The 142,056-nt window shown below is 46.9% G+C and overlaps 2 protein-coding genes and 1 long non-coding RNA gene across 3 annotated transcripts; 2 read left to right on the plus strand and 1 right to left on the minus strand.

The window, feature by feature from the left end:
• Positions 1-4,836: 4,836 nt before the first annotated feature.
• LOC132317999 (uncharacterized) lies at positions 4,837-18,552 on the plus strand. The gene is made up of 5 exons (XR_009484267.1): positions 4,837-4,875; positions 7,529-7,600; positions 8,318-8,407; positions 12,541-12,601; positions 18,144-18,552. It is a non-coding gene; the product is annotated as an uncharacterized LOC132317999 (long non-coding RNA).
• Positions 18,553-19,757: 1,205 nt separating this feature from the next.
• CHD2 (chromodomain helicase DNA binding protein 2) lies at positions 19,758-78,509 on the plus strand. Its single transcript, XM_059824022.1, has 38 exons — positions 19,758-21,806; positions 35,810-36,017; positions 38,786-38,872; positions 45,210-45,271; positions 46,656-46,778; positions 47,112-47,261; positions 48,195-48,328; positions 48,985-49,210; positions 49,947-50,047; positions 50,701-50,745; positions 50,903-51,078; positions 51,756-51,880; positions 52,513-52,729; positions 53,374-53,463; positions 54,939-55,129; positions 56,156-56,344; positions 56,805-56,967; positions 57,353-57,505; positions 58,020-58,091; positions 59,267-59,416; positions 60,028-60,176; positions 60,698-60,794; positions 61,557-61,649; positions 62,113-62,286; positions 63,204-63,379; positions 64,855-64,896; positions 65,945-66,084; positions 66,843-66,981; positions 67,120-67,270; positions 68,594-68,716; positions 69,039-69,167; positions 69,922-70,062; positions 71,270-71,404; positions 72,775-72,953; positions 73,365-73,464; positions 74,008-74,224; positions 74,598-74,847; positions 74,962-78,509. Exons 1-38 carry the CDS (start codon positions 21,745-21,747, stop codon positions 75,293-75,295), a joined length of 5,493 nt encoding a protein of 1,830 aa, XP_059680005.1. The 5' UTR covers positions 19,758-21,744; the 3' UTR covers positions 75,296-78,509.
• A 2,915-nt stretch (positions 78,510-81,424) lies between these two features.
• Positions 81,425-100,597, minus strand: RGMA (repulsive guidance molecule BMP co-receptor a). Its single transcript, XM_059823844.1, has 3 exons — positions 100,478-100,597; positions 87,235-87,746; positions 81,425-84,609 (listed from the first exon to the last, which is right to left on the minus strand). Exons 1-3 carry the CDS (start codon positions 100,557-100,559, stop codon positions 83,908-83,910), a joined length of 1,296 nt encoding a protein of 431 aa, XP_059679827.1. The 5' UTR covers positions 100,560-100,597; the 3' UTR covers positions 81,425-83,907.
• Between the last annotated feature and the right edge of the window lie 41,459 nt (positions 100,598-142,056).

Genomic DNA, 142,056 nt, shown 5'->3' on the forward strand with positions numbered 1-142,056 from the left:
TTTTCACTTCCATTGTGTCTTTATGCTTGTTATTGATAACTTATTTGCCTTTGAAAACAGGAATACAAAGAGCTGAATTTTGGTTAAAATTGCTTCATTTTGAATAAACCGAAAAAGCACTGGAGTTTGGTGTAGCAGACTGAAAGATTTTTTTTCTTTACCATATGTTTATGACACTGATAAGAATTTGTTTCTAATTATTCATGGTAATAAATCTTTTTCTTGCTGCTCACAAGGTTCATCGTTCTAAACACGAGCACCATAAAAGTGCTAGCAAAACCACCATATTAACATAATCTTACTTTTCAGTGTTAAATCCTAGAAACAAAAAGGGCGTATGTAAAAGTTCTCTCTGTGTGTGTAGATGTGTTTGCAATTATTCATTACAGGCTGGAACAAAAGTCTGGATTTGAATTCCAGTTCCAGGCCCAGAGCAGAATGAATAGCATGAGCTGATGGCTAGAATGGTTTTTTATCCTTGCTGCTGCTGTTGTTACTGCTTGTCTTGTGACAGCAGCAAAAAACTTTAGCTAGGATCAATATACCATAATCATCTTCACCGGTCACAGAAGGAAGTTAGTTCCATGCTTAGAAGAACTTTGTCTTTATTTACGTTTCTGTCTGTTGATGTCATTCTGTGTCACTGCTATGAAAACCCCACAGATGACAGCAGCACAGGCACAGCCGTACTCTTGGAGCGTCTGTGCATGCTGCTCCAAAATCCCAGGTTTTCACAAGTGTGTTAGAAGGTAATTTGTATCTGCCTGTACAATTACTGTGATTTTAATAGTGAATTACTGAGGGAGGAAACAGAAGGGGGGAAAAAAAAGCAGATTGTTTTAGCAACATATTACAGGTTACATACAAAAATAGAAAATAGAGCTATACTTTATCCAGGACGAAGTGACAATTTCTGTGAACACCCAGTTTGGAGGAAGTTAAATGCCTACCACAAAACAGCTCACTGTGTTCAAAGGGCATTTGATATCCTGTTTGCATATTCTCTATTGAAATAATCCGAACTATTATGTTTGGCTTAGGGCCTAGAAAATTATTACTGATTTCTCCTGAAAAGTGACAGAGTTTTGGTTGAAGAAAAGTTTGGTGACATTGCACATCTCTCAATCTTGTTTAGACTCCTGTTTTCCACTTCAAAAGGCAGACACAATACTTAACCATTTTGTCAAATACTGATGTCGGATCTCTGGCCTTTCCATTATCTTTGTGTCTCCAAAGAGCTGTACACTACATTTGCACCTCATATATTGCAAAGAACAAGCTTCTTCAGCAATCTTTTGGTATCCTCTGGTACAGAGGGCATGTTGGGGCAGGCAGGGAAGGGACACTGTGAAATTACAGTGTGCTTTTGCATGTTGTCCCTAAGGGATAATAACAATCTTCATGGGAGCTGGGGGGAAGGAAAAAAAGGCTGTAGAAGAAAATAGCTTGGGTGAGTAGCAGAAAGTGAGGTTGTGTGCCTCTATCTGGAATTCTAGCCACATATGCCGTCTCAGAAAATAGTTCGCAAATTAGTAATGGAAACATTAAGTTGCCTCATTATTATCAGACATGTGATTCATAAAACATGGCTGAAGTATTTGGTCTAATGATACACAAAGCAAGAAAACATGTCATCTAAAAGAGAAGAAATAAACTGTATGGAGGAATTTGCAGTTGTGTAGAAATGCTGAATTTAGAAGGGAAAGAACCTGGGGTGACCACAAAGGCAGTAGGAATGAGAATTTTCTGTTTATACAGACCTGACCATGGGAGATAAAAATGTGAAAAAGGAGGCTAGCGCCGTTCTACTGTTTCATTAGGAAAGAAGAATGCAAACAGATAGACTGTTACTGGTAGATGAACAGCAAAGTTGTCTGAGTCCTGTGGCTCTGGAGAAAGAGTGACTGTACTTAGGTTCACATACATATAACTCACTTGAAGCCAAGAAACAGAAGAGAATACTTGTGTAAGCTTTTTTGGAGCTGCTTTAGGCCTTGGTGGCCAGGAAGCAAAAAAGCAGCATTGAATGTATTTAATGAGGATATCAGACTTCCAGTAATTTTTTGGTCACATATAGCAGGAATACAGTAACTGATTTTCAAAAACATTTTTGTCTGTAAATGTACGTTAATAACTTTTTAAAAGAGGAATAGTCTATTATACTAGACAGTCTCGTATAGTTAGAGAAAGTCAGGTAGCAGTTTGAGCATACAGGTTAGGTCTTGTTCAGTTACAATCTTGAACTCTTCTGGCTGGAATCACACTACTCTTACAAAGTGCAGTTATGCCTTGAATGCCTGATCTCTCTTTCATGTTGTTATTGCAAGCGATCACACTTCATGTATTTTTTTAGAAATGTACTTGTATTCTGAGAAGAGACAATAGAAAGGCTGGAAATTGTACGCTGAACTTCTCATCTTGGTCCTCGCTGTGAAGTCATACCATACAGTGTTGGCTGAAAATGCCAACATAAGTAGAAGTGCTTTTTCTGCGCCCTACTTTTATCTAGTTCCTGCCTTATCCTTGGTTGCCTTTCCCCTTTCTTCACTGTTGGTAGTTTTCTGAGGAGGACAGCATCTGGGTTCTGTCCGTGCAAGCACCTTTACATACAGTTACACTTGAGTAGTTTCACTGAGAGCAAGAGGATTAGCCCTTGCAAGAATCTGAATGGGAACGAAGTTGCAGAACAGGCTTCCTGCTCTCCATAGTCTCTATAGACCAGAACTTCATTTCTTCTTGTGGGGAAAAAAAAGCCCTTTTGCCCTTTTCCAGTGAGAAGCAGTATCTGCTGTTTTGCTCCACCATTGATTCCTTGGCTGGAGGCTGTAGTACCTTTATGCAGGCCACCACCCTCTTTGAAGATGGTAACCACCTTATCACCACTGTCTACAAGCCAGTAGACTTGTGCATTCCTCCCCTGCTATCCTATACAGGGAGGTCAGCTTTTTTCTGTATTTTGAAAGGAAATGTGTCTCTCAGGTCAAAGTCATTTCTCCTCAGGGACATTAGTGAGCGATTCTTTTCAGCTGGCCAGCTACTTATGACTTTTCCAGGACCCAGTTCAGGAGATCGCTTCTGAAGTCCAACTGCATGATTTCAAGTGCCAGACTAGCTCCTGAGACCTTCCATAATCGTTTTAAGTGTTGTTGGTTTAATTTCTGCCATAACTACCCACATTATTAGCATAAAAAAGGAAGAATGGGACACCCTTTTCCCAGCTTTTAATAGAGTAAGCTGTGCAAATAAAAGGAGGAGAAAGGCATGTATATAATTCAAAGTGACTGCTGAAGTATGTAGATACTAATTATGCTGTTCTGTCGTGTTTGCTGGGTGTGCCTCTTGCAGAGGTACTTCATAAGGACTGGCTGGGGACAGGCGTTTATGACAGTTGACCAAGAACGTGGGGGATGCCCCTTTATCATGCTGATAGCTGAAGTGGTTTCCATGGCAGTAGTCAAAATAGGAGACAGTGTCCTGGTGAGGTTGGCATACGAGACAGTTTCTATGGTGTTGGCTAAAAAAAGCAGGATACAGTTTTATTTGGGTGTCTGTGGTGTTTTTGAGAGGTACTTGTGAGGACTAGGACTGATGCTGCAGACAGGCAGATGATAGAGTCGCTCTGGCTCTTTCCACCGGTGGGGCTTAGGAGCAGGTTGAGGGTGTACAATGCAGAGGAGGCCCAGGGCAGCTGGCTGTACTTGGGTCAGGAGAGCACCGCTTTCTGTGGTGAGGGCCCCGGTCGGGGGGGCCTATCGAGGGCTAATGAGAACAGAGGCACTTTCTGGAGGAACGGCAGCGTGGAGTGTGATAGCGAACTCGGCCCTTCGGTGAGGGGGTCGAGCCTCCCTGTAGATTGGTCCAAGCTGGTGAGGGGCGCCTTGGGCAGGGTGAGGTACGAAGAGATGACGGAGGCCAGGGCTAGAAGAGAGGGCGGTGCTCAGATCAAGCGGGGTCACGGCTGAGATGAGGCGGGGTGAGGCTGGGGAGGGGGCGGCAGCAAGGCCCAGGGCCGCCGGCGGGGCGGGTGCTCCGAGCGAGCTCCCCGCCACCCTCCTCCCCCTGAGGGGAGGCTTGTGCGGACGGGGCGCGAGCCCGCGGCGGGCGGGGCGGGGGCGCGAGGAGGCGGGCAGGAGCCAATGGGGAGCGGCCGGCGCCGCTCGCCAATACTCGGTGGCGGGCGCTGAGGCGGGGGAGCGGCGGGGAGCGCGGCCAATGGGAGGCTGCGGCCGCGGTGCGCGCGGGCCCGGGGTGGGGAGGTCGAAGGAGGGCGCGGCGCGGCCAATGGAAGCGGTGCGCGCGCTCGGGCCTGGCGGGGAGGGCGCGGCGCGGCCAATGGGGAGCGGCGCGCGGCGCGCGCGCAGCCGAGGGCGGTGCTGTGCGGGGCGGGGGGGCTGCGCGCCGTAGGTAGGGGGCAGGGGCGCGGGCCCGCCCCTTCCTCGCCGCAGTGAGTAGTGAGCGGGCGGCCATGTTGTGCGGGGGGGAGGGGAGGAAGGAGTTGAGAGGAGACGGGAGAGACTCTCTCACACACACGGCACAAGATGGCCGGGGAAGCAGCCGCAGCTGCAGCCGGGCTCCCGGGCGCTTTCCCCGCCGCTGGGAGCGGGGAGGCCCGGCGAGCGCCCTGGGTGCCGGTCTCGGGGGCCAAGTCGGGCCCGTCACCCGGGGGGTTCCGGGGCGACGGAGGGCGGCGAGCCGGGCTGCCGCGCGGGGCTGCCGACGGGCGGAGGGCAATGGCGCCGGGCTCCGGAGCTCTGCCCGCGCCTCTCCCTCGCCGGGAGGGCGCGGGGCCGTCCTCCGCCGCGGGCAGGGCGAGGAGGGGAGCAGCGCCCCGTTCTCAGGGCCCCCGTTACCTGCCAACGGGCTGCTCTTCGCCGGGTAAGTGCTTGAGTCTCCTCGCTTCTCATTGTCCTTTGTCCTTGGGAGGAAAAACAAAATGTCCTTGGAGCCGGGAGGGGGAGGGGGCGCCTGCCTCTCCCTGCCCCCCCCCGCTGCTCCCTGAGGGGAGCCTTGGGGACCCCCGTTCGTCTCCGTGACCCCTTTTGGGTGAGTGGGGAGCCGTGCAGCTTGGGGGGGAGCGGCGGGAGAAGGGGTGCCGCAGAGGGAGCCCAGCTCGGCGACCGCCCCGGTGACACTCGTCGGCTCCTGGGCTGCAGAGCGCTCCCCCTCCCCCCTGCTCATGCAGCACCGAGGGGGCTCCGCACACCCCGTCCCCCAATGCAGCACGGAGGATGGGGGCAGCTGCAGGCTGGTTCCCCAATGCAGCAGTGAGGAGAGGGGGGGCTGCAGACCTGTTCCCCTCCAGCGCAGCATGGAAGGGGGGCATCTGCAAACCAGCTTATAACTCCAATGCAGCACTAAAGGGGGGGGGGAGAGGTGAAGACTGTACTACATCATCAGTTAAATGTTTAGACCCAAGCCCGTATCTGTTTAAAGAGCATTTGTTGCCCGTTGCTGCTCAGATGGGGATATGTTTTCGTAGTTTGTAAGAACAAAGACGCCATGTCCTTTTCTCTTAAAAATAAAACTTGGTGGTTTTTTCGTGGGGTGTTGGCTTTTAACTCTTTCTAAACCAGTAAGAAAAAACAGGCTGCGGATGAGACAGCTTAGTACTTTACTGAAACAATAGATAGACATTTACTACACTTGAAAAACAGCAGTTCAGGTGCAGAACTTTAAAGAAAACTTTTAAGAATTACGTACAATATGATTTTGCAATTAAAATGGCAATACAAAAACTTACAAGCTTAAAAAAACAAAACTCGGTCATGCCAAGTTTACAGTTTAAAGTTGGCAAAATACTACAGTTGTGATTTAGACGACACTACGAGAAGAAAAGGTAGTTACTTAAATATGAATTACGCGATAAGGAAACTGATGGGTTTGTGTGTGACATTAAAAGCTTTTAAAAAGCATTTATTGGGTGTCAGTTTTTAGTATTAAGTTTATGCATTTTTCTGGGAGCTTGCAGTCATTTCTGTTTACGTAGCATTTTTATCGTTGTTTCGATGGTTAATAATTTAGAAGTTGTACAACACCTATTGCAAGACTTTCTCAAAATGCAAGTTTAAATGGAATGCCTGATGTTTGTTTTGCGTTGGCTCACGTTCACCGATTACCAATTTAAGGGTAAAATTGTAATTCCAAACGTGTAAAAAGTCACTGTAGTAGAGCGAGAGGTAAATATTAAGAACTTTAGATTTAATTGGAGGTTATGTACAGCTACATCTGTTGGATTTATCTGGTGTACACTTGTACAGGATTATAAAACTCCGTGCAGGTTTTAAATATTGCGTTTGGAGGTAAATCTACATTTTCTGGTACTTCCTTTGCAAATACAAATCTGTCGTTACAACAATGAAAATTGGCTTTTTTTGGGAAATAGAAATACAAGTTTCAGCAACCATTGGAGTTCTATCAGCTTTATGCAAAGTGTTCGGTATCTTTATTTTAGCTTTGGATTATGGTGTTTTATAACCCCAGCAACAGTTCTGCAGTGTAGAACAGGTTCTGACATACACACTTGGCTGAAAAGAAAGTTCTAGCTTTAGGTGGGTGTCTGCTCTATTTTTCTTTTTTTAATATATTAGGGTATAATTTTTTAAATAGCTTTCACCTGTTCTTTCAACTACTGAAAATAAAATACCAGCTAAGTGTCTCTGAAAAGAAATTGCTCTTAATTAACGCATTTTTTTTAATGGTTCTCCATTTTTAAATATATAAGGTGTGGGAATTTTAATTTCTGTTTAGATATCGTTTAATGTAACATTAAAATGTTTTTTTAAATTACACACGTATTTACAGACTGATTCCAGAGTTCTTCTAGAGTATGAAATAGTAGTGATAAATATAACTGCTGCAAAATAAAATGTTAAGCCTTTTCACAAAAGGCGAGAAAAGTTGACTCGAGGTGGTGCAAATATGGTGTTCCTTGTGTTAAAGAGCATAGTTTGGGATCTGATTGAAGGTTGAAGAAGCTGAAGGTTTTAAAACTGTATTCTGAAGGGCAAAGAAGATACCTTTTTTGGGGATTTCAAGTAAATTATGACTTAATTCAGAGAAGCTGATGACAGAAGCCATTTTAAAATTACTTTGCTATCACTAGAGGTTTTATTTTATTTTGCATAGCCTTCTTCTAAAGACTTTAATGTGAAAAAAAGTACAGGGACTGAGAGGTTTTGTGTGATAAATTACTCTCTTAAGAAAAAGATCTTAAATTGGCTGGACTTTTGATCTTTAAGTCGTTCAAAATTAAAGTAATGGGAGACAGAAGAGGAGATTGCAGTTATTCATGCAAAAATATAGATCATGCATGTTTTATGTGAGTCACTCTTAATCTCCAGTGGTTTTTTTCAGCCAAGTATATACAGCCACCCGTACTTTTATTTTTAGAGTTCTAAAGATACAGTTACTGTTATAATAAGTTTTTCCTAACTTAATAATTACCTAAAGATAAATAAATTTCAAGCATCTGACTTGTTCTGCTCTTCTAAAGCAAAATGCTGAAAATTCCCATATTTTTTTTTTTTAGGTAGAATTCCATGAACAATACCTTATTTCCTGACTGGCTTCCAGAAGAATCGTTCATACCTTATTTTCTTAGGTAAGAGTGGTTATAACTTGTGGTAGTATGTTCATTTCCTAGTTATTTTTTGATCTTGGAATTTGCTTTTTTGCTACTGTGCACGGGGCGGGGGGGGAATTTTCATTTTTAAATTGGAGGGGACACATTTTATAAATTACCGACTTTTTAAAAGCCTTTTTTTGCAGATATCGGTAGACTGTCTTAAAATAATGTGATGTTTATGTCACTACTTCTGCATAAATTTTAGTTTACTAAGGCTATTTAACAAATGGGTTGTTATTTTTTTTATATACGTATACACATACATATGCATTGTATTTGGTGGGAAATGACAGTATTTTCATATGAACCCAGAAACTCCATATGTTCCATTTCACCAGGGAAACCGTGCATTGACCTTTAAAAATTGTAGTTTTTTTGTACTTAATGAGTTTGTAGCATTAATGCTTGGGGATATTGTAGAATTTGTATATGACAGTAATAACCATAGACTTCAGGTATTCATATAGAAGGAGATTTTTGGGGCCTGTTTCTCACTTTTGGAAAACTGAGTGCTAATGCTTGGCAAGGATAGAATGTTACGTTTTTGTACTGTAGGTCAAATTTTTATTAATCGTAAGACACCTTATGTGTTTTGAAAAAGTTTATATCAGTTGAGAACGTTAGAACTGTAGGTAAAATCTGTATGTACCTTTGTTTTCAGACAAACCTGGTTCTGTTTTTTTTTCTTTCAAGGCTATTACTGGATATTGTTCTTACTTCCAAAGATTCAGATGGCTGGTTGGGTAAAAGACCTTGAGCAAAGTTCTGTACTGTGCATACCAGGTATGTTATACTGTGTTGTGGGGTTTGTTTTTTTTAATTATCCTGGAAGTATTTTTTTTTAAGCAAAATAAACATTGAACATTTAATCTGCAATGTTTTACCTTGTTAAATTTTCTTTCAAGTTTTAGTGCATTTGAGAACTGTTAGTATGTACTAATTACAGTAATGTTAATGTCTCCTTACACATCGTCTAAGATTTTTATGGTCACTCATAAATAATACTTTTTTCAAGAATCTGAAATGACCATGTCAACACACTGTAAAATAAAGCTGTGCTTACGAGGATTGCCATCTCTACTCGGAACATTCAGTCTAATCAAACTTTAGAAATGCTTTTCCTTCAGTTCAAGGTATTGGTTCGTTAGCAAGTGACACTGATAAGCTTTTCCTTTCCAATAAATTGTTTTTATACAATAAACTTAGAAATGCTCTTTTCGGTGTAAATTTTACTCTAAAACCTAAACCTGCACTCAGTCGTTATGAAGTATCTTGCTGTCCTTCTTGCAGTATAAACAAATCAGTTTTCTAATGTTTATTATTTTTGTTTTACACTTTAAGGTTCTGCATTTAGAGACAGAGTAACGTGTTACATTTGAGTCATGCTTTCACCACTGTGTAATTAAAAGTTGGGGATCTTGTTTGCCTGTCTTAACTGGTTCCTTTTCACAGCTTACCATGCTAATGTACTTCAGTACATATTCAGGACCTCAAAGCGTAAGGCGTTGTCATGAAGATGTGTGTATCAGGATTCTCAAAAATACTCTTGATAATTTGTTTTTAAAAATTACCTAATTTATCACGATAGTGCGAGAATACAGATCTTATGAACCTCTACCTGAGTGCAGCTGTTCTCTTTGGCGTGGATGAAGGCTTCAGCCTGTTCATATAAGAGAAGTCACACACCAATTTTGCATAAGCTTTTTAAAAATGTCTCTTTAGGTTGTAATAAACCTTTATCTGCAATAAGTTACTGCTAATATGCAAGACAGAATTCAAATAATATTTGTAGATAATAGACATATACCATACACCACGGATGTCCTGCAACAAAATACAGCAAGGCTGTTAGGTATGTTCTAGAGCTTCATTGTGTAACTGTCTGATGTGAAGTTTGAGAATTAGAAGTTTGTGTTAGAAGTGATCTGGTACCTTGAGAAGAACAGCAGAACATATTTGAAATCCCATGTGAATTTTCAATCACTGGATATTGCACAGTATTACGATAAGGCAAGACTAGCCTAATTCACATAAAAGTCTGGTAGTAATGATGGGACTGAACTTGTCAAACTCAAGACTTGTATTCCTAATGTTAAATCCTTAAATGTCTAAAGCTGCAACTTTTAATTGACATGCTCTTAAAAAAAGAAAAATACAGTGCTCTAGAGCAGAGTCATCTTGACTGACCTGAGTGTTTTATGATGAATATGAAATTGAGCACTTTGATCTTAATGGTCTTACATATTTCCTATATCGTCACGATGCTCTTTGTGCTGAATAGATGTTATAATAAAAACAGTTTTAAATGTCCCTTGTAACTTTTGTGAGCTTGTTGGAGCTGCCTTTTCTTGTAAGAACAACATGTTTTCATCTAGCAAATGGCAGCTTGATCTTTAGGTTAGGTAGACCTCAGTAGGCTGGATGCACACTACTGGGGACTTGATGAAAGTTTTAAGTTCATGACCACCCTACAGCATACTAATGAGGATTGATGAGGTCAGAAGAATGTTCTCTGTTCAAGTCTTAATAACTCTTTCGATAGAGGAAGCTGTTCCTCTGTGGTGGTACAAAGCCATATTAAGTATTCTTATATATGGAAAAACATCGGTGTGGTGATGTATATCATCTTTGCCGAAACACTTTCTTAATTTATTCTGAGGAAGAATCTGATGTCAGTTAAATAGCTTTAGAGCGTCTGACCTCACCTCATACTGTAAAAAGAGATAGGCTTTCTTGATTCTTAGAGCTAGCAGTGCCACTCTTTTGGTGAAAGAGTCATGGACCTATGATGCAGGGCATGTTTTATGTGGCATAGGCCATACTGTACTTGTGACATTTCATTCTAAAATGTAAAAATAAATATAAGCCTTAACTATAAGACTACAAAAAAAAAGTAAATCCATCTTTATTTTTAAATAGGAGATGGATTTTTTTAATCACATTGGGGCTACAGCAATTACTGCGAGTAGTCTGATTAGAATATTTTTAGTTTGACATTTATTAAAGAAATTGAATGTTAAGTAGGAAATACAGGTGTTAATCTGAAAGGCTAATTTTTTTCAGCTGAAACTTGTATTTACTAGCTCTGTAGTTTGTGGCTCTTGGCATAAACCTTCAGCTTTTGTGACACATTCTATAGTTCAGGAGTGAATGTGTTGTGGATATTAAAATTCGAAAACTCAAACTGCAGTGGTTTATTTTATAATGGTGGAACAATGATCACTTGTGTGATCATATGAATGAAATGGAATACATTATTAATATCTTGGTGCTGTTTTTACAAAACTCATTGTTTGGTTCATTTGTTCACTTCAGAGTAGAGAAGTCTTGCTACTACTGAGTGATACCACCCTGACAAATTGTTAGATTCCTTTTGCAAAGTTTTGTGGAGGTCAGAAGGACATGCTCTGGTCGAGTCTCAGTAACTTTTTCAGTAGAGGAAGCTGTTCCTCTGTGGTGATATAAAGCCATGTTAAGTATCCTCATTAAAGTTTCTGTGAAATTACCATAACTGAGTGCTAACTCTAGAATTAAAGAAAACAGGAACTAACTTGAATGCAGATGATGTATGTTTAGCTGTGCTGTAAATTACTAAAAATGGCTGAGAGCTGCGAGTTGAAAATCTTTCATTCATTAACTTTACCTATTCTTTATATAATAAACCATAGTTTCTAAGTGGCTGTTTTTTGGGTGAAATGGTACATATAGGACAGAAGGAGGTTTAAAGGGCATAAGTAAACCTCTTTACCTAGTTCATGTCTTCACTTTGCATGACTGATAGATGCTTCGTGGATGATCAAAGTTTGGCAACCATGTTGTATTTCTTCTACGAAGTCCCCATCCACCATTTTAGAAGTACTTCGGTTTTGTGCTTCCATTTAATAGCAGCTCTTCAATGACATTTTAAATGCATGTTTTAAACCTGTATATTTCATGTTACTTTGGATATTCTGCATGTTTGTGCCAGTTCACTACTATAATTGTTTATCATTTCCCCTTTCTAAAGGGATTTTTTTTCCATATTAATTATTTCAAGTAAATTACATCAACAAAGAAGTTACAATTCTGTTCATCACAGCTTTCTTTCTACACATCTGAGTAGCTGTCAGTTTGAAGAGAATTTAGAAGACTGTAGAAAATTGTGTAGTATATCACTGAATAGGTTCATTAGTTTTTGCATATTTGAGGCTATATTCTAATACAAGTAGATTCCGTGACATCACGAGAGAAGCAGTTTGCTTGTACATGTTAGGTGGATAACTTGTATGTCTCATGATAGTGGATGACATCATGCAGTTGAAATTTACAGTAAAGAGCGGTTCATGCGTTGTTCTAGAGTTTTAGGACTTTAATCTTACTACTTCTGCCTAAGGTGATTTTGAGTCAACGTTTGTTCATGTGGATTGCCAATAAGCATTTTCAAAGTTGAGTTTTCAAATTTGGGCCTTGCCTATATACAGATAACTTATTCCATATTAGTGTGTTAAATAATTCTGCTGCATCTAGCTGATACCACCTCTTAGTAAAATTAGTATTTTAATTATTTTTATGTGAAGGGCAGATTGGTTAGTTTCAGCATACTTCCACTTGATGCCTGATTGATCTTTTTCAAAAATTTCAAAAAATTTTTTTTGTTGCTTTGTTTCTCAAGGTATTTGTGTACAGGACTGGGTCTGAGCTCCTTGGGTGGTTTGATAACAGGTTGCCTAGTGATACTTCGGGTTTTTTTTATAAAAATGTCGTTTTGTACCATATGCTGTGATCTGCTGGGAACGTTGGTGGGTGTTTTATTCATTTGAGGATAGGGCTTTTGCAATAGTCTTAGGCTAGTGCTCTGGTCTTCTAGACCCTTAAGGGGTATTTTTTATTTTTTAATTTTATTTTAATTCAAATGTTTAATATCATTTTCCCTACAGATATGTTGAGGAATTGATTTACTCACTGTAAGCAAAGTAACTGCTCTTGGTTGAAGCACTGGTAAGTTGTTACTCCTAGTAACATTTACTTTTTAGCTTTAAAAATACCCAACAAACACACGTGGCTATAATGTTTAACTTGCTGAAGTTTTTGGCTGAGTACATACTGAAGTTCCTTAAAGTGTGTCTGCGTGTGCATGTGTGTTTCTAGAAGTCTCAGTTAAAAGAACCACGGGAGCATCCTTGCTGGGCTCTTAGGAAATGAAGCTGTGCTTGGATAGTACTCTCAACCTGTCTTGCTAGAGAACAGCTTTCATATCTAATTGTAGTTCTTTGGTCTTCTGCTTATGTGATTTGACTCCATATTTCATTGAGAACTATTAAATCATAGACTGCTTGTTCAGAAGAGTTTGGTACACAAATGTCTTGTCTCTACAGGGAAGTACTACACACAATTTGGATAACAAATGGTGTGGAAATTATCATAGCAGGAAGAACTTGTCTTACAGGCATCTTGTGTTGTCCTTTTATGCTTCTGTCAGGATCAGTGAGGGTCTTTGAGCAGATAGTAACTGTCTTCTGTTCTATGATTGTTCTGTTTCTGTTCTTCATTCATAAAGCTTCAGCTTTGCAGAAAATGGTGTGCAGTGCTGATACAGGTTCCTGTATTAAACTGCTAGCTGATAGACTTCATTTAGGAATCATTCCCCATACAGACAAAATGCAAAATTGGCACGCTTGAGTAGAAAAATTGTTTCAGTTCTGTACTGGATGACTAGGGGGATAGGATTTTCTCCAGATTCCTTTACTAAAAGCAATATGGTCTTGATGACCTTTTGCTGTCTCTGGCACATTCTGTGACTCTCTTGGGAGTTGTTTCTGGAAAGACCCAAGTCCTTTTGTCTTTCTGTCTGTTTAAAATTCAGACTCCTTGATTCTACATTTTTAATTAGGACATCCATTGCATTTTGTGTACATAAATTAACTTTCTTTTCTAGTGGGAAGCTCTATTCCTGTAGAACCATGCTTCAGAATATATGCTTTTCTTTAAAAGAGACAGTTTCTTGGAGACAGTTCTTTCAGCATGACATGCTACCTGATGGAGTAATGCCTTCCCTAGACTGTAGACAGCTTGAGAAAACGTTGTTCCAAGATGCAAATACTCTCTCATTTCAGTGGATAGATGATAGTGATTTTTAACTGTCCGGTGGCTATGTATGTTAGCAGAGAGCTTCAGCAACCATGCTTACCTTGTCCAAACTGCCATCTGTGCTGCCTCAGGTGCTAGAACAGCAGCTACTCCCTGCTTGTACTCCAAAGTCCTGTGCTTTCTTCTCATCTACTCACATGATGGAGAGACTAATGTAGAGCTTTTGAAAGGAAAAAGGAGTATGTCGGGGTAAGGTGCAAACCTTGCTAGGCCACGTTATTGTGGCCTTGTGCTGCTTTTAGGTACGTTTCATTTTGAACAGATTTTATCACTGAGTTTTCAGTCCTGAAGCAAAACAGTAGAATTCACAAACTTTGAGGCATTTGGTTCTTACTGTGCATACATGTGCTCAGTTTTGATGATCTGTGAGCGTTTCATCTCTTCTGCTACTGTGTTCTGTAAGTTTTATGACTTCTGAAAGAACAAAGTATTAAGCTATTTTTCACACTGCAGGTATGTGTAGAACAGCATATTTCTTGCTATGTTAGAAGTAAACGTTACTCCTTCCAACTATTCCTCAAAACTCTTCCTGTGCTGTCCACTGTTGCCTTTTTTCTCCAATCACCTGCTATAATCTCTATAAACATGTGACTCATGTTCCATTTTTATATTAATCTTTGTTTCCTACATCTTTCTATGTGCATTTTTTCTGTTTTCTCTCATTGGATTGTAAATTAGCTGTTGTCAGACCTGGTTTCCTGAGCAGGAATTTGGCTTTTCAGTTGCACACTGAGTATTTCTTCCATCCATTCCTGTTTTATAAGCCTTACCTACAAGAAGGGGTGAATGTGAAAGTCTTAATTGGCTTAAAGAAACAGTTGTCTTCAAAAGAAGTTGCTTCAAAGTGCGTTTCTAAAAACATCCAAACGTATGAATCTTGAAAGATCTAGTATTACCCTCTCTGGTTAACACAGATAATATTTAGCTGAAGCACTGATTTTTAATTTTTTTTTTTAACAGAAGGGGAAAAATACTTGAAAACACCAGGAGCTTTATTGAAATTGGCACACTTTGCTTAATGCAATAAAAATTATTATTTAAAAATAATACCCACAAGAGTGCCTCTGTGAATAAAGTCACATCTTACCTGAAATTAATCTCTAAATTGAGAAACCGGGCAAACAGCCTTTCTTAACTAAAAATGTGATCTTACATGAGTAGTGCTTTTACTGCTGTGCTTACTGAACATCTAACAGTGGTAGAAGCAGACTTAGGACTGTCCAGAGTACTTAGTTACTTTTAAAGATTGGACAGAACATCATTATGGACTTTAGATGTCAATAAAGGGCACATCTGCTTTTTCCTCTAGAGTAAAAATTACCAGACATGTGTCTTTGAGAATAAAATCTTGTTTTAATGAACTTTGAAGTGTAGAACTTCAGGTTTGGTTTGCTCAGAACCTCATTCTGTCCATTCACCTCCCTCTGTTGGACTGAATTCCCTTTACTAGCAGTATGTCACCTTGATTTTAAGTTTAAGCCTCAGTGTGAGAGATTCCGCTGTGGAAAACTTTGTAAATGTATTGGTGTCTTATGCACTTGTGGTGCTGCATGGGTTTTTTACATGTTATTGGCCTTCAATCTCAGACTTAAGAAACCCAAGGTTTCAGTAGACATGAAATTGCTGAGGCTGTGGTTTTGGTCATAACAGATGTCTTTTATTGCTGTGGTCTCTTAATAGGTAGAACAACAAATAATTAATTACCAAAAACTGAGGAGAAAAACTTTGTAAACTCAGATGTTTCAAAACTGTTGCCTTAAACCTTTAGGCGTCCTTGTGAATGGTTTCCATCTGTTTGTACAGAGTGTCAATATGTTACCAGTGATTTGAAGGAAACTTTGAAGCTATTACCTGATTATCCAGGTGCCTTACTTATCATGACCAAAACATTGGGTTTGGAAACAAATACAGTAAATAGTAGATAATAAAGCTTGAAAAATGCGATGATGCCTAACTGATGTTACAGAGGGAATTAAATATTCATGTCATTTAGCAAAAAAAAGGGCTATTCAGTGGCTACCTTAAGTGTAGGATTGTTGCATATGTCTTAGTGGAGGAGTATATTTTTGCAACATTATTGAAACTTCTTAGTAAAATGTGCTTTAATTCACAAGTAAACAAATGCTGTAAAATCTTTTAAAGCAAATGTAGATTTCACTTGAAAAAGTGTACAGATTGCTATTAATATTTTGGCCATTACTGTGGTGTCTTTTTGATGTATGAATAACTTTTAGAACAAGGGCTGTTGTAGCATGTTCTTAATTATAATATATCATCAGTTCCGTTTACTGCTAATTATTCTACAAGGTCAAGAGAAGAGTTTGAAATGAATGTGGTGGGGTTACTTGCAAAGTTTTCGGTCAGCCAGACGTAGGTGAACCTAGTAGGAAAACTTGCCCTTAAATTGCTTTTGGCAGATCTCATTACTGTCTAAGGCAGAAGGCTAAGCCAACTGAAAAGGGCCTTTCAAGGTTGACTAATATGTAACTAAATTACATTTTTGAGAAGTGGGGAAAGCTGATGCCATAATTAATTTTCTTTAAGCTTCTTACAATTACTATAAAAATTATTTTAATGGTCTTATTTATGGGGTTTCCACTGTGCTCATGTTAGTACTTGCTAATATTTGATTGTGACAATAATGGACAACTTAGTGGTGGTTTATTTTTCATGTTTTGGTACCTCAGTCAAGGCATTAGCATTAAAAATTATTCAAAGTTTTAATTTATCTTCAATGCCTAGATGGCTTTTAAATTAGGCTAGTATACCAATAAGAACTAAAAAAAAAAACCTCAAACCAAAACAACCCCCAGAAAGTTTATTCGGTTTAGTGTGTGTAAAAATCTTTCAAAATATTTAATTCCTGTCTTAACTGAGGATGAGTTAAATGCTTGAAACAAGGAATTTCTGCAAATTTGAATGTTCAATTTCTGGTTCTGAAAAAGTGAAGATCCTGTGGTTGAATACTATTACAACTACACATGTTGCACAATGCAAAGTGAATTACCAGATCTGGCATTCCACTTCTATGTGCTGTACTTCTTTTCCATTGTATTTAAAACAGGGACGTCTATAGAGGGATATAAAATAGGACATATGGGCAGTTGTGAAAGTCAGACTGAGGCTTGTTGCACTGGTTCCATCGCTGTTTGTTTTGCTGTAACTGGTTATTTTGAAATGAGAGTGGGGAAACTGGAGTGATGAGACAGAGACCACTAGATGGCTCCACTGATTTTTGCTGTACTGTGGGTAGTTTCTGCATCACTTGTAAGAATCTGCCCAGGATTATCAGGGGAACAACATACTGGTGGAGTTGGCTTTCAGACTAAAATGAGGTTAAAGCTATATGCATTCAAAAGAATAAACTGACGTTGGAGTGTAGATACTCAAGATCATGAAGACATTTTAAAACAAAAAGTATGTCAGTCTGTTCTGCAGTTAGCATTGGTTTTAAAATGATGTTTTTAACACTTAGTAACTTCCTGTACTTGATTTTTGCATGTTAGGAGGAGGACTATTTTTTTTTAAGTACATGAGCTTATTTTTCTTGGAAGAAAATGTAAAGATGGGGACATTTGGTTTGTATTTATCCATGTGGAAGTCATTTGATCAGTTTGGTTTGTCACTGACCTGTGGGCTTGGTTGCTGTTATATGAAGAGTAAAGTTGGAATATGGATCAGGAGTAGTATGGTGGCTTTGCTAAAGGCAACTAGTGTAACTTGTTACCATTTTCATCTGACTTCTGACAACGTCCTTTCCCACCAGTAACTAAGCCAGTCATTTTGTTTGTTTATAAGTGTGTGTTTGCTGTTGCACTGTGTGTCTTTCATGAGCTGGAAAACTGGGTTAAGATGGTGGAATGTCTTGTCTCCAGTCACCATCTGTATATAGGAAACCAGTTTTCATGCCTATTACACTGGTTTTGATGGATCTATGCTTTGAAGAAAGGAGCATGGACAGTAGTTCAAAAATTTGTTTTATTATAATAAACTTGGTTTTCCACTGAGCAGTGTCAGCTTTAGTAGATGGGTCAGTCCAATAAATGATGGTTGCCAGAGCAAGTATCTCAGATTTCCCACTACTGACTTCTCTAGTGTTTTAACACTATGGAGAAATTTCAGATTGAATTTATAGAGCCTGAAAGGGTCCTTGAACTTCTAATCGTTCCTCCCGTACTTCTTTATAGTTTTCGTTGAAATTTATAATCTTGACTCCTGAACAGATGATTTGACATTGTTTGTTCATGATAAAAGTAGATGTTCTGGAATGTGTACTACGGAATGAAGCATTGGTTATATGTTTAAACTATCTTCAAGGTACAGTAGTTGAATGTCTTAGTTTAAAGATATGATCTGTATTCCAACAGCATCTTTCTTTTAATTTTCCATAAAGAATCCAATCAGATGAAGAGTGTCAAAAGGAGTCTACGAATGAGACACCAAGATGGCAGTTCCGCTGTTGATTGAGAGGTTGAGGAAATGGACTAATGCATGAGTGCTGTGATATGTCTGTCCAAGAAAAGGATGTTAAAACATGGACTCTCGTGTTATTAAACCAGAGAAGATCTGGGTTGTGATCATCCTGTCAAAATGGACTTTGCACTTGAATTAATCAGGGTACTGTATCAGTGACTATCCAATGATGGATCGGTTTGAGGACTGGGTGGCAAAATTTTACTCTCTGATTGTGTATGCATAACAGGCAAATTAATTTCGTAAGAGATCTGTTGCTACCCCTTTGGAGAAAATGTAATGTTTTTTTAAGTGACTTAATAAAAGGTTTTGGTTTCTTTCACACTTTGTGTTTGTCCTTTCTGGCTGAATTTTTTTTTAATTGTGTTGTTACTGAAGTGGGTTACGTTTTTGGTTGCTATTAAAGCAAGAAATACTTTAGCTGCTAAGCACTAAAGGCAAGGTAAAATTTTGTGCTATACTTGATTTAAAATGTGGTTTTCATTTGCAAATTATGGCATGACTTCCAATGAATTTTTATTCGCTGGTTTGTTCATTCAGGTGCTTAATGTTAGGGGTTTTTCAGTACTTGGCCTATTGTCAGGGTACTTCTGCTGAACTTTCTGAAGTTATTTTAAGATGGAATTGATACCAATTGAAGGCTGGGCAAATATGACAATAAAGGAGTGCTTGAATGTTTTGTGTAATGTTTTTAGGTATGCTTCTTTGGTTGTGTATGGGTACAGAAATTTTTCAACAGATTTCCTGGACAACATACTTCCTAAACAGTCTATTTTGTCTTAAAATTGTTCTGTACAAGTGTCCAATCTGCTTCACCGCTCTTTAATGTAGGCTTAGCTGCGTGATATGCTGCCATGTATTTGATGAGAAAAAATTTTGTTATTTTTGATATTGCTACAGATGACATGTTAAACTTTACAAATGAATTTTAAAATGGTTCTAATGTTCAAAAACCAATTTCCTTTCAAGTTTCTTGTGGATCAACTAGTTAAACTGTAGCCACCTTCTTATGTATGTTTCACTTGAAATTCATGGTTGTCTTTCTTTTGTGCTGGAGGGCCAAGATGACAAACCTGGTCCTGAGATAACCTAGGTGTTTTCTTTTAAAAACAAACAAAATACAAAACCAAACAAAACCCCACTGTGTGTGTTTAGCTATTTGACTTGCTCAGACTTCTTTGTAAACATCCATTTTTACCATGATGAATTGTTCATACCTGTTTAATCCAGCTATTTTGATGGTACATGCTCGCTTGCTCAAGTTTGGTTTTGCCACGTGTTACATAGTGGAGTTGGATACTGGGGCCAATCTAAAGGGATCCCCTTTCAGAGGAGTGGATTTCCTCTGGGTTGCCCAAAATTGATTGGAATGGTCTTGCATTGTGTTTTTTAGTTCTTGTAGTTTAGGTGCAAGGGGTCTTCTGTAAATAATCGGTAAACTGAGATTCTTTAAAATGGACTGTGGCAAGAGAGTGTACTTACTGAAACCTCTTGATGTGGAATGATGATAGGTTGTTGGAGGATGTGGATGGCAAGCATGTGGAGGAGTTGGTGGGCTCTCTTGGTTCTACTGGTAGAAGCCAGTGTTTTCAGGCTGTTGGGTTGCTGTGCCATGGATGTCCCCACAGAAGCCTAAACTAGCCCATTACCCCCTTCCCTCCCAGCATTCCCCCAATGTCTGATTTCACTGTCTTGTTGTGAAGCTTACAAATCTGCAAGATGTCCTTGCACTTTAAGGAGTCTGTTGCTTGTGGGAAGACAACTGTAGTCAAAATATAAGTATTTAGGGGATGCTAGGATCTCCTCCATTTCCTCTGTGATGCATCCTCTCAATACTAGGATGTTGTATTTGAGATGTTGCTTGATTTCCAGTTCTACAGCTCGGCTATTATACGCCTTTAAAATTCATCTGTTGTGTTAAAATCTGTTAACAAACTTTAATGGGTTAAGAATGTGGATTTGAAATAACCCTTTTAGTGGTGTCAGACTTATTGTATAGTAGTGCCTTCGCCTAACTGATGAAAATGGTGTAGCTGTTGGATTTTTGTTGTTGGGGAAAACCACTAGGGAGGCGCTGTCGAGCTGGAGGGGGTTATCAGCAATGCGGGGCTCTCTTAGGAGCGTGTGACGCTCTGGTCCCAAGCTTTGAGTGCAAGTGTTGGGTGACGAATGGTGGAGCTATTGTCTGGGGGTACTGCCACTGAATTGAAAAAAAGCTCCCCCTTGGGTGGGGTGAGCCCCAAGGTGGGCTGTTGCTGGCTGCATGGCTGTTAGCTCCACTTCCATTCTTTCAAAATGGCTTGTAACAGCAGCACTTCCTGTCCAGGGAGGAAGTAATTTTAGCCCAGGCACTGAAATATTTAGCAAATCTTTAAAACAAAAGGCACAAATTCCATTTCTTTCTGGTTTCAAAAGGGTGCCTGAGCCTTATGGGGTTAAGGTGCCCCTTCAGCTGGGGTAGTTGGAAGAAGCCAGGGCTGTGGGGGTAGCAGGCACCCTTTAGGTGGAGGCTATCTCTTTTTTTGGTAGAAATGAAGGGGTGGGTCTATGGTACATCACCTGAGTTGTGGGGTAAATGTAGAGAGTGTCAATCAAAGGCAGAGCTCAGAGCTGGGAAGGAGCTCTAGATGGCGGCTGTGCCTTAGAGAGAGCGCGCTCAGCTCCGTGCCTTCCCCAACACTTTACGCAACTTTCCCTAACTTTCGGGCAGCCTCAGGGGGCCCCCACAGCCCCTTGCCTCTCCTAGGCACTAATCGGGGGCTGAGCGGACCTTTTTCGGGCAGAAAAGCAGCTTTTGAGGGCTCCCTTTTCGTGCCTTGCTGGAAAGAAGAAGCCGTGGAGAGAGCCCAGGTCGTTGTTTTTCCAGCTTAGAAGCCATGGCGTACCTCCATTTTTGTGCGCTCTCCTAATGAGCTTTTTCCCCCGGACATTTTTGTACTAATTATTGCTTCTTTTGCTTTATCGGCAGCATATTTTTGGGATTAGAATATATATTTTTTTTTCGTTCTCTGGAATTTGTATTTTATCATTATAACTCTAAATATTTTGGATCTAATGTTTTTCCACTACCCGAAACTAATATCGACTTGGTCCTGGCGGCGGTGCATGGATCAGGTAGGTGAGCAATTAATAATAATAATTTTTAGATTTCTGCCGTTTTGAGTACTTTGATTTTTGACTGATTTGAGCTGTATTGGGATGACGCAATAAGATACAGAGATTATTTGCATCCAGTGTTACTTTGGGAAAGTTTGCAGGATGCTCCTCTACTGTGTTTATTCTCGGATTTTTCTTCTAAAAACGGTTATTCGTTTTAAATCTCCGTTTTGCCGTGTTGATCAGTGTTGTGTATTGTTATAACAATATCATTGCAGCGTCAGGACTTTGTTCCTGATAATGAAAGCCAGTGAAACGGACTGGGACCTTACCTTTCTTTCAACTTTTGACAGTAAATACCTGGGCACAGGACTTCAAAGCAAACAGACACCCCTGACCCCCTCTTAATATTTAAGAATAAAAAGATGATGAGAAATAAGGACAAAAGCCAAGGAGAGGAGGGTTCAGTCCACAGCAATGCATCGAGGTATGATCTATCAACTTTCTTTTTTTTTTTTTTGTAAAACCTGTGAATACCCTGTTTACTTTGACAGCCTTGGGTTACTGTCAGTACTTAATACAAAACATTTTACTGATTTTGTTTCCTTTTTAAGGAATGACCTTGAGATTGTTAGCATGCCACACCCTAATTTTTTTTGGTAGCAATTTCTGAAAGTTGTGTTGTGACTTAAGGGCCCATGTCATAGTCAAAAGGTACTGTACCTTTATTCAGGGGAGCCCTTTCCTCTGTATTAGGTTTTTTCAGCTTTTGAATTTCAGTTTTTAGGTTTTTTGTGCTGTGAAAAATGACCTTGTCGGTTTAGCCATTGCTGCATTGCACCATTTTACATACAAGGCAAATTTTTCTTTGAAGAATCTCAGAAGTCTAAACTTTAACTGAGGGCCATACAGAAGCCTGGTGTAGTAGTAAATTATAGTAAATAGACACAAGAAAAAGTTACATGAATGAAAAAAAGCTCATTTTAAAATATAAACTGGAAAGTGCCTGTTTGTCTGATACTCCTTACTTCAAATTTTATTTGAGCTTGTAGAACTTTGATACTGTTTAGGTATTTTAGAATATTTTTATACAATTTAACCAGACTTTCTCCTGCTGGTGATAGCATTTTGTATCATAAAATATGCACTGGGACTGTTAACAAGAGACTCCAAATGCTTTGCTTGTTTATTTAATGTATTTTTGCTCAGAGTGTTTTTATTTACTTTTCTTGAGTAATGAGATTCTTTACAGATTTTTATAAACTTAACCTTGATGTGGGAAAAATATGAAATACTGGAAATGTTTGTTTGCTAGAAATGCAGAAGTATAATTACTTAATTGCTAATTTTGTATTTAAAGGGTCGTCTTTTTCGAAAATTGGAAATGAAACTATATGCATTTTTGTTTTTTAATTTGTAAATACACTTGAGTTTTGCATTTTGTTAATTTTAATTGAACTGTGGCCTGTTTATTTTTTCTCTGGTGTTGTTTTCAGTAATTTTTAACCAACATGAATAAAAAAATTCTGAACTGTCTGTTGTATCACATGTGCTCTATGAGATGTTTGCAGGTGTTTGAATAGTATTCTTGATGTCCAGTATTTAACCTTCCTTTAAACACACAAACTTGAAATACTGTGGGAATATATATATATTATCAAATTACTGTAACCTTCTACCATAAACTTGGATGGTATTCTGGGTGTATTAAAATTGCAGTCAAATTTTAAATCCTAAAATGGATATGGGTAAGTTTGTTTAATTTGAAATTTTTATTAACTAAATTAGCCGCAGGGTCTGTTGAAGCATTACATACAGCACCTATACAGAGCTTTTATAATAATGCAGTCTAAAACCACATCAGACTTTCAAACTGTGCTGTCTTTATATTACTGTAAATACGGCACATAAAATATTGCTTAAAAAGATGATTTTTAAAAAAATTACTTATGATTCAGCTTATTTAAGTCTTTATGCTTTTTTAAAGTGCAGATTATCAGCAAGAGCAGTAATAGGTATAATTTGTTAAGGAAATATAAATTAAGGTATTTTATCAGTGTTAGCAAGATTATGCTAACTAGGAGATGAAATTGGAGACATCTAGCAGTAGTTCCACAGAAAGAGGACCTTTGGGTTTTTTGGCCTTAGGGGTATTATATTTGCATAGTGTCTCATGTGCTTTGGTGTTTTCATTGAAAGGTTATTTACCATAATTGATCAATTTACATATAACACCTGTTGTGTGAGGTTACCCTTCTCCCCTTTCACAATTTTTTTTCTCAAAATAAACTTGCTGTGGGTAACATCCACTCACCTGAAGTGTGGGAACAGTTGAGCACAGGATATTTGTAAGTGAGCCCTGTCGAGCTTTTTTCTGAGCTGTGAGTCAGCTGAATGTCGTAAAATGGGCTTTACTTCCTGAGGTTGAAGTTGTAGGGGAAATGATTTCTAGGAAGTAAAGCCACCACTTTGCTTTACTGTAGCCCAGAAATGCACCAATGTCTGCACTTCACTTGCTGCTGGCCAACTTTCTCCCCACTTGTGAGACCAGCTCCGCATCCATGGAAATAGGTGAAGTCCTGTTACATAAACCCTGGTGGGAGGCCTGGGTGATAGAGATGGGTGGAAAAGGTAGATATGGCTGGTGCCATTCACCTGGGCTGGAGGAGCAAAAATACAGGACTAGAGAATGGTGGTAAAGCAGAAGAAAATAAAATTCCTATACACCACTTTAGTGTCCTGACTGGGGAATATGTTTGGAATTGACTCCTACCTTTCCAGTCTTAAGAAAGCACAAAGGTATATGCAGAATAAACAAAAATACCTGACAGTTGTCCCAAAATAGGTGTTTATTTTTGGGAAGGGAAATGGTGTTAACTCTTTCAGTTTGTAAGCTGAGGGGTGTACCCTGTGCCTTTCTAGGTGAACAGCAATACCTGTCCTTTGTGTATTGACAGTAAATCTTCCCAAACTCGAAGCTGATTGATTTCATGCAACTTTTTCCACCCAGGATAAAAGTCGGGATGCTGCAGTTGCTAATAACCACCACCTGTGTATGTGGGACTTGCACTAAATAATTGAACAAAATCCTGGTGTGTTTTCTAGCATCTTCTATGCTGCATTTCTGAAAGGCAGTTGGTGTGAGAGGGTACATCCGTGGTGCAACCGTAATGTGAACTTCAGAGGTGAGAGGCAGGCTGAGGTCTACCTGAAGTGCAGGAGTGAGTTTTGTAGGGGATAGCAAGTAACAAGCGGTGGATACGTTGTTCCTCTCATTTCCCCCAGCCTGCATCTGTTGCAGTTGCTCTTGCACCTTCCAAATACCCCGATGTGAGAATGGTTTCTGCTACAGAAGCTGCAGGGCTGAACAAACCCTTGTATCTGTATCCAGCTCTTGGCTTCTCTAGCACTAAACCATCTTTTTTTTGGGGGGAAAAAAAAGGTTGTGGTGGGTTAGATTTCAGCCTGTTTTCCATTCAGGGAGCTGGAAGTCTGAAATGGCGGGTTTTTTGCTCAGCAGCCACCTTACAGAGGCAGAGTGCTCTGCAGTGTGTGCTGCAGCCTTCACAGAGCAGAACACCCTTGTTTTACGTGGCAGCCATTTTATGAACATGTAGTTACATACGAAAGAGGATTTAGGGGGGGGAGGAGGGAAATAAAGACGTTAAACAAAAATTGCCCTCCCTGGCTGCCGATGAGAGCAGAGGGCATCCCTTTCTCGTTTCGGTAGTGCTCGGGAAGCCCCGATTCCTCGTGAAAGGAGAGGGGAAGGCTGCACCGCCTGGCATTTTGGTGCGGGTCCAGTTCAGTCACAAAATGGCTGTTCCTTTGTGCCGCATAGCTGACAGACATACTGCATTGCACTGTGTGTACTCTAAAAACAGCAGGAAGTTGCTGGTGGGGAGTTCAAAGGCCATCTTGTGCTCGCTGGGGACGGCGATTGGCTGCGCTCGCTTGGTAACAGGCGGACGGCGGCTCGTGCGGAGGCAGAGCTGTGCCTGCGCGTGATGGCTGCGCATGCCGCACGGCCTCTCCCACGCCTGCCCCAGCATGCCAGCCCCGGGCTCGGCTGGGCTGTACTGGGCTGTACTGGGAGTGTGGCCGTGGAGTGCGTGGCCGCTGCTGCCTTCCCTCGCTTCCTCTCATCTGGCGGGCACAGGCTTTTTTTTTTTTTTTTTTTCCAATAGTGCAGGCTATTTTGAGAAGCAAGTGACTTGAAAAGGAACAGGGTTATTTTTGGTGCAGCTTTTTTTCCTTTTTCTTTTAGCTTCAAAAGGAATTGCAGAATATCGTAGTATTCCTGGAACATCTGGTCTTTTTTTATAGCGTTATGGCTTTCAGCATCCTTAAATCACTAAAACTCACTTGTGCTTTCAATGTGCATTTTTCAACTGATTTTCTTCAAGCTGAGTGGAAACATTAAACACATTTATTAAAATGCCTCTAACTATGGGTTTCAGCTTTTCATCCAGGCTGACGGGTTATTTTTTAGCTGTTGTGGCCATCGTGTATGTATGGAGTCTTTCAGATTCATTTACACTGCTGGATTCTTTAACAAGGACTTTTTTTTCCTGCTTTTTAAGCTTTAACCCTTTAGGAAACTGTCCGGAGGCTTTTTTGAAAAGGGAAAATGCTTGATCAGTGCAGGACACAAAAGGAATAATGTGCAAGGAATTCATATAAATAATGGTGTAATCTATGTGCAGCACAAAGGAGACTGTTCTTGTTTTGCTTTGTTACTTCTGTTTCACATTACCCTCTCGAAGGAAATGTCTCATCTAATTACGAATGCACAATTCTGAGACTTTCAGCTTCTCTTTGTTTCCTGTTTTGTGATTGCCAGGAATGGATACAATATATACAGTGCTATAAAAAAGGCTCATCAAGTGCAAGAAGCTACATTTAGCTGAAATATAATCTCTTCTGGATTGTTCTTTTTAGTTAAACATCTTAAGCTCATTAATCGAATTTTATGTATTCTCTAAATGCATGACTGTTTTGCTGAATAAAAATGGAAAAACAGGAATAAAGAGCTCACCTGGGTAATTCTGTAACCCTGCAAAAATGCTTCTGTGGCACACAGCATGTGCTGCTGCTGGGCCATTGCTATACTTATGTGCATGCACGCATGCTCCCACACCACTCCTGCCTAAATTTATTAGTGCCCTCAGCCAAGAGAAGTTGACGTGGCTGAGATTGTAGATTAGAGTCTGTTCCGTTTTCGGTTGGGTTGATGTTTCACCTGCTGTACTCTGAGGGCAACAGTTGCCCTTATCTGCACCTTCCCCCATTTCCTATATGAGCTGAAGCCAAACTCTCCCACGGCTCAGGGAGAAATAATGCTGTGTTGCAGTGCCACAGGGTCATACCCTGACTACTCGTAGGGGATGGCACTTTTGACAACACGGGATCTCACGTATGTGCCTTGGGAGCAGTGCGGCTGTCCGCATTTGGGCTACAATAATAACCACACTTGCATTTGGATTAAAACAAACATTTCCACTTAACTGTGTTAGTGCTTTGAGAGGGTTCAGAGGGAGGGCCAGGAAGGCAGTGATGTTTAATTTTTATCTCTCCAACTCAGTATAGAGAGAAACCAGTTCCTATCTTTGTTTTCATGTTTCACCCTTTGTCTCAGAAAGCTGTTCATACAATTAGCAGGTTACTCAGTTGCTAAGCCTGTCTCCGAGGAATTTTTATACTGGCATGTCTCTTTATTCACACTTACCACTGCTAGTTGTAAGGAGCAGATGAGGGTACCGGTGGCAGATGCAGTGAGACTGCCCACGTGGTTAAGTACGTGGGACTGAACTGAAGTTCCTGATGCCATGGCCTCGCTTCTTTTGAACTGAGATGGCTAAAGTAAACGTACTTTGGGAGGGTTTGGCAACTTATGCTGAAATTGCATCTTCTGATACATGACCTGGAGGTGTGTATATCCACTGTATCTTGTTTCGTGTTGCAGACAACAGTTCCAGCAGGAATTGCAATGTTAAGTTAGGCTGTTAAATTCTGAAGATGGAGAAGAGCTTCTAAATCTCCTGTTGCCCCTAGCTGAAATCCAGCTCAGGAAGGTGGTGATAATGGATGGAGAAGGATTCTGTTCTGCATTATCTCTTGTTGCCTTCAAGGAAAATAAATACAAACAGAACAGCACTGGGGGCGGGGAGGGGAGGGGATGGCCTGGATTACCATAAATAGATATATGCAGCCTTCTAGCAAAGGATGGGCTGTTCTACTGACATGGTGTCTTACATAAATTTTTCTGGTGTGTTTTTATTAGAAGACGTGTGCTGAAATGCCATTTGAAGATGGTCTTTCAACAGGTGGTGGTGTGCTTGTAAAGTCTGCCTTTATATCCTGTAAAGGATCCTTGAAATGAAAGCAAAAAAGACGAGATGAAAAATTTGCATCTCGTGACTTGCAATGAAGCTTTTGTAAGTCTGTCACGCTGTTAATGCCTCCTTTTCTTGGAGCAGGGAGTGTCTTTTGGATATAATAAGCAGCAAAATGTTCATGAGTCTTTCCAAATGTGCAGTTACCTCACCGCTTGTGCAGCACTGCTGCTAAATTACCATTTTCAATATACAGCTTGCTTTATATTTACCTGTGGGCTGAGATAATCTATGCTGTACTATATGTGTTTTTCTGGCCTTGACTTCTAAGGTTAAAAAAAGTAAAAACTTTGAAACAGTGATCTCTGATTCCCTTCTGGTATTGTACTGGTAACACTTGCATGACGTTTGGTCTTGGCAGGGTTTCTGTGGAGTATGTTTGCTGAGCACGGGGGGTGCTTCACAGACGGGATGCTGAACACTTCATTGCTCACAGACCTTTAGCGGGGCTGTGAACAAGTGTCGAGCAATGTCAAGAATCTACTGACTCCAGAACACCTGGCTCCTTAGGAAAAAGCTGTGTTGTAACTATTTATGTTTCTTGCAAGCTTTATTGCTAGGTATAGATGACTAGAATTGCTAATGTATTAATTATAGGAGTCCTTTGCATCTCTTTCATGAGGAGGAACCTCTGCTCTTAGCTACAGAGCTGTCACCAGTTGAGAGCTTTGAATGCCCTGTGCTGTCTGTAAAACAGCGGCTTAATGATGAGCCTTAAATCTCCTGGTTAAAAACAGCTTTTAACAGTCACTTGGAATAAAACCCTCAGGCCAGGTCAGGCCCCCCTCTTCTGAACTGCAGGTCATCTGGAACCAGAAAGGAATTTGTGCACCTTCATGTTCTTTTTAATTATTTTGGGTCCTAAATTTCCATTTTAGTGCATTTCTTTAATCTGTTAGGTCTTAAAGGAAGTTTGCAAATATTAAAGGAGAAAAAACAACCACCCTTTCTGTACTAATTTAAACCAAAATTGTGTGTGCACGCATTCTAGTCCCCCCCCCATGCATCTACATGTCCTTGACAAAAGTCGGATGCTGCCTGTGTGCAGCGTTCCCTTTGTGCTGCCTTTGGGCTTTAGCCTGGCTGTCCCCTCTGGGAGCAAGCAGAAGCTGTGGCTGGAATGGCAGGGGGGCACAGCGAGTTAACCCCTGCCCGCTGTCTCGGCCTTACAGGAAGGTGTGTGCCCCTGGGCTCCCTTCATCGCGTGGGTACGAGGAGATTCTCAGCAGTGGGTGCTGCCAGGAGCCAGCCTGGGTCTTCCTGCTGACAGTGGATGTGGAGCGCTGAAACGCTCTGCCGCCTTCCCGGGGAGGGAGAGACAGGCCCCTTTCAAAACGCTGAGAACTGCAATTGTCCTTCCTTTTCTGTGCAGGGAAGAGGAAGGATGCTGCCTTTGGAGATTCTCAATGGCGCTCCTTAATCAAGCAGACAGGTTTTGACTCCTTTTGTCCCTGTGCTGTTTTTTTTTTCTTTTCTTTTTTTCTTTTCCCACTAAACATCCCAGGCATTTTCAGCCTCTGGCTCAAAGATCAGAGAGTGAGAGAGCCAGCTCTCCCAATCATGAATGAACCGCTCATTTTGCTTGCTTATGCAAGCATAATGTGGTGTCTTTGTAGTGGAGGAAAAAAAAAAAAACACTTTTGGAAAATACTTGTCATTCAAGATAGCCCAATGTGCTTTACAGGGATCTGCAGCAGAGCAGCGAGGGATATATTTAGCTCACTGTGTGCTCAGGATTGCTTTGCCTTTGGCATTTGGGAGTCCTGTGCTGGGGCAAGTAGCACTGGCCAGAATGTGTGTGAGGATTTCCCTCTGCCTCCTCCCCTTCCCCTCCTTTGAGCCAGGCTGGAAACTCAGCACAACCCAATTCAGATGGTTATTTAGATAGGATACCTGCTGAGTGCATAATCCCTCAGTTGTTACAGTAGCACCATGGCCCTGTTGTGCCTAGTGCTGTGTAAATGTAATTAACACCCATTTTCTGCAAGCAAGGTTCACAGTGATACGTGGAAAATGTGTATATTCTCCATGGTAACTCTTCTCACTTGCCTATTTCAGAAAAAAATAGTTGCTGGTCACAAAATGAGGTTGGGGAAATATTTTTCTATTTTTTGAAGGACATGTTTGTCACTTGGCAGGGGCAACCCTGTAACCTTGGGAGTGTTTGTTGTGCTCCTTGAAAGCCTGCTGAGAGTTGGCCAAATTATATTGTGAGTATTTGAAGTTGTTTGAGACTCTCTTCTAAACAATATGAAGAGCCTGGCTGCATTTTGTATATTCCAGTTTAAGTTCCTTGAGACGGATCATTGTTAGAAATACCTACTGCGCATAGGTATGGATAGTAGCGTAGCAGGAATATTTTTCTTTCCCCCCTTTGCCTGCAGGAAATAAGTTGGGAAAAGCTCTTGCATTGACTGACCCTTCTCAACTCTTATCACTCAAAATATCTTTACCTTGGGAGACAGGCAAGTGCCAATCGGTCTTTTTAATAGACTTGCAGAATAAAATAAAGGGAACTCAAAAAGCTAGAAATGAATTTCAGTATCACAATCCGAGTGTCATTCACTTAGCTCTCCTGCAAGTTCCCTGTACTGTCTGTGTCACCTTGGCTACACTTACTATAGCATTTGCTCATATTTTTTTCCCAAGGCAAGGGGTAGATCCCATGAAGTTCTTAGTCCTCTGTGGTCCATGTATTATCCCCTCTTTATGAAATGTTATCCTCTCTTCATCAGATCATCTGTGGTCAGAATCAGTCTTGTGTTGTTATCCCTGACTTGTTGAGCCTAGAGGTGAAGTTTAATGTGGTTTGGTGGTTTTTTACAGCTATGGTGTGACTTGGGTGCATGCATCAACATTAACTGATGGTGCACGTTTTTATTTGCAGTGTATGTATGCATTTCATATATGTTTATATTTAATAACAGAGAACATCACATTTATAGATCAAATATTCAAAGGAAATGTTAAACAGCAATACAATATCCATCTGGGGCGGTGTGTTAGCATCTTCTGTGGTTTGTTGCTGTCCCTTTGCACGTACAGCAGTTTGTGTATAGGTCACTTTAGGAAGACACGTCTGTTTTAAATAGTTTTAAACTGGTGGCCTCCACTGGCTTTGCTGCTCTGTGCTTTGGAGTAAATCCAGAGTTGGTGCCACCTTTGCACGGGTGAGGCTGGCAGCCCTTGCTGAAGAGCTTTGGGGGCTGAGAAGCCTCTTTTACTGGTAGAGCTGGATCTGACAGATACACCTGGTCTGGAGAAGACATCCTGCTCACTTCAGAGAGTTGTAGCTCGGCTGCCCACTGCTGTGTTGTGGGTCGGTAGTGCCATATGGCAGCAGGTCCAGTGGGTTGACCTGTGGTTCTGGCACATGGCCCCCCTGTGTGCGTTTGAAGGTTGCCATGGAGTTGGAATGTTTGAGTTGTTCTAGACAGTTGGCTTCGCTCTGCCAGAGAGGGATGTTCTGGACCCAGGGGTGGCCAAACTGAGTGGCTGTCTTGCAGCTGGCTTGCTGCTGCCCCAAAATTGGGGTCTTGCTTGCCTCTTCTCTCCTCTGCAACTTGCCTGTGCTACTGAATGTAGTATACTTCCACTGTTCCCAGTTCCTGTAAAGGCTTGGTCCTGATTTTATGCCCTAAGCCAGCAGAGACTTATTTTGCCGTTTCTCTGGGTTAGTCTTCTGATCTGTTACCAAGTTCAAGCGGCTCTTGGGGGAGTTCAGTGGTCCAGTCATGGCTGGCTTAAGTGCAAGGTGAGTACTGGGAACATGGGCTGTAGAGTGATGATGTGTGGGAGAGGGGAGGGGGTGTCTCCGAGCTATCAGCCTTTGGTCTTTTGGTGGCAGCAGGCTGAGATGTGAATGGACATCTGGATGACAGTTATCCACAGAACACGTGAAGCTGTGTCCAGCAACGTATAAGGTTTAAGTGTATGTTTGCCGGAGGGAAACAATAAACTTGGTTTCTGGTATTATCCAGCCCCTGATATTATCCAGCCTTGGGAGTTTGTGCCAAGCACCTTCTTGAGCCTGCATGGGGTGGTTTCGCTGGTGCCGAGTCCCTGTTGAGCTTGCAAAGCCCGGTGGAACGTTGCTGTTTGGATTCAAACTTGTTTAGATTAAAAACGTGCACAACGTTCACAATCTAGGAGGAGCTTGGCTTGTGGGAGGGTCTTGGGTCGTTAATCCTCCTTTATCCCCCTGGCTGAATTCAAGTTCTGTCCATCAAAAGCTGAATTTTAAAGTCTGAGGCAGAATGGTCCCAGTTAGAGCCATTCCCTTGCCAGCTCTTAGTTCCAGAAACATGCATTGGGTCATTTTTTCAGCTTGTCTTGCACCTTCTGGAAACATCTATTGTTTGTACTTGTTGAGAGCTTATAAAATGTTTTGTTGCTGTTAGCAAAGATGTTCCCCTATAAAATGAAGTCATATGTGAAATATTAAAACACTAAGGCTGGAGGCTTCAGGCACGCTGTAATTGCCTTGTAAACTTAGATGTCTGATTGTAAAGGGTCTTATCGCTGCTGTTCAGCTACTTAATTCTTGGAAGGAACGTGTCCTTCTTGGTAAGGGATGATTTGGTTTTCTTGCCCCTCAAGTCAGGAGCAGGCGCTTAATTAAAAGAGAATTATAGCCTGAAGTATTTCTTAGAAACCAGGGGAACATATTTGGCTGAGTCTTAGCTGATCTCAATTTTTATAGGAGTTTCTTACTTCAAGGGAGTTAGCAACAGTCCAACTGTAGCTTTCTTGATGTTCACAGGTGTTTCTCTGCTGAATTTGGAGGAGGGTGGACTGGTTGAATCTTGATTTTGCAACAACTATTGCTTATCCCCCACTTACAGTTTAATTGAAAGTAGGTCTTGTTTGGATGTTAACTTAGGGGCATTAAAGCAGGGCATATTCCAAAAATAGCTTCTGAAAAGAGGACTTAAATCTCCAGTTATGTTCAGCGTAAGGCCTGATTTGACATACAACGTTGCTAATCCTTTATACTCTGTTGACAGGTAGAAATGCTTCCTGATTGTCTCGGTGATAGTTAGAAAGCATTATTTCATAGAATTAGCCTTTTGAGTTTTCTTCTTTTATTCTATGAATGTAGAAATAAAGGCAAGTACATATCCTTTTGCCTTGATAACAGGTTGTTTATTAAAAAAGAATTATTTGCAACAGCCTTCAAAAAGACATACCACTTTGCATCTACATTTCTGTCCTTAGTAGGGCAAGCGCATGCATACCTGTACATGCAGATGTGTATGTCATCTGTCTCTGTCACTAGAGAAGTTGCCCTCTTTCCACACAGTTTGCATCTTGAAAAAAAGAATTATAGTGTCCAGATAATGTTTTGGATAAACCACATGAATTATGGCTATTGATGTGCAGAAAAGCTGTGTCCCTGTGTCCTTGAAATAAAGCTTAGGGCTTTGAGAAACAAAGAGCTCCAGAGTGGGAGGAGCCCAGTAATTACTGTTCTGCCTTTAAACAAATACTGCCAAAGCTGTCTGGCCTCAGTCTAGCCTGGGTTGTTATAATTTCTTCCAGCCATTGCTAATAAATCTGATATAAGAAAAGTGTCTTCCTCTTCCGTGCGTCCCCGTGGAACATGGGATGCCAGCGTGACTCAACCAGAGCCCGACGTTGCCACTTTGCGTTGTGACAGTAGGGGTTTGGATGCCTCCAGATCCCATTCTTTTGCGGAGGTCAAGTCCCCGTCCCCGCAGGAGGCTCTGTGGGACGGTGTCCTGCCGAGCCCTGCCTGTGGAAATCGACTGTCTCCAGAGCTGCTGGAGCATTGTTTCCTTGAGTGGTGTGGCAGTGCTTCCTAATAAATTCCCTTGGTTTTCTTGAAAAAACCTTGAAACTCTGAAAATTCTCCAACGGAGAAGTTTCATCACTTGCTCTAAGTAGACTCAGTTGCAAAGCAGTGTGGTTGAGCGGGATGTTGGGAGCAGATGTCAGCAGATCCGTGGACATGGTCGACGAGAAACCATGTGGAGAGCTGCAGGGCAACAGGCGAGCGGGGAGAGATGCGGTGGATGGTGCTGGCAATGGGGTATAGCAGGAGAGCACAGTGATGGAGGGCCGTGATGGAGAAGAGGGGACTGGAAGTTGCAGAAAACGTAGAGGAAGGGACAGGCGGCGGCAGGGTGTAGCGAGACGGCTGTGCGCGGGGCTGTGCCTTTGGTTGTTGTGGTTAGGAGTGGGACAGACAGGAGCGACCGGGCAGCCTGGAAGGGTGGTAGCTCAACTCGATTTTCCAGCCTTGCTAGGAGGGAGCAATGCGATACCCCCATCCCCTTCGAAACCAAGATGGGACGATGAAACCAGCAACCATCGGTGACGGCTCACCCTCCGCTCCTTCCTGAAAAGGCTCCACTTCTGTTACTTCAGCCTTAGAAATTCTCGCTCACCGCTGTTTCTTTTTTCCCTGCGCATGCTGCACCCTTCCATTTTAGGACCTGCGAACAGACCCAGAGCAGCAGCCGCCACCGCAATGAAGTCGCAAGATGGTGGAAGAGGGATGGCTGTAAAATGGCGGCTGGGAGCCTGGCTGCGTGCCCTGCGCCGGAGGGATTTCTGGAGCAGGTTCCCGCGGCGCTCGGCTGCTGCCCTCTGCCCGCTCCCTGGGAGACGGCAGCCGGGAGCTGAGCTGCTGCGCGGGGAGGCAGGAGCAGCTCTGCCAATGGACGATGGATGAGCTGCGGGGGACCAGCCCCGTTAGATTTCACTGATCTCTTAAGAATTTTTATCTGAGAGTGGAAAACTTATTTCCATGATGTAAATTAGCCCTATTTGCATATGGAGATACCTATGAATAGTAGCTGACTCTAGTCATCCCGTCTCTATAGCGTGCATTGATTTCTGTAGAATTGTACGCGATTGTACAAGTGCTTTTGCTTTTTTGTCTTTGTATTATTTCTTTCTTGAATTGTGAAATCTGAGCAGAGCCTTTGATGTATCTTGTTACTTTTGTAGTTTTGTACAAAAGGAGAAAAATTAAAAATCTGGTTTCCCTCTGCAAAGTTTTCCTGACTGTTCTTTATCTGCATCACACCCTTAAATATTACAAAAGCATCTAGCTGCAGATCAGGAGCTGACTTGGAAAGAGATGGTCCTTGTTCAAAACGTTTGTAGTATCATTATTGCTGCACTGCATTTTGGTTTGTGACAGAGTGGGATTTGTAATGCCGCCTTACTAGCATGTATGTTATGCGTTGTAATGAGTTTTCTGTTTTCTTTAATTGGATTTTAAACAAAAAATAGATGTTGGAGTGGCTGGGCAAAGGTATTTGAGTATTTTGGCCACCTAAAATAGTTTGACGTCTCTTTGTTTTGTTGAGTCTGCATTTAAGTGAACATTCTGCGCATTAACCCATTGGAATGTAAAGGAAAAAAAAGAGAAATACACCTATTTGATGTTCTGCTCCCCCGTTACTGGATAATTGAGAAATGCAGTCTGTACAGCATTGGTGTAATCCTTTAAACAGGAACTCCCCCAGCCATGTGCCTTTATAAGCTCCTTTCTGCTGCTCTGTTGCTGAGTTTATTCTTTTTGCAAGAAACATGATATTTCCTGTAATACATCATATTATGCATACAGTATTTGGTGCTGGCCCTTTTCAGAAATTGGATGTCTGATTTTTGAACCACCGGCCATACTAGGGTGTAGTGGAGAGCCATAATGGAGCAACTGCTTGTCTTTAATATAGCAGGATGGTCTCTGGACGCTCCAGCTCCCAATATACCTTATTCTTGCTAGCTCTGAGCCAGCCAGATCTTCCCTGGAGGACCTGTGCTGGTGGTATTGTTAATGCATCTCTTCGTGTTACCACCACTCTTTTTGTTTTGGCTGATGAGCAGGAGATAACTGTACATTGATTTGGAGCCCATTGTCTTGCCCATGTGTTCGGTACCTGTCCTGGGAAGGTATTGCATCTGCTTCAATATGTCCGTTTGGGACTTCGCCATTCACACTTGTATTTAGGCTATTCCAAGCCTATCATTGTAGCTTGGACATGGCTCAGGTTTGCTCGCTGCATATTTCAAAGCTGTGACAGTGCAGTTAAAATGTCATCTCTTCTTTCTCTACCATCAGTCACTCGGCATCCGAAGAAGCCTCTGGCTCTGACTCTGCAAGCCAATCTGAAAGTGAGCAGGGCAGCGAGTCAAACAGCAGCTCGGAGTCCTCTGAAAGTCAGTCTGAATCAGAAAGTGAATCAACGGGTTCAAAATCCCAGCAGACCCCTCCTGAAACCAAAGAAAAACCAGCCTCTAAGAAGGAAAGGATAGCAGATGTTAAAAAGGTATTGCCCCCACGGGTCTGCATAGCCATGTTACCCCTGTACCCACCACAAAAGGGCAGACAGCAGGACCTTAACGAAGCTGTTTTCAACTGCCCTGCCACTTTGCACATTGACCAAACAGCCTCCGACCTCTGGTGTCCCCAAGTCACTTGTGGGCTGTTTGGTCTGTGTGCTTGTGCCCTGCTGGTGTCATCCTTGTGAGCAGGAGCTTGTGTGTTTGATGGGACAACCCTTTGGGCACCACGTAGGTTGCGATGGGGCTGACTGGTGCGAATGAGGGGCAGGTACCTGTAATCAATACATGACCCTGTCATTTCATCCTCTCCCTCTGTCTTTCCACTCCTCTCTCCTGTCTCTCCTCTCCCTCAGAAGTAGTAAAGCTTCCCCATGCGATATATGCTCAGGAGAATGCTTGTCTAGGATTTGGACCACTTTGGTTTGTTTCCATCACTGTCTTCCTCTTTGAAAAAAGTAAAGGGAAAAGCTATTTAACTTTTATTATGTCCAGAACAGTGGTTCTTTGTTGTGTTTTTTCTGCAGCTTCCCAGCTATCCCCTAGCAATCCCTCCTCAAATAGCCAGGTTTGCCCTCTGCCTATTGCTGGATGGAAGGAAAAGGGGTTGCAGGTGTCTGATGCACATGGCTGGTGTCGCGCAGCTTGACATTGCACCTGCGCAGTGCAGAAGCTGCGCCTAGGGTACCTGCTTTACCCAAGGGATGGAGGCACCTGAGTGACACAGTATAGCGTGGGGTGAGAAAGAGGAGCCCAAATACCCATTTGGAGAGAGGAACTCAGTGAACTGAGTTTACCTGGAGGGAGGAAAACTGAGTTAGGTCAGTTTGGGGGATTTTTTGTTTGTTTGTGATGTGTAACTACCTTGTTTTTCTTAGCTGTGGATTGCACTTTGCACAGCTTGCTCATGAGAGTGAGTTTTATGGAGAAAGTTGCTATGTATGTAAAGACTGAGAAGGACAGTGCTTTCAGCCTGCAAGGGAGAAGGAGTGAATTATTTTGTTACCAGCTTCTCCATCTCACAAATCTCTAGGCTGTCAGCTCAGGTCATGGCTAAATCGCCCGTGTTCAGACTGGCAAGGAAGGATGCATTTATAAGACAGTCATGGTAACATAATACTGAAATTCCTGTTTTATTGTTGATAAGTGGGGACTGAAGGAAGTTTTCTCTTCCTCTGTGGGCTTCTAAGAGCATGTCCCTAGCAATAGGCATTAAAATTATCTGTATGCATCCATATGCACGGTGATAATTAGCGTGGATGAAACATGAAGAAGTCAGGACACCCTCTAATAAGAAAGCCTCTCCCTTCCTTAATTTCTCTGTTAATGGATGTTTTCCTTAGCTAGGTCTAACCTAGGCATGTTGATACCTGTTCCCCTTGAGTAACCAATGCAATTAATTATTATATAATTGTTTATTTTGTATTTCTGTCTAGATACGCCCATGAAGGTGAGGTTAATTTGTGTTAGGTGCTATTCAGATTTGTCATGGTAGTCGATCCCTCATCCAAAAACTGTGCCATTTAAAAGATGAAAAGACAAGTTCTTCAAATGGTTCAGGGAGTATTTTGAGTTTTTCTTTTATGTGAATTTATCTTTGTACTCATATGCCCAACAGATACACACCTTCACAATCTGTCTGTTGCAGTGTTATCCCATTACTCCTTTAACAGTAGCAGAAAAATTGCTGGGCTGCAGCCTTGTATTCATCACGCTCTCAATCCCAAGTCACTGCTGCACCTGGCACTGTATTTTGATTTCGTTTTCCTGCCAGTGGCTTGCAGAGCCATTTGAGGACTGGAGGGAGAGAGAAGCAGAAGGAGAATGAATAGGTTTAGAAAACTTTAAGAGGATAAGCTCTGCTGAGGAAGAGAGGGATTGTTGGTGTAGGTGTTTGAAAGGCATGTTGGTGGTTTGTATCTGCCCTGTAAATCTTTTGGTGTCCTGTGTCATCAACACAGCTCTGCATTCATGTCCCTCAGGGCATCAGTTCTTCTCACCCCCTTCTCCTCGTGTCCATCCAGCAAGAACAAATGCATGCTGTTATACACAGTGTGTTAAACCATTTAGGGCCTGGTTACAGCAAATAGAGCACAACCATTCCCAGTAGTTGGCTCTGCACATCCACATGTCCTGCGCTGCCAAACTGCATTCGCATCAGTGCATTCAGGAGAAGAACCGGCAGTCCTGCCACCTTGCCTCACCAAAGGAGAGGGTGCACCGGTGCATTTGTCATCCAGGCTGGGCCACAGAATTCACTTTTGAAGCTGCTGCTGGCGATGTTTCTTCACTGGGCTCGTCAGGCAGCTGGTGGGGTTTTCCCTGTGGAAAGGAATTGTGGTGGAAGCTGTTAGCCACAGTGAATTGTCCTTTTGAGTTGGTTGGTCCATTCATTCCACATACAAGGTGTTGTCTCCCTACTTTCAGCACCGTTGCTTGCAGAGGACTGGCTATCTTAATGGTCTGTCCTTCAGCCTGAATGAGCTGGAGAGTAATTTGTACCCTGGTGGAAAGATGGACCACTGTAAAGATAATGCTGAGATAAAACATGCTGCTTTAGAGTGTTACCAAATACCCCAAATTAATCATAATCCTTTTCAGCCAGTTTTTTAAAGTGTCCATCTACTGGTTGCTAATTCCCTAATAGTTTTATGTTGATTTTTTTTTTTAAAAAAACATTCACCATCAAACTTCTCTAAAATGTCAGAAATAATTGGGGTGAAGCAGGCCTTCTGATGGTCTGTTTATTTTGCAGATGTGGGAAGAATATCCTGATGTTTATGGGGTTAGGAGGTCAAACCGAAGCAGACAAGAACCGTCGCGATTTAATATAAAAGATGAGGTAAGAAAAAAAAAAAAAGGATGAGGGATTACTGAACATATAAAACCAACCAAACCCAAAGAGCAAAGGCAGGTCTCATCTGCATTGCCTTGTAAACACCGAGTCCTAGCTTGGTGCGTGGATGTTGGAGCTCACAGTTACGGTCCCAGTCCTGCAGTTGGGTCCGCTTGGCCTGAGACCTCTGGAGTCAGCAGTTCACTGTGTGGGCTGAGATCTGCATGCACTGATCTGATTGCTGGAATGGGGTGTAATGCAAGTCATGCTCTGCTGTAGAAACGTCCTGGAGAGAACGAGAAACAAAACACAACACAAATCCAACCAAGAATAAAGGAAACTTCCCAGAAACACCACAAAAACAAAACAGTCATTGTTGCGCATCCCAGAATGGATCATGCTGATAAATGCGTGTGTGTGTGTGTGTTTTCAGCTTTATGAACCATCACTTTTCTTTGGTTGAATATTGGGGAGTCTTTTATGCTGCGGTTGGAGTTGACAGTGGTCAGAGCCTGGCAGACAGACCTTCCAATTGTTCAGAATGTTGTTTTTTTCTGAAGATGTAGGAATTAGCTGCTGCCTTCATTTACATCTAACGGGCTTTCTGTATAAAGCTTTATCTGCAGGTCTTCAGGAGAGTTGAGTAGTTATAGAGGAGAAGAAAGAAAAGCAGGGAGAGGCTTGGACCAAACGTAAAGCTTGCGGCTTAGAGCTAGGTACAAAAGCACGCATTTGGGAATCTGAAGATAAGTAGCCAGATTTTCAGCAGAGTCGAGCCAGGTGGTGCTCTCTGATGATGAGGCTATTTGCGCTTCGCTGCCGAAATGAGGTCCAAGTCGCATGGCAGATGCAGGTCTCTGGCTCCTTGCTCTGGTGCATTATCGTTGAGGCTTTTGGCACCCCCAGTGCCACCATGTGCACCCCCAGACTCGTGTGCTGGATGTCCCACATAGCAGCAGGTTAGGAAGGGGCTTGGGGCACATCATTGACTTAGCTTTATTTTTCCTTTTCAAGTTCGGCAAAGCCCGGGCTCGCTGGCCACCTCTCTGTGCGATGCCCCGGCATGCACTGTGCTGGCGATGTCACACCCACCACAGACCTCCGCTGCAGACCCAAGTGCCCTGTTAGGGGCTCAGGTAAGTCCCATCTTTTTTTGTTTTACAATATTACGTGGTTTTGCAAATGTTGTTTTCTTTTTCGATATCTTTATTTTCTACTACTTAAGGTACGATAAAGTTTAAAAAAAAAATAAAATCCGAGATGTAAAAACTTTGCTATACCACAAAATATTGTAAAAAACAAAAAAAAAGTCTTCCAAGTGACCCCACTGTCATCTTTGTGAAACAGAAAGCCAAAATTAACATAATTGGACCACCCCTTTCCTCCTGTTCTCCCCAAAGCAACACTGGTCCCCATAGGGCAGCTCCCATCTGCAGCAGAGTTCGATGGAGGGTGTGACGTGTCAGGAACACAGTGCTGGGGCCTCGCAAAGAGCAGGAGGAGATGGAAAGTCTTGCTTTTGGAAGACCTAAATGCCAAGAGGGAGGAAATAGCATAGCTCTAGCCTGCATGGTGCTGAGCACTCCTTGCTGCTGCTGGAGCTGGCAGAAACCCAAGGCGCTTGACACCTCTTAAGATTGCTTTTTACCTTTACAGGGTTAATCCTGTCGCCAGTGACCTGCCTTTGTTGCTTGCTGCTTGGGACTTCCAACACAGTATCTAGGAGCTTTTAATTGCCTTCTTTCCTAATGCTTCTCTGCAGTATTAGCAAACAGCATCACCCAGGCAGCGTGGCAGGCTCAGAGTGCAGAACAAGCATCAGCCATCAGACCTCCCTGTGTGCTGCCCCGTGACTCACCCTGGTCGGGGGTGATTGCATGTAGGTGGAGGTGGTTTAGTTTCTGGGGCACTGTGCAGTCACTGGTCTGTCCTCTGAGACCAACAGTTTGGGCAGGGTTATTTCTATGTTAGAAATTATTGCCTTCTGGGAACTGCTCGGAGGCCACCGGGCACGTTGTGTAGGTCTCGGAACTGCAATCAGAGAGGGTGATAACTTGCGATCAATACTGAGGCGTGGGCTGAAAGATCAGGAAGCGAAAGTGCAGTTTTGCATAGGGGTGCAGAGCTGCTCAGAGGAGTAGAGCGTCTCCAGGAATAAAAGCACATACAAGTTTTTTAGTAAAAACAGTACTTGCCCATGCGTTTTCTTTGCAGTTAATAAATCAGCTTCAGGTTTCAGCCAGGGGAAGTGAGACATGCAGAGCCAGGTGCCTTTCGGAGTATTCTGGGGCAGTCGAGAAATAAATGTGCCCAAACCAGACACAATATTTTTGCTATAAAAAGGATGGTTTGAGATTGGAGTTAGTAATAAATGGTACAGTGCATCTTTTCTGTGAGAGAGAGGCCACAAGTCATGCACCAGAGGTGTTCCCAAAATACAGTTGGTTTTATTATTGAAAAAAAATTCTGCTGATTTGCATTTTGATTAATGCTTTGCCTCGCATCTTTGCTGAAAGTTCAAACACTACTGGTGTCACTGGGAGAGAGAACTTGGGCAGACGTTAGAAAACTAACCTGGCGGGCTGAGATTCTCCAGCTTTTCTGGAGCACTAGAGCTTGGCCTGTGTTAAGCGTGAAATGAGCAAATCCTCGCTTGGACTTTAGTCTGAAATATTTCTTGCCTCTGTTTAAGCAAGCCTTAATCTCTCCTAGTAGGCAGCATGAGCTCAAGAGGCTCACCTGGACCATGCCAATGGCCTTGAGTCTCTGTTTCTCCTGCCCTGGCTTAGCAGTGAGGACATTCCTAGACAATCTGTAGGACCAGAACTTTAAAGTTGCTGCTGCGTTGCTCTGCTTGGTGCTAGCAGCATCATTATGTTTTGTACATCACTGCTCCACGGCAAAATACAGCATAATTAATCTAGTAAAAGTGTGCGCATTTTTAAGTGCTGGAGGAGAGAAAGAATAAATTAGATGGGAGGAGTCAGCGAGGCATGGAGAGGGAAGGCTGATCCCTTCAGCTGGAGGTGGGGAAAGCAAATTGTAAGAGGCCAGTTCCTAGTCCAGTTGGAAGTAGTGGTGCAGGAATAAGTTGGGCATGTTTATAGTGTTTGGTAGAGGAAGGGGGAACTAGGAAAGGCAAGTCATCTTTCCCCTTGGCCACAGCAGCTGCACCTCCGAGGGGCAGCCTGAGCCCAGCAGAGTTTTGCCAGCGCTGGTACTCCGAGAGTGAGGAGTGTGCATCCGGCATCTCTTGCTGGGCTGACAAAAGCCCTGGTGGGGATTGGAGACAGATTTTTCAGCTTAGCTTGTGACATTCAAGGAGGTGACGTTATTAAAATCAAAGTTGCACGTGATTTCCAACCAGTCTGCTTCCTGATGATGGTGGGTGGCAGGCTGGAGTGCAGATGGGACCTCAGGTGCGTGCTCGGGACCTGGCATGCTCCCAGCTCCTTGGTTATCATCTGCACTTCCTTACCCAAGGAATTTACCAGCAGCCCAAGCCTGTGGGTTGATGTTGATAATGGGGTGTTATAAGCACAAGCTCTGTTTGTGCTGCAGAGTCCAGGGCAGAGGTGCAAATCTCACCCTTGGACTGATTTGAGCAATTTCACATACAGTTTTGCAGCTAGGTGCTGAAATGGGGATTTAAGCGGAATTAAGAGGTTGCTAAAACGTGCTTCTGCGTCTTTTTTTTTTTTAGATTTTATTACTATTTATGTATAAAATGGTAGAGAGCAGCTTTCAGCCAGGAGCTGGAGCCTGGCATGCCAGGGTCAGGATGCCAGGAGGACTTGGTGAGAAGGTGACAAGGGTCAGTGGTAGGCAGGGGAGTGGGGAGGAGAGGTTGAGTCACTGGTGGCTGCGCACGGGGCTGCAGGCACGGTGCTTCCCGGCACTGGGGCAGGGAGGATGTGGGAGCACAAGGCAGGCAGATGACTCAGGCTGTGGACTGGCTGTGTCAGAGGAGATAGGGCTGGGCTTGACACGCATCCAAAAAAGACAGTGATGTCTTTGAAAAACATAACTGAAGGCGGCTGAATTGCAGTCACAAGTTAAATTTTTCAAGGCAGAAAGAAGTGAGGTAAAGACAAGTCATTAGGAGATGAGCATCAGCATTGTAGAGACAATGACAGAGCAGGGGTAGAGTAGGGGCATTAGGAAAATAGACAATAGAAACTTGGAAAATTGGGATTTTGGCAAAGAAGTGGAGTTAGTTCCAAAGAGCCAAAGGTTGTATTTGGTTTTCTCCAAGTCTGATCTTTTCTGACGTAGAGCAGAAGAAAAATCCACCTCTCTTTACTTGTGATTTGCCAAAAGACAGCACAAAGTAAACGTGCATTGAGGGACAGCTCTCAAAAAACATGCCAAAATTGGAATGGCAAAGCAGCACACTTCAGAAAACAGATAAAAGGTTAAAAGAGAAAAAGAAAATTGAGGACTTTTAAACTTTGCTATGTCGAAACTGAAATCTGTGGAATGTTTGGCTTATGTTGCAAGGGTAGGTAGGGCTCTCCATGGTGTTCACCAGTCACTTGCTTTTCGGATGCTTGGACTGTGAGACAGGGATTTCATGCAGGGCCATGAAACAGGTGGATGAACATGCATTCATAGTAAGATACTGTGCAAAAGGTGTTACTGCGTCATATGTAAATCTGACACCAAACCACAGTGAAATTCAGCAAAGCTCTTGGTCTAATGTGTCATCCAGTATTTCAGTATATTTTAACGGAAACGCTGACGCAAGCAAGAAGGAAATTTCTGTTGGTGGAAGGGAAGCTGGAAAATGGAAGTAAAGGATGCAGAAAGAAAGCAGAGGGCTAGGCCATGGCTCTCTAGAGCCTTGACTTTTTCGTGTTGCAGCTCACAGCATTTCACAAAATTCCTGGGTGATCAGCTCTGTTGTAAGCTTTGCTAGCTATAGCTAGGAGGGTGGTGGGTGTACCAGGACATGCAAAGCGAGGTACCCATGGTGATGGACAGACATTACTTAGAGCTAAGGCTGAATACTGCAGCAAAAAGCAGTATAAAACGGAGGATTTCCAGTAAGTGTGTAGAGCAAGCAGTCTTGGAGACTACTTCTATCATTTTAATATTCCTTTAGAAATCTCACATTGGTTTCTTCAGTTTTCTCCCTGGTGATTTGTGTTTTCTGGGGCAAGTGTATAAGGCGAAGTAATCTGCTGGTTGAGGGGTGTTATTTGTGTGGCAATCTGTTTTTTATGGTTGACTAGTTTTTACGAAAATGGGCTTGTGTACAACCCGCAGAAAGGGTTTTTTTAGCTCTCTTGGTCTGTAGGAGTGAATGACGCCCACATTTAAAATAGTACAGCAAGTAGTTATATTATCTCTAGATATATTTAGCCAGAGAGACTTCACTGGTGGAGACTGGAGGATTAGGAGGAGGGAAAGCAGCAGGGCACAGCTTTGACCCAGCCAGGTCCTCAGCAACTCAGGAAAGCAAGGACACTCTTGTGATGAAAATACTGTCTTTTGATAAGAATTTCCTTTCTTGTGGGAAGTTTCTCTAATGAAAGCAGAGATCATCATGCATTTGTGTGGCTGCGAAAGTTTCTGCAGTCACAGACACTAAGCCTGAACACCCCCAAATATTGCAGGATTCCTGCTGAAATGGCAAGTATGGGCGCTCGTGAAGTACATTCAGCCACTGCACTTTCAGTTAAAAGCCTTGTAAAACAGCTTAGCCTTAGCACTGCAGCAGGCCCTGAAAGTGCTGTCCAGAAAGCACAAAGTCACGCTGCTGCCTGGTTCTTGAGCATCAGGCAGGAGCGATGCTCATCTTGCACCGTAGGCGGAGGTAGCAGCAGCTGAGTTGCCCTGTCTCTCTCTAGGGCACGTTTTGCCTCCAGCACCAGGCAGTGCAGGGTTTGGTGAGTTAAATTCAGCCTGTGGTTTTGTAAACCATGGGGTATTGCACACACCGCAGGTCTGCCTGGCCACTGCCACTGCTGAGACGGCGTCTGCCAGGTATTGGAGGTTGATGCTGAGGGGTAGGTGGGTCGCAGCCTTGCGCATCTGAAGCTCAGGGACTCCAGAACAGATGTTGTAGTAGAGCTCTCCAGCCTTTCTGCAGAGTTACCTTCTTCATGCTGAGACCACAGCGGTATTAACTCTGCAGCCGAGGCAGCGCAGAGGGAATGGTGCCGTGGAGCTGGCTGCTCTTCTGCAGCCCCATCACACCAAAGCATCCTTCCAGCACTGCAGTGAAAGAGCAGTTGGGCTGTGTCTGAGCTCAGACTGCGTGCATGTGTTTCAGTTGCGTCCTTGAGGAGACAGTCCAGAGTGAAGCCTACAACCTGATTTTCTTTCTTTTCAATTAAAGGCAAGTAGTGAATCTGAAAATGAGAGCCCAAAAAGAAGAGGCCAGAAGCAAATGAAAAAAACGTAAGTTTCTAGGGAAAGTGTTTTGAATGGTGGTATTTTGTCTTTTTTTCTTTTTCAGAACAGCAGTAGTATTGGATTGTTTGATAGGCGTTATCAACATGGAGTGCTTGTAAAACAAATTATTTAATATTTCCAGTAATAATACTTTGGATGACTGAAATTGAAGTATGAATATGGAACTACAGATGGATGCAATTTCCCAACTTTTCTTTTGTTTATGTTTTTCCACTTTGCCTGTGACAGAATCTGAACAAGTCAGGTTCTCTTCCTGTTGTCAGTCTTTCACTTCTCCATCAGGTTACTTATTCTCCTTCAGAGATACTAAAAATAGTTTAATCCCTGCTCCTCACACCTTTTTGATTTATAGCAAATAAAATGACCAATTATTATCCTCTCTTACCTTTTATAACCCCCTGCTAAAACAAAAGGACTTCCATAAAGGGTATTTTGGATGTCTGATCACCATAACCGAGTTCACTTATAGTCATAGTTTACTGCTCTTTTCCATCTAATAAGTACCTTCTAGTTTTTCCAAACACTAAGGTGTACTGAAGGGAACTACAAGCTGCGTGCTGGAGAAAACTTAAACACAGCCACATGATCCAGCTCTCTTTCCCCTGTTCCGTGTCTTTTAATTTTTTGTTCAGTTGTACACACCAGTGCAGAACAGGAGGGAAGGTAATAAAGTGCAGGGAGGACTGTGGTAGTATGGACCTCTCCTGGGCAAGGGAAATTATCTCTGTGGACTCCCCATGTACGCCTTGTAGAGAGGAGAGGCTCCTTCAAAGGGCATTTCGGAGAGGCAGCTTTGCTCTGAATAGCCCACAGAGAACCTGCTTCCTTCCAGTAATGGTATGGTGTGATTTGGCTTCACACTTGGAAACTGGAAACCAATTGCCTGAATTTAGATGGCAGGAGACTTCTTGTTCCATTTTCTGGGCTACAAGGAGATCATGTAACAGTGCATGTTGTGGCTCGTACTCCGTAAGTGAAAGTGAGCACCTCTCTTAAGATTTTTCCCACTCATTTCAGAAATGCAGAAGTGGAAATGAAAAATAAATAAATTGAAGCACTTGCCCACCCAGTTGTAAGACATACAGCTCTGCCGCAAGCCCTGTTGTAGTATGTGTTAGGAGCCACTCTCACTCAAAATGTACTGCCCCGATGTGAGCTAAAACGTAGGTGACTGAGGCCTCTTCTGAAAAGCAGAGAATCATGCCATAAAATCCCCCACGCATTGCACTGAACAACCAAGAGTGCAGTTTTGAACTTTTTCTCGTAATTATGGCCTGCTAGTATTAACCTAGACGACTTGGATGTCTGCTTAGCCAACTATTCATGTGGAAATATGATTGCCCTTCATGACCTACGTTTCTGACCATAGAAATAAATGGAAAAGAGAGGTCTCTGGTGAAGAAGAGGATGAAGATGGAGGGGAGCAAGGCACCAGTGGAGAGAGTGAGCCTGAACCGAAGAAAGTTAAAGCAAGAAGACCTGTCCAAAGGAGGTAAGGAGTGGTTGGTTCAGTCTGTCTCTTTTTCTGCATATGTCTTTTCTGCCTGTGCTGGGGTGGAGAGCTAATTTCTATTTGTTGCTAAAGAGTGTGGTTTTTTTCTGCAATATTATCCTTGTTTATGACCTAGAAAACCTAGGACCTAGTTACTCTCTCGTCTACTCATTTCATGCTCCAGTGAGTGATGCAGTGGTTTCCATGGTAGTTGGAGCAGACTAAATCCCTACGAGTCTAATACTTGAATTTCATGCTTTCTTAAAGACTTATTAAAATGAATGTTTACGTAAAACACACTGTGTTACAGCTTTCTATTAATTCTTATTTTAGAACAGTGGCCAAAACCAGTGTTAAAAAGCGTCACAAACCCCAGCGTGGGAAGAAGAGAAGGAAACCGGACTCATCTGAAGATGATGATGACGACGAAGATGATGAGACCCCCAAGAGACAAACTCGACGAAGAGCAGCCAAAAATGTCAGGTATCAAGAAGTGTGGGGTTGCTTGATGATGAGAGCTGTCCGGCTGGGAAAGAGGGCGCACCCCAAATTCCCTGCCCTAGTCACTGACTCCCTGTGTGATCCTGCAGAGAGACCCTCCTCTGCCCTGCAGGTATCTGTTGGCTGAGTTGTGGTTCTTTTGACAGGTTCATGCTATAAACATCTGACTTCTCTTTACCTTGTTTTGCCATCTGTAAAGGAGGGAATATTTACCAGTCCCTCTTAGAGAAGTGTGAGGAGGTTTGCATAATGTTTCTAAAGCACTCTCAGATGAGATTAAGAATTACAAATGATAGATTAAAATGAGTAAAATGAGCTGTGCTAGATTGGACCAATTGTCTGAGAGTGGCTGATAGGTAATATCTTGGGACGGAGTGTTGAGACATGGTGGAGGTAAAGCATTATCCATTCCCCAATATACCTTCTCAACTTTTGGCAGTCCTAATAAGGGACTTGCAGAGAGCCACCTAAAAAATATTTTTTGGTGGTTAAATATTCATCAAAGATGAGATGTGTAGTTCTAGGGCAGTGCAGGCACCCATGCAGCTTTTCGATGATCTGCAACCTCCGTTGTTAAACATAAAATAATCTTTCACTGGATAGAGGAGACTTTCTCTGTTGATGGTCTTTCTTCTGCTGCAGGAATTGTTCTACCTCCTCATGAAGCATCTGGTGTTGGCCATGGTCAGAAAAAGTATATGGACTCAATAGAGTATTAATCTGATAAATTGTAGCTATCTGAGTGTCTCAGGAAAAAATACTGAATAGCTAACTTAAGAAATGCATGTGCTGAACATGCACTGAACCCCAGGATAAATGCTAGAGAAGGCTTGCTCCAGTCCATGCCATTCTATGTGTTTCTGGACTGGGAAGAGTCAACGGCTTTTTTATCAGTTTGGTTTTGATCTTGTTCAGTTACAAAGAAGATGATGATTTTGAGACGGATTCTGATGACCTGATAGAGATGACTGGGGAAGGAGCTGATGAACAACAAGACAACAGTGAAACTATTGAGAAAGTCTTGGACATCAGGCTTGGAAAAAAAGGAGGTGCGTAGTTCTGGAAAAAGCCTTTATTTCTGATGTCAATCATGTGCACTCACAGTTTCTTTTGAGCTGGTGCAATGCTTTTGCAGCTTCAAAGTGGGGCCAAGGGTTGTTTCAGTGCTCTTCACCCTTTCCTCTATGCCTCTTACTTATGTCTTCTAGCAGCTTTTGTAAAATCCAGTATTGAAAAACCTAAAATGTCAAGTTTATGTGCTTGGCAGCTTTCATTTAGCGTGCTCGCATTTTAAAGATGCAGTCATTGTTCTGCAATTCTTGCTTTTCTCTTCTTTGAAATATAAAATAGATCTTCCAGTAGAGTCAGTTTTCATAGCTCCATTGACAAAGCCATAATGAAAATAAAGCCGATGTTTTGTTCTCATAGCCTTACAAAAGTGTTTTTGTAAAAGTGAATGGTCATGAACATTTTCAAGAGACCTTTGAATTATACTTAAAGAAAAACCATTTATGATAGAGAGATTTAAAAAGATTCTGTTGTATAGAAGACTTTTGTGTGCCTGTCTTACTGGCTTGCAGAATCTGTAAGATATTCTTTGTGCTGTCACAGAAGATGTATTAGAAGAATAACTTTCTGCTCTAACGCAGTTTATGTCTGGTGCTTTATAACAAAGGTACCGACTGCTGCCTGATTTCTTTTGCAGCCACTGGTGCTTCCACCACAGTGTATGCAACTGAAGCCAATGGCAACCCAAGCGCTGACTTTGATCCTGAAAAGGATGAGGGAGAAGTTCAGTACCTGATCAAATGGAAAGGCTGGTCATACATCCATAGCACATGGGAGAGTGAAGAGTCCCTGCAGCAGCAGAAAGTGAAGGGCCTGAAAAAGCTAGAAAACTTCAAGAAAAAGGAGGAGGAGATCAAGCAATGGTATGCTTTACTTTGACCAGTGATTTGGCCTTGGGTGAATCTTTTTTAGCCAGAGATTTACAGAGTCATGACTGAAGAAATTTGATTTCTTCTTGCAAAGCATGTTTCATTCAAAGCAATTGTTTTTGGTGCACAACGCTCATGGCTCTCTTTGCCTACTGATGAACATCCCGCCTCATAGAAATGATGTCTGTGGCCGTAGCATTGAAAGAGAGAGGAAGAGGCATGAAATCCGCAATATTGCCATCTCCCAGGCTTAAGAATTGGGGTAGCTGACAACAAATAAGTAGTGCATAGATTCACCTGGCCCCAGGAGGTGACATGAGGGCTTGCAGCCTTATTAACCCTTGTTAATTATGGGCTTGTCTGTGTGCAAGTTTTTGCATCGGTTTATGTCCAACCTTCCCAGGAACTATAAGGGCAGCTACGGTGTGTTTCCAGTGTGGTAAAGCTGGAGTAGCAGCTGTTTGATTCTGGTTTTGAGACTGATTCTTGCAGCAGAATAAGGTGTCATGTAACAGGGAGACAGTATGAACGTCTATGACATTTGCTTCTCAGTAATGATTTATAATTATAGGAAGCTTTAAGAAACATGTCATATAAGCAATAGTCTGCTTCAGTGACTTGTCCGACTGACAGAACCATATAGGAAAGTAGAAATTCTATATGTGGCCTCCATGAGCATTATGACAGAAGCACTATAGTGTTTTTTTGTTTTGGCTTTTTTTGCATCTAGGCTGGGCAAGGTATCACCTGAAGATGTAGAATATTTCAACTGCCAACAAGAGCTAGCTTCAGAGCTGAACAAACAGTATCAAATAGTGGAGAGAGTAATTGGTAAGTGAACCCAACACTTTTGTAAAGGGGTGAAGTAAGATGTGGAAACTTTAATCTCTAGCGACAGCGGAATGAGTGTATGTCTCTCTCTTCTTCCCTGTCCTGCAGTATCTCTGGAGAAAAAAACTGGTGTTAAGCATATTTCAGTGTGTGAAATTCAGGGATTCGAACAGTAGAAATCCAGGTTTACAGATTTGTATTTACAAGCAGTACGAATCAATACTCTCCTTGCCTGGAGTATGGTATGATACACCAGCTTCCAAGGGGATGTTGAAGTTGCTGCTGCTGAAGTTCTTTGACTTCAGCCCTTTGGATGCAAGGTGTTTGCATCCAAAGCAGCAGTACAGGCTTGGCTTTTGTGACGTGGTTGAGGATATGGTTAGGCTGCAACGCAGCTCAGGGGTTAGATTTTCATGATTACTTATTAAAAAGAAAAACAGGAGTTACTGAGAACTTCAGTAATATCACAGTAACGTCAGTCAGAGGTGCTGGGATCCAGTTGCTTTGGGAATTGGCTTAGAGAGCTGTTTAACCTATTTCTAATACAATTTCTATAAAATCGCATGGGGTGTGTGGCAGTGACAGCCTGCCTGCCCTGCTCCCTCTGCTGGCTGCCAGCACTCCAAACCCTTCCTTCCCTTCTGTCAACACAGCTGTGAAGACCAGCAAGTCTGCAACGGGACATTCGGATTTTCCAGGTAAAGGAGCCTTTTTTGGTCCCTCTAAACTTTTCCTACTAGCCGAGACCTGTCTTGTGGTTGTACGGGTGGTTCAGACTGGCCCTCTGAACCACGCTTGTGGTTCAGCCACAGAACCATGGTTGCTGAGGTTTGGGCTTTTTTGCATATTTTGCAGCAAACAGTCGCAAAACATCCTCGAATGACCCCGAATACCTGTGTAAGTGGATGGGGCTGCCCTATGCCGAGTGCAGCTGGGAAGATGAGGCTCTGATAAGCAAGAAATTTCAGCACTGCATTGACAGCTTCAACAATCGTAACAACTCCAAAACGATTCCTACCCGGGACTGCAAGGTTTGCTTGCTTATCTTCTCTCCTGTTGCTGGATTTCTCCAGGCTGAGTGATGACGCAGGCAGTGGGAATGTGAAGTTTTGTCAGGATAAATGTCAGAGAACGTTTTCCCATCCTCCCACCAGAGTTTGAATGGTTGCTTGCTGTTCTTGTATTGTACTTTAGGCAGAGATGTGAACCCCCTTTTGGGTTTCATTTACTCTGTGCACAGTAAGAACACTGTGTCCCCCTGGGGAGTGGGAGGCTTAATTAATCCTTGCAAAGTGCTTCCTCCTCAGAAGGAGCTGCTGCAGAAATGCAAAGTTTTGATACCAGTTGGATGAAAAAACAGCACACCTGGGAAAAGAGAAAACCTGCAAGATGCTGATATAGTGGAGGAGAGGGACAGAGATAATGGGAGAAAAAACAAGAGGACAAAAGAGAAAGCGGAGCTTGTTCCATCTAGTGTGCATTATGTACAGCTTACTGCACTCCTAGGGGGACTCACAGCCCTGGTCATCAGAACCAGAGGACAGCAGGCAAAACAACACTGTGGAGCGGTTTTCTGAACTACAGACATAAGCACTGGCTAGGAAAATGTGGACGGACTTTAACCAATGAACAGATATACATTCATTGCTGGATTTTCAACCTTACTTTGCCTTTTTCTTCCGTGGGCTTACGGCATCTGCTTTTCCAGGTGTTGAAGCAGAGACCAAGGTTTGTTGCCTTGAAGAAACAGCCTTCTTACATTGGCAGTGAGAACCTGGAGCTGCGAGATTACCAGCTGGAGGGCCTCAACTGGCTCGCTCATTCGTGGTGCAAGTACGTACAGATGCTATGTGACATTCATTTTGTCTCCTGATTTTTCTCCCAGTAGGATCTGGCCCTCTTGTTTTCAGATGAGGTCTTTAACCATCCTGCTTCTGCAGCTTGAAGGATTTCAGATGTTATCACACCCAGCTGCATTGCAGGCATTGCAAGCAGGAACTATCTAGAGCATGAACTTAAGAAATGTTGTGTGAAAATGAAAAGCATTTTCCCTGTCTGGGCCTGTTCACATGCTGGACTTGGCTGTTGTGTGAGCCTAGTGCATATCATCCCTAATTTTCCATTGCCCTAACTGAAAAAAAAGTTTCTGGCTCGGCATGCTTACATACTTTTTGAAGCCTTTGAGAAGTGTCCTTCTAAAATTAGGCCACTGACTCCCCTTTCCCTTTGCCTTTGTCCTTGCTTGCCAGTTTGGAGTGACCATAGTCTGTTCCTTTTTGCAAGTTATTGTGCTACATACAGTCTGCTTGTCCCTGGGATCCACTTGGAAGTGTTCAGATAAAAGTTTTTGCACTGGCCCCTTTCTGTCCCTGTCACGGATTGCTATTCATGCTGGTGCGCAGTAAATTAGTAGTGGCGGAAGCACACACTCAGACAGGATTTGTGTTTGTTCTTTTCCTTTTCAGGAACAACAGCGTGATCCTGGCTGATGAAATGGGCCTGGGCAAGACGATTCAGACAATATCATTCCTGTCGTACCTCTTCCATCAGCACCAGTTGTATGGCCCTTTCCTGGTGGTGGTGCCCCTGTCGACTCTTACCTCATGGCAGAGAGAGTTTGAAGTGTGGGCACCTGAGATAAATGTGGTGGTTTACATCGGAGACCTCATGAGCAGGAACATGGTGTGTAATCAGAAAGCAAAGGGTGTCGGGTTGGGTAGAAACGCTGGGTGCAAAGCAGCAGCCTCTGTATGACATGTGACACACGTTCTGCTGGAGCAGCTGATGGATAGTACTGGCAGTACTGCAGGCAGCTGGAGCTGGTGTAGCTGAGCACTTGGTTATAATTCAATGCTGCAGGGACTTTTCTACCTTATTTCCCCTCTTAGAGTGAGCACAGGAGTACTGGCTTCTCTCAGAGGGTCTGGAAACCACTGCTGCACTGGGCTGAAACATGCTGCACTAAGGAGTATAGCAGTGTAAAAGTGCTTGCCTCCTATATTCTGAATTATTCAGATGACGAAGCACACTAATGTTGAGTCTCGTGGTGTCAGTAGAGAGATGATGCATTCATTTGGCACATGAGGGGTAATGTCACAACAGCAAGTTGTTTGAACCTTATTTTGTTACCTGTGCTAGGGCAGTTGAACCACATGTGCACTAAAACAAGCTGCTCCTTGGGCACCCTCAGCACATCAAATGGCACCTTGAACAACAGGGTTTTGGACTTGATTGGAGTCTCTGGCTGTAGCTACACTAAAATAACAATTGTTAACTCTTTCCTTTCAATAACATTGGTTGAAGTTAACATTTGTCTCCTCTCACAGATCCGTGAATATGAGTGGATCCACTCTCAGTCTAAAAGGTTGAAATTCAATGCACTTATCACAACATACGAGATCCTCCTCAAGGATAAGGTGGGTAATGGTCCAAGGATTTTTTCATTTAGACTTTCTCTCGCTTGCAAAGGGGGAAGCTAGCCCTCAGCTAGTTGGGTTTCACCTCTTTTATTTGTGGTAATCGAGAACGTATAGCTACTATTTGCTTTTGCTTGTCAGTAATGCAGAGGGAAGGTGGGACACCCATGTCGCGGTTTAAGCCCAGCTGGCAACTAAGCACCACACAGCCGCTCACTCACTCCCCCCAGGTGGGGTGGGGGAGAGAACCAGAAGAGTAAAAGTGAGAAAACTCGTGGGCTGAGATAAAAACAGTTTAATAGGTAGAGCAAAAGAACACTGCGCGGAGAAGCAAAGCGAAAGAAGGAATTAATTCACCACTTCCCGTCGGCAGGCAGGTGTTCAGCTATCTGCAGGGAAGCAGGGCTCTATCACGCGTAGCGGTTGCTCGGGAAGACAAACGCCATTACTCCGAATGTCCCCACCTTCCTTCTTCCTCCCCCGGCTTTATATACTGAGCATGATGTCATATGGTATGGAATATCCCTTTGGTCAGTTGGGGTCAGCTGTCCCGGCTGTGTTCCCTCCCAACTTCCCGTCCACCCCCAGCCCACTCGCTGGTGGGGTGGGGTGAGGAGCAGAAAAGGCCTTGGTGCTGTGTGAGCCCTGCTCAGCAGTAACTAAAACATTCCTGCTTTATCAACATTGTTTCCAGCCCAAATCCAAAACACAGCCCCATACAATCCAAAACACAGCCCCATACTAGCTGCTATGAAGAAAGTTAACCCCATCCCAGCCAAAACCAGCACAACCCATTGCATTGTCTTCACTCTTGTACTGTGGCAGTTGTGTTATTCTTTATACTTGTAAGACACCATGCTGGGCAGTAGCTGGATTTTACCTGTTTTAATTTAGGCTAGTTAAGAGGACAAAACATTACACTGAACCGCTGGCCACAGTGTTAACAACACCTGGATTTTTACACTTAAGAGAAATCTGTCTGCTTAGGAAATGCTCATCAGCCCTGTCAGTGCATCACTGAGTCCTAGCAGAAAACAAGAAGCTTAATACTAGTGAAGAAAAAAAAAAAAAAAACACCAAAATTATCAGGTTACCTTAACTTTATAGGCTTGTTTGTCTGCTCTCCTGCTGCTGCTCCAGTGGGGCTAGTACTACAGCAGGGCCCCAGGGGCATGGAGAAAGGGAAGAGTACGGGGCTGGGGGAGGACTGTGCTTTCTGGGTAAAGCAAAGGTGGATTAAAATAGGTATACTTGTTGAAAGAAATGTCAGATATGGCAGGAGTGCTCTACAGCATGGCTAATTTTCACCTTCCTTTCCAGGGAGGCAAAACTAGTTTAGGGCTGGGGCAGGACATCCTGGAAAGCACATGCTGCAGTGCTTTCTGGCCATGGAGAGAGAGGCATGTGAAAGGTGGTGGGGCTTGTCTGACCCAGCGTCTCCTTGGGGCCTGTTTTGTTTTATTCTTTTCCTCCAGGCTGTTTTGGGAAGTATTAACTGGGCCTTTCTAGGCGTGGATGAAGCCCATCGGTTGAAAAATGATGACTCTTTGCTGTACAAAACATTGATTGATTTCAAGTCCAACCACAGGCTGCTGATCACCGGCACCCCACTTCAAAATTCACTCAAAGAGCTCTGGTCCTTGCTGCATTTCATCATGCCAGAGAAGTAAGTCTCCTTTTGGTCCTTCAAAAATACCTCTGTGTCCATTCTTGTCCATTAAATAGGCTCAAGGGAGTGCAGATTGGCAGAAATCCCTGAATTAAATCCCTCAACGAAACTCAGTGGCATTAGAGCAATGAAAGGGGAACAAACATTGGTGGGGAAAAAAAGAGGTTAAATGACTAACACAAGGAGTATTTCTGGCAGCAAATTGAATGGGGAAACCTAATACATGTCTTTCAAATCTGTCTGCTGTCTTAGAGCCGTCTCCAAAAAGCTAAACTTGTTTTAAGCAATCGTCTCAACCGTTTCTGAGGTTTCCAGTACATTGCGGCTCAGCCACCCTCGCCAACCATTTTATGGCCATCTCTAGGAGTATTGCTCAAGGAAGGTGCTGTCTAGCTGATTGTTCACATATCTACATTATAACAAAAGTTTTGTTTTCTTTAAAACAAAATGGGCTAAGATAAGCAATTCCCAAAACCCACCCAAATTATGTTTGACTGCAAAAGAAGCTGTCCCCCAAATTCTTTTTGTAGGACCACAGAAAGAGTGAAGGAAAGATTCAAGGTCTCCCAAGTGGAGGAGAAGAGCAGATCTCCGCATTTCAAAGGAGCTGTTGGAGGAAGCAGCAATCCAAAAAAGCCTTCAGAGCAGTGTAAAACAGGCCAGTTGTCAAAGCCCTGCCTAGGGGAGGGCACTGTGGAAAGTTCAGAAACTGCTGCCAGGTAAATGCCAGCAGGAGTCAGCAGAGCAGAATACTGGAAAACCTGGGATTTGGGGTCCTGGGAGTCAGTGTGAAGCTCAAAGATAAGATGTTAGGGAGGCACCTAAGCCCAGAGAGCTTCTAGCTTTGTCACCAGTCTGTTTAGTTAGCTGGAGCAGGATGAACCTTTTATCCTCCACTGTATCTCCATTAAATTGATGATCTCCTATCTTGCTGTGCAGCAGGAGCATATCTGATAGGGGCTGTTTGGTGTGATAAGACAAGAGGTATTTTGAACCCTCTCTGCCCCTTTTTTCTGTTGTTAGGTTTGAGTTCTGGGAGGATTTTGAAGAGGATCATGGGAAAGGTAGAGAGAATGGCTACCAGAGCCTTCACAAAGTCCTGGAGCCGTTTCTCCTACGCAGAGTGAAGAAGGACGTGGAGAAATCTTTGCCGGCCAAAGTGGAGCAGATCCTCCGGGTGGAAATGTCTGCTTTGCAGAAGCAGTATTACAAGTGAGTCATTTATTAAGTTACTGGGAGTGCCAGGAGAAATGGGCACATCTTTCTGTGTGGGAATATGTTTCAGTATACTGTGTCCTTCAGAATGCAATCTGACAGCCATCACCTGTAGTACCAGGGGCTTCACAGTAGGAATCTGAGGTAGGGTTGTGTGGTATCTTTTCCTCTAAAAAAGCATCTCCAGACTACTAGTTGGTCTTGGGGGGGAAGTAAAGCTCCCTACAGAATTGTGGTGCTATCTAATGTTCAACTGTGATAATATCAAGAAGAAAGTAAGATCAGGGTTTCTAGTGAGGAAACAGCAGTATCCTGTAGAAGAAGTGGAGAGACATGGAGGGTGGAGAGTAGACTGATACCTGAACAAGATATCCCTGAAGGTTTTGTTCCTCCCAGGCTCCTGTGTGCCCAGTCTGCACTGTGAAATGATCTGGACTTTTTATTTTCCTGCCTGCAGGTGGATTTTGACAAGAAATTACAAAGCTCTTTCAAAGGGAACGAGGGGGAGCACATCTGGTTTCCTGAACATTGTGATGGAGTTGAAAAAGTGCTGCAACCACTGCTACCTTATCAAACCTCCCGAGGAAAACGAGAGAGAGAATGGCCTTGAGACCCTGCAGGTGGGAAGCGCCTTTGGTTACCACTGTTTTTCCTTAACTTTCCCATTTCTTCTGTCCTCCCACCAAGATAAGATCTGGTGAAGCTGTAGTTTCTGCTGCTTCTCCAATAGAAATAGTCCTCACAACTGAGCCACTGAATCTCCTGTCCTCTGCTTCCACTGTAGGCAAAGTTTGGTGGCTGTCTAGAGTGGGAGGTGCATGCAATAAAAGATCTAGCTTGGATGATTCATTTTGTGTGTGGCCTCTGCTGTGTAAATCCAGATGATTTGGTTAGAGGTGTACAGGAGAAGCATGGCCCCAAAAGAACTAGATCTCTGCATGTCTGTGTGGTGTACATAAGGGTAAGGTTGGAAAGCATCAGCTGGAATGACGGTTACTTCTTCAGTCTCTGATCAGGAGCAGTGGAAAGCTAATTCTCTTGGACAAGCTTCTGACCAGGCTGCGGGAAAGAGGCAACAGAGTGCTGATCTTCTCCCAGATGGTGAGGATGCTGGACATCTTGGCAGAGTACCTGACTATCAAACACTACCCTTTTCAGGTGAGAAGCATCAGCATGGAAAACAGTGGGGTTCATTGAAAATTCAAGAAAATGCAGAGGGAGCCTGGGCAATGGGAGTCACTCAGTTTCCCAGAGGTTGGTGGCTGGGATTACAGGTTGCACTTACTGAAATACACTGGAGGGAACTGGGAAGTCCCTTCATTTCAGTGTGGCCTCATCTCTGCAAAACGTCTCCTCTGACAGGCCCCTGCTTTGGCCATTGTCCTGTGATAAACCCTGAGGAGAGGATAGCAAACGCAGAGACTCTGGCTGGGAGCCTGTAATGGGAGCTGCAGTGTGATCTGCTGTGTGACTGCTGCCTAAGCATACCCCCACTCCTGCCCTCACAACACAGCGGGCTAAGACAGTGCGGTTATTTTTAATTGGCGGTTATTTTTAATGATTAAATGCTGCAGGCGGGGAAGGGGGCTGTAGGGCTCCCAGAACGTGGATGCAGCAGTTCCTCAGGGCTCCTTTACCTTCTTTCTTTTATCATTATTGTTGATTTTTTCAGCGCTTGGACGGCTCGATCAAAGGGGAGATCCGAAAGCAGGCACTGGACCACTTCAACGCTGACGGCTCTGAGGTACTGCAGCTGGGGCTGTCCTGCCTCAGGAGGGTCCGGGTGGGCTGCCCGAGCAGCGGGCGTTTATGGCTGAGCCACAGGTTGTGACTGCCAAGGGGGAATTAGTTCAGTTAATTTCTTTTTACAGGACCCCAGACAGTTTTAAAAACACAGATATAGCAGGTTTTGCAACTAGCCATATTGCTAATTTTAAATCTCCCACATCCAAAGAACAGGGCTGCAAGTCACATCTCCAGAAAGTTCCAAAGAGGCTGGGAAGGGTCAGAATTTAGCAATTCTCTCCCCATGGTCTGGGGAATGAGACAGTTGCTAAATGATTCCTCCAGTCTGAAAATGGTTTCGGATATAAAACAGCAGAGGCAAAAGGGGGATTTTAAGTGTCAGCAAGCTGTGGAGTCTGGTGTTGGAGGTGAAAGTCTCCACCGTAATAGGAGAGGGCATCTCAAGCCTCCAGTCGGGCTTGCTGACTCACAGTGACTGGTGCAAGGCACTTGTTTTGTGCCACAGTCAGCCCAGCCACGAGAAATACCTTTCCTCACTCCAGAAGCCTGAGCTGGAGGGGGATTCTTGGCTGACAGAGGAGATACAGCTAGGTGCTTCATGGTCATGGAAAAGTTAACAAAGTAAGGAGGAGACAGCAGTGTGGGTGGCAAAGAAGCAGGAATGCCCACAGAAGCTGTCCTTTCCCCTCTCCTGGGGGCATCCATGGAGGCTCAGGCATCCTGGCTCTAACCTGGCATCCTGTGCCCTTTGGCAGTGACTCAAACAGTCTGTGTTAGTTGCTGATCTCACCCCCAGCAGGCTTCAGGCAACAAAAAGCACATGTTTGCCTGCTGCCTTTGTAGGAGTCTGATGGGCAGCACGATCTGACCTTCAAAAGTGACTCCAAGGTGCCCTTGCCCTGAGCTGTTTGCATAACGATGTATGCTGAGCCCTTCATGGAATAGCACACCTTTCACCCCCGCCACCACTGCCTCAACTTGTGCCTTGGTTTAAAGACCAGCAGCACTTAGTTTACGTGAGCAGTGTGTGTGGGATGGAAATCCTTTTTCTGCTTTAAGAAATATGATTGCAACAGAGCCCTCCCTCCATTTCCATGCATAACTTTGAAGTTACTGCTATTTTACGTCCACAGTTACAGGCTGGCTAACTCATGGATGCTTTCCCCCCCCCAGGACTTCTGTTTCTTGTTGTCAACACGAGCTGGAGGGCTGGGAATTAATTTGGCCTCTGCTGATACAGTTGTTATCTTTGACTCGGACTGGAACCCCCAAAATGATCTTCAGGCTCAGGCTCGGGCTCACCGCATTGGACAGAAGAAGCAGGTCGGAAGAGTTACCTGGGTCCTTTTCTCTGTGGCTTCAGTGTGTGCATCTAAACGGGCTCCACCTCACCAGAGCTTCTGAAAACACGGTCTTTTTGCCCCCAGTCCTGACTCCAGAGAGTACTGCCAACCCAAGGGAAGCTCAGTTAAAAGCCAGGAAACAAAAAATCAGCCTAAATTTGCCAGATGCCAAGTCTTTCTGTTGGCTTTGGGTTCTGGGATGGTTCGAAACCAAGAACCCAAACAGTGGCATCGCAGTTCTCAGCCTTGTGAACTCTGTTCTTTCTCGCCCTGAAAAACTTAAAGTAGAACATCCAACTTTACTAGGGTTTTATTAGATATGTGAAAAGTTTGATGCTAGTTTGGATTTAGAGTGATTGTTTCAGACGATTTTTACTCTGTGCTTAGGCACACTACAAGATCTGTGTTAACCAACCTGATTTTAACTGGTTCCCCTGAGATATAAAAAGAATGTGCTTGTTTTTCTTCTAACAAAACACATCTGTATGTGAAGAGACAATGGTAGCAGACCAGTCTCCTGCAAAACAACTGCTGTGTCAGCAGAGCATGTGCAGGTCCAGGAAATAGCTCTGTTCTTTTTTTGCCCTTCAGGTGAATATTTACCGCCTGGTCACAAAGGGTACGGTAGAGGAAGAGATCATTGAGAGGGCCAAGAAGAAAATGGTACTGGATCATTTGGTGATCCAGCGCATGGACACCACTGGCCGAACTGTTCTGGACAACAACTCTGGGCGATCCAAGTAAGTGATTGTGTCAGGAGGCAGAGATGGCTGGTACAGCATGTGGCATAACCAGCTTCACCTGCTAGTACTTCCCAGTATTTATTTGATAGGGTACAGGTCAGAAGGCTAATAAATAATGGCAGCTTCCACTGATTCGGCTTATGCAACTATTAATTTGGACACATAGGATAATGATGATCAGAAATAAAAAACTGGTTTTAATTCATTACCTGTTTTTCCTTCTGTCTTCCTCCCAGAGATCAACCTGATCTGAGCAAACCTGGTGGTGGTGGTGGAAGAGCTGCAGTTTGGCAGTGACCTCAGACTCTCCCCATTTCCCCTGAATAGATAGGAGTTGTTCCCTTTAGAGTAGTTGTCTGTGCTAGAGCAGGAAGGAGATGAACAAAAAAGGTTTTTATAGCGCTGGGCATAAAACTTACTTCTTGCTTTAATTAGGAAAAACTTTCATATGGTTTTGTGCTCTAGCAGTGCTGACTTAACAGCTCAAAACACATTTTCCTTGTTGTTTGTTCTTGTAGCTCAAATCCTTTCAACAAAGAGGAGCTGACAGCTATTCTGAAGTTTGGAGCTGAAGATCTTTTCAAGGAGCTTGAAGGGGAAGAGTCAGAGCCTCAGGTAGTTTGAAATTGAAATCACATAGCTGTTTGTAGTCCTCTGCAGGTCTGCATGGGGGATCATGTGTGTTTGCTCTGTCTTTGTACTTGCCCTGTGAGTGAGAGCAGGTCGGTGAATAGCGCACATGTGAGTCCAGAGAAGCTGAAGGAAGAGAGCTCTAGGGTTGGGGGATCAGGGGTTGAGAAGAGCCTTGTTGTCAGGGGGTTAAATAGCAATGGTCGCCAAGAGAGTCCCTTGGCTCCTGAGGATTCATTAGCTAGCTATAGCACAGCCTGCTGAAAGCTCCTCTCCCTGCCTCCTCTGAGCACCTCTTCAGCATCCTTTTTTGGTTGGCCTCATAGAGAAGCAGGAGTCAGCACAGTGAAGTCGAATAGGTCTCTCTCTCCTGTCTCAGTGCAGCATTGCTTGAGTTTAGTATTGAGTACTTTGACCGGTTCTCTTAATGGCCCAAGTAGCAGAGCTTCCCCCAAGGGAAACAGTCCACAGTTAATGCATCTCCCTGTCTGGAAATTTTCCCTGCTGCTTAGGCTTGATGTTCCTTTTTGTCTGTTCTATCGCCCTTATTTATACTCTTTTGTATCACTTGAGTTAGTTCACCCCTGCCCTCAGTGATGACACCCTGTAGATATTTGCACTTTGTTTAGCTCATATCAGCACAGTGGGTGTTCAGCTATTGCACCCCACGAGTCTGTTCTCAAAGCCTCTTATTTCCTGCTGTGCTTGGCACCCTCCACTTTATCACTCTTTCTTTCTGACTGGTAGGAGATGGACATTGATGAGATTTTGCGTCTGGCTGAAACACGAGAGAATGAAGTGTCCACCAGTGCCACTGACGAGCTCCTCTCCCAGTTCAAGGTATGGATCCCCTGGCTCTGTAGTGGGGTGTGGGAATGTGGCTCCCCATGTCCCGCCATGGTGGTAAGGTCAGTAACAGACAGGACAAATCAGGCCCAGTGAGAGGTGACCTGTACAAAGCAGTTTGCTGAGGGGTTGTCCGGGTTTGGTAGCTGGGGAGATATGTAGGTATTCACTTCAAGTAAGTGGTTTTGAAGGCTGTGAATTTACCAAATTTGGAAACAGAAACAATAACTTACAGAGGCTCATCAGTACTTCTTAAACTGCACGTATTTCCTCAAAAGCTGTTAGCCCAAAGATGTGGCAAGGAACCAGGAATGTAGTGACATAGGGATCAGTTATAAAGTAGTTATGGAAATGTTGGCAAAATTCCTGCGGGGAAGGAGTTGAGGCTTAGCAGACAGCTCTCGGGTATTCCTGCCAGAGGAGGGAATTTCTGAAAGTGTTCTTTTGCTTGTAAAAGGTGGCCAACTTTGCAACCATGGAGGAGGAAGAGACAGAGCTGGACGAGCGGTCCCAGAAGGACTGGGATGATATCATTCCAGAGGAGCAGAGGAAAAAGGTGGAGGAGGAAGAAAGGCAGAAAGAATTGGAGGAAATCTACATGCTGCCTCGAATCCGGAGCTCGACTAAAAAGGTACGGCCCATCTCGAGGAGCTGAGAGGCAGGAGGTGAGAGCTGGCAAAGGCAACGCTCGAGGGAAGCCTTCTTGCCATCTGAGTGCTTCTTTCCCTCCTCCAAAGTTGGTTAGGAGTAAAGCACAGAGGTAGTACATTGACCTCTTGTTGGCATCATGCATTGTCCCCATGGTTTGTAATGCAGTGTGAGGGCCCGTACTGGATTTGGCATGACTCGTCTTAGCAGACAAAATAAAGAGAAGCTGTAGTGAGCACAGGGCAAAATATCCAGCCATATAATGCATGTTTTACTGCCATTTTCTGGCTATTTCTTTCCCTCGGGCTCTCTAGCTCCCTGGGCTGCTCTTGCCAAAATGTGACTCTTTCAGGCAAAAGAGATGGCATCTTCTCAAATCCTTTTTCAGGTCATATGATCTACCCCAGTCAAACAGAAAGCAGGCTGTGCAAGGAAACTCTGCTGAGATATGGGACTTTGAGGGGTTGTAAACTAGTCTCTGGGATAAGCTGGGGATAAACATTAAAGTGAAAACTAGAGAGAAGGATAATTATTATCAGATGATTCCAGGTTAATTTCTGAGGTGTCATGGTTTTCAGAACAGCCTGAGGGACTGTGGCACAAAACCATGGTAATCAATGTGTTTTAATGTATCTTATACCTTAGTAAAACAAAATGCAGTTGTGAAACTGCTGGCTAGAAGGCTCTAAAGGGAGGATGACCACCAGAGCCTTAGCTAGCTGGAAACTGCAAGGGTGTGCAGCCTCTCTGGGTTGATTGAATGGGCTTCTGCATCTTGAGGAAGAAATGCCAAGGTGTTTTACAATCTGGAAGTGAAATAATGCCAGTGCATGGGAGGGACAGAAAAGGTTGGCAGATTAGCAGTTGTTAACTGTACTGCTGTTTTTCTGGTACATACAGGCTCAGACAAATGACAGCGAATCAGATGCAGAAACTAAGAGAAGGCTTCAGAGATCATCTGCATCAGAAAGTGAGACTGACGATACCGATGACGAGAAGAGACCAAAGCGCAGGGGGCGTCCTCGGAGTGTTAGAAAAGATACTGTGGAAGGATTTACTGATGCTGAAATCAGGAGGTCAGTGCTGAGCACAAGAGACAGTGCAAAAAACAAATACAGAAATCCCATGCAGGTGGAGAAAGCCCCAGATTAATGCAGGAGGTGTTCAGCTGTAAGCATGTCAGTGGTTTTGGTGGAGCTGGTTCACTGGGCCAGCTTCTGCACCTTTGTATAATTCAGTTTGCTCCCAGCTGATGACCTTAACGTTCAAGTCTGTGCAAAATGGATTGGATTGTCTTTAGTCAGGCTGCAGTGAAGCTGCTACCTTCCTAAAATTAATCCTTGTTGTAACTGCCCTTCCTGGGACAAGTGGCTTGAGCTAATTCCATATTACACATGAGGTCTTAAGTACCATGAGATACAGAGCTGGAAAAGCCAAGGACTCTGGCCTTCCTGACATTTTTCTGGCAGTAGTCCTGCTGATTTAAGCTTAAGTGAAAGGCAGACTCTAGCAAAATAACCCCATGAGAAGCACTGGTCCAGCTGATCCCAACAGTTGTGTATCCTCTTCTGCACTGTGTCCCTGAAGTCAGCTGGGTGCTGAATTCCAGAGCATTATTTTCTTCTCGTATCTTCCAACTCTTGAGCCTTTCCCAAAGATGTTTGTCTTATGGCTCTGCCCAGATGTTCAGCCAAAGATGGAAAAGAGGGGGTTGTGAGTTTTCCTTGACTCCCTCTCTGTGTCTGAGTTGATATTTTTAAACAGGAGATGGTCAGACTTTTTGGATTGTGGTAGCTGCCCCATATCTAGCCCTGAAACCATGGAGAAGGAAGGATATGTTGCAATGTGAATTGTAGCAGCCATTTAGGTTATTGTGATTCAGCAGACAGAGGCTGAAAGAGCCCAAGATGAAAAGAAGAAGGGAAAAAATTAACTCATTTTAAAAATAATCTGTAGTTGAAGCCATCGGGTCTACTCCCAGCACAAGGCACTGTTCAATTGCAGCAACGGTGTCTGACTCTTGCCCTAAAGTTGTGTGTTAGCCATGGCAGTGATTTTCACAATAAAAATAAGACACGAAAATAAATAGCAATCCTTGTCTGCAAACCTCTGTGATGGATTGCACCACATTTGGCTCTTCTGTGATGGGTTGTTACACTTACAGCCTGAGTGTTAAAATTACTAATGACATTGATTTAATGCCTGTTTTCTCCTTGGAAAAATGAAGTTAGTAATTACCAACATGGTGTGAACCAATGCTTTCTTTCAATTTTTTTCACACTACAGTTATAACTCTTCTCTTTTTTTCCTCATGTGTCAAACATCCAGCATTCATAATAATGTGTTCTTCTCCAGCTGAGGTCACAAAACTCTGTGAGGGTTAATGGATTAGGTTTCCCAGTCCTGAGTGATGCTTAGCTAATCAGTGTGGAATGCGAAGTTGATAATGTGGCAGGCTGTAATTAATATATTCAAGCGTATTTGTGATATTGGACTTGCTTTTTATGGCAGTTGGTTTAGTTTCTGTTTTCTTTCTTTTTTTTTGGCTTAGGTTTATCAAGGCTTACAAGAAGTTTGGACTCCCTCTTGAACGGTAAGTCCCAACCTGGCCCTGCTCCAGAGGGTTGTCATGGGGGGACGTTGTGTTTCTAAGCATGGCCATACACACATTGCTGTGATTGTTTGAGGCAACCTTCACGGACAGCACAAAGCCTTGCTGTCGTATGGTCAGTAACCCAAGCACTGCCATACAGTCCCTCATGTCCCAGTTGATGGGCACTGATGAATGCTGGCCAAAAAGCAGCTAGAGCAGTAATAACACTGGGCTGTGCACAGCAGCATCCTGCTGGCAGAGTCTGGCCCTTGGGGCATTTCCACTCTGCCTAGAAAGGAGAGTGAGTGGAAATGCTAGCCAAAACGCTTGCCAAGCTTCTCTGTGCATACTAGTTTCAAGACTGAATTCAGAGCATCTTTTGCTGCCGTATCCCTCTTGAAAGGAAGCGGGGAGAGGCACGCACCATCCTCAAGCGTGGGTCTGCAGAGCCCTGCATGAGTGCTGTGCCCCAGCGTAAGTGAGGGAGGAAGGAAGATGGGCACGTGTGCTGTGTCTGGAAAGCTGTAGCCCTTGCTGAGGTCTCAGAGCTGAGGCAGACATCCCTGCATATGTTGTCTGAGAAATGACTGTGTTTTTTTAGATGGTTGTACTCTTCTGTTGTGAAACACAAGGCTTGCGTATGGGCCTTGACGTTACTAACTTCAGCCAGGTAAAAGGGACAGCAGATGGCAGCTGTTGACCATCAAAAAGGAGTTAATATGGAACTGGGAAGGCATGAAGGAACACTGGACAGTTGCAGAGGGTGCCTTCTGTGCCCAAGATAGACAGTTCTCACCTTTGCTATAATACTAAAAATCCAAAGGATTGGATCAGTTGTACTACATCTGCACTGTACTGCAGCTGTAAGACCTAAAAAAGGACTAAAACTATATTGTTCCCTGCACGAGCTCAACTCATGCAGGTTTCATACATTCATATATATACAGCATTGACTACCAAAAGCTATGAAACAATTGCTCAGGAAGTGACTGGAGGAGATATGCCGTATCAAATACAAAACTTGCAATTCTTTTTTCCCATTTCCCAGGCTGGAGTGTATTGCCCGGGATGCGGAGCTGGTGGATAAGTCTGTGGCTGATCTGAAACGGTTGGGGGAACTCATCCACAATAGCTGTGTGTCAGCAATGCAAGAATATGAGGAGCAGCTGAAAGAAAATCCAGGTGAAGGTAAGCAAGAGGGTTGTGTGCTGATGTTATGATGGTTTTTGGGAGTGTTCCATGGAGCTGGTGAGAAAACCGTTCCCTTGCTGGGCGGGGAAGCATGCCACATTGCAACTTAAAAGCAAAGAACAAGCACACACATAAACCATCCCATCTGTGTCAGGCAGCTCTCACCAACAGAGAGAAACTCCTGAGTCTTCTGCTCAGACTGGAAAGCGCCATTTGGGTCTGTTGGCTTCTGCTGAACATGAGTTTTCATGGGGAGAGGCTGAAGTCATCAGCTTATTTAATGCTGGGCCACAAGGCAAAGCAGATCATATTTTAACTGCTCCTGGGATTGGGAATCAAACTGGTGCTGTGTCCTCCATGGTATAGCTGGATCCACAATTAGCACTTCCCGGAGCTGTCATCATCAATAACTCTCTGTATGGCTGTTCTGTGCTGTTGGTTTGGAAATACAGGGGTCTGGGCTGGATTTCCCAATGGGTCTCTGCCTGTTGCAGCTGCACAAAACTACTGAAGCAACAGCTCCCACATACTTAGATGTATTCTTAAGAAAATGATAATGGGAGGTGTTCGGATTGCAGATCTAAGTGAGTTGGTGAAAGATAACTTATTTTTGGGGACTGCCTTAGCGGACAGCCTTATATTTAAATAAGAAGTTGCGGGCAAGGTCTTGATCTCTGTGTGTCTAGACCTTTTTTTTGCAGAGGCACTTCTTTCTGTAAGAGTTCTCTTAGTTGCTGTGTTTTATTGTTGAGCAGGGAAAGGACCTGGAAAAAGAAGAGGTCCTACTATCAAGATTTCTGGTGTCCAAGTCAATGTGAAATCCATCATTCAGCATGAAGAGGAGTTTGAAATGCTGCATAAATCCATTCCCACAGACCCAGAGGAAAGGAAAAAGTGAGTTTGGCTAAGTAGGCTATGCAGAAAGAGGCTTAGGGAATTTGGATTTTGCCATGGAAAGAGAATAGCCTAGATATGTGAATTTGCTTTACCTTTCACAGCACTAAAAGTAGCTCATGTTTGAAATGCCTTTAGGTACCGCCTGACATGCCGTGTCAAAGCTGCCCATTTTGATGTAGACTGGGGAGTGGAGGAGGATTCTCGCTTGTTAGTGGGAATTTATGAGCATGGTTATGGAAACTGGGAGCTAATTAAAACAGATCCGGAATTGAAGTTATCTGATAAGGTAGGTCACTTTGCTCGTTCCTTGCATTGGGTCCATTGCAGTGTTCATAGAGAACATGTTTGATTTACTCCAGAAACAGATGTTTATGTTTGTAACCACTCCAAAAATAATAATAAATAATAATGAGGAAAACGGTGACCTCCACGGAATGTTGCATGCTTGATGGAAAGCAGAGTTGTATTATTTAATTGGCAGTAAATTTTCTCTGAACAGTACCACATGAACCACACTGAAATGATGCAGGAAGAAAACGGTAATGCTGACATGTGTGGTTACATGCACAGTATAGAGGGTGCATTGCGTAATCGTGACTTGATATTTCCTTGAGCATCTCACAAGAAGCTGAGTTTGAATTTCTGTGTGGAAATAATTTTTCACAGATTTGACACTGCTTATGTCAAGACTGGTCTGTGTTAGCTTTGAGGGTATAGTTACATGACTGGCTGTGGCAGCAAAGCCAGCTGGAAAGCCTCCATCTAGTTCCTCTGTTCCTCAGTCATTCCCATAAGAACTGTTTATGGGGGCCATGTTGGAATGATCCAGGTTAAAAATAAGCCGCCATCCGTTGTGTCAGCACAATGGAAGGAGAGCAAACTGCAGCACAGGGCTGAGGAACATCGAGAATCTCTACACCAGCTTTACTGCCAATACACTACATTCCCATGACATCCCCACTAGTGTTTTTAGCAAAGATCAGGCTGTGGCTGAGAGCCCTCCTACATGAAGTTCAGAAAGGCATTTTACAATGAAAACAATTGCCTGAGACATACCACACAATTTCCAATGAAGTATGAAGGTAACCTAGTTGGCAAGCTGAGATACTTCCTCCACAAAGTGGCACCTTGCAGCCTTGTTTTCTGCTAAAAATTCTGTGTCTGTATCATTGCTGCAGCAATGTCTCAGGTTACCAGAGGGCACCAGCCTGCTGTGACAAGGCTGTCACAGACAAATCTGACGTGTCAAGGAGAGTGGACTCAGTTTTGCACTTCAAGGTCCCAAATATAGCTTGCAAAGTTTTTTTTCTTCTTCTCGCACACTTACAAGAAAGCTCGTGGAGAATCTAGAGAGCTGCCTTGGGGTCCTTTCACTTCTGCAAAAGGCCAAAGGGAGGGATGCTTGCTAGGATCTTTGCTTTTGGCTAGACAGGGAGAGTCTGTGTGGGAGCTGGAAGAAATGCTTGAACCTTCTTATTCCCCCAGAAGGTGCAGCATCTCCAACCCTTTGCTGGGCCCAGAAGGACTGCTGCTAGTGTATATCTCTTTTGTCAAGGTTTGGTAGGTGCATGTGGGTGTATTTTATTTTTTTTTTTCTTCTTTATCAAAGATCCTACCTGTTGAGACAGATAAGAAGCCTCAGGGAAAACAGCTCCAGACCCGAGTTGATTATCTACTGAAACTGCTGAAGAAAGATCTGGACAAGAAAGAAAACATGAAAGATGGGGAAGAGGTGAGATGTGGTAGCTTGATTCTGAGGGTTTCAGCATGAGTGGTTGGCTGATGACAGGAAACAGCCTATGTTCCCAGGTCACTGAAAATCATTTGCGTGAAAGAATATGGACTTGTTGTTGTCTGATTGCACTGTGATACTGAAATGATAATTAGTAAGGGGCAGCTAATTATTGCACTTACTGAAGGACTCAGGCTCATCAGGCTTCCTGCTACCCTGCAGGACCTGCAGCTGGTTTGCAAGATGTTCAGGAGATGGGGTATATCCCCAGGAAGTAGCTGTAGCTATTTGCTTGCCCTGACTTGTTCTGTGTTTTCACCAGGGCAAGCTAAAGAAGAGGAAACCACGAGTAAAGAAAGAGAACAAGGCTCCCAAAGTCAAAGATGAGCATGGGAATGAACTCTCCTCACCTCGGCACTCAGACAACCAGTCAGAAGAAGGTGAAGTCAAGGTGAGTCAACTTGTTGGACAGCGGCTTTTCCAGGTTTCTTTGAGCTATGTTGTTACTGCAGAAACTCACCTTGAGAAGCACCCCTAGCAAACGCCCTGTGGAGTCAGGGGGGCACTACAGAGTGCATTCCCACAGGAGACTGGCAAACTCACAAAAACATATATACAGCTGTCGGGGTGAAAGAAGGACCTTTCCCACCCACTCTTTTAGGTTAGTGCTTTAAATGTTTTGCGGGATCCTAGAATGGCCACACACATCCACATATTGACTTGGAGGAAAGGTTGTCTCAGGACAAAGTCTGTAGCCCTTATAAAGGAGAGAAAGAAGAATTGTTTTCCTTTCCTTTTCAGTACGTCAACCAGTGGTGAAGCTGGAGTTTACCAAGGTCATACTGTTGCTTAGAAAACCTTCTGTCTTTGAGTGGTTTGGCTTGCAGTCTAAGGCTTTTTGTTCATGTGCTGATCAGTATCTACCTTAGGGGCTGAGCATTCTCGAGCGCAGCTGGCATAGGAAAGCAGTGCTTATCTACAGTTTGCCAGCTAGTTACGGATTTGCGGTCGTCTATTTTTTATACCCTTTTGTCAAGGGTTGGGTGGATTGCAGCACGGGGCTTGCTGTCTGATTAAAGAGGTGTGAGGGTAAATTTGGATGGACCTCAAAAATTGCCTGCGTTTCAAGGATGTAAGTTTTATGGAAGCAAGTGTACGTGAGGTGAGGGACTCCAACTTTGACTGTGCTGTGACTGATTTTCTAGGAGGATGGCTTGGAAAAGAGCCCAGTGAAAAAGAAACAGAAGAAGAAAGAGAACAAAGAGAACAAGGAAAAACAAACAACCACTAAGAAAGAAAAGGAAAGCGATAAAGAGAAAAAGAAGACAAAAGACAAGAAAGAGAAGGTATGTGGTATTCTCAGGAGCAGTTTAAGAGATAGTTTGCCCTTCTGCTCAGAGACTTTGCTATGAGACTTACGATTCATTAAAGGCCCTCTGTGAAGAGACATCAGTGAAGCACTGTGGGGTGAGGTATTATCCCTTTTTCAGCCCTCCTGAATTCTTATTGTGAAGAATTGCAATAGAAAGTAGAAGAGGCAATATATCCTAAATCTTGATGGAATGTGAGCAAAAAGGAAGAGATTTTGTCCGACTGCCTTTAAAGTACAGCTGTCCCTGTGACAGCAATATGGCCAAATAGCTGATGTTAAGGAAGAAAGGGGGAAAGAGCCTGGAGCACTCTGATCAAAGTTCCTTTCAGCTGTGATTTATCACAAGCTTGGCAGCTCCTTGTCTGTATTCCACTCTAATTTAAACTCACCCCAAATAACCCAACTGTCCACACCATCAAGACTATAAGTTGTCCTTGTGGCTGTTCAGAACTCACCAGAATGAGTGTTTCAACACCGATGGTATGTTGTGGACTAAAATGTCCCTTGAATTTTGGGTACAACTGCCCTGAGGCTGGATTAAAATTGGAAGGGGGGTAAAAGCTTCTGTAATAATGGCCTGAAGTACCTGTCCAAGGAACAGGTATGTACTGCATGCCCAGTATGTTCTGACACTGAGGTCATAAGTGCAACCTAAGAAACTTCATTGCGTAGGTAGGGGAAAGTTTGCTTTCCAGTGTTTTTTGGTATGATTTTGACCCTAAAGGGTTTTGACTGCAGGTAAGTCATATAAGTCAAAATTTGCACTAACAGGCCATGATTTGAGGTTGCTTTCCAGAGGGTCTGAGGACTAGTGACATCACATGAAGTTGCAGATCCTCGTAGACATGAGACTACTCTGAGCTCTGTCCTCTGCAAGGGATATATATTCTTTAGCTTAACCTCTCTTTGAAGTCTTCAACGTGGTTTTCTCTCCATGAGTATAAATATCATATTCATGTCCAAAACGTTGGCTTGGACTTCTCTCTACTCCCTCAGGGATGATGTAAAGCTAAATAGAGGCATTGCAGCTAAACAGTTTGAGATCTTGGGAGGAAAGTTGTAGGAACGGTGCCCGGGGTTTAACAACTGCCAGTAACAATAGCGTGGAGGTTGTTAGTTGGATCACTTGGGATCCTGCAGTCTGGCTCATCATGTGATGTGTGTAATTTGTCCTTGTAAAGCCTAAAGGTGGTGAAGCCAAATCTGGAAGTAAAGGGAAGAGGTCACAAGGTCCTGTCCACATTACAGCAGGGAGTGAACCGATCCCCATTGGAGAAGATGAGGACGATGATCTGGACCAAGAAACATTCAGCATAGTGAGTATTTTCCCTGAGAGATGAGAGGGCAGTGGCAGAGAGCCCAGCAAGGCAACCAGGGTTTGCTTGCATGTTATCCAAGGACGTGGTTTAGGTGTCAGGGTGTGAGCCCCCTCATAGTGGCCCCCAGTGATTTCCTCTGGCCTGTCTGAGAGCGTGGAAGAACAGCCCTGTATGAGAGTTGTCCACCAGCTGCCTCTCTGCCTACTAGCTGGCTGCTGTAAATGGCACTTCAACTGGAAAAAACTTCAAAGCTCTTCCAGGTCCTGATTCTCACCAAGCAATTGCACAGTTAAAGGGTTCAGATAACCCTTTTCAAAATTCAGCTTTGCATGAGTGCATACCTTCATCCCCTCCCTCTGCCAGGGATGCCAGCCAGAGCAGAAGAGGGCAGCATGTCAACAGAGCATTCAGAAGGGCTCTCTTCTTCAGCTGATAAGTTCCCACCACTCATTTGACAGCCCTGGGTTACAGAAGACCCTGTAGCCTTATGTGGCAGTCTCTGTCCTAGAGAAGTCAAGGAGCCATTGGGGCTCTTCCAGGCAGGGAAATACACAAGAGTTTTGAGGGTGACCTTGTATGGCTGTAGGATGTATGGAGTTGTCTGAGCTGTAAGCACTTCCCTAGTTGTGTAAATGTTTTGCAGCAAACATGCCTGCAAGGCTCATTGTAAAAATAGCCTTTTAGTAGAAGTTGTCATGGCAGACTCTCCTTGGCCTGACTTGCACAGGTAAATGCTGAAATACCACTTTTTAAAAAACAGTTCTTTAAATTCAAATCTGTGTATTCGCTGCAGGTCCTGTGTTGGTTTTGTCTGTTTTTTTCTTTAACTTTCCCTTTGTGGTGCATGAAAGGTCCAGTCAGACAGTAGAAACCTGTCTGATTTACTGTCTGTGCACAGTGTTGAAGCGCACAGCTGAAAAAGGTGATGCTTTCATCTCATGTCTTCCAGTTTTGGTAAAAGCGATAGATTAAAGTGACCACAAATGGGGATGGACAGGGAGGCTATTGAGTGAGCACTCATTCAGCTGGAGCTGTTGGTTCAGCATGTCGATGCTCAGTTACGCTTCCCTGCCTGCCGTGGGATCAGTGCAAGAGCAGACCATGTGCGGTTACAGTTTGCAAAGCAAGTTGTTCTCCTCTAAAAGGAAGGGCAGTGGAGATGGGGAGACTCTTGTCTTTTCCTTATTATTTTCTGCAGCATGTCTAGCAAATTCCTATTTTCGTAGCTGATTTCTCCTTGCCTAATGGTCAGATAAAGCTAATATCTCATGCTAATGAACTTCTTCCAGCTCTGGCTGATTAACAAGGGAACAGTGTAGAGCCCTGTGCCAAATGAATCGCTTTCTGCTCTCTATTGCTTTTTCAAGTGCAAGGAGAGGATGAGACCAGTGAAAAAAGCACTGAAGCAACTCGATAAGCCTGATAAGGGACTGACGGTTCAAGAACAGCTGGAGCACACACGCAACTGCCTCCTAAAAATTGGGGACCGCATCTCTGAGTGCCTTAAAGCCTACACTGACCAGGATCATATCAAACTGTGGAGAAGGTGAGGTATCATTTTGTTTTCTTTGGCTGGTTTATGATATTTAAAAATGGTAGTCAGACGCTGCTGGGTTTTATGTGGATGAGTGTGCCATTAGCCTCTTACTTAATAAGTTTTTGAAAGAGAAATCTTGGATTCTCTAGCCCACTCAGTCCATGACCAGTCTCAGAGGGTTTTGTCTGCAAATTGTGCTGGTTTCATTTAAATCGATTTCAGAGCTACTTTAGAAAAAACAGTACAAAACCCTTTATTTTATTTTGAAGACCTTCATTCCAACTCTCCTGATCATCCTGTCCTGAGCTGGATTGGGGCTGTTTTCTAGAGACAGAAGAAGTGATTTGATGTTGGTTTGAAAGCAGGTGGCAGTTAAACTGCTGATGTAGCAATTAACAGAAAATATTCATGTCCTTCTAGGAACCTATGGATATTTGTGTCAAAGTTCACAGAATTTGATGCCAGAAAACTGCACAAACTCTACAAGATGGCTCATAAGAAAAGATCGCAGGAAGAGGAGGTGAGATCTGAAGTGCCTTCCCTCCGGTTGCTGTCTTTAAAACTTGTTGCACTTAAGTGTCAATACTTTCTGTCTCTTATCATGGGCTTTCTTTATTGTTATGGGCAGTCTGATTTTTCTTAACATCTAAACAGACTAGTTGCATTTGCCTCCTCTTTCCTGTGGCATTTCTCCCCTCACCTAACAATGCTGGGCACTTTGTCCTGGGTGTTCTGACCAAGAAAAAGCATTGCTTCGTGTGGCACATTGTGTTGAGTTGACCTTCAGAGTGAAAAGCCTGGGAGCGCTGCCCTGTAGAGATAAAATGTAGAAGCAGAGACACGTGGAGCAAAACTGTGTCAGTCCTCCACCACATCTGTACTATTGCCATTCATACCACACTTGGGCACAGTTGGTTCACCAAGTCTGCAAAGAGGTGGGTGGCCCACAGCATGGGGAGTCTGCAAAAAAATCCAGAGCCTGACAGACAAGGGCGTTGCTCACATAGTCTCAATCTTTTGGTGGAAGAGCAGTTGAGCTGTAACCTTCTCTTCCACCTTGCAGGAGCAGAAGAAGAAGGAGGACATGTCCAGCATGAAGAAGCCGTTCCGCCCAGAGCCTTCAGGCTCCAGCCGCGATTCTGTGATGTCTCAGTCTCACGTGCCTCACAATCCTCATTCCCAGAAGATCCACCTGCCCCCTTCCCACACCCAGCAGCAGATGCACGGGCACCCACGTGACAACTATGGCCATCCAAACAAGAGACATTTCAGCAACACAGGTGAGTGCTGGCAAGCCAGGAGAAGCCATCCCTTCTAACCTAATAGCTGTTTGCTCTTGGACACAAATCCTTCTGGAACTTGTGGCTGGTCAGGTTTGAAGGCGATGAGATGGAACATGTATTACCACTGTACTTACTGCTGGACTAGAAAACATGATGATATAGCAATGAAAAGAGTATAAGAACAGGACAGAATAAGATTTGCTAGAATAATAATAAAGAAGTCAAAAGAATAAAATCGGGCCCACATAGTTTAGGGAGGAGAAAGTTAAAAGGGCACAGGAGTAGTTATAATTTCTTTGGGAATTTGGCAAAGTAACGGGCTTAAACTAAAGTTATGAAAAGACACTTACTGGTGCTTTCCTCACTGCAGACCGAGGAGAATGGCAGAGGGATCGAAAGTTCAACTACGGTGGCAACAGCAACCAGATGTGGGGTGGGGAGCGGCATCACCAGTATGAGCAGCACTGGTACAAGGACCACCACTATGGGGATCGGCGATCTCGTGGAGACCCCCACCGGAGCTCTGGGAACTACAGACCAAATAACCTCTCCCGCAAGAGGCCATATGAACAGTACAACAGTGACCGAGACCACAGAGGCCACCGAGATTATTATGACAGGTAATTTCCTTCCATCTCAGAAAGGCTGGGAGGAGTTTGCAATGATGCACCCTGCCACAGTGGCCAGGCTTTCCTTGGGGAACTGATCTCCATCCATTCATTTTCTCTCTGCAGGCACCACCACGATTCCAAGCGTCGACGATCCGATGAGTTCAGGCCTCAGAACTACCACCAGCAGGATTTCCGACGGATGTCTGATCACAGGCCACCCATGGGATACCATGGCCAAGGACCTTCGGACCACTACCGGTCCTTCCACACAGACAAATCGGGAGATTACAAACAGCCTCTCCCTCCACCTCACCCTGCAGTGTCGGACCCTCGCTCACCCCCCTCTCAGAAATCCCCCCATGATTCCAAGTCACCTCTCGATCACAGGTCACCTCTGGATAGGTCATTAGAACAGAAAAACAATCCAGATTATAACTGGAACATTCGGAAAACATAAAGTGACTGAGGGGGGAAAGCGCACGTCTGAAATACTTGGTTTGATGCAACAGTGGCTGGTTTCTCCAAGCCAGCAACCAGAAACTCTGAACATGCTGCTATCATCTTGCTGGGTCAAGGAGGATTTTGGGGGAGCAGGTGGAGGAAGATTTTCCTTAGCTCTCGATTCTGATTTGGATTCCCATTTCCTTTCCCCTCTTCTACTATTGAACATTGGAACCAGTCTTGCTGCCTCATTCTTTGTTTTGTTTTTGTTTTCCCCCGTCCAATGGACCCAAGGGAATTTTCCCCAGCCAGTGTTTCCCCAAACCGAGAAGGCGGATCGATGCTGCTTAGGACTGTGCAGAAGGCTGTGTGCCTGCTCTGACTTGATGTTACATGACAGATGCTGCTTTGGGATTGGGGATAAACTGGTTGGGCCAGGCTTTGTGTGTAACCAGCATAGGGCAATGGGAGGATATTCAAGGAGGGACAGGAGCGTCCCTCAGCAGCCAAGCTTGGTTGAAAGAGGGACTCAACATCCCTGTGGAGTGACTCCAAAGGAGTTGGAGCTATGCTGGTGACAATCCATCGCTTTTCTGGCCACATTATCATTTCTCATGTCTTTATCCATTTCAAGAAACTGGCTCTACTTTGAGTGCCATTGTGTCCCCTGCAACAGAAGAGGTGCGGGGCATCCTCCTCCCACCTCAGGGCTGGAACTAGCAAATCCTGACTCCGGAGGGCTTTGGGATATGTGAAAAAAAAAGACAGACCTCCTCAGCAAAGGCCTAGTTCACTTCTAACCAGTAGGAAGGAAATTAGGGTGAGAACAGTATTTCCCAGTGGACAGGGCTCAGGAATTCATAACAAAACTCCTCTTCTCTTCTGACATGGACAGCTTGGGTGGTCCAGCAGCTAATACAGATGCTGACTGGGAGCTGCAAGGTCAAAAGACAGCTCTGGGCATCTGGGGGTCCTGAAGCTCCTTATTTCCCTGTCATTGAAGTGCTCTAGTCTTTGGGCAAGTAATTTCTCTCTGCACTTCGTGAAACAGCGATCACAAGCTTTTACTGCAACCAAAGGATAAGGGATGGTAGAGCAGAGTAAAATGGGAATCCAGTGGCCTAATCGCTGTTCAGCGAATGGTCACCTTCCTGTCACTGTTCCAGCAGTCAGCAGTAATTCTGAATTGCTAAAAGTACCTGCACTGAACGACCTTCTGTCTGTCTAAATTGGAAATGTGCCTGGGGACTTAGCACCTAAGTGAGCAGGGAGAGAATGAGGAATTCGGGACTGGATCCTTAAAAATCCTTAGAGCAAATGTCTTAAGAGCCCAGCATGGCAGAGGGAAAAGAGGAGTCTGCAGCCCAGCTCAGTGGACTTCAGAGCAAACACTCCTCCAGGTATTCGAGCCACAGCATATGATGCAGAACAGTGTCCAGCCTGGAGACTGTGGTGTGGTGAGAGCGGTTGCACGCAGATTGCTGGCCAGAAATAGCTTGGGTGATTATTTTTCAGGTCCTAGGTCTTCATTCGTAGAGTTGCATCCCTGGAGACCACAAAGCTCTCCCAACAGCTGGGCTGCCCAGAGCGTGGTCTCTGGGGATGCATCATCTCCCGGAGCTCAGTATTAAAGACCAGGCTGTTCCAGACTCCTCTTTTTGCTGGGGGACAGAAGCTGGATCTGCTGTTAGGATGCCAGGATCTGACCCTGATAAGCTGTGATGTCCTTTCCGCGAAAGACTGACGGGAGATGGGTGTTCAGGGCTGGCTTCCTGACTCCAGCCAGTGCCTCGGAAGGCGCACACAAACCAACACTAATACCCCCATGTCCCCCCTCCACGCAGTGCATTCCTTGAAATCCGCTGCTGTCACTCACTCCTTTCTGAGCCCACTGCTTTAACAGGGCACATGGGAAGTGTTTTGCTCCCTTTTTATTTTTATTTCGCAAGATTTCCAGCAAATGCAGGGCAATTTTGCTTCCTTAGGGGAGAACCAGTATGGGCAATGGTGTACTGCCCCGAGAAAGTGTTATGCTTGTGTTTACCTGTGCAGGAGGAGGTGAAGATGAGTCTTCCACGGTCCCCCTTGGAGCTGCCGAGTGATGGGAGGTGTTGAGATGGCGTGTTTCCGCGGCGTTTCTCACTAAGCTGTGATTGCAGGCGCACTTGCTGTGGTATGCAACAAAGAGGTCCTTTCTTTTCAGAGGTATTAGCTTTTAATGTGAAAATGGAAGAAACCTGAGAGGGGCAAAGAGAATTGCTCTTTTTGTTCACCCAGCGGTGCTACCATGATGGAAAGTTTGTGCCATACACTTGTAGCAAAAGGCAATACTGGCCAGACCAGTGTTACGGTTGGTGCAGGAAAATTTTGAACCCCAGCAAGAGGCTTTTTCTGTGCCCAGACGTGGGGGTTTCTGCTCATCCCGGCTTCCAGGTATGAGGTTGGTTGGGGTTTCCTTCTTGTGCAACAGCAAAAGCTTTACCCATATCCACCAAAGAGCTGTCCCTGCTGTCACATTAGCCTGATACTGAAGTCACATAGCTTTGTTCACTTGTGGTGGGTCGGTCTTCACTGGGTTTGGCTTTAATGCAGCTGGAGCACTAGATTTGGGAGAAAGTCCTCCCCAAGCACACACACACACGCGTATTTCATGTCCCCTAAACAGGGACCATAACCAGACACAGTCACTTGGATGTGAGTGGGATCAGAGGGGACAGGTCCACAGCCATAAACTTTACTGCGGTGTTTGTGTCAACATCTGGTACAGCTCTTCCGAACTAGCTGTGGGATTCCCTCTAGCCTCTTTGCAGGAAAAAGTAGCAACTTGCTGGGGTTTTTTTTTAAAAAAAGAGTTTTTCAGGCTGAGCCCTTTGGAAATGGTGTAAAGTTATGAATTCACACAATGGAAGTCCTGCAGACCAAAACCTGCTGTGGACAGGCGATGCGGTGCCCAACCAAAGTGGATACTTAACAGCTCTCTGAAGTCCTTACGTGACCAGTTTAAGTGATCCACACAAAAATACTATTCTGCTTTCACCCGTTTCCTTCCGACCTCCACCTCCCCTCTGGGGAGAGAAGGACTCTTACTGTAAAAATGTGGACTTTTAAACCTGTTGACTAAAAACAGTAATTAATATTAATTTATATTTGTGAAAAAATGCCACTGTCCTAGTGATTTCTGATGTAAATATGTTGTTTATATAGTATGTATTAAATTTTCCTACATTGTAAAACTGCTGTACTTTTGATTCTTGTATATTAAAAAGTGTTACTGAGATTTTCAGAACCGCGCCAGCGTGGTGTGTCTGGGGGGGCCCTGCAGCCCCTCGGTACGGCAGCAGGTCTGGTGGAAGCATGGGGCGAGCGCCTAAAACCAGGGCTGTGACGGGATCACAGCGCCCTTTCCTGCCAGCCACGGGCATGCCGGGATGGGTGTTTTCACCGTGCAGGAATAAGCATGTTCTTCTCAGCTGTTTTACATAGTTTTGCAGTCTGCAGTGATAGAGACTTGGAAACCCCTTCCGATGGGAATTTCCACCCGATCAGTAGAAGCCATGCGTTTCCTCACCCATTTCCACCAGGATTTTACTGGGATGGTACCAATGTTTATGTGTTTATCCAGCCTCCGTCTTTTCTGGATCTCTGGGGGTGTGTAAACTTCTTTTTGACCCTTTCCAGGGAGAATTCCCCTTTCTCTAGGAGAATTGCTGCTCCTGCTTCATCGGTGGAGTTCTCCGCTCTCTCCCCAGCCCCTCCTGGGCAGGATGTGCCTCTCCCAGTGGGATGTGATGGCATCCCGCAGGCTGCTTTGGTTTGGTCTTTACCTTCCACCCATTCACACTGAGGCCCACACGGCAAGACGTGGTGCGGGGATTGAAGCCATTTCTCCCAAGTTATAAGAGCTCATTGTAAAAAGGGCTTTTCACACCTGTAGTCACCGAGTCCAGCCCTTCACAGCCTCTGTGCTGCTGAGCCAAGTTCCAGCCAAGAGTGAAATTTCACAGCTGAGTTATATGCCCCTGAAAAATGGATTTCCTAATGGAAAGAGTGACTGGCTGTTAGCCATGGGGCTGCGGCAGGGAGAGGGGGCTCGGCTGGAGGGAGGCACAGAGACTATGGGGAGCTGGTCCGGGTGTCCCTGCCTGGAGCAGGGGGATGTGGATCTACCTGAGGCAGGTGATCTTTTTAATTCAGCACTGACTCATCTTTTATCCAGGGGTATCCACAGGAAAGCTGGAGAAGCAGAGGCCTGAGGAACTGGAGCAGTGGAGCAGGTAAGGATATGGGCACCCTGATGCCAGGGGACATCGGCATCAGCTCCCCAGCACAGCTCAGCCCGGCATCCCCCTGCCAACCCGTACCCGCAGCACCATGCTGCAAACAGTTAAATCCTGAGACCTCGTCAAAGCTGATGGGGAAATGACCCCTTGGTGTGATGCAACCTCCTGCATCTCCGTCAGGCAAGTCCAGTCGGTCCCAGAGGAGCATCTCCTCCATAAGGACACAGTCCATGCAGCACTGTGGCCAGCCAGGGCAGGACCGGCGCCTGGGCTGGGCTGTGTCCACATTGCGCAGGCTGGAGCCATGGTCACCGCCGCTGGCTTATCTCGGTGAGGGGACCCGTTGCCCAAGGTGGTCAGCAAAGCCGCTGTGCAGCCGCAGGGAGCAGGACCCCCAGCCCTGCCTCACACCCACCCCAGCGAGGGGATGGGGAGGCCAAGAAGCCCCCGCTTTGTTCTTTAGACCGCGCCGGAGCGGACCCTCTAGAGGGCAGCCGGTTCCCAGCAAAAAGGCATTTTTTGGTGAACAATATTCTGCAGTTGTGGTTGTTCCCAGACAGCCGGGTGTGAAGAGCGGTCGGGCGGCTGCGGTGTCCCCGCTCACCCCGAGCGGTTGGATGCAAAGCTCAGAGCAGCCAAGGCTCTGGCCTGAGGCCAGGGGATGGGCAGGCACAGCCCAAACCGGGCTTGAAGCCGTACCTGAGAGACCAGGTTGTGGCAATTAAGCAGACATCTACCACAGGACAATGTGCTTCAGACAGAGGGGTAGGGTGGGACAGGACCTTGGAGCCCCTGGGGCTGCACCCTCACCGCCCGTGGAGCATGACCCGGAGAGCAATTCGAACCTCTCAGAGATGCCATAGGGTCATTGCTGCCACCACTGCTCCCGTGCCCCGGTGTCCCTGCATGGCCTGCGCCTTCCCCGCTCACCTCCTGGGGAAGCTTCAGTGCCAAACCTGATTAACGAGGACGGGTGCATCCCGGTCACTCAGGGGTCACCATCCCCTTACATCCAGCACTTTGTCCTACCCGGAGACGCAGGTGTGCTCTTGCTGCCATCTCGCTGCCCAAGGCTGGTGAGCAGGGGACCATTGGTGACATCTTGGCAGGGCAGCGAGCGAGGGAGACCCCCAGCCCTCCATGCTCTGGGCAGTTTTTTAATGACTTTACAGATTTGGCTAAAGCCGAGTTCTTGTGAGCTGGTGCAAGTGGTGGCAAGAGGGAGTGGGTTTGGCTCTTTCCAAAAGCTGCCGGTTCTTCAGGGGCTCCAAAGGAGGGGGAGGTCGGGTCCCACATCTCTGGTGCTGGGTGTCTTTGCATGGATTTACCCAAATAATGTGTTTTCAGTTGGTGCCACCCGGCCTCAGCATCTCCCTGGCCCCAGCTGCAGGGCCAAGGAGTCCTTCAGCTTTTCAAAAAAGGAAAATGAACAAAAAAAATTGCAGTTTTGGTTTCCCTCATTAGAGGGCAGTACGAGACCCGACTGGGCCCAAGAGCAATGCCCGAGAAAGGGGAGACCATCGGGGCGCACATCCCATCTGCTGGGGTGAGCAGGGGAAGGGCGACCGTACCTGCTTGGACTCCACTGCTGCACGGCTCCTTCCCCAGCCAGGTAAGGCTCCCATTATTATCTATATTTTCTCTCCCCCCCCCCCCCCCCCCCTTTTTATTTTTCTCATTTGGCCATAGATAAATAAAACCCCAGAGCGAAATTCTCAGGGGAATTTAGGACAGCTCTCGAAGGGTCCTGGCATTAGAGATGGAAGAAAGCTGCTTTAGTGACTGCAGAAATGGGGCAGCATTCGCATCCAGAGCAGTGAACACACCGGGAACAAACTGAGACCCACGCGTTCGTTGTCAAAAAACCTCAAACTTTACTTGCGTTTCTCTCAATAAATAATTTACAGTATATACACGCGGCGACACTCCCGTGGGTCTCAACGCAGGGAGGAGGTGGGAGGGGGGCCTCTCATAATGCCCCCCCCTTTGCCTACTTATTTTTTTCCAAGTATCGGGTCTTTCTTGGCCACACTTCACCTTTAACCAGAACTGGGTCAAACACAACCAAAATAAAGTGCTTCACTGTTTGCTTCTAAAACAGGGATACCCCAACCACCATGCGACAGCCGGCCACCACTGGAGTGCTCACCTGGACAGCGGGACTGAGCCACGCCGTAATCAGATAGACTTTCCTTGACTGGAAGTTACCCCGAACCCACAGCGCATCGTGCCGTAGGGCGATCGCTATATAGGAAAGGGAGGTCTGCAGGCAAGTATTGACTTGTTGGCATGCTGTGGCTTGGCCAGCTAAGACTGCTTTCAAGAAGCTCCATGTCTTCACAGGGATGCTTTGCACAGCCACTGTTAATCTATGGGGTAACATAGCAAGAAAAAAAAGTCTTCTCTTAGCCAGCGACAAATTTAGACTTTTAAAACTTGCGTTTTCAAGTTTTAGGGAAGACAAAAACTTGGTTCATTCTTTAACAAAGGAAACAAAAAGTCCAGCTCAGCCTGGCTGAGCAATTAGTGCATTGGGAAACTAAACTGTCCTGTGCCGCAGTCCAGTGGTTGGCTCTCCTCAGCGCCTCCAAACTGTGATATCCTTGTTTCAAAATCTCCCTAAAGAGAACACCTGGGGCACCAGCAAACAAAGCAAGGAGCAAAGTAGTAAACACATCTTTTTTGTTTCTCTTCTTTCCTTAAACATTTAAAAACCAATTACATCTCTTCATCTGTACAGTCACACGAGATCAATGCCAGGGCTCTATATATTAAAGAGACAATATAAATTACATCCATTGACACAATTTTGCATTTCTCTGCTGCTTTACAAATGGAGCTCTAGAGCTGTTAGGACACAATGAATAGTCACGTTGAGTATTTACACCAGGCTGCCTCTTGGCACCAGTTCAGACTGCCAAACATAGCCTGTTCCCACCTCTTTTGGTGCTAGCTTGTCTCATCACGCCCAGAGACCTCCCTTGAGAGCAGAAGGTGCCCCCAAGAATGACACATTTTGGGGCTGGTTTCTGGGAACTTCCCCCTGAGGAAAGGCAGGGAAACCCATCAAGAGGTCTCCAAGACACAGACCAAAGGTGGTCTTGCTGTTTGTTCAGTGAGCGATGAGGTGAACCACAGAGGAACGTGGAGAGGAGGAGATGGGCAGCGCTACGTGATGGGGGAAGGAGATTATCAACGGTTTCACGGCAGGGAACAGACATTTGGGGGCAGTCGGAGGGTCCTCTGCTGCACCCCGTCTCCTAGCTGGATTTCTAACATTGCCCCACTTCCGATTCAAGCCCAGAAGAGCTTAAGGTGCAACTGGTCTGCAATGGGGTTGCAAGTCACAGCCCCAGGACGAGGAGCAGAGCAGAGACCTAGCAGCAAACAAATGGAGCGTGATGCTCCTGCTCCACCCCAGGGCCTGGCCGAGCTGCGGGCAGGCGAGTGGGTGCAGGGCTGGAGGGAGGTGCAGATTGGGTCTCCCACGGAGCAGCCTCCCCGCTGCCAGTTTTAGGGGACCGGGCAGCAAACGGCGTGAGGAACTCATCCAACACCAGGCAGAAGTTACAGAAACCATGTGAATACTGGCCAGGTTTCTCCCATTGCCATCAAGAGTCCTCGGTGGGTCCAGGCAAAGACAGGGGAACCGGGAATAAAACCACTGAGTGAATCAGCCCAATAAACTGGCTAAAATAGGAGATGCCCTTTGAACCACAGCAAACACAAGCCAAGGCTTGAGAAATGTGTTCCCCTTCCACCCAGAAGATGCCTGGCACTGGTGGCCGGGCAAGCGCAGGACCGTTCCCCACTATTTCGGCCCCTTGCACCACGTTCTGCAACGACGGGGCTGCGGGGAGAGCGGGACATGCTCGAAAAGCTGGCAGAAAACCCAGCCCCATTGTGCTGGCCAGGCTTGGCCCCATCTCGCGGCTCTGTGTCCTCCTTGCGGGCTCTGCTCTCCGAAGACAAAGCCGCGTTCATGCACGCCAATGTCACAGTCACCACGTGCATTTTTGGGACCTGGGGGAGCGCTACAAGGAGGTGGGGGCTCCTCGGTACCCACACTACTGGAAGGAGGAGGAGGAGGAGAAGGTGAGGGGGAGGAAAGGAAGGTCCAGACAAGGTACAGTCCAGCAGAACCTCCTGACTGGTCCCACTGGCAGCACGTTCCTCCCAGGCAAAAGCTGGGAAGGTGGAGGACCTGGTGCCAAAGAGAGGGGCTGAGGTTTGAGGACAACCCATGCGGCTCCAATACCCAACCTCCTGCTGTCCAGCACTGCCATCTCATCCCTGGTTCCCTCCTGCTCCCCCTTCCCCGCTCTCCATGATGCGAAGGAGCAAACCTCTATAACAAGCACAACCAACACTGACTCAAACACAGCAGTGCTACCCAGAGGGCGGGGGGGGTCCCCAAGGGAGCCGTGTTGCCCGGGCCCAGGTCCCGTGTCCTTTCATAGAGGTGCAGCTTATCTTTGTTGGAGTGAAGCATCTTCACGTCCTCAAAGGCATAGTAAGCAGCCAGCATGAAGTTGACGTCCCCCGTGGTGAGGAGGTCGAAGACGCAGGACTGGAAGTAGAGGTCCTCCACGGGCAGCTTTTCCCTGCACTTGGCTGTGGCCGTTTCGTACGTGAAGGCCTCGGGGGGGGCCGGCAGGCTGGGCCCCTTCCTACGAGTACGACCCTCTGTGGCCTGAGCCGAGCGGATGGTCTGGAAGTCAATCTGTTGGTTGAGCGGACAACCGCGGAGGCACAGGTAGAGGCCCTGACTGTCCCGGTCCTCCACGGCGTTGACCACCTCCTCCGGCATGCGCACAGCGAAGGTGAGGTACCGGCCCACCTGCCTCACCACGATGGTGGTGCCAATGTACTTTGCCTGGATCTCAATGTGCTGGCCCGACACCTTCTCAGTGATCTTCAGGCTGTTGGCTCCGTGCTTGTCCCCACCATTCTTGGAGCCGTCGGCAAAGGCAGCTGGGAGCTCGTCCATCTCTGCCTGGTACACTTTCTGGTCCACGCACTCCTGGAAGCTCTTGAAGATGATGGTGAGCTGTGGGGGAGGAAAGAAAGGAACAGGGTTACAACCAGCGATGACCACCTGAGAGCATATGGCCACTACCAGGAGTGACACGGGAGGTGGAGAAGCTGTCTGCCCAGCCCGGCCGGCAGCGCAGCCTTCAGCTCATGGGCAGGTGCTTCATCCTAAGAAGTCGCCCCAACTTTTAGGCACCCAGACACAGCCATCCTGCTTCAACACAGGGATGAGGAGACAGTGTATGGAGTCAAGACCCACTGGCTGGACTGAATGTACCACTTGGATCTGCACTGTGATCTCCAGGCCCAACACAGGAGCTCCCTTGTAGCTGGAGCTGGGTGGAGTATCACTACTCACCAGCCTGCGGCAGCATGCCTGTGCATGCAGCTCTGCCTTGCCTCCGGCACCTGGCAGGTGGTAGAGGGGGACAGCCCCTGACTCTCTTAGAGGTGGTGGAGCTTCTCCTCTGGCTCCCAAGGCATTTACATCCCAAGGGCTGGACCTTTTGCTTTCCCTGGCCACTTGCAGACCAAGAGAGTCTTCTCCTCTGGGCCCAGGAACACGTTGTGCTCCATCTCAACCACACAGACACGCACGTGTTCAGCATGTTCAAGCGGGCAGGTCCTTCTAGGGGTGATATGGGTGTAGACTGAGCCCAACATGCCTCCTCACCCTTGGCTGGCTCAAACATGGGTCCCTTGCTGGAGGAAGGATGCCACAGCGCTTGCACTTCCCCTGCTGACCTGGCTTTGGGGGGAAGGCTTGATGATGAGGAGGAAGAGTAGAGTTGGCATGGGAGAAATAGCAACTTGCTCTTCTTCCCATGTAAACTACTCTTCCTCTTTCACCTCTTGCAGACTTGCTTGTCCTCTTACACCTCTCTCCATGAGGGAGATGTGGTAAGGGGAACCTCCTGCCATGTGGCCCCCATGAAGGGGGCTGAAGGGGGGACTGAGACCTGGCCCGAGTGGGGCAGGGCTGGAGGAGAGATGGCTCCAGCAGCCACAGGGCAGGTATGCCCAAGGGTTGAGTATGAAGGGGAAAACTGAGGCTCCCCAAGGACTGGGCTGAGCATGGTGGTGGCCCCCAGCACCTCTGCTCCCAGTGGTGCTGCTGACGAGCCCAGACCTGTCCAGAGCCCTGGCAACGTCCCTCTCTCCCTCCCACCTCTCTGCTGAGTGCCCAGATGCTCCCAGCCCCATAGCAGCCCTGCTATCCCCTCCTGAGACACATCATGAGGCACCACCGTGCCCTGGGTTTCAGGCTGCACTGCCCCTCACATGGACCTCCTGCTGCCTCCTCTGGGTCCAGCCCTGCCTCTGGCTGGAGGAAGAAGGGTAGGCCAGAGAACATCATGCAAAAACACAAAGAGCCCCATGGACCAAGAAGCTCCCATCCTTTCCAACAGCACATGGTCCTCTAGCAATGACCCAGTAATGCTTTCCACAGCTCATGCTGCAGATCTCATGACTAATCCCTCCTCACCACAAGCCTGTGAGGCAGATAACGGGTGAAAAGGCTCAATTAAGATGGTGATCCTGGGATCCAGCCTAGAAATTGCAGATCCCTGGGGTCCTTAAGGACCAGCTTCCTCAAGCCAGACTTCATTGCAAGCTTCAGCAGGTTTTGATGTGTTTTGGTAGGTAAGGAGTTGAGAGCATCATGAAGTATCTTTAAGGAGGTTTATTAGGGACAGGCCAGAACCAAAATGCCAGTTCCAGCTGAGGCTAAAAAGGTCACATCCAGAGCTGAGCAGCAGTCCCTGTCCTACACGTGCTTCTCTCCTCTCCCCACACGCAGGCAGAAACAGAACTCCCAGACGCAGTGGGACAGGACATCTTCCAAAAACAAGAGGATGCCTCCTGCTAAGCCTCCCTTTTTTTGGCACAAAAAATGGCCTTTTAGCTTTAGAGCTTGTGCACCATGGAGCAACAGAACAGTTCATCAGCTCCAGGTATCTCCTGAAGCTGAGGCCATGCCACCCCAGTCCTGCTGCACCACAGCAGCACATTTTCAGTCGGGTATTCTCAATGTTTGCCTTGTACCTTCAGGATGTTTATTTAGGCTGTTAAGGCACCTCCAGAACAGACGGTGCCCCACAAAATGTCCTGACTTGGCTACAAATCACAGAGACAATTATGAGCCTGGGCAGAGGGGAAGGCAGTGTGAGGAGCTCAGCACCCTCCAGGCTTTTACCTACAGGCTGGAGCCTCCCTGGAGGGCGGTCCTGAGTTTGCTTGGACCTTGGGTGCCCCCCAAAAGGCGCGACCATCATTCCTGGTCTGGCTGATCACAGCAACCTGGAGTTCCCCAGGTGGGAGGGAGCCCTCTTAATTTGCAATCCCCCACTTTGGCCATGATGTCCCTCTGAGCTGCAGCATCCTCAGCCTGCTAACCATGATGGGGCTGGGTGTGCTCAGGAAGAAACCACAGGCCATTTAAGTGAAGGTGGGGACAAAGGAAGGATGGGCATCTTGTATTTAGGGCCAAATGCTCAAATTTACAGGAGCTCCCACCCAGTCTTACTCTCCCCAAGGAGATGTGCAAATGGTGGAGGAAAGAGACGGTGGAAGGAAAGGCTGTTCAGAAGCACCTCTGGCCTTGCCCACCTCTGCTCCTGGGGACATGCCCGAGGCTCACCTTGCTGGTGGCAGTGGCTGTGGAGCCAGGCAGCACCGGCGTGTTGGTGACCTGGACGTTCAGGTAGTTATTGTCTATGAGCGGCCAAGCCCCTTGCACCTTGCAGGTTTGGAAAGTGTCTGTGAAAGTCCTGAGGTGGGGGTCCCCGAAGAGCCCGCAGTGGGTATAGTTGGGGGCGGCCGAGTGTTTGTGAAAGCTCTTCTCGTAGTGGCAGATTTCGGGGCTGTCGGAGCGCTCCTGGCTATCCCCGGGGGGCAATGTCCGGAGGCGGGGCTGGGACGTGGGGCCATCCTTGGAGCAGTTGTGTTGCACCATGAGATCGTCTATGCCATGCACGGCGGAGTGGTAGGCCAGGTCGCCCCTGCAGGTGCGGGCGGTGCGGCGGGTGCAGTGCGCGTAGGCGCGCAGCGCCGTGCAAAATTCGGGTGCCTCCTCCGTGCCCAGGTGGTGGGAGCCCGACGTGGCCGCCCAGAACTCAGAGTTGCACTTGAGGATCTTGCATGGAGACGTCACTGCAGGAGAGAAGGAAAACACAAGGTGGTCAACACTTGAGTGCCTCTGTGTGTGGGACATCCAACTCTACCCCCACCAAGAGGCTGCTGTCCTCCTCCTGCAGCCCAAACTCATGACATTGGCTCTGCCGCGTGACGGGGCCTCGCTCACCAGACGTGACCCTCTCACATGACCCAAATCTTACGCATCAAAGCCAAAGAAACCAACAGGATCTGCCCCAATTTAAGCCAAGAAGGGAAAGAACATCCAGCCTTTAGATGAATGCTCCTGGGGGAAAACCAGGGTGTGGAAGAATGGGACATATTCATTAGCAGGGATAAGGGAGGATCATTAATGTGGGGGGAGATGCAATAGGGTTTTAAATGCCTTTTTAGGGTTTGACACTCAAAGCTCTGTGCTGCATGAATTACTGTGCGTTGTGTCCAGACCGAGCTGTACCACGGCAAAAATCTGTCTGCCTTCCTTTTCCTCCTTCATGGGCATGGGGAAATCCAGCCCCCAGCGTGACCGCTGTGCCCCAGACACACATTGACATGCAGAGGTTAGAGCAGGATCTGTGCCGTGACCAACCCTGCAGCAGAGCCAGCGGCCACCCCGCCATCCTCACGGCTGCAGCGGTGTCGAGAGCAGCGCTTGCCAGTGTCCCCGTGCCCCTGAAAAGAAGCAGGAGCCAAAAAACCTCTTTCTTGACTGCTGCGCGGCTCTACCCAGCCCCAGGAGCCCGTTCCCCGCCACAGCCCGCTGAGAGAGAACAAGAGGTGGAGGAGAAAAACCGGCGCGGCAGAGTGCGGGGATGCCAGCCGAGCCCCTGCCTCCCCGCCTCGTACCCGCCTCGCGTTGCCCACGCAGAGGCGAAACCAAAGGCAGCACGGCCTTCGCTGGGCTCGGTGTTTGCTGGCAAGCTGGAGGAAGGCAAAGAAAATTCAGATCCTGGGGTTTTTTTCCCACTCAACATCTGCCCCCCGGGGCAGCGCGGCTTCCCTGGAGCAGACCTGAAAGCAGCTGTGCAAAAAGCACACGGCCATCGCTGAACATCGCACAGTCACTGCTCTGCCCGTGCCAATTCGGAGCTGTGCTGGGTGAACCCAGGCTCACACCACTTAAAATTCATGGTGTTTTCCTTCCTCTCCTCTTAATCGACCCCCTCTCGAAGGGCTTGGGGACAGGATGATGGGCTCAGGCACAAAAGGCAGCAGAAGGACGAGAAGAAAAGCCCCACCATTTCCAGATGCTTTCGTGGTGCCTCTCACAGGCATACACATATATTCCTGTCTCGGGGTTTGTTTAGAAGGAGGCTGGCAAGGCATCTGTGCCAAAACCATTTCAGATTTGTTTAAAAAGAAAGTTACAAAACCCAGTATTGTTTCAGAGAAAACAGTTATGTTTTAGTTTTAAACATCGCAGTGCTGGAAACCTAAACATAGTTGGTGCTGGAAAATCAGAAAGGGAGACCAAGGCTATAAAACACTAAGCAGTCCGGCTTTAAGAAACAAGCCTGTCACCTCTCCCTTTCCAAAAAGAGTGAAGTGCAAATAGGAAATGGTGACAGGTTCCTTGGAGTATTAAAATTCATGTTTAATAAACTCAAATGCTAGCAACAGCACCAAGAACCCAGGAGCTGCTTCCTCTTGGCAGCATCCCATTTCAACCTGCAAGAAGCACTGTGGAAAGCCTTTAACTCATCATTGACCAGAGGTGACTTGGTAACAAGCTTTTGATCTGGGACATGGGCTCACGTTTCTGCTACGCCTTCTGCATTTATGGGTCAAATTTAAAAACATTTATTATTTCACGTCCCTTTCTTTTCCACCCCAAGAGTGTGGTTTTCCACCAAAGACACTTTGCTTATCAGTGGGCTTCCCACCACAGCCACTGGCTTGCAATGGAGTGTATTGCTCGGTGTTTCTCCTACATGAAACATGATGCAAATGATGTCTTGTTACCAGCACGCAGAAAAGCCCAGCTCCCCAACGCTGCCCGCTTTGGCTCTGGAGGCTATATGTTCAAACACGGCTGTTGCAATATGCTATAGCTAGCACAGTGCCTAAACGCAGAGGGAGAAGTAAGGGACGTTTTTTAACGCACACGGTAGCACAGTCGGAGTGACAGGAGCAAGTGAGTTTGCTGGCACGGGGAGTGCAAGCAAGGGCGTTTCGGGGCGAGATGCTCACGGTGCAGGTGTGGGTTTATCAGGGTGGAAAATAAGGAAAATGCATCTCACTCCCTCTGATGAGAGCCTGCGAGCATGGCTTTGCAGATCCCCAAGGCCCTCCCAGTGGAAGGCAGGAGTCAAAAAAGCATGCAGGAGTGTGACCAGTGCCACCACTGCCAGTTATCCCAAACAGCTGCGGCATCAGGCAATTAAAATCATTGCTCTCCTAGTAGTTATGCTAATGTGCAGCTTGAGGATGCCTTGAGGTTGCATGTGGTCAAACAGCGCTGTCACTACAGACAGACTTGCCAGCACAGCCCCGGGAGGAGCTGGAGGACACGTCCCTGGACATGCAGGACCCACACACCCCACTTCACCTGAAAGCTCAGTAAGGCAACGGGATGCACTGCGCAAAGCATCCCATCCAGCGAGCAGCTTGCGGAGCCCATGCTGCTCCAGCCCTTCAGCCGCTGTGTAGGCGGGATTTTTTTAGTAGGAATAAAGCCATAGCCTATTGCTCTTTAAGGACGTGCTTCATTTGCTTGGATCAGGAGATGCAGGCGTGAGCTGTGGCAGCCTATGGACAGGGTGGGCTGCTGCAAAACAGCCCCCCGACACTCAGGGCTAAATGCATCCCCGTGCCGAGCATCCCTCGCCGCGCACCGCCCCAGGGTCACGCATGACTTTATAAGGTACCGAGTTAAAAAAAAAAAAACAACAACAAAACTGAGGGCAGGGAAGCCCATCTCCTTCCTCCCTGGGCCTGAAGGGGGAGTGTTCTTCTTTAAGATGTTATCGCTCCGGTTTTGGCACCCGTCCCCTTTTCGCTGTTTCGCTCAGGGCCCCATATAAGGCCCGATTTCCAAAGCCAGGTGCTGCAGCGGCAGAGGCGGTGTGCGAGTGGGACCGCGCACCCTCCCCGGCCACTCGCGCCTGGGCTTTCCCATAGATGCTTCTCCAACCACACTGGTGGCCACTGGGTTTGGCAAACCCCTCGCGCTGCTGGGGAGGGACCACGGCCCATAAAGGCGGCGGAGGAGAGCAGACGTGACCCTCTCCCCCTCCCGACCAGCACGCCTTGCCTCGTCCCCTCTGGCAGCAGCTTTGGCACAGCGGTGCAGGCTCATTTGTACCCGGGCCAAGAAACGATGTTTATTCAATTTCGCATAATCTATTTTCCATCGACTCACAATGGATCTGTTTTTCAACCACAGATGACTTAGCACGGAAACAAACCCCTCTCAAGCAGGAACCCAGCAAGGATCTCCTGGGATCCGTGAGACACCCCCAGCTCTGGGTGATGCCACCACTGGCTCTGGGTGATGCCACCACCCTTGCCCATCGCAAAGGGCCCCTCATCCCAGGGATGGGTGACTTCAACCCCTGGTAGCCCAGCCACCTCGCAACCTCCCCATCATCTTCTCCTTTCAAGGGATTGACGCCACTCAAACCAGGGACAAAATTTCCTTCAGTATCTCGAAACCAATGGTTTTGGAAAGTTTAAAGCCAGAAAAAATCCAGAAAAAAATTAAATCACCTGGACTAAGACAGTCCCCCCCCGCGCGCAGCCCGGTGCCCCGTGTGTGTTCAGGTATCCCTCCCATGAGGACTTCTGCAGTCTGCGCAGTCTGAAAAGCCACCCCTTTCCTCGGCGGGCTGTTTCAGGAGTTTATCACCTTTACAAAACACGGGTCTTGGTTCTAAGTGGATTTTATCAGACTTCATTGTAAGAACATAAAAAGAACCAGCGATTTTCTCCAAAGCAGTAAAAGGTCCGTTAGTAACCAGTACCTTTCCCACAAAGATATTTACACACTGCAATCAAGTCACTTGTCAATCCTCTAGATAAGCTAAATGGTTTGCACTTTTAAGTTCTCACTGGAAGGTGTTTGCCCAGCCCCACCATCAGACCTCCCCCCCCAAAACCTACCCCCCCCCCCCCCCCCCCCCCCGACGGGCAATACGATGTGGGACACGCACTCGCCGCTCTTCCAAGGTCAACCCTTTCGCCAGGGCACTGCACCACGGCGCAGGATGTGCCGTTTGGCCGTGACCTTCTCCAGAGCTCCTGGTTAGCAAAGCACCAGTCCTCCATCCTGCAAGCATCCCGTGGTCCCCCTGCCCTGGCGAGCTCCCGCACGCTCAGGAGCCTGGGGTGTCGCACGACCCGGGTGCCACTGCTCTGCCCTTGTCACTGGTACGTTGTATTACACACTATTAAATTAAGCGTTCAAACATATTACATGCACACATCTAACTTTAACAGCCTTTTAATTATCAGTGCCCCCCATTTTCCCTTCAGCTGGTATCAGGTTACCTGGATTTCATTTACCCAAATCATGCTTTTTCAGAAAAATAGCACAAAATCGACTATTCATCTGTTCTCCTGTAATTTCTCTAGCAAAGAGAATTACTGGAAATTAATTTCAGTACGCAAAAGCCAATTCTTTTAAGACTCTTGGGTGCATGTTAATCAGACCTGTTAATTTTAAAGCGTTCGCTACTAAGAGATGTTGTTTAATATCCTCTTGGTTACTAACGGGCTGGAAAGTATTTCATCACCCACATGTGATGCAAATACATCATCCCGCGTCTTTCCAAATATATGGATTGACGTGTAGATGTGCAAGCCTCACACATGCAGTAAAAGACTTTTTCGGAGAACACAGTAAAACGTAATTACCTTTGGCCTCAGATCTGAGCACCTAGACTAGGGCTCCTGAACACATATTTATTTAAGTAATCTAAATAAACATATTTATGCTGACACCTCAATAGGAAAGGCACGATTCTCAGAGGTGCTAAATACCAGCAACATCTGCCAGCTTCAAGGAGATGCGGGCTGCTCAGCTCCCGGGCAGACAGCAGTCACCACCAGCACCAAAATGACCCCAAAAGAGTTTAAAAAAAAAAAAATAATCACATTGCTCCTCAAAAACCTGGCTGATGGGATCCCTTCCAGCAAGGTTTTGGGAGTCCAAAACAAAACCAGAGGGATGAAAGACATCAGCCCTTTGTGTCCAGCCCCTTGCGCTGTCCCCGTCCCAGCGGGGAAGTCTACAGGAGCCACCTCACATGCCAGCCATGCTGGTCCCACATCTTGGTGCCCAGGTGGGCTGCGAAATTTTTTACGACGAGGGTGGTGAAACAGTGGCACAGGTTGCCCGGAGAGCAGGTAGATGCCCCATCCTTGGAAACATTCAAGGTCAGGTTGGACGGGGCTCTGAGCAACCTGATCTAGTTGAAGATGTCCCTGCTCGTTGCAGGGGGGTTGGACTAGATGACCTTTAAAGGTCCCTTCCGACCCAAACTATTCTATGATTCTATTTTATGACATGCATCGACCGGCGCCTCGTCACGCCGGGGAGAGAAACGAGCCCATCGGTGCCGTCCGCAGCCCTGATGGATGGGGTGTCCTGGGCAGGGGCAGCTCTCCTGCAGCCCCACAGGGCACTGTGGGGCAAGGAAGACCCCAGGGCCACCTGACCCAAGCTTCGTGAAAGGATTTGTGCGCGATGGCAGCGCCGGGCTCTTCCAGCGACCTCCTTTGAACTGTTAATCAAGCACAATCTTGCAGAATAATAGCCTGGTTATTATTGCCTTGTTTGCATAACAAAGAGGCCCAATAAAACTGATTTGACTGTGCTCAGAGGGGGTGTGAAAGATCAGCCCTGAGAAAAAAGCTGCAGGAATGCAGCAAACTGCTCCAAAGCCTCAACCCAGGAAGAAAGACAATGCAATTTGCCATCAAGAAAAGCCCAATAGACCAATAAATTACCCATGTGCAAAGGGATTAGATCAGGTTTCAGTTGCACTGAAGTGGGGGGAGGAGGACCAGGAGGAGGGAACTGAAGGAGAAAAATAAACCTGACTCTCTTAAAAGAGCTGGAGCTCATATTTTGCAAGGGCGTGCATGGGGATGTGGGCTCGGACGGGCCACCTTCCACGCTGGGGCCTGGGTTTTGTGCTCTCTTCCACTGGCAAAAGCAGCAGATGCATCAAATCCAGGCAAAGGACATGCTGACAGAGTGACTGTATCCGAGCGCACACCTCAAGCCATGCAGCTTCTTTTAACCCACTCCTTTCATGCTCAAGAGGATACTGGGCAAAGGCTTTTCCTTAAGTCAAAAAAGGGACACAGAAGGAGGTTTCTCGTTTCAACCTGTGTCAATCACTAAAGTATCTGGAGGACCTGCCACGGCCAACTCCCTTTTGTCCTCAGCGCCGAGTTCACAGACCCCCATCTCTCCTCTCCTGGCGTCGCGGAGACACGGGGCAAGCACGGGCAGGAAAAAAGCAGAGTCAGTGTCTTCGCCAGCTACGGCACGAACCGTTGGATGCTGCCGAAGGAGCCCTTGATCGTTCCTATCACTTAGTCAGCTCTTTTGGCTCAGAGAGTCAGCTTACCGCTGACCCGGCATGCTTAGCGAGGATGAACGTGTCTCTCGCCAGCCCCCCCAGCCAGTATGGCTCCTCCAGGCTCACCTCGACATCCCCACGCAGGGAGAAGGGCGAGCAGACACCATCAGAGAGGGCATCAACCACGGAGCTCGTAGCCAGAGCCATGAGCGGCTGACTAATGCTGCTCTGAGAATTACCGGCAAATCTTGGGAAGTCCAGCAGGCACGACGGGCTGAAAGGAAGAACCAGCGGTTACAGCCAAAGCAGCAACAGAGTCGCAGACTTTGCTCTTAAAACTTCATCCTGGGATTCAGGCTTCAGCGTTGCCTTTGCTGCAATCGTTGAGCTTTCACCTGCTCGGAGGAAGCAGCGCTGGTGGATGGTTCAGAGGATGCGGATTTTGCTCCATGGACGCACACCGTGACCTGATGGATGGAGTATGAGGAGGGAGGGAAGCGATCTCCTCTGATTCTCCATCTGCAGAAGGGTGCTAAGGAAGCTGGCTCCCCGCCACGGCGTGCCGCGGGCTGGCAAGCGGTGCTGGAGCTGCACACCTGGGCTTTCCCAGCTGGGGAGCACCCGGCCACTTTCACCAACAGTTCTCAAGAGCTGGTAAACCTCCTTGGGGGGAGCGGTCCGTTTTACCGATGAGGATGCTGAGGACGTGAAGGGTTTCACCCAAGACGAGCCCGGTGGGAAGAGAGGTGGATTCACTCTCTTATCCCCTGCATCAAGCATCACCCTCAGCTTCCTCCCCTGGCCAACACCACCCATGTCCCCATCCCTTTGAAGCAGCGGTACTCGGACAAGGCCACCTCCTTCAGCCACCCCCATTGCCAAGTGTTTCAGGTTTCCAGCAGACATCTCTCTCCCCACGCCGGAGCTGTTTTCCCAGGGTGCCTTTGAAGGCATGGCTGCCACCCACCAGTGCCCGGGGGCCCCCCAGGTGTGGCAGTGGGTCCCTCGCCCTCCTCCCCCTCGCCCGGGCCGCGGCAGGGCTGGCAGGGAAACGCTTTCTGCTCACAGGTGTGGATTCCCTCTAGGAATAATCATCCCCACCGTGCTCTTGTGAAATTTCAACCCTTCAAACGCAGAGGTAAATGAGACACGAAACGAGGAGATGGAGAAAAGCCCGGAGCACATAAATCTGGATGAGGCAAATTTATACAATTAAATGCCTGCCAAAAAATTGAGGCATCTCAATCGGAGGCGTTGGTTTGCACGCAGGGCGTGGGGTGCCAGCTGCCCGGTTGGCAGGCAACCGCCCCACGAGCCCACCGAAAACCCACACGGGTACCTGACTGATGCTGGAGCTGCACTCGGGGACACAGGGGATCTAGTGGCTCCCCTCCTGCGGGCTGGGCTCCCACCTGGCACCAGACTCTCTCCCCATCGCTCACTCCCCACGGAAGCCACAATATCTGTTCCTCCTTCACAGCCACAGACCTTCAGAGGTTTATTTATTTTTAAATGCATCTGATTGCTGGACCCCTGGGCTCACGTTTTAATTTTAAGAGGAAAAGTAACTTTCTAACTGGAACCCACCCCCCCTAGTCCCGCTGCTCCGCACCCTCCCATTCCCAGCACAGTGATGCTGTCATATCACTGTGGGCTGGCGAAGCCCAGAGCCAGGATCCATCCCTAAAACGTCCTGCCACATGTCCTCGTCATCTCAGAAAGGGCCAGCTGGAGTGTGTCACACACAGCAAGAAAAAAAAAGGTAGCTTGCCCGAAAACCAAAATGCCATAGATCATTACTAGGGCTTTGGGGACCAAAGTCAACAGCTGTCCAGGAAGGAGAGGAAACCGAGGGAGGAGAAAATACTTTGGGCTCAAGTGAAGCTTGCTCTCTGCCTGACCCATAAAAACCCCGTATATGCGGAGATAGCTCTGCTTGCTGGGAATTAAATGGCCAAACTCCCCTGGATGCTCACGCAGCAGAAAGCGGGACTCGACACCCTTCTGGTGCTCCACCCTGAAGGACTTACTGTTCGCACATCTGCAGGGACGCCAGCCTCCGGCTGCCCCGCACACCACGGCCAGGCCGTTAGACAGAGCGGCTCAGTCTGCGCCTACGAGGGCTGCGTGTGTGTAGGAGCCAGCTTGTTCTCCGCAGTAAGAGCCCGATGACTTCATCAAGGGGATGGCATCTGGTTTTGCAGTTGGCCATAATTCAATTCTCCCCCTTGCTGCAGGAATTTCAGCTGGTGAAGCAGTGATTTACTCAGCCGGGCTGCACTTGAGTGCAAAGCAATCTTGAGGCTACAATCGAACGCCCTGTTATTTTGAGAGCTCATGGACAAGGGAATAAATATCCTCTTCTTTTCATCCCAGTAGTTGCCAAGTGCATGGTACAAAGCTTTTTGAAGGCATTTAGGGGCTCTCCTCTTACAAGTGCGCTTCGGGTGCCACGCACGGCCAGGCAGGGCCCTGCCTGAACAGTTTGATCCTGATCTGCAGCATCAAGACAGGATTTGCCAGGAGAGCCAGGAAAAGGCCAGGACACCCCCTCACCTGCCCCACCACCGCTGCATCTCTGAGCACACCCCATCCTCCCCGAAACGCCTTCCCCGTCACCCCAGCACACGACTCCTGCCTTGCAGCAGCCCCAAGTTCACCCCAGTCCCCCTCAAACCACTCGGGACCCTAATGCTCTTTTGGTCCTGCGTTCCCACACTCCTCATTATTCCAAGTTTGGTGCCTGCTCCAATGGGCAACGCAAATGAAACCCAGTCAAACCCATCCTGATGGACCAAACCCCCTCGTCTTTGACCTTCTCTGCTGTCCTGCTGGCGCTCATCCCTTGGGAGCTGTAGGACTCGGCTGGGGGGTCTCCCAAAGGACTGATGGGCTGAGGAGGGGTTCGCTCAGGCCGTGCACCGCCCTGCCAGAGCGTACGGCTGCTTTATGGGATGTGCCCGTCAGGGAGCCAGAAGAGAGACCGCAAAACTCATTGTCGCTGGGGCCTGATCCAGCGCGGCAGCCCGGCTCTCCGGGGGCAGGAGGCTGGTGCAGAGACCGAGCAGAGCCCCCAGGTTAGGAAGTTTTTGTGGCTGCCCAGGCCTGTGAGCACTTTCATGTGCACATCCGACTCAGCGCAGCTGTTCGGGCCACAAAGAAGGAAACCTCAGCTGCTGCCATGATAAACCCAAAGTCGCTCTTAATATCCCCCCGTTCCCAGTAACCAAAGGCTGGGAATTTCAGGATTTTCTATGGAAAAAAGCAACATATCCACCCCATCTGCATTAAAAACAAGGCGCCTCCTTCCAGCCCCACAACGAGCCTTGCTGGCAATCGCAGAGAACTCCCTGTTCCAAGTACGAGACCGGCTGCGAGCGAGCAACAAAACAGGGAAGCCAAAATATTTCCAGTTTTACGTTTGAATCCCTCCCTTCTTCTCTGCCCTGACAACACCCCGCACAGGCGCGCTCCTCCCCTGCCGCCACCTTCCCCGGCCCCCCGGCCCGGCTCCCCATTCGCAGCATTGGGGAGGTGTTGTTTTAACAGCCTCTAAGCCCCCCTTCTCAGTTTCGGCTTAATGCTTCGATCACGTCCCTCCCTGCTGCTGAGACAAAAGCCATTTATCAACCGATCCAATATACCTCCAGTAGGGACGGATCCTTATCTGGAATCAACCGCATTGCCCAGATGGACCAAGGGCAGAAAATCCCAATTTTTTTTTTTGGAGGCAGGAGTGTATTACAGCTGAAATGGCAAAGCTGAAGCCAAACCAGAGTACGAAGGGGAGAGCGAAGCCTGACGTCTAGGGCAAAACACCCAGGGGCCACATTTTCAAAGTACAAAAGGATTTGCAAGAAAACTCAGCACAGCCCGTACTGGGAGGCACAGGCGGGGGTCAGCTGAGCACCCCAGGAAATCAGGGTCCCAGCCAGGAGGGGAGAGCGCCCGTGAGCATCCAACGCTGGGACTTGGCACAAGCCCCGAGCAGGACTTCTGCCAAGGGGAACTGTCAGCAGTGGCCTGCTCTGCCCAAACCTCCTTCCCCAGCTGCCCCACGCTCCGCGGTCACCCTGACCCGCACGGGTGGGACCCACGCCGGTGCCCCCAGCCCAAGGGTGCTCGATGGCGGGGGCTGCCCAGGCGGCAGCGGGATGAAGCCGTCGGTGTGAGAGCAGCACAAGCGGGAATCCAGCCCGTGGTGTGCGCGTAGGGGGGTGGGTTAAGCAAATAAATAAATAGGGCAGGACTCAGCGCGGCACTGATCTGACACGCCGAGCGCCCACTTGGGCAGCCTCCTTTGGCCCCGCTCACCCCGGGCTCTCAGGAGGGGTGTGAAGCTTCCTCAGGGCTGGCGACCTGCTGGGAACCCACAAATTCCCAGGAAGCACAGGGGAAAAAGGGGCAAAGGATATGCTGGGGAATAAATCCCCCCCTTTTCCTACCTTCCTACCCCAAACAGCTTTCAACGAAAGCCCCCGGCGTGCTCCCAGCCCTGCATACGGGGAGCACCGTCTCCGCCTGCGCCCCGCTCCCGCGGGCTCCGGATCGCCTCGTTCTGCCAGTTCTTTGCACCTTATTTGACTGCTGAAGGGAGAATCAAACAAAGCAGCCAGCCAGATCTCCTATCAAGTTCTTTCTTGCACCGTAAATCTCACAGCCTCAACGCTTTGCAACTCAAACGCTCCGAAAAGGGCGTTAAACAACACATATGGGAGCAGCTCCAGAGTTTCCAGAAAAAAAACCATGGGGTTCAGCTTCCAGCCTGTTGGGAAGTCCCCTGGGAGAAGTGGGGTCCGGAGGGCCACCGCAGTGCTCAGGGCAGCGCGGAAAAGGCTCGCTTTCCTGCGATAGGGCGAAGAGGGCAAAGGGGGGAGGAAGGGCGTAAAGCAGTTATTTATTTATTTACTGCATGTGTGTGCAAGACTGCTTCACCTACGGTTATGCAAAAGAAAGGCAGAGGCGATTTAAAAATTAATAAATTAAAAAAAAAAAGGGAAAGTTTTACTAAACTAAAAAGATAAACGGGGAGATTTAAGCGTTAGGGCTTTTCTTTCTCCCTCCTGCTTTCTTTTTTTTCCCCCCCTTGCAAATAAAAAAAAAAAATAAAAAAAAGGAGGTAAAGAAACTGGAGAGTTTTGGAAGGAACAAATCCGCCTCTGTGGACTGGGTTTCCCCTCCCCCAACAAAAACAAGCACTCGGGGCTTGAAGGAATTTGCAGGCAGAGATCTGCCAAAAACATTGTGAAAAACTATGGGGGATTCATTGGAAACAGATGGCGTTTTCAGCTGTAATTCTGAAATTCTCTCCTTTTCTGACACAATACAAACAAACCGGGGCTGGGGCGGGGGGAGGCAGAGACCAGCAATAGGTGCGAGCGGCCGGGGGGGCGGGCGGGGGCTCGGCCGGGGCAGCCGATGCTTGCGGGGCCCTTCGGTTGCCATCCCGCCCTCGGACAGCGCAGCCGCTCCCGGCCCGGCCGGGGCGGGTGTTCCAGCGAAACCATGGTGCCGAGCCCACACCCCCCAGCCCGAGGCCGGCCACAGGGGCGGCGGGGAGAGGGGGGAGCCCGCTCCGTGCCGCCCGCGCATCCTCCGCCGCCCGCCGCGCTGGCCCAGGTGAGCCCCTGGGCCGTGCCCCCCCCCCCGCTCCGTGGGGCCGTGCAGCCCCCACCCGGACACCCCACCCTCCCCAAATCACAAAGCGACGACCCCCCTTACCCCCTCCGCAACCGCTCTCTGGCTCCTCCCTTCCCGGGGCGCTGGGAGCGGGGACCCCCCACCGCACTCACGGGCAGAGATTTGGCACCTGGGGGTGCTCGTGCGTGGGCCCCCCCCCCCTTCCCTTCAAGGCACGGAGCACACCCGGGAACGGGAGAACAACGTAACCTGCCCGACGCTGTCAGAAACAACCCCCGGCCGCCTTCGCCCGGGATCGCTCCGATTTCGCCCATCTCCTTCCTTGTGGGATGAGGCAGCGGGGAGACAAAGAAGATGAGGGCAAGGAAAAACACCCACCGCAACTGCTTGGGGAAAAGGGAATGGGGACACCACCCCCCCCCAAACTGAGCCCCACTTGCTTATTTTAAACATGTGGCAAACTGCTGCAAAGAGAGGGAGAGGGAAAGAGGCCCAGAGACAGGGGAACGGAGGCGGCTGTCCAAGGGCTGCGAGAAACACAGGGAAAAAATTCTTCAAAATAAAGAGGCTGTTTCTTACCTGAAGGGAAGATGCAGAGAAAGACAGGGAGGATTTGGAAAAGTCCCAGGGCTGTGGATCCTGCCCCTCTCCCCATACCCATCCATCCAGCTCGAGCTTTAACCACTATCCTCTCCCTGGAAGAAGAGTTTAAAAAGAAAAAAAAAAAAAAAAGAGAAGGGAAGAGAGGAAGAGAAGAACAAAAGGGAAAAATAAATCAATCGAAAGAAGGAATTGGAAAAAAAAAAAAATAAAATCAAAAGCCCCACATGGCTCCGCGGAGCGATGCAGGGACGGGCGGCCCCAGCTCCGGGCTCCGGTGGCCTCCGCACTGAAAGATTACACAGACTTTTTCTCCTTCTCCTCCTCCTCCTCTCCTTCCCCTCCCATTACAAAACAGCCCCAACCATCAATCATCCCGGCTGCCTTCCAATGTCTGCATCCTCTCCCCGCGCCTCCTCCTCTCCGGAGCGCGGCCGCCCGCCTCCCCGGCCATGCTCCTCCGGCGGCGTGGAAGGGGCGGGGGAAGGAGCGCCGCGCAGCGCAGCCATGGGCGGCCGAGGGGGAGAAAGAGCCTGGGAGACCCGGGCAGGGGGGTCACTGCTGGGGCTCCGGCCGCCAAACCCTCCCGTGCCCTGTGGGGAAGGGGGCCGAGGGGGGGGGGCGGTGGTCCCACGCAGGAGTGGGCTGCGGGAAGGGCTCTTGGGATTTTGCCCCGGCTCCCCGCCGTCACGCACCGCAGCTCGGTTGCCATTTGGGAGAGGCGCGTGCTCCCACCCCACGGGGGTCTCGACACCCAGCGTGCCCTCCCTGCCTCCTTCTCTTAATGCCCCAAAATTAAGCAATTTGGGGTGCAGGGGCCGTTGTACACAGAGGGCAGAAACTGAGGCCAGGGCAGTTCACGCGGGGCAGGGACTGGGGAGCGATGCTGCGGCCCCCAGCCCGCGGGGGCACGGCCCCCACGCCGGCACGAGGAGCTCCGCCACGCTGCCCCAGCCCTGGCTGCCTGGTAGGTGTGAGCGTTTCACAAGCTTTCCAGGTCGTTCACCCGCACTGGCAGTGGCAGTGGTGAAGTAAGCCCAGATGACTCAGGAGCAGCACGCCTCATAGATCCTTGTCATTAGACCGACACTCCTCAGAGAGAGGGACGGCTGTCCGGGGTCCCCAAATCTAGTTGCCAGCCTGCTGAGGACTGATGGAGAGGACTAACCTGCACCTACGCTCTCTCAGGACCTCCATCACAGCCTAGTCCACAGTACCAGCCCTCGTATAGACCTGGATGTTCAGCTTTCATGGCGGGGGGAAGTCTCACCAGTTGTGTTGATACAGCTGTCCTGGGGGTCCCACTTTGTAAGCACCCCTTGGAGAGCCTTTGGGCAGCCCCTGGGCGGATGGCCATCCTGGGAGCACCCTCCCTGCTCATGGACCGTGCGGATGGAGCAGCAGCTCGAAGCACACAGGCGTTTGCCTGCTGGGCTTCAAGATCCTGCTCTTTTCCACCTCCTGCGATGCCACAGCACGAGGAGGCGAGCAGGTTGGATCTGCAGCCCCACCATCCCAGGGGGCTGCTCCACCCAGGAAAGGGCTAAGCCAGGAAGGAGGCATCCCCTTAACAACCCACTTGGAAATTCCTCTTGAAGGGTGTTTTAGCCACAGTGAACTAAGACAACTTCACTTCTGAATGAGAGTGCCCACGGGTGTAATACGCTTTAATTAATATGCTTTAACTTCCCCGCTTTAGATCCTCCTTTGATTGAGTGCCCCCTTGCCATCCTAATGTTTCATCTCCCTTCTCTTGGGGATCTTACACAAAGAATGAAAGGATGCTGGTTGTTTTACACAACCCTGCTCCCAACTCTGTAAATGCCCTTTAACAACAGGTCTTTCCTCCTGCTTGGTATAGGCCTGGGTTGCTCCTTGACTTTGCTTCTAGTTGTCCTTGGAAACCCCCTTCTCTTCCGCCTCACAAACACCCTTAAGGATGCTTTTTGGAGTGATGGTAGCTTGAAGTCTCCAATAAGAGTTTGTGATCTTCTCCCTGTCGCAGACTGAATCTGTGATTCAGCTACAACAAATATCCCACGGAAGGTGAGGTGAGGAAGAGGAAATGGGAGTAAATATCCAAGCAGCAAAGGTATCTATTAATACCTATCTAGTTCTCCTTGGGCGGTTTGAGCCCCCTTGCCTCCAAATGAAGGAGGAGTTTCACTGGGGCTTTATCCAGGCTGCAACAGGGATTAAAATGCTGAAGCTTTTCCATCTGGGACGCAGATGGGATCCAAAAATCCTGACGCCTTGCCTGCTTGACTGGAGATCTGTCTCGGTCCTGATCCTCCTACAGCTGCGCTCAGATGATGTCCACTAAAGTCAGAAGGAGCTCTGTGTGCAGAAGAGCTGCCAGACCGGGCTGAGCTGGGCAGGAGATGAAAGCTGGCAGGCCGGATCCAGACCTGTAGCAAAGGCAGCGTGGGAGGAACGCCTACTCGAAGCACCTCTTTGTGGGGGATGTCAAACAGGGGCAAGTATGTCCAAACCCTGCCAGCTGCTGCTACCACCCAAGAAGAAATGCCTGCTGATGGGATGTGTAGGCAGCTGGAGCTGGAAGGGGCCTGGGGGGAGGAGGAAGAGGGTCCACGAGCTGAGGAGAGCCCAGGCAGGGGGGAGAGAACCAGGAGATGGGGTTTCAGACCCCAAATCCCTTCCTCTTGCTCTCACCCTGTCCTCTTGCAATGCAACTTTTGCTTTTATTTCAGTCTGAAAAACATCACTTCTGCTATCATCTCGGCTGATGACATACAGCATGATCTATTTATTTTTAACTCAAAAAAACATCTGAATTACGAACTTTTAAAATCCAGCTGCTAAATAGCTGCTGCGAGGCTGGTTTGATTGTTTGAACTAAAGCGCCACTTTGGTATTGCCGTTTTGTGGCAAGCCGACACACTGCAACGATAGACTGGAACCCAGTTTGAAGCATTATTTTTAAAATAAGACCCTTGTTGGAGCTTCTGCCTCTGGTGTAGGGAGAACTGCGCTGCCATAAAGCAACGGTCGGATGCCCCTGGCTCCAGTTTGTAAAAATTTCTCCTTGATTTTGCTCAGTTGCATCATGCATTGCAAATGGGATTGCTGTTTTTGGCACTGATCAAAGCAGCGGATTTCGCTGGAGAAAACAACAGATGTGTCCAAACCGTAACTGCAGGGCAGGAAAAGGCCCCAAATAAGGTGTGTTTCTGAAATCTTGCTCCCCCTTCCATGTTTTTTGACTAACCTTCACCTTTCTGATTAGCTGAATCAAAGATTCTGGACTTTATATCACCTACTGAAATGCAGGTTATGTGAAATTCAGATCTCTGCCTTCTTTAATGGGGATATCTAGGCTTGGAAATGTGGAGTGACTGTGTTTTCCCCTGCTTCTTTATTTCCTAAAGCCCGGCTGGGGCTTAGGCAGTGCCGAGCCCGATGCTCTTTGCAAACAGTATGTGGGAAACCACCCACCGCTAAAATGCAAACACCTCTGAGGCACAGCGGAGTTACACTGTGCAGCGGCTCAGCTCCGGGGGCAAAGGCACCCCCATGGTCACATACATGTTGATTCTCGTGCTTGGTGTCATTACGGAGGGGTGACATGCAAATCACAGCCGGGGTTAGCCGACAGCATTCTCCCAGGTATTTGCAGGATGAGCGGGAAGATTCCCAGTTCCCAGGGGAAACTCAGCCTGGATCACTGATGTGAACTTTACTTTTCTCTGCCCTGCGTCACACCGTGCATGGCTGTGGGCTTCAACGGGGCTGAATGAACGCGTCTAATTTGAACCCTAAGGTTTACAGATGATACCTCCCCTTACAGCCTTCCTAATGGAATTATTCACTACCCGTAATTATATGGCTAAAATAGTAAACATGGGTATTTCTGAGGACTGTAACTAGTAGTTAGAGGAATGGATGTCAGGGCTCCTGATCTGCTCTTGACTCTCCCATGAACTTTCTGCGTGGCCACTCTTCACGCAGCTATCTCCACGCAGCTTCAGCACGTGCCTTCACCTGCTCTGCCTCAGGATAAGGTGTTCAACGAATGCCGCTCGTGGCCTGGCTGGGATAAGCCGTGATCGCCCGTGCAGGAAGCTAATCCTGAAACGTTCTGCAATGGTATGTGTTTGGGGTGAGCAGCAAAAAGCAAATTATTCCCTAAAGGAGGAAGAATGGAAGTTTGGAAGGGAAACCCCCAAATTGTTGTCAGGGGAGGTTTGACAACTGATCCCAAAATGTTCATGGAAATAAAACCAAACACCTGTGCTCTGAACAGTTCCCTTAATAAAGAAAAAACCTCTGAAGAAGAAGAAAACCAAAGAAAAGCCCCTCTGTCTTTCAGCAGCAACAGCCACATCGCTCATGTTTGCAATACTGGAAAACATTGCAGTTCATTTTAAAGACCCTTCTTTTACTCATCATCTGATTTTTTTATCATTTTACAGTTTCCCTGACTGACACAATGAGCAGACGCTCTCCCCGAGCTGTGCACCTCGAAAGCTGCCGAATACGCATCTCAAACCCCTCCCTACTAACCTGTAGGGTTACTAACCTACTAACCCTACTAACAACGCTTGGTAAAGCAGCTGACGGGGAAAGTGTCCCCCCAAGGTCTCACTAGTGCCCTGCACTGAACTTTCGCAGTAGCTGAATGGGGCGGGCAGAGGTGATGGCACGGAGCTGGGCTTTGGAGATCGACCCACTCCTGCATAGCAAAGTGCAGAGAAGAGTTTGCTGGTTTAGCCAATCCACCTCCCCACCGCTGCCCCTGTGAACGTCAGACTCACCAATCTGGCTGTGTAAAAAGAGGCCGGTGGGTTGAAGGTGGAATAAAATACAGCTTTGTAACACCAATAATAGTCAGAACGCTTTGTTGACCTGCGTCTTCGCATCCACAGGTGAACTGATTAACAGCAGCCCCAACTGAAGTTGCTGTGAGTATCCCTGGTGTGGGCTCTCTCTTCGAAATGCCTGCTCCAAGCTCACAGCCATAAAAGTCACCTCTAAATGCTCGCAACCAGCCAGGCTGGACAAGGGGAAGGGAAGATGGGCTGGTGGAAAACTTCCAGCCTCACCCATGACAGAAAGCAAAACAAGCAGGGATATTTTCAGGCAAATAAGAGTTCATCACGTCAACTTTTTTTTGACTGGTGGCATTCATTCGTGTCTCTCCCTTTCCCTTGCTTGCAAAGCCCTGCGGGGTGAGGCCTGACTCCTACACATGGGAGCATGTAACCATCCCTTGTTCGGCAGTGTTTGGAGGGCTGGCTGGAATTCACCATCTGTATATTTAGTTCTCTGCAGGGAGCTGGTCCTCCTGGCCCAGTCTCCTCTTTGGAGTAAATATCAAGCAATATCTCTTTAGTGTATCTTCCTCACATCTGGGCTCGCCTCTAAAAAAAAAAAAAGATGGTGGTCTGGGAGGTTCCCAAGAGCAAGTTCAAATGGCCAAATGTCAGCTCAGCAGAAAAGATGGATAAGTCTGAACTGCCAAAAAATGAACCGCACAGAAGAATTGCGGAGAACTGGCTGTTTATCAGCAGAGACAGAAACCAGCCTGTGTAATGGGACAGTCTTTCTCTGCTGCTTTTAACAGCTACTGGTACCTTGAGAAAGTGCAAACATAGCTCCCTAATTCTGCCCCCCTCTAACTGACAGGTCAGCTAAGGACGTCTCCTGGATCACATTTAGAGGTGGGAGATGGCACCGAGTGTTTCCAAATCTACATCTTCAGCCCTTTGAGAAAGGGGTGTTTGAAGGATCCGTATGGAAAAAGCTCTGTGAAACCCAACCACTTTTCGCAGGTCCCCTTCCGTCAATCCCTGACAGCAGTGGCCAGAAATACAACCCACCGCAGGACGCCTTTCCTGTGCTCTCAGTCATGAAACACTAAGTGACAGTGTCACCAGCTGATTTCAAACTTTTTCCTGAATATCTAAGAAAGACATTCCTTCTTATGGGGAAAAAAAAAAAACCAAACCCAAACGACTTTAATCCAGCACCTCTATAGGTATGTAGGCAAATGAAACGGGGACTTTTTGTGGAGGGGGAGCAGCTCGGCAGTGGCAGCGGGAGTCTTCCTGGGTGTGCCTGGCTCAGGGCTGGGCTGGCGCTGGGACTGGTGCTGGGCTGGGGCTGGGGCTGGGGCTGGGGTTGGGACTGGGACTGGGATTGGGGATGGGACTGGGACTGGGACTGGGACTGGGGCCGGGCCGGGGCCCCACTGGGTGGTGCTGTTATCCCTGCGCCGTCTGCAAAAGTATCCAGTTTATAAAATAAATGCAATCCAACGCCGCCTTAAACCACATGACATAACAGCAGCTTGCGAGCTCCCATTAAAATCTCAATTTGGGGAAATTGATTCTACCTCTGAGCAATTGCGATGCAATTACTCCAACAGGCAGCAATCAAGAATCACATCAAAACACCACCAAACTTTCATCTCCTGCCTTGCAACCACCACCACAACAAAAAGCACCTGTCTTGCAAACACAGCCCGGTTTCCTTAAATGTGTATCCCGTTTAGGAAGGGCAACGTGCAGGTCCCGATGTGGAAGCAAGCCTCGACAGGGGCTGCTCTGGCTGGTGCCTCTGAAATGTCCTGACTGGGGGCTATATTCTGCCCCCCATCTCCGCCTGGCTGAGGTTATGGGCTATATACGGGCCCAGTTCATCTGGAGCAATGCCTCCCCCCGGCCAGACGTGCTCCAGCTGCCCGTCCTCTCCCTGCGCACAGATGTGGCCATCTCTACCCATGTCCCACATCTGTCCAGCTGCGACACCCCACCTCCTTTCCCTCGGAGCTTGCAAACGCCCCAGCGTTTTTGCAACCACGGGGGTTAGGGGGAAGCTTTGTGTCCCCGCAAAAGAAGCGCTCCGGTCTCGATAATCACAGTCAGCCCCGTGATGAGCTATCCGATGGAAAGGGGGAAATACCGGGGAGGATATTTTCAGTTCTCATCAGTGGTCTGCAAGGAATTATTCGACTGACTTAGCCCAGCAGGGTGCATTTTTAGTGGCGACCATCAGAAGGGAGGATAAATGAATAACCGCATGCACGCCAGGCTAGTATCAAGCCGGACAGAGGGAGCGAGCTGGGCGGAGAAAATGGGAAAAATTGAGGTTTCTTACAAAAACGGCTGGGGAGGGAGGAGGCAGCCGGGGACCGGGAGCGACAGCCTCAGCTGGTCCCGCGGAGGAAGGGCCATGCAGGGAGCCGGGGCAGCATGCGGCCGGGGGGGCCCCGCGCAGCCCCCCGCTCCCGCTTACCTTAGCGGCCGCATCAGCCTCTCCAGCCCGCCGGGGGGTCGGTGCAGGGAGCGGCGGCTTTTTTTGGTTTTTTTCCAGGAGGGGGAGAGAAAACAAAAATAAACCCAAATGAAACTAAATAAAATAAAATAAACCTAAATCAAATCAAATCAAATCAAATAGTGAAGAAGCCCAGGGCAGAAGGGGCGGTGGCGGGGGGGGAAGGCCAACCGCAGAGCGCAGGCAGCCCCCCCTGCCCTGCGCAGGGCAGCCCCGGCGGGGTGCAGCGCGGCCTCGCTCAGCGGGACGCGGGGAGCCGCATCGCCCTCCCGGAGCATGTGAGAGGCAGCGGAGGAGATAGAGCCAGATAGGGAGGTCCCCTCCCTCCCTCCTTCCTCCCTCCCTCCTTCCCTCCGCACACGCTGAGCAGCGTCGCTCGCATGCAGCGGCGGAGGGAGGGCAGGCACAGCCCCCGGCCAGGCGGGGGGGGAGCGGGGGGGGGTCCCGCTGCAAACCCCCCCCCCCGGCACCCCCTCTCCTTGTGCAGGCAGCCAGGGCTGGGAGAGGTGGAGGGGGGCTTCAGGGTACACCCCCTCCCGGGGCGCTGGGGATGCTCCACCTGCAGCGGGAGGGGATGGAGGGGCAGGGGGGTTTGGGGGGGCACCCCCTCTCCAGCGGCGGGGGCATGTATAGGCGCCGAGAGCATCTTTGCGTTGACGGGGGATTGTGGCAAAGACTGGGCTTGGGAGCGGGAAGAGGACCCTCTGCAGGACTGCGTTGGTGCAGTGGGGAAGGAAGGGATGGAGACCCCAGCCTGCCCTAACAGCCCCTCGGTGCAGCCCCCCCGCCCCAGCTGCCCCAGCACCCAGCGTTGCCTGCGGTTGGGCAGCATGGCAGCCCCCGATCCAGCCTCCCCCACCATCGGGGTGAGCCTGGGGTGAGCACCCACCTCCTACAGAGGCCTGGGGGGATTGATTTTGGCATACAAGGGTACCAGGGTGCCTGCTTTTCTGCCGCTGTAATGGGAAAGCTCTGGGTGCAAGGCTGTGCCAGCCAGAGCATCAGACACACAATTAATTACTGCAGCCCTAGAGCCACAAACGTGCTAAATACGTTGTCGCCGTAGCGCGTGGATAATAGCAGCCCTTTGCAAAGTGTTTCTTTCTCCCCTTTCTTTTTTTTTTCCAATGCAAGAGACAACAATTGCAGAGAGCACAGCAGCTCTCCGCTGCTTGATTAAGTCAGCAGCGAAGACAAAATGTGCCTGTACAGCTCAGGCTTAAGGAGGGATTTGAGTGTGTGTTAGGTACAAATTAGAAAATGGATGTGATTTAATCACAACAAATCTAAACAGCCCTGCTACAGAAACCCTGCCATCAAAGAGGTCTTTTTCTTAAATGTGGATACTATGGGTGTATAGTCCTGACAAAGGAACAACGTGTTTGGGGATGAATTGTTAAAGCAAGAACAGAGGAAAGACGGGAAAGCCTGATGTATACCAGATAAGTTATCAGCTATAGAAGGAACGGCTTCCTTCCGTAATAATTATTTGCAAATCAGTTCACAGTTCTGGATACTGTGGTGTCTGGACACTGTAGTACAGACAGAGCCGCTTCTGTCAGGCCTGGGACGCTGCACAGATGGGAAACCAGGCACCAACCCTCTCTGAGAGAAGGTAAACTGCTTGTTCAGGGAAGCCCAAGTGAACGCAGCAGACAAAGAGGAGGGGTGGAGAAGTGACTGCAAGCCCAGGCCTTCCTGCAGGTGTGCACAGTGGGTCGGGCTTGAGTCCCAGGCTGTAAAATACTGTATGCTGGAGCGTTACTAATCCGTTTGGGGGGGGATCGCCACCTCTAACACATCGTCTTTGGTTGTACTGTGGAAGTGCTTCCCTGAGAAGACAAAGCACAAGACAGAAGAAATGCTAATGCACAGGGCGCTAGAAGTGCCTTGGTAACAGCGGCAGAGCATCTCGGCGGCAGCAAATTGGTGCTGAGCCTGGTTCCCGTTGGGAACCGGGAGCCCTGGAGCAGGGAGGCTCCCAGTGAAGCACAGCCGCACTCGCGGGAACTCTCAGAAGTCTCCGCTGGCCACTTCCCCCAGCTCTTATCAGCGTGCCGTTAATCTTTGGCATCACAACAGGAGTTGGCACCTTCAGTTCCAAGTGCAAGGTGCATGTCTTTGACCTTGCCATTTCCTCCATAAACACCCAGCAAGGTGTAGAGCGTAGGTGTAGGCATAACGTCACCCCTCTGCGGGCACCCTTCTGCATGAGCTTCGCCCCTGGGGTGAGAGCCACACCCAGCTAACAGGGCATTGCTCTAGATGCAGCAGATAGGTAACTGCAGATGGTGGGAGAAGAGAAGGACCTGATGGAGAATGGACTATGGCCTTTTGGATAGGCTCCAAGAGCAGTGGTGTAAATTTGTTCTGGTCTGTAAAGTACCTCCAGGTGAAAATTAAACCCAGAATATTCAGATTTCCCTTTTCTTTGCTTGTCCTGGGAATCCCCAATTTAGTGCCTGTGAGCAGTTTTACCTACTTGTACCGAAGATGAATTTGCTCCCCTCCCTGCACAGGGACCTGCTTGGCCACAAAACAAACAAAGCAAATAGTGCCAGTACACTTTGTCCTTCCAGAAACAATTAAGCCAACACAACGGAGTAAGCGGTTAGAGGAGGAGCTTGACCATGGGAGAAGAGGGATGGTAGTGCAAGATCCATCGTCAGCAGGCAGGTGGCTATCCTGAGCAAGAGGGTGCAGATGACCTGGGGAACGCTGATGGGTTGAGGCATGGGGCAGAGATCACTTCACAGCTCACTGGAGCTGGTGGAAGTCATCTTCAAGGGTTTGTGGGCATCACCAGGTTGAGATGCAGAGGCAACGGAGAGTGTGGGACACACGAGCTTTTCATTTGCCGTTTTCATCCATGCACAAGAGTCACCTAAACTTATTATTTTGAAGGCATTTTCCATGCTGCAGCTATCTTCCTTGACCTCTAAAAGATCTGGCTGATCCTGATCTCAAGATGAAAGATTGCCACCTCATGGGCCGTGAACACCCGTCCGTGAGATTAGGCTCTGAATTATTAATACAATCAATGACTACCTCTTTTCATCCTAGAAGAGGCACAAAGGAAAGCTACAGGGGCCCTGAAAGGGAGGGAGGATTTTCAAGCAAGGGGGGGAGAAGTCACCAGTGGAAACTGGTTTTCTTTGGGTGGAAACGCCTCCTGTGACTGTTTCATTTTGGAGGCAGGAACAATGGCACCATTCAGGAGGTGATGACCCAGCTGCGTTGGTAGGGCTGATGGTGGCACCGAGAAACCCCCTGTGGGGACTGTGGGTCTGGGGAAGGACATCCTTCCAGCCCCTTTCGTGTATTCGGTGCATCATGGGCTAAACCAAAACAGGGTCCCCAAGAGCCTGAACTGCAGAGCTAAAGCATGTAGAACCATCGAGGAGAGGAAGGGCTGGGGAGCAGAGAGATGTGTTTATCCTTCCAGTGCCACAAAGCTACCGGCATCTACGCTATGTTGCCCATGCAAGGAGGTGAGACCTGACCCCCCAGGCAGGTGACGGAGCCTGTGTTTTGTGGGGTGCATTTAGCTCTGTCTGGGATTTCTTCACCATGGGGAGGCCATGGATGTCTCCAGACTGGAGCCTGGCAGTGAACCAGTGTGGGATGGACTGCAAGGCTGCGCGTTTGCTGCCTGGAGCGAGGCAGCCTTTCCTTTCCACTCTCCCCTGTGAAGGCTTCAGTGTGGAGGTGCTGTCAACATGTGCTGTTGGGTCTCTGTTCTGATCTTTACACTTTTCCTTGGCTTGGGCCTGACCCACCTTTTTGGGACATTTCAGTGAAATCGGTTCCTCTCTGCTCCTTTCCCTGTTGCATTTGGGAGGAAGGTACCATGGCCCCATCCTGATCCAGGACCAGGGAAAAGGCACAACTCCCCAGTTCTGAGCCCCATGTAGAAAATGAAGCCAACTGGAAACCAAAAATAAAATACAATCTTCACTTCATTTTTCAAGAGCTTAAAAAAAAAAAGCTATTGTGTTAATAGAGCTATTCTTTCTGGGTAGATAATTTTTTCCTCATTTTCATTAAAATTCATATCAACATTGCAAACAAGATAAGAAAAGAAGTGTACAGTTACAATTATGTAGTGCTTTGTGATCACAAACAGATTCTGTAATCCCTACTCAGGGGGTTTTAGAGCTGAATTTAGCTTATTTCAGAGCATAAAGTTGAGCTCAGCCAAGACTGCTCTCCTACTCCGTACAATCCTCATCTGCGCTCTGGTCACACAAGAGACCCGCGGCAAGCCAGGCTGCACAGCCAAGCAAAATCTCACAGATGCATCAGCTGCCCTGGCTGGGGACCAAGCCTCCTTTTTTCCTATGCAGCCATTTATTAATATTCTTCTCTCTATTACTTTTAAATTGACGCTTGCTTTAAGCATCAAAACCTGATATCGGTTCAACTGCAGCCTGAGCACTAAATGCACAACATGGCTACTGAGAAACACCAGAAGTCCTTTCTGTTGCCAGGTATTGCTAGAGAAAATATTTAAGCCTTGGTTCAACAGAAAACTTATAATTCTGCCATGCCAGGAGTTCACCGCTGCTGAAAAGCTGCATGTGGGCACATTGCTTGTCTGCCAGAGTGCCTGGTGAGAAACGCGAAGATCTGGCAAAGATACCGTGGAAAAGGCTGTTGAGTTTCACATCGCTGGGAATGAGCCCATCAGCGGCTGCAGCCCAAGGACTCCTCCTCACCACGGCTAAGAGTGAGCATTTATGGGCTCTGACCTGGTCAACAGTGTCCTCTCCTAAGTGGGGCCATGGCCCATGGGAAAGGCAGGATCCTGAGCAGGTGGAAATACTCCTCCTCCCTCGCCTGTGCTTCTAAACCATCAGACCTCAAGGTATTTGCAGCAGGCGTGAGAGTAATCCCTTGGGTTCAGCATGGCCATCCCGTGTTTAAATTTAGGCACGAGTTGAAATACCTGGCTGAATGGGGGTCTTAGCGTAACATTTATAGTAGAGCAACCCCTGTCAGTTATATGGACTCAATGGAGCGATGCAATCCACAGCGAACATTAAATTCAGTGCCAGGCTTTGCACAGATAAAGATATAGAGACAGAGAGATGGACAGGAGTCAAGTGCATCTGGGCTTCTGGGGAGCAACCGCAGCTGCTCATGGCTTCTGCTGTCATTCCTCGACTTTACATCACAAGATGGAAAGAGCAAAGGATATAAGGTCAGCGGCAAAAGGATGCCCCCTCAGCAAAAATAGTCCCTCACTGTGGTACAGAGCTCTACCTCCATTTCCAGGCAGCTGTTAGATTAGAGAAACAGTTTTATATCATTACATCTCCTAGAGCAATCTGCAAAGAGTAGCTTGGGGAGGCATTTGCTTTTTATGTGAATTTAGGTTGCAGTTTGCAAAAGTGCTTCGCTCCTAAAATGCTGATTAGGTTTCCTGCAGAGACTGGTGCATTAGAGGCAAGTCTGGCTAGAAGGTCCGTAAAATGTCACCTGCCAAACAGTTTGGAGAACCTAAGCCTCCCAAGATAATTCAGTCCCATTAGATGCCTCATGCAAGACACCATCCTGTGTAGTCTTCAGTTCAGAGACTACATCTGAAGAGAGAGTGTTGGGGAAAATTAAATTCAACTGGAAAATTCAGTTAAGGATTTTGGTATTGTTCTAGAGAGATGGTGTTAAGTTCAGTCTCAATCTCTTCCAGAGTTGATGACTGAAATCTAGAAGTAAAGACTAATGGAGGATGGAGCTCCAAAAAACAAAGGAGCTGCATGGAGGAGTTCAATGCCAGCAAAATGGCATGAAGACGCTAAAGAAGCATTAAACAACTAATACCGCTGGATGAAGTCATCTAAGACCCTTTTCTTCCAAAGCAGCTTTCTTCAGTCCGCGAGCAGCCTGCCCGGGCAGGGAGGATAGCCCAGCATTCCCATCGCCGCCAGCCCAGCGTGGAGGCCCACCGTGCATGCCTGCGGTGTCCCCCTCCCCGGGACCAGCCACCCTCCCCTCGCTGTTGCCATCGCTCGCTGCTCCGCTCCAGTGCCTCCTTGCCAGGGGAATACAAATTGGGCAGCACTGAAGCATATGGTGGGGAAGAATGCTCAGCTGTGAATTTCGGGGATGGGTATTATACAAACCCAGCCACCAGCACATCACCTTTTCAAAGGCTTCAAATCCGCTACAAATTGTTTCTGAATGACAATGGGAATTTCTCACCCTTCACAAAGCCTCCCATATTAGCATCTTTATTGGAATAAACTAGCTAATTTCTCCAGTTAGAGGGCTGGTCTGGAGAATCCCTGATTCCAATCAGATGGATATTCATCAGCACCCGGACGCTTATGGGGAAGCAGGGAAGGCTGCTGTCTGGTCCCGCGAGTGGCTCGCCACCTGCCCAAGTCCAGATCAGAGACAAAGAGAAGGGGAGAACTCAGTCCCTGCGGCCAGCAGCAAAGCAGGACATTGCAGGGACTGAGGGGACCTTTTAATCCTCAATTTGTTCTTTGTGGCATTTGGTAATTCCGAGGCACAGGGTGGGGAGGCTGAACCTGTGCTTGCAGCAATAACGATAAATCTGTGCCCTTCACTATCCTTCAGGTCCCTGTATGACAAATATACCTAGGGCTAAGCCAGGCTGACTGACTGCAGCTGGACTGAAACACTTATGAAGTAGAACGAGATATCGTCTGTCTGTCTATCCATCCTGAACAACTGTATGGCAGCTTGTCATTAGGTTCAGCATTTATCTTGTAAAATGGTTAATGGGATTTCTCCAAACCAAGGGCTGATGCCTTACAGTTGGCAGTGTTGCGAAGATGAAATTTATGCTTTGTTGCTAACAATAGATTCCATAAAGAAAAAGGAAAAAGAAGGGAAAAGCCAAACTCCATAAATATAAATAACCCAAATCTAAAACTTGATGATCTTGCAGGTAAGCAGAGCTCATTTCTTACTGTGGATTGAAAATGTGAAGACTTGGGAGGGCTTTTCCTATATGCATTCACCCTGGAGCAGGGTTTATTTGGGCATTCACGGTGCAGCACTGGCCTGGCCCATAGCTGGGATGGCTCAGGACTGTCCCAGGACTGTCCCAGGACTGTCCCCACAAATAACCCTGAGCTATAGCCCTGGTACCAGCCACACTGTAGTAACAGGGTTATCAAAGGGAGTGAGGAGAATGGGCGATGTGCTTGTAGCAGGTATCATTCATCTCTGATCTATTTGGCCAGAAGTGGCTCGGATCAGTCGGATTCAGTGTCTCTGACTGTCAGCAGGTCAGTATTTCCCCTTTGTTTTTGTGTTAAACTCTTGGATTTAACCCGTGGGGCGCAGTTGTCCAGGAGCGCTGAAGTCTCCATGGTGTCACTTGAGGGGGACAGGTCCTTTGGATTTTATTCTCTTACAAGGTCAGACTCGGTGGAGGAATTCTGAAAATGTCTCATCTCTGTGCTGAACAAACACAGCCCGAGGGCAGAGCGGGGCTAGTTTTGACACCGTCTGTCTAATCATCAGAACAGCAAAAGGCGCCCCAGATGTGCAACATTGGAGGCAAATCTGGTGACTTCAGAGTCATTATAAATGCTCTGTCTCTCCCTGTGTGCTGTGTACTAGGCAAAGCAGCAAGCCCATGTCAGGTTGCTGTCTCCATGCTTCCCCCATCAATAAATATTGTCTCAGCCTCTCCCCGTGGTGTTGCCTGAGAGCAGCTCCCTGTCCTTGGGGCAGAGCACCAACCGCCCAGTGTGACAAGCCTATTCCTGATCTCCCTCCCACCTCCTCTGAGGCTTAATGGAAACAGGAGATGGGCTGCCGAAATGCCGGTAAACAAGGCTCAGCTGCTGGGGGGGGAGAGGGTCAAAGGACAAATATGAGGACAAGTCTGTACGCAGCCCCGGCGGCTGCTGCTGCCACCTGCCCCAGCCCCAGGATGGAAATTGCTGCTTGACTCTCCCTTCCTCCCATTGAAGGTACCACCCTTTCTCTAGACTGTGCTTATATGGGCTAAAAAATGATTCGTTATATCTTTTAGAGGGTTTCTTCTCTGCTAGACAAGTGGCTCATGAAGGTCCCATGGATGTAAGTTGTCTCCTTCTGCTTTTTTTCTGAGGCGGCGGCACAAGGGCTCCTGCTGAGGAGGGGATTTGATCCATTGTGTGCAGAACAGTGTGCGTTTGCTGTCCATCACCCAAACTGCCGGGCCACCTTCCTGCCCGGTGCAACACACATTACACAGGCAGCTTGTGGAGCCTGAACCATGGTGCTGCATGCTTTGTGATCATGGATGAGCCCTGCTATGGACTTATTTATAGTGGAGAAATTACATTTGAGAATTGCTTCACCAGCCACTGATAGGCAGACGCTTCTGGGGTGGGATCTGGGAGCCTTGATAAGACTATAGGCTTTCCTATCCCTTGCAAGTGCTCCTATCCCAAGTATCAACCATCTTTCAGCAGTGGTCTGGTGATGGGATTAACGTACATTAGGAGTTTTTGTTCTCATGTCTCCCAGGGAGGATCAAATGCAGTGAAATATCTCATTTTGCTGGTTGCTTTTTGAAGAATGTGTGGTATGTGTTAATGTTAGAAAGGCAAGGTCAAAGGAACAGGACCATAGGACGCAGGGTTGGAAAAACCCTTTTAGGACATGGAGTTCGGTCCATGTTACCGTAGCCCTGTTTGCACTGTTTTAAAAGTAGTGCAGTTGTTTACCCTCAGCACATGTGCTGCAAGGCAGTTCCTGGATCACAACTGTTTTCTGTGAAGAAATGTGGAAGAAAAGCTGTGGGTCTTGTGTCACTTGCCCTTCAACAGAAGACCACACCCTGTACCAACTCAGCGCGAGCTCTTTCTCCTGCACCCACAGGCATTATCCTTCCTGGGGAGGTTTCCACTCTATCCAAGGAACACAAGTTGTTGCTGATATGTATCCCAGAGTTTTATGTTGGCCATTTAGGCTGGAGAAACATGAACTTGAGTTTGAGTAGTGTTTCAGCAGAAATCAGCACTGAATGGAGACCAACTTCAGTTTGTAGGAGACAGCTATGGGATGGTTTAGGAAGGATGTTGAGAGTATTATATCCAGCTGAAAGAAGCATTGGTGTGGACAAGTTTAAACACCAAAAGCCATTTAGCTGGCATGATTATATGAAGTACGTTGCTGCTGGCATCAGGTACAGCTGTTAACTAAGCCTTTTGGTGGACAAAGGGTCCCATGTGACATCCCCACCAACTACCTCCTGCACACTTGGATTCCCCACTGATCTGTGACCCATTTCTTTTATGGGGCTGATGTCCCCAGCCTGACCTGCTTGAACTTGGAGTCATCTCAGCCTGAAACTGTTCTTCATGTGGAGACAGAAGTGGTTTTAGGTCAACTGCTTGGGGATAATTTATGCTATGGTACTTCTAGTTTGGTATGTATAGTACAGAGAGCTCTGGAGAAGTCTCCTTGTAATGATGACTCACATATTGCTTTTCTTGGCTTTTTCCTCCTCAGATTCATCCTCCTTCCTGGACTGCAGTAGTGCTGGGGTGGATCGGTGTCCAAAGAGTGTTGCACTTTCCTTTAAGCAGATGTGATACTTAGCAGTGACTAGAGGTGACCACCGAGTGGATCTGGGTCATGCACCTGCTGTATGGCTTGAAGCGAGTCCCACACTGAACGGTGCAAATGGGAGGGTTATAAACCCTTTCAGGAAACAGATTTACAAAGACAGGAGTTGTTTTACAAGCGGTGGAGTGAAATTAGTGGTAGCAATGGCAGAAACACTGTTTTTGTGGTGAAGAAAACATTGTGTGGACAATGCCAATACAGCTTGACCAGCTTCCTGCAAGGATCTTCTGAGCATTTTGTTTCGCTTTGGCTGTTGGCACCATCTCTCAGACGTATTATGTTCGCTAGTGATTTTAGCTGAGTTTTCAGAAGCCAGGCCTCCAAACTCAGTGTTGTTGCTGAATCAGAGGTAGATTTGCCAGAAATGCCTGGACTCAAACCTGACCGTGAGCTCTCTCCAAACTGCCCTGGACCAGAGCTGTTATCCCACCCAAGTCAGCAATCATAGATGGAACGAGGATGGCAATGGATGAAGCGCCACGGTGGTATCGGATGGTGTCTTGGCTGCTGGGCTGGAGTGGGAAGGCACAGGTTACTTTTTACGAGGGAGGAATCTTCTCTCCCCGTGGCATGAGTGTTGTTGACTCCAGCTCCCCCGTGCTGAAAGTTTTAAAGGTCTGATTGCACATTGGATACCTGACAGGGACCCCAGGCCATGGACATTGGGCAGACCCTTCTCCAGCACTTCTTAGGACAGTGAGGCACTTTGTATGTCTTTTATGCTTTTCATGCCCACAGAGCCCCAGCTACACTGTGGGACTAAAATTAACCACAGTGGACAGTTCAGGGGGGGACGTGACCTGGAATTGGGGCAAACCAGCAAACTGCACAGGGCTTTAGGGGATGAAATTAAGGAGCTAAAATGAGAGGCTGGTATTGTGGGGATGGAGTACAGTCCCCCCCGAAACCCTGAAGGCAGATGGGGCAATGAGGGGAAACTGCTCGCACCAGCGTTTGTCAGGACGCTGTGATTAGCAGCCATGACTCTGCTCGCGGGAGACTTCCATTTACAAAGTTAAGAACGCACCGGCAGAAGGGAGCAGGGAACCAAAAGCTGGATTTTTCAACTGTTAATTATCAAGGTCACATTGCATTTATGTTGGATTTTCCTGCTGTTGTGTTTTAATTTCATTACAGTTGTGTTTGTTAGGATATAGCTGGTATGAGCACGGATAAGCGTTGAGAGAATTCCCCGTGCAGAACATGATTTTTCCAAACAGGCAGTTCATGTATTGCTTGTTCGTAGCAGCATATTTCTGGAAGACAAGCAATTTTCTTCCCTTTAAAAGGACTTGGGGAAAAAGGACCATCATTTCCAGGCAGAAATTTTTCTGAGAAGGATATTTTCATGCCTGGCTAAGGAGAGACATGAAAAGGTCAAAGAAAATTAAAATCACATGCTCAGAACATTTCAGGGCAGGTGTTTTTCCTAAGCCAGAATTCAGTCTTTGGAGGGTGTATCCCAGGATTTATGCTCCTCCTTACATTTCATCTGTTGCACTAGTACTGGAGGGCGAATGATTTCACAACCCTAGCAGCCCGGTTTCCCTGGACCCAACTCAATAACATTGCTTTAAACACATTGCAATTTTTGCAGCTAGAACGAAGCCTCAGACAAGCGCTCCGGTCTGGCTGCTCATCGCTGCATTTCACTTGGCATGTAGGCTACGGATGAGGAATGCACAGAATTTCCTTTTCCACCCCGTCAGATCCTCTGTCTTGAGCCTGGCCCAGCCCCAAGAGCACAACGGATGCAGCTGGAGAAGGGCAGGTCCAATCTTGCTGCTAAGCTCCAGTGACACTTAACCTCCTCTGCTGTGTGATCAGCCAGCAGCTGGAGGTGGATGCTAATAAGTGGCCGAGCATCAGCTGCTGCCTGTTGAAATGGGTCCTTTGTGAAGGAAGAGGAGTTTATTTCCCAGGCTGGAGGAGGCGAGGGAGTCTAGGGCTCTTGTGGGAGAAGAAGGTGGTGGCCTTGAATCTGAATGAAGGTGGTTTCCTGCTTTTGCATCTTGATTTTTCCATTGGTGTTGGTCTACTTGAGCAGGTAATGGGACTGTAGGCTTTCCCTCTGCCCACTAAAGATTGCTGCCAGCAGTCTTGTCCCAGTGTGAAAACTGACTGCAACTAATTGTGATTTCTTAGTGTCAGCAGTAGGTGGAAATCAATAGGGAGCTTTGAGCTATCAAATAATGAGACTAGTTAAACCCTTGTGTTGCTCCAGGAAAGGCGTTAGGGAGGAACGTTAGCCCTTTGGGGCAAACTGTCTTCTCGGTGACACCTATGCTCTGTGAGACAATGAGGCTTTCCCACAGGTCTGTTAGCTTGGCCTTGGTTGCAATGGGAGCTGTAAACATAGGATCAAATTCTGTCTTATCTCATACCGAAAAATTATTTTTCTTGGCTTGGAATGGAACACTAACTGGCTTCTTTCCTAAAGCAGCTGTACAGCAAAAATGGGATTGAATGAACCTCTTTCCCTTGAGCTTAGGAACAACTCAAGATGGGTAGAAAACTGCTATTGCATCACTGATACAGAAATAACTATAATTCACACCGTGTACAAAGAAAGATACCAGAGTCTGATTATTAACAGCTATGGCTGTACTGGTCAAAACGATCTTTATTGCATCAGGAAAACAAGTTTTTTCCCAAGGATGCTGCTAAGAAATGAAGAAGAGGGTTTGATTTTTTTTGTTTTTTCCCTTTTTTTTTTTTTTCTCCAGTGGAATCATCCCAGCAAACAATGTGTAAATTGCTGGAAGAAAGACTTCAAAAGGCATTAGAGAATATTCCTCTTCCTCCCCAGACTATAGATTTTTCTTTATGGGAAGAACAGTGCCTTGAAAACAGCCTGTAATGAAATTTGCTGTTTAATTAGTCTTCATTTTATTTATGTATTTAATTTTGCTGGAATGGTTAAAGACTACTCAGGTTGAGGGGATTTACTTTTTTTTTTTCTTCTGCGTATTTCCTAGAATATCTTAGAATTTTTAGGACTGTCAAATATTCCCTTCTGAGTTTGCTATGAGGTCTTCCTTGGCTGTGTAGAGGTAGGTTTGCCTAATAATGTTTATTAACTTAATCAAAATATTAACGAAGACCTCTTTTAAACAAAGTGCTGGCTAGGCACTGGGATGAAATAACTGTTAACAAAACCTATGAGTTTAAACTGGAAAGGAACTTTCCTCAGTCATTCAGCTTTGTGTTCCTACTGGTGTCGTTATTTTGCTATTCAGTAACCGTATAGAGCTCAATTATCACTTGATTTTTTCACATCAAAAATCAAAGAGAAATCAAAAGTAATTTCTGGAGAGAAGTTTTTCAGGCTTCTCTCTCCAGCAAAAAGGATTCTAATCTTAATTCTCCTACATATCGCTGTCTGGCCAATTATGTTGGGTTGGGTTTAGTTTAACCCAAAGCAATCATCAGGTCACGGTGACTCTGGAAACAATTTTTTTTTTTTTTTAACTGAACTATTTTGTTCTTGTCTCTTTCCCCCAGTTGTGGTAAAGCAAAAGGCTTAAGTCGTCTTTTCTCCAGAGAGAGCAGCAGCAGCATGCAGAACAAGAGCTGTGCTAATGAAATCCTGCCTTGTTTTAATCTAAGCAGGGATTTCAGCTAAACTCTGTTTGTTCAGTGACCCCCCAGCACAGAAGTGCCCTGGGGATGGCTCAGGCTATGGGACAGTCCTGGAGAGATTGAGTCTGGGGGCTGAACCCAAGCAGTGGTATCCCAGTGCTGGTGTTATCCCCAGCTCCTGATGCTTTGCTGGCTATGATGGGGATAAAGTGGAGGGGAAAATGTAACTCTGGTCTCCTCTGTATCCCCAGGAATAGCTTTGTAATGTGAACAGCCACCACAGTGATGCCTCGTCACCCTTTGCCCTGTGCTGGGGATGCTGAGCAGGTGATGGGGAGGAGGAAGGGTGCTGCCCCGTTGGGCTGCCATCCTGCTGCTTGGCAGAGCGTCCCAGGACCGTGAGCAGCTCACGCAGGTTGTGCGTGCTGTACCATCTCATCTGCAGCGTGCAGGTAAGAGCGCAGTCCCACCTTACCAGTGCATGGTGTGGAAAATTCCCTCCCAGACTCTGAACCATATTACAATGATGCAGGATGTACAAAATGGACAGCATTTGAAGTGTTTCCTTATAGGATAATCAGAGGAAGTCATTGTATTAAATATCCATTTGTCTCATTAGCCTTTTATTTGGTGCTTTGTCCAGACATCCTGTTTGCTTCCCCTTTGAAGTAATGAATATATTTCCTGTGTGCCGGGTCCGATCCAAAGCTCCCGTGTAAAAGCAAGGCACTGAGCTAAGATCAGTCATGTACTCAGTGGGGAAAGACATCTCCAGGCTCACCTTGCACGAGGAATTTTGAGATAAATCTAGAGCAGTGTTTGTTGGCTGCCCTTAAACCCACACTCCTTGAGCTATCCTGTCCAGAGGTTATAGCTACCTGCTCCCCGTGGTACAGGGGAGAAGTTTCTGCCATTTGACACCTCACACTCCTGTGGTGGGACATCGCAGCACATCGCTATGTCGTCCTGACTGGTTCAGAGAACTGGTCCAGCTCCCAGGGTGCATAGAGCAAATGCTGACCCATAATTCTGTAAATTAGGAGGTATCAAGGGCAAAGAATGGGGACCTCTCTATCTTTAAAGGTGGGAAGTGGCAAAGCTGCTCCACATCCCTCTCCCTTCTTCCTTCCAGTTCACTCACTGAGAAAGCTCCCACTGCCTTTCATGCAGGAAGGATCAGTGTCCAGCTGCTTGTTTGCAGTAATTGCTTCATACCTGCTACCTTAGCCATCCTCAGGGATTGAATCTGGGATCGCCCCAGCTAGCAGCAAAACCGCTCTGTTTCTAAATCTGTATCTGGGAAAAGAGATGGAGGTTTTGTGTATGGGGCCTGGAGGTAGAGGCATGACATATACTAATGAGTAGATTATAGCTACATCCAAGATACACATGAAATACCATGAGGAATGCTGTGCCAGCATGTGGAATCCTGCCCCCAGAAACAGCTGGAGGAGCTGCATAACCCCTTCAAATGCCTCTTCACCCTTGTTTGCAGTGGGGAGGGCAAGGGGGAGTGTAACCAACTATTTGTGTCCATCAAACAAGTGCTAGCCTCTTTTGCTGCTGGGTTGGGAAGGGTTAATCAGGGAAGCACAGCCCCTAAGGACTGGGACTGTTGTTCCATGCAGATTGGCTTGTTCTTGTTTCTTCTATTGATCGCAATCACTCAGAGCTGTGCCTGTAACAAACTGCCTTAAATCATTGCAATCATAATAAGCACACCTTGGTAAATAATGCATGAGATGTCCGTAAGCCTATATTCATTAGAAGGAAGGTGCATATAGAGCGTGGTAATCATCTGGGCTTGAGTGGGGGCTTGGCTGGCTGGATTGAGATGTAGTAGCTGCTAGGGATCAGCCCTGAACTGAGTTGGGTTTCAGGCAGGCTCCCCAGCCCTGCAAGATGTTGGAAATATAGACAGGCTCCTTTTCATGTTCATGAATTTTGCAGGAGATGTTTAAAATGCCTCCAAGGTTCACAGCATAATACAGGTTGGGTGGAAGTGGGCTTGTGGCAAGTCTCCAAATAAGCATAACAGCAAGGCATCACAATTAATAGTGTTTAATATGTCTTAATGACAACAAAACACATAGCGAGTAACAAGTTTTGCTGTGAAAGCCTCGTAGCCAAGTTAATGGTCTGGATATTAGAAGCTTTTGCTTTAAAATGCAAATTAAAAATGCTTAGTTTTCCATTTGTCTTGAGGAGCAGAGTGGTGTTAAAGTGGGGAGCTTCTTTAAGGCAACTTTGCTCAGGCTGGGGATTGGTGTAGTCCTTGGCCAGACCCCACAGCAGGGCAGGATCAGGTGCTGTAGCCTTCATTAGAAGGTTCCCAGGGCAAATTGCAGGGAAAATTAGTTAGGTGGTAATTTCCACCTCCCTTTCATCCTAGGGAGATGATTATTATTATTTCTTTTCTGTTAAATGACAGTGATAAGGACAGTTTGGCTTTTGTATGGTTAGAAGAGATGGAAGCGGAGGCAGAAACATTCCTGGTTATATCAGACAGCTGCAAATGGTGATGGGTCATTTCACTCCATTATGGTTTCTGGCAAGTGAGTATTAAAGGGTGTGTGAGGGCATCGTTTCTCAGCAATGACTTCATTTGGCTGTCTAAACAAACAGCCATTCCTCACCAGGTGCAAAGGGCCTTGTATTTGTTTTTTTCCTCCATGAAGGGAAAAGAAATACCTAAAGTGAAAATAGCACCAGTGGATTGTATCTGCTTGACAGCCGTGGTGGTCTCTACCTCCCACAAAACAGCGGTGACGTGAGCCACGCCAGGGAAAACTCACTCGTCCGTGCTCAGCCCCGATGGGGTGCCTTCATGGCCAGATGAGTGGGTTCAAAAGCCTGGCCCCCCAAACTCACAGACCTTCTATTCACCCTGGTCAGCTCTAGGTTGTCTGTATTCAGCATGCAGGTCTGCTGAGTAGTACCCACAGTGGGTTGAGTGAGTAAGGTCTGAGCTTGCACAGGGCATGAAGGTCTTGTAGGAGCAGTTGCTAAGCCCCTGGAGGTATGTGCTGGAGGGAGGGCTAAGCCTCTGGTGTGCTTGGTCTGTCCGAGATTGACTGGCTCCTCCTAAAACACAAGTGTGGGAATTGATCTTGTGGATGGTGTCTGAGTCTGGCCTCCAGAATGGGAGAAGAGACAAACCTGGCTGGTAACTCAATTACGCAGCCCACTTCTAGCTGTCCTCCTGCACCCTCACCCCTTCACTTGTGCAGCTACTTGCATCTAAATGCTTACCCTCGCCCCATGCATCAAACCTCCGTGATCCCACTTTTCCTGAAGTCAGGAAGTGGAAAATTTGGCAGTGCTGGGGAATCTGCTGTCCCTGGAAGGAGATGTCCTCTTGGAGAGTGCCAGGGGATCAGCTGGTTTAGCAGATCATCTCGGCTTCACTCCTTTCTGAAACAAATCAGAGCATTTTATAGATGCAAACAACTTAAACTTACTTCAGATCCCTAAGTAGGCCACATCTTAGATAAATTTAAAAACCCAGCTCTCCTGTTGGCAGCCACATCTTAAACTTCCATTAAACTGCTCTACCTTCATCTCTAAAGCTGTATTTTTGTCCTTGATACTTTTCCTGGAAGGCTGTTGCAGAAACTCACAGCTGGTGGTTACGGTTAAATAGAAGAATAGTAAAACTTTTCCTCTCTAAAAATATATTTCTGAGTGTCAAGCTCAGTTTTATCTCCAGGAACAGTCTGAAGAGCTTGATATGATTTTTGGGTCCTTTTTTTTTTTTCCCCAGAATCAATTCTTTTTGCTTCTTTCTAGTGTAATTAAAGAAATAAATCCCCCAGCAGCTCAGCTCCACGTAGAGCAGAGCTCCCCCAAAGAGAAGTGATGATCCTAGCTGTTTTATAGTTAAACTATAATTTTTTTTCCTGTACTTTTAGCTGCATCATCTGTCACAGAAGCAGAATGACAAAGAGAAAGGGTCAGTAAATTTTAAGCTGGTCCAGTTAGACTGGAGAAGGAGGATCAGCTAACCTGAGGGAAAGCAGATAAATAGGGAAATGTTACCCAGCCTGCCTCCACCTTCACACCGTGCTGCCTCGGAGGCTGCTTGCCCTTGCAATGCTCACAAGAGATGTGGCAACTTGTAGCCATGGAACTAGCAGTCCTGCCAAGGTCCCCTGGCAGTGGAGCCCCAGCATGGGCACCCTGGGCAGGGCTGCGGGGTGCTCCGGGTGGGTGCGGTGTGTAACACATCTCTGCTGACCTGGCTGCTCCGGGAGGCAGCTTCGCCCCGCAGATGGTGGTTAGAGCCCATCAGACTCACTTTCTTTGGTAACCTGAGCCAGGATTTGAGCCGAGGCCTCCAAAGGTGAAAGGCTAATACGCTTGCCTCCCTCCCTGCCACTGAGCCCCCTTGGCTTTGTTAAGGCGATGCACTAACTTTGGGAAATCACTCCTGCAACCCATAAATGATGAATGAAATGAGAAAGCCCTGCTCAGCGCGCAGGGATAATGTGCTGGCTGCTGGGCTGTTTGCTCTGTGATACTCAGCAAACAGGCTGCAAAGAAAGCTCAGCAAGATCCCGGACAAAAGGAGAAGACAGTCAACTGAAAAACTCACTGGGTTCAATTATGGTCTGGAATTTAATCCCAGTAGGTTTGGTAGGGCTTTCCCCCGCAACCAGTTGCCCCCCCAGGCAAAATCCGTCTTGCAAGTAGGTTTCTCTGAGGTCTCGGGACAACATGCAGAGATATTAGGCTCATAAAGGGTTTTTTATTCACAGAAAGCCCTGTAGATACCACAGAAGCTCGTACAGATTACTTCTGGGTGAGGCCATAATGCTCGAAGTGAAAGGGGCTGGGAAATCCAGGCTGCAAAGAAGAGAGGGGTGGCTAAAGCCCATAAATAGTTCTCAACTAATGAAATTGCTGGGTGGGGAAAAGGGGAAAATAGCTTCTTTTTAAAGCAGATGAGGCAAACATGCCTTCCAACATATTTTCTGCTCATAAAACTCAGTCTGGGTTTCTAGGTAACTAGTGGAGATACCCCAGGGAGAAGTTTCTAATGGTTTCCCACAGTTGCTAGATTTGAATAACCAAATGGAAGTTCTGGCTATCAACCTCATCTCGTACAGAGCATGGCTTACCCCATCCCAGCTCTCCTGAGGCTCACTTGTGTATGAAGCAAACCTGAAAGCCTGGGGGTCCTTCACATTGAGAGACCCACTGTCGGGATTCAACATTCACCAAGCAAAAGACTAAGAGGGACCATTATTATATGATCCAGTCCGACCTCCTGGCTAGCTCTGCTTAAATTCTGGTTTTGTTCTCTATGTCTGAGCATTGTCCTGGGTTCCTGGGGCTGCCCATCCTCTTGAAGAGCCATCTCCATTGGATGGCTTGTTCACCTGCTGGATGGGGATTCAGAGTCCGATGGCATTCATAAGGTACTGATCCTACTCCGGATCTTACTGTTTCTTTGTTTTGTTTTATTTCTAAACATTTTTATTTTATTTCTGAGCAGCAGTTACTTTCTGGAGCTCAAATTCTCTGCTGGTTTTAGGCTCCCCTTCAGTTCTGCCTATAGTCTTGCTGTGTTTTGTAATAAGGTGGTGAGTCAAATTAGTTATCAAAGGCACAGAGAGGCTCAGATGTTGGGACAGATTTTATTTTTTTTCCTTGCTGGCCATGCTTTGCTCGCAGGACCAGGTTGTGCCTGCAAATAGTTGGGGGATAAGCAAGGAAAAGGGCTGCTCCTTCCTTCTATTGTGAGGGATGGAGCTGGCAGTGACCAGTGGTCCTATTAAAATTATTTTGGATATTCCTCCCTGACTGTTTAAGATAGTTAGGTTTGCCCTAATTAGTATTGTGCTGGAAATAAGCATTTGGATCCCAGCTAAGCCTTGATGTGAGCAGAGGCATTACAATGAAATTAAACTGGATGAACATTTGGTTTACATGGAGCTTTTTCCATACTGGCTCCCTGTCTTTGCTGGGATTCAGAACAGTTAATCCAGTGTGTGGATGATTACCTGGTACAATGCTGCAGTCCAAAACAGTATAGGGTTCTTGCTGGTTGTAAACTGAATCTCAAATCCAGGAAAGCCTTGAATGGCAAAGCAGGGAATCCACGTGGGTTAAATGCACTAGTGCTGTTTTGTGCACAAGGACAACTTAGATTTAAGTTAGTCACTGCTGTTAAAAAGCAGCTATAGAGAAAGTAAACAGCCAGCTAATCATCCCTGCAATATAAGTGGGCCTCAAGATGGAGAAGATACAGATACTTTTCCTGTTTGCAGCCAGCGCTGTGGTGAGCAGGCAGGGATGCTGAAGGGACAACGGCACAGAGATCATTTACCATTGTGATTGAATTTAATATTACTCATATGCCCACGCAAACTGGTGACCACACACATGAAGGTGCAGGGCAGTGCCTGTATCCCTCCCCTCGTGGGGAGGAAGATGAGCTGCTGAGGTGTGTGGAAAGGATAAGTTCAGAGGAAGGAAGCACACGTGCCCGCTTCCAGAGGGCCAAGCCTGTGCGGGCAGGACAGCTGAATATGGCTGCGATCAAATCTGGTGATAAGTGCATTGAAAGGGGGGTGTCTTTCTGCAGATGCAGAGGTCAGGTGTGACTGTCTGCAAAGGCTGAGAAAACTCTCAACATCTCAGGATTAATTAACATGGGCTGCCAATCTCTGCAAACACAAGAGCAGCTTGTGTTTGCAGAGTAGAAGGAGCTGTAAATGAAACACAACAAACTGTGCAGCTGACAAGTGAAGAGAAGAGATTATCTTATTAATCAAAGTCTGGAAAAGATTATCCAGTGAACTAGTTTCAGACCAATCTTGTCAGGCCTGGGACTAGCCAGTCCCTCTTGCTGGCAGAGGTGTTGGGCAATCCCACCAGTTGCTCTTGCCTTTGCAATGTGCCATTTGCTGTTGCTGTTCTCCTGGGTCTTGTGTTCCGGTTGTTTTGTCCTAACGCCCAATTTCCACTTCCTGACATGGCTGTCCCTGTCCCCGCTCCCAGCCAACCCGCCCCACTATGCCAGGCTGGCCTTCATTGTTCAGGGTCCCCCCGCAAAGAGCCGGGGGTTTGCGGGATGGTCTGGTGTGACTGAGCCTTTCTCTGACCTCGCTCTTGCTTTGATACACCTGCCCTGGCTCTAGTTTCTTGACTCTTGGCATGCCTGAGCATCCTTTTAGCCCAGGCTTGCTGTTTAGTGCAATACCAGATTTCTCTGTTTCCTAATATCTGCTCCAAAATCAGTTCTAGTTGGGCTCTAACCGCTTAGGCTACCTGCATCATTTTCTAGCTTAAATGATAACTTGAAGCCCGCAGGAGCTGTTAGTGTCTGTTCAGGTATTTAGCGGAGTCTGACTTGTGTTGTGAGGAGAGGACTGTACGTTCTGTACATCCCTCCTGCCCTGAAGCCATTGTTTTATCTTCAGATCTGTTTTCTTCCCCCCACTAGACACTCTTTGGGAGGACAGATATAAATTAAAGGCAAATTATGCAACCTGATATCATCAGTCAACAGACACCTATCTCTACCCACATACCCCAAATAAATGAAACCACCATCGTATCTGACTATAGACTATGGAAAAGCTGAGGGGAAGCTTGAAGGTCAAAACACTCAGACACTGTATCCATCATGCATTTGGGCAGATTTTGAATAGTGCTGCATCAAGCAACTGCCTTTCCCTTTGCAGTCATGCTTGGAAACACTGGCAGTTTCAGGTGACAGCTATTGGATCAGAAAGCAGAAGCGGTGGCATGAAATTCCCTTCGGAGGAAAGACAGATGATGCATGTTTCTGCTCGCTGTACTGAGTACCTGATGCAGTCTGGGATCTGCTTCCCGTTGCAGGGAGTATCCTCTCCTGTAGCCACTGCTGCAGGTGCACAGACCTCTGGAGAGTGCCGACAGCCAGGTGAGGAGGTCCAGGTGATGGGGTGCAGGACATCCATTCCTCCCTTATTGCGGGAAGGGGGTGCACGATGCCACTTTTCTTTGCATTGACACCAGGTACGTAACCCTCCTGCTCCCCAGGAGCTCAGCTTCACCCGTGCTGGAAATCAGAGTTGGCTGCATCTCATCTCTAACCACCTTTTGACCAGTGAGAGATGTGGTGTCTCTGGCTCCGTCCAACACCTGTGTTCCAGCCAGCCACCCCCTCCTCCCAGCTGCAGTTCACCATCACCTGTGTAAATGCGGCTCCCCATTAACTCTGTGCTTGCAAAGCTTTAAAAGACTCCGGGCACTGGAACCCAACTGCTCGGGGGTGTGCTGCAACCAGCTGGGTGCTGTTTATTGCCCCAAAAGCTCTCTCTAATTGCAGGAGCTAGTGAGGTGGTGCCGACGGAAGGGCTCGGCTGCAGGCTCCTGTTTCATCGGAGGCGGGTGAGCTCAGCAGGAATTCTCTCCTGCTTTCTTCCACACAAGGATTTTGTGTCTTAGGGTGAGATACAGGTCTGGCCGCTCAGTGTGAGCTCTCGAAGCATGCGTGAGAGCCCACGTCCCCCCTTCCTCTCTGCCTGGCTTTCCCTTGCGGGCAGCGTGGGGATAACCCCATCGTGACGCGAGGCATGCTCCCGCTGGTGTCCCTAAAAGAGATCCCCCATCTTGTGCTTCTGTCCTGCTCTCTACAGAGCTGAAGAGTTAAATTTTTCCTCTGAAAACCCACTGTCCCTCTGGAGAAGGTTGAGGCCAGGCCTGTCCTGAAGCTGAATGCTCTTCCATGGTGGAAGGTGAGGAATAAAATTAGGCAACCAAGGGAGCTCATAGAAGATGAGTGTGAGCTCAGGGGTTCAGCTTGAGGGTCCCATGGGGCAGAGACCTTGAAACAGGTGTCCTTGGGGCTGGGGACAGCCTCCTGCATGGCCTGCCCTCCATCAGCACCTGCTAAGCTTCTCTGTCCCTGATTTAGTTGGTTATGCACAAGAAGCTGTTTTTGTAGCATGTCACTATCTCTGGGGATGGCGTTCCCTTCCTCGTGTTTGCTTCTGTGGCTGTGTGGTAGGAGCAGGAGGGTATTTCTTCTGCCTAGTTGAGAAAAGCATCCAAGGTATTGTCTCCTTCATATGGCTGAAGAGTGCTGATGGACGCACTGGGTGGCAAATGCCCAGATTTTCTTTAAATCACCAAATTCTCTGCTCTGTGACTTCTAGATAGCACTGCAGTAACTGTCTGTGCAACTTTGAGGCTCCCTCTGACCAGAGCTCAGACAAACCTGTCGCATTTGAGGTTGCCTGGATAACTTCCCCAATGACAAGCTCAGCCCATAAATAAGGCTTGAAGGATATTACTGCATTTCCCAAGAGCACCCAGCTTTTGAAATGCCATTTCCCCTGGTATTAGGAGTTCTGGAAGGTGAAACCAGCCGGAAGATCAGTATCTTTAACTGTATCATGAGGACTTGTTTTGGGAAAAGGCATCTGTATAACGAATTGTCATAGGCGCAGTCATGGAGTGGTGAAAATCAGCTGAGGAGCAGAGCGTATGGGGGAGGGTGTGTCTCTGGGTGTGCTGAAAGGAAGTGTTATCTCCAAATTGCTCATTAAAAACTTCATTTTAATGTCCTGATTCAGATCCTGTTTATTCCGGCGCAATCAGGAGTAGCTCCCCCGAAGCAAAGCCCGTGCCCAGTGATATGGCTGTACCAGCCAGCGGGGCTGCAGCAGGAGGAGCATGAGAACAGAGTCAAGCCCCGCATCTTGAACTCCTTATTGCTTTGGAGCACACGGTGTTTTAACTTGACCTCAAGAAAAGCCCCATTTGAGGGAATTTCTCCATCAGTATTGAATATAACCCCTCCTTGTTCATTCTTTGGTCTTCCTGGCTTTGACCATCAGTTGGTGAGTCCCAGGTCTGCTATTCTCGAGATCCAGTAACACTCCTTTGGCAGATTTTCGATGCTGTTATGAGTAGTCATTCAAGCGTTGTTCAAAACCCCTCATCTAATAATCTAGTAGCAAAGCAGCTTCCAGAGCTGTACTCTATTCCAGCAACTCTCTTTGCCAGCTAGAAATTACACTATTTTCCAATTTCATTATTACCTCTGTTTTTTATTATAGCATCATTAGAGTGAGAAAACTGGAAAGGAAGCGGGGACTGTATAATGCAGGAAATAGTGAATTAATACCTCTACCATATGATGGAACAGTGCAGAGCTGTGACAGCGTCAGGAAAATATAGAGCAAATAAAGATCATCCTGGCTGGATGAGGACGAGACTTCTCTACTTGCTCTGAGGAGTATTAACTTGCATTTCTGAGAAATAATTCTTTTTGCAAGATCTGCATTTTCTTTTTGCATGCGCATGTGCTTGCTTGTGAATGAAGCCATCACAGGGATATGGAATATGGGGGGAAAAAAAAAAGCTTTTATGGTACATAGATGGGCTTTAGCACATCGGCAAAAGAAAGCTGATTTATTGCCTGAGAAGTCGTGTCAGGGCATTTTAAGGAAGGGGCTACGTACGATGATAACAAAGAATTGTCTATTCCTTACCATGTGGTTTTTCCAGTGCTAAATCCTGAGAAGTGTTTATTAGCTCTTGAGCATTTATAACTACCGGCTTCAGTGGGCTGGGGTCTGAATAGGAAAGTGCAGTTCATGACAACCAGGAATGTGGAGGGGTTTGTCTTTTTTTTATTCTGAAAGGGTAGGCAGCACTAAATAGTGAAAAACACCCTGGTTTTTTTCCTTTTTTTTTTTCCTTTTCCTGCCACTTTTCAAATGACATCTATATTTTCAGGCTCACTGACCTTACACTGACATACACAAATCAGACAAATAACCTGTTATTTACTGTGCACCCTGAAATTTCTGGCAGAGCATGGAAATTCAGTTGTTATAATACATGGAAATGGCATTGCTCGCAGTTTCTGTGGATGCCTGGATAAAAGCCTTTGTAAAATGTATCCCTTAAAACCCCATTTTGTTTGTAGTAACACCGGAAAGTAATTACAGTTATGTATCATTTTTATTTTGACACTTTCTTTCGAGAAGTTAAGGGATTAGTTAGGGTAAACAATTCCACAGCAGAAACTGTATGTATCCGTTGTGCAGTTGTCAGACCTCAACAAATGTGCTTTTAATAGCAGCTTGTTATTCAGTTTGCTGGGTTGCAAATAGATGCAGGTTTTAGAAACAACTTCGTATTTATATATCTTCTGATCATTTTGAACGCCTGACAGTGCTGCAATAAAGGTGCCTCTTAGCTGAGTAAATGTCTGCAAAGGAGCTGCACACGAACGGATAACAAAGGGGAAAACACAAATATTGCTTGGAAAGCATCAGTGGGCAAGGAACTATGAATTTTAAAGTATAAAATCCAGATTAGAATTTTCTAGGGTCTCTTGAAGCTTAAACTCTTTACAGCCTGTTGAGAACAGAATGATCTCTGACTTCCTGCAAGGAGGCCAGCGCTGGGGTGGAGGGATGCAGCTGCTTCACCGGCACCGAGCAGCTGGGCAAGGCTGGGAGGGATGAGAAGAAGCATTTTGCATCACCTGAAAACACAAGGAGGAGGTGGAAGGGAGCTGGTCACGGTGACCTAACCTGCGATGAGTCCCTGGAAAGGCAATGGCTCTGGGGCACGCTCCTGCTGCGACGGCAGAGATCGGTGCGGCAGGCTGGGGCGACCCCCAGCAATGCTTTGAAGGTCCAAGAGTTATATAGGAAAATTATGGTATGTGAAATAAAATACTTAGGCGATCGATGAAAAACATACATTTATTGAGATGTTACAGTCAATTGCATGGCTGTTAAACAGCTATAACTATGTATTAAATAATCAGTTCAGCTGGTATTTATTTAATATAATCGCAGCCTATTAAACCTGAATTAAGTACAGAGTTAAGTGTCTCTGGGACACACAGCTGAAAATGGTGCCAGGAACACTTTATGTTGCCTGAAACCCTTTGTGGAAAACTCCCACAAACACCGGCTTTGCAAAACTGTCCTTCGCTTGACAAGGGAAACACAATATGAGATTTTTAATTTTGACCTGAAGTGCGGCAGAGTTATCTAGCAACTTTTACCTAGATTGAGACTTAATGTAGACGCATAATTTCTGTAGATCAACAATACTTGACTGACTTTTTGGAACTGTTCCTTTACAGATTTTGTATGGTTTATTTTGCTTTACTTGCACATCTTTGCTCCCCTGATTGCCTGATACTTATGCAGTTATTCACACCAGCACGAAGTGAGTCCAAAGTAAATGTAAAATGCTGCTAAATCAACACGGAATTTGCTCTGACCTGGCTGGGCTTACAAATGGGAGAAGTGAATAAGGAACAACTCTCACTCTGGAAATGCGAGGTCAGAGGACCCGAGGGGACGTATAGTCCTCAACTCCCAACAACTTGTCATTTGCTTTCTACCAGCTTACGGAGGGTTGTGCCCTGGCTCATGGGCATGGGCCATTGGTGTGGTTTGCTTGATGTGTGTTCAAGTGCTGCTCTGAAGGGTACTGGTGCCAAACACCTTGGAGCTAGCGCACACTAGTACCGGGGATGAAACTCATATCTGTTACTTGGTGAAATTGCTGCCACCGATGTTCTGGGTTTGGGTGAAAGTATTTCTGTTTTTGCTTACTTCATGCAGCCTCTTTCTCCTTTTTAATGACAAATGAAACCAAGCAAAGACTCTTGTCTTTCAAAATAAATATCCAGACTGAATGCCACATAAACTGCATATGGTGTGCATTATAGATTTATTTTCATGAGAGCTTGCAAAGAAAAGCTGCTGAAGTCAGGGCAGACCCTTACTCATTAGCCCTCAATGCCAGGGCTGTCTGCGGTATTTTACGTGCAGATTATTTGTGTTTCTTTTACTGGGCTTTGTGCCTTTCCCCAGCTTCCTGAGCCGATATGTCATTTCACCATTCCTGGGGTGTGGGAGTGCTGTGGAGAGCCGATGGCGATTTATTCTCCCCATCAGAGATGACTCCCCTGATAGTGGCAAATACAAGCGGAGAGGAGGTGAGTGAACCCACGCGGGGTGTGATCCTGCCTCCCGAAGTCTCTCCCGTCTTGCAGTGGGGGCAGAAACAAACCGGGATTGCGCTAACTGGGCAGATCCCGGTTCCTGTGGAACCTGAATGCCTCTGTGTAATGAATGCTGCTGCCGCAATCCCCGTTCCCCTCCCTCTGGCTAATTAGCCTGTGTTTAACACCCAGACAAAACCCTGCTGCACCTGCACTGCCTTGGGAAGCACAATGCTGGGGCAGCCAACAAAGCGGCATGGCAGGGACCCCAATGCACTGAAAGCCCTGCCATCCCTTGCAAGCACTACTTTGAAAAAGCACGATAGAAAAGGGGGGAGGGAAAAAGAAGAGGAGGAGGAGATTCACTCACTTGGACTTCTTCACTATTGGAGAGAATGGGTGAAAGCCCCACAAAAGCGGCTTAATAAAGAGGAGAGGGAGAACAAGGCGAGAGGGGAAGTGCAGGGCAGGCTGAAAGGAAGGAGGGCTTTCCAGGTTGTATTGTTCCCTTCGCCCTCCAGAGATCCTTAGTCAACGCCTCAAAGGCCGTCGATGACATCAAGTTGATCGGTTTTGCCACAGCCGTTAAAAGTAGCGGCTGGAGAATCGATGCAGCCATCTTCTGCGCAGGACCCACTTGTTAGGAGGACAAAACCAGTCTCATTCATGGGCACTACAAAGGGGTGAGCTCTGCTTTGATGTGGTGATGGATGGCCCCTTCACCTGTTTCTTCCCTTGGGAGGAGCTGTGCAATGCGTTTTCATCCAGCTCTCTGGACAAGTTCTTCCTAGAAATAGCTGCAGTTCAGCAATAGTTGAAGTTTCTTTTTGAAAAAATATAAAAAAGTCTTTAATGAGAAGAATATAAAAAAATTTTCTACCTCCCATTCCAGACAGGTAGACGTATTCCTCTCTGCCCAATACACATATGGAAGGAAACCTTATGTAGAACCTGTGGGTTTTTATGGCCAAGTTGGATGACAATTTGGTTCATTTTTAGGACGTGACTTTGAGAAGATGCTGCTGCTTTGCCGTAAATAGAGGTTAAGTCTTAGATGTGCCACACAGGGGGATTCAGGCTCCCATGCTTGTTGCTCTGCAGTTGATGTAGGCAGTCTCAGGAGAGAGGAAAGTGGGGTGCATTGCTCACAGTCACCTGCAAGATGACCTGAATTGTTAGGATTGTTTGTGTGATAGATAAGCTGTGCTACAGGGGGGAAAGCAGAGACAGGATGGTTAACTGACTTTCCTGAGATTGCTGAAAGAGTAAGTGCAGAGGGTCGCTATAGATCCAAGGAGATTCTTATTTCCAGGCCAGTGCGGCTATATCTTTAGTCATCTTTTCTTATTATTTGTACAGGATGGAAAAAGTGGAGCCTACAAAGCCCAGTCGAGATCACAGGTCTGTTGTGCAAGGTGCTGCGTTTCTCCTTGCCTGAGTTAGCGCTCTCTGATCTGCAGTTTGGTGCAAAATTCCTGAGAGGGATCTTAGTGGAGAGGGTCTGTTCCCTGTGAATCTCTCCGACTTAATGATTCACCATTGTTTGTGCTTAGGAGGTCTGGGACACCCTGAACACATCCACATCACCTTCAAAGCATCCCCAGGAACACCAAGGCATCATGGACATGGGTGGGTTGTGTGTGACTGGCTAGTCGCAGGGTGATGCCCATGTTGGTGGGGTGTCTGGGACTGCAGGACAAATGGTCAATTAGGAGATTGCTCATAAAAGCAGTAGTAACAGTCATTACAGGCTTCAGGCAGAGCATGGTTGATCTCGAAACATGAGCAGAATACATTCAGGCTTAAATAGGAGAGTGATCAGGAGGTCAGCCCCAACAAGAATTCCTAGGAGTCTAATATGCTGGACATAAATTAGTATCATCAGTTCAAACACCTCGAAAATTGGAAGTAAATTACCTTTGACACTTAAGGCAGATGGTATCCACGCACCAGGCAGAGCCAGAAAGCCCATCTCTCAGGGCAACGCCGGTTCCTCTCTCTCCCGTGAGCTGGATTGCAGCAGTGAGATGGTGGGACTATTGCTTGATGCTGATGTGAATTCCCTGAATCTCCTGGAACACAGCAGAGGAGAGAAGGGGAAAAGAAAGTGATTTGTGCCTGGGAACGGATGATTTTTCTGGAAGTATTGCTTCAGTTTCATCCAGAACACGAGCAGCAGAGAGAAAAACTGGTTCACTAACCCAGTCTCCTGCTGCGTCCTCCTGCAGTGATATAAATATGGCTGGAAAATGTCTGTACTGTTTATTACTTTGAAGTCAAATGTGCACCAGTTATTTTCAGAAACATGGGAGAAGAAATGCTTTTTGGCTGGCTTTGAGTTGCTAGGTCATCTGACAAATTTCCCTTTCCCTGTCCCCCTGCTTTTATATACATATGGAAATGCAGACATGGATATTTTAATGTATATATTAAAGCTAGACCTAACATTGGTGTGCTGTTTGGAGATGTGTGGCATAGAAATAAATCACTGAGGAGAGTAAGGAAGGAACATGTGCTGCTCCCTGGCAGCTTTGGAGTGCTCAGGGCTGCACAACCGAGCAAGGCACAGCTCCTGAACAACCAGGCAGGCAGGTGGACGCAGATCAAACCCTATGGGCAAAAAGACCATCCACCATTTTCCTGTGGGTTTGACCCATTTAAAGTATGTTTAGGGAGTAGCTGGAGGGGGTTCAGCACAGCACTGACAGCTTCAAGTTGGGAGAGGGCTGGTGGTAAGGGGAGGGGAGAGCAGGTTTCTCCATTGCCCGGGGCTACGTGGTTGAACGGGGACTGCAGCCTTGGGGGACCCTGGGGAGGAGGCTGCTATGGAAGTGGTGGAGGAGAGGATATAGAGGACAACTGGGCCAGCTCCCTGCCTTGCCCAACTGCGTGGAAGTGTCCCAGGACATCAGTTCCAAACAGCCAATGAAAGGGAATCAAGACTTTAAAGAAAGCACAAGGTTAAAGACGATTTTCGCGCTCTTTTGTTTTCTGCGTGTTGGGTTGCTATTATTTGCTTTTTGACCCTTATGATTAGATAAAACAAACAAAAAAAAGCCCTTGAAAAGGTGACTTAGCTCTACCAGGGCCATGAAAAGTGGAGGTGCTGTTCTCACAAACAATGAGATATTGGACCTAGCACATACCAGAAGGCACCAGGGACTGATCCCCCACCTGATGCCGCCGAGAGCAAGCTAGCTCTGCTTGGGGGCACCCCATGCTTTCCAAATCTCTGCCTTTCCCTCAGAAAGCATCATTGTCCTGTCTGTGACATGGGGGCAAGGCTAATGGGACAGCTCAAATGCTAGGAGGATGGCTATGTGCAAAGCTCCCTGAGAACGTGGCCTGCTCATTACACCCATTATCATTATCCGTGCCTTTCCAGACACGCGATGGGTGAACAACCACATGGCCTCAGGGGGGTTTTGTGCACAGACCTGTGCACTGATAGAGAGGAGAGCTGTAAGGGGGAGGAGGGCAGGGCCTGGGGTTGTCTTAATTGCGTGGTAATGGGTCCCAACTGGGAGACAGGCTCAGCTGGGTGCCAGTTACCCTAATTGATAAGAAGGTCTGATTGGATCCTTGGAGGAAGCTGGTTCCTCATGGAACTTACTAAGGGGAGGCTGGAAAAGAAAATAGCTGTTGCTCAAAAAGGGGAAGGTTTTGCTTATTGATTATTTTTAAGGGTTTTTTTTGTCATTATAATTTGGAAATTTGCTATGAAGCAAGTGAAAAACAAAACCAAGAGAGCTGTGTCTGGTGGGGAGTGAGACTGCAACGGAGCAAGCAAAAATGCTTAGAAGAAAGTTTCCCAGGGCAGGTAGGAGAAGGGAGCCTTGGCAGGGCTTCCTGATGGGTGTCTACTTGCGAGGGAAAACTAGAGCTGCATCTTTCTGCTTCTGCTGTGGCGCTTCCCCAGCAAGAAAGCGGGGCTGGGAGGGGAGTGCGTGGAAGCTGCAGGCTCTAGGGAAGGTGGTGTTATGGCTCTGGCTCCCTCCTTGCTTGCTCGCAGCTGCAAGATGCAGAGCTGTCTGTACGGCTTGCAGAGGCTGGTGTATGCTGAAAGGTAAGGTCCCCAGAGGCTGGCAGTAAAATATGGCTTACCTATATGTTAGGATGAGGATGCCTATTTGAGCTTAGGATAGCCCTGTACTTGCTGCTGTACAAAGTATCGGGCTCTGTGTCAGTGTTGCGTGGAGAAATGGGGTCGGGGAGAGCAGCTTTTTTTCTATATGTCTCTGAGCATGCTGGCAATACTGATGTGAATGACAGGTTTTGCCTTAAAATAAGATGGTTTCCTTCCTCCTGGGACGTGGTTATTACAGCTGTTGCTCACAGCTGGAATAGATGGGTCCAAAGGAAATAGGAACTTCTGGTTGTCTTTGAGTCCGTCAGAGTTAACCCCTTGCAAATAGGAAGGAAACTGAGGCACAGAGAGGTTGTGCACCAACTGCAATCCAACAAGTCTAAATTAGCTCCATTCTGCCAGATAAATCAAGACTGTAACCACACAAGCGCATCTGGTGGTGGAGACTTTGCTGTTTATTTTGCTTCTGTTTTGCTGAAAATACTAGAAACTTTTCCTTTGCTTGCCAAATTGATCCGTGGCCCTGACTTTCTATTGAGACATGGTACCTTCAGTGTCTCAGTCAGAGCCCTTTAAATCCTTCACAGAAAGGGTTTTCCTTTCCTGTAGGAGGAAGGAGTTCAGCAGGCATTGTACAGCCTTGCTGCAGTGCCAGGCAATGGTAATAACCTCATTAGAGGATCCCCTCTTCCTCTCTCTTTTTCTCTCTAGGACCATAAAGCACTTGCAGACATGAAGGCAGCTTCCAAGCATGGCTCACCTGCTCTTTGCAGTGCTTGGTGTTGATGCAGCTCCAGGGAGCTCTTTAGAAAGCCCTTGTAAAAATATCAAAGGGGTGACTGGATGTTTTTGTTAGGGTGGATGTATTGCCTCTAATTCGGTTTTCTGGCTCAGGCTTTGTTGCATTGTTAAAGCTTTATTCTTCTATGAGCAGCTAAGGTACCTGGGCAGACCAAAGGTCTAGTTTTCCCAGCACCCTGCCTCTGAGGCTGTAGTTTCATACTTATTAGTATTGGCTTTGTGCATGGGACCAGTCAGTGATGCATCTGATCTGGGCCGCTTGTTGGCACGTACAGAACTTGCATTGGTTTTACACTTGTATGCTGAAGAAGTAGGCATGTAGGAAGTTAGATGCTATTTAATGCAACACAGACATCAGTCAGAATTAATCTGCCAACATTTTTGGAGCTGGAAAAATGAGTTTTTACTGGAATGGTACTCTACACTATTTTGTATCATGTCTTTGAGCTATAACTGGGCAACAAATGTTGGACTTGATGCATTTTTGCCTTAGATGGTCAATATGAGATGTTTTTGGGAAGAGGATCAGAAGGGGGCAAGTGAGGAGTGATTCTCCTTATATTATTCTATCAGATGATGTTTACCAAACAAGACTAGCCATAACCATATGAATTTTATCTGCCTCTGCCAGTGAAAAAGGAAAAATACAACAGACATCAAGGAAATCAGCCCAGTCTCATCCCCAAGTGTGCACTGCTGACTTACCAGCTTTTAAATTGCTGACAAATGACAAGGTCCTGTAATGATCCAGTTCAGAGGGTACCTTCTTGGAGAAACACAGGGATGCTTCTGGCAGGGTCATTAGTGGAAGTCATTAATCACTGATTTGATATTCAAAGCTGATGGCAAGTCAAAGCAGGTCAGCATGCTAATGGTCATCAGTGGTGGCAACGACCAATTTCCACAGAATTATTGTCAGTGCAAGCAGCAATAAGCAGCTCGGAGAAAGCAATCTTTTATTTTTAAATGGGAGCCAATATGGGGTGGGCTGTAGGGGCAGAATGAACTGCTGCCTGACAGGAGGCAGATTTGCTTCTAATTGGGAGAGGCGAGCAGTCAGGAGAGATGCAGCTGTAACTCCAGGGGTAAGCAACATTTCCCAGCTGAGACCATCTGCTGTCATTTTCGACTGAGAGATTAAACAAGGTAATGCTTCTGTTTACCATGAGGGAGCTGGTGTGCATCATGGGGTGAGCGTTGGTTGGGGGGTGAGTCTGCCCGAGTGACTGGAGAGCTGTCCTTCCTCGACTGCCTGCTCCAGTGTGGGAGTTGGGCAAAGCTGTGTTGCCCAGTTTAAAGGTGGAAAATAAGTGCCGAGAGCTCCTGAAGTCATTGCTCAGCCCTTGTCAGGGAGCACACTGCTCAGGAAGACTACAAAATGCCCTTTTGTATCCGGTACTGCTGTTTTCTCGCAGCCTTAAAGACACCCCTGGAACAACTAAGGCAGGTTCATGGTGTGTTTTCCCCTAGTCCCACAGAGTGCTATGGAGGTACCATCTGGAGCCCAACTGGTGTGAACTGTTGGCTTGCTAACATGGACAATTTGCTGTGGACCCTCTTGTTTGTGTCCGGTAGTTTCCTGCTCTGTTAAAGCAGCGGAGTCAGTTTTCCATGAATGTGAGTTTTTTTAAACACCTTGGTGAGTGGATTTCCCTCAAACATTTTCATTTGCTTTCTTTAAAAGAGAAATGCGAGCGCTGATTCTCATCAGGAGCCAGAAGCGGTGCTGCCCGGTTATGGTTCAAAGCAGCAAGGGGTTCTCCAGCCTGCGCTTATTCCTGCACTCACGGGTGAGGAGCTGCTCTGCTGATGGCTGTGCAAAGCAGGAACAAAAAGACTGTCCCTGCCTTATAAATCTCCCCATCTAACTCCATCCTGTTATCTCAGACATTTTTCTTTGGGAGAGAAAGATTCCAGCATCACGTTAGGGATTACTCATTACTCTGAATTATTGACTCGGGGTATGTGAATCTGAGACATCTTGAAATTATTTCTCTACAAAAGCATATGTGGTGTGAGAACAATACCTTCGGAAACAGAGAGAGCAGGACAACAAACACTGACCTTTGCCGAAGGCAGGTTTCCATCTGGGGATGAGGCAGGAGCTTCATCACCCTTCACGTCTCTGCCCCTGTGCTTGAGTGGCCTTCAGCTGGTGCAAGTTTTCCTGAAATGGACACACATGTACTAGGAATTGGACTTGAGACCAGCAATTAATTTCACATAATACCTTTGTTGTCCCTGACTTGGACCAGATTTGAACTAGTGACCTGGAGATGAAAGTCACCATAGTCCCTTAATAGCCCCCCGAGGCAGGCAGGCAGCCTTCTTGCTGGCTGTACTAAAAAACTATGGCCAGGCTATTTCCCTGCCTCCCTCAAGTTTAACCCTCTCCCACCCCTCTTCCTTCTCCCCACCTCCTCCAGCTCTCCTTTGCCTGCTGGGCATGACCAGGATAAAAGGAAGAGCAATGAGAGCCATATGTGAAGCCTTTCAACCCCTCTGCAATGACCTGTGGTGAGTCTGCCTGGGGGGCGAGTTGTGCAGGTCCTGGTGTCCTCTGTGTTGCTTGAGCCTCAGGACGTGGCTTTGAGGGGACTGCATCAAGTAGAAACGTATTTGCTGGAAAAGAAATGGGAGTGTTCAGGAGTAGAAGACCTGTAACTGGCATCCAGTTGTAGAGCACAAGGCTCTCCCTGGTTCGTTTCATTCTTCATCTGATGCTCATACAGTCTTTACCCTGCTCTAGTCCCCTGTATCTCCCCATATGGTGGCAATGACTGGTGAAAATTGAATTGGAAAGCAACCAGTGGTGTTGCAGGTCTGAGTGCAAACACAAGGAATTACCCTTTCCCATAATACTATCTTCAATCCTCTTCCTAATGTAGACTAGGAAAACCCCTCTGGCCTTGCATCTTTCAGACAAGACGCAAGATCATCCATTTTCCTGTCCTCTGTGTTGCTGAGCCAGCCATAAACCTGGAACTCCAGAAGCCAGTGTAATACTGACATGCCCTCAGGTGGGGAGATAAATTGAGTGTGGTTGGGTTTCAGTCTTTAGCCAACAGGTTTACAGCTGAAGCTGTCTTGCCTCGAGGACCTTCAGAAATAGTGCTTGAAATGTATTTCTAAAAGGGGATTAGCCAAACCTGAATGGATTCCTGAACAGCTCCAACTGAACATGTCTGCATGTCTCTCACCTTGATTTTGGCCTGT

Source organism: Gavia stellata, chromosome 13 (assembly GCF_030936135.1).
Source record: "Gavia stellata isolate bGavSte3 chromosome 13, bGavSte3.hap2, whole genome shotgun sequence".
NCBI lineage: Eukaryota > Metazoa > Chordata > Aves > Gaviiformes > Gaviidae > Gavia > Gavia stellata.

Coding starts and splice junctions, on each gene's coding strand:
- CHD2 (XM_059824022.1), top strand. CDS start 21,745: ATGATGAGAAATAAGGACAAAAGCCAAGGAGAGGAGGGTTCAGTCCAC. Junction 51,079..51,755: donor TTCCTACCCGGGACTGCAAG/GTTTGCTTGCTT, acceptor CTGCTTTTCCAG/GTGTTGAAGCAGAGACCAAG. Junction 67,271..68,593: donor AATTGAAGTTATCTGATAAG/GTAGGTCACTTT, acceptor TCTTTATCAAAG/ATCCTACCTGTTGAGACAGA.
- RGMA (XM_059823844.1), bottom strand. CDS start 100,559: ATGGGTATGGGGAGAGGGGCAGGATCCACAGCCCTGGGACTTTTCCAA. Junction 87,747..100,477: donor TCTCTGCATCTTCCCTTCAG/GTAAGAAACAGC, acceptor TCTCTCCTGCAG/TGACGTCTCCATGCAAGATC. Junction 84,610..87,234: donor CAGCCACTGCCACCAGCAAG/GTGAGCCTCGGG, acceptor CCTCCCCCACAG/CTCACCATCATCTTCAAGAG.